This window comes from Sminthopsis crassicaudata, chromosome 1, assembly GCF_048593235.1.
Source record: "Sminthopsis crassicaudata isolate SCR6 chromosome 1, ASM4859323v1, whole genome shotgun sequence".
In the NCBI taxonomy this organism is placed as follows: Eukaryota; Metazoa; Chordata; class Mammalia; order Dasyuromorphia; family Dasyuridae; genus Sminthopsis; species Sminthopsis crassicaudata.
Genome location: NC_133617.1, coordinates 391,679,973 through 391,789,972, shown reverse-complemented (window position 1 = coordinate 391,789,972; position 110,000 = coordinate 391,679,973). Strand labels below are relative to the sequence as shown.

Genomic DNA, 110,000 nt, shown 5'->3' with positions numbered 1-110,000 from the left:
CTATATGTACTAGGGATACAAAACAAGGCAAGAAGGGTGAACATTACACTCTTCCTTACAGTATAGTTCTTTCTTCCCCCTCACTCCTTCAAATAACTTGAAAACACAAGACTTTTTGAACTTGAAATTATATTAAAAGACATCTAATTTTTTTTATTATAGTTAAGAAAACAAACTCACCAGCAGAGCCAAGATGGTAAAATAAAGGCAGGAATTCACCCAACCTCTCCCTCATGTTCCTCCAAATTCCTTTACATAAAGACTAAACAAATTTTGGAGCATCAGAAAGTCCAAAAAGATGGAGTAGAGCATTTTCTACTTGAAGACAACTTAAAAGCTCAACAGAAAATGTCTGTGACATCAAGGTGGGAGCCCTGAGCGTAATCAGCTCCAGCCCCAGCCCTAGCATCAGCAAAGCAGGACACTGTTGCCTTAGCACACTAGATCTTATAACCACAATGGGCAGGAACTTTTCTAAAAGTTCCAGGGCAAAAAAGAGTGTTTATGGTCAAGTCCCTCAAAAGTTCTCTGAAAGCAACTGCACAAAACCTCAGAAGCTTGGGACAGTGCACCCTCCACCCTGAAAACAGAACCCTACTGTAAAAAAGATTTAAAAGCTGAGTAATAGGCTAGGAAAAGGAGCAGACTACAAAAAGCCTTCAGACCATTGAAAGTTACTATTGTGACAAGGAGGATCAAAATACTACACTAAGAATATGATTAAAAAAAGTCAAAGCTCCCACATCTAGAGCCTCGAAGAAACATAAGAACTGGTCTCAGAAGTAAGAAAGATAGAGGAAAAATTATGAAAAAAATTTATAGTGATGCAAAAAGCTAATGAGAAGAATGCCTTAGAAAGCAAAATTGGCCAAATGGGAAAAGAGGCACAAAAGCTTACTGAGAAAAATAATTCTTTAAAAGTTAGAATTGAGTAAATGGAAACTAATGGCTTCATGAGAAATCAAGATACAATAAGGCAAAGCTTTAAAAAATTGGGAAAATGATAGAAAACAATGTGAAGTATCTCATTGGAAAAACAACTAACCTGGAAAATAGATCCAGGAGAGATATTTTAAAAATTATTGGTCTACATGAAAGTCATAATAAAATAAAAGCCTGGACATCATTTTTCAAGAAATTATTTAAGAAAACTATCCTGATATTCTAGAACCAGAGGGTAAAATGGAAATTGAAAGAATCCACCAATAACCTCCTAGAAGAGATCACAAAATGAAAACTCACCGGAATATTATAGCCAGATTCCTGAATTCCCAGCTCAAGGGAAAATATTACAAGCATCCAGAAAGAAATAATTTAAGTACAGTTGTACCACAGTCAGGATAACACAAGATTTAGTAATTTCTACATTAAAAAAACTGAAGGGTTAGAATATGATATTCTGGAGAGCAATGGAATTAGGATTACAACCAAGAATCACCTACTTAGCAAAATTTAGTATAATCCTTCAAAGGAAAAGGTAGAAATTCAATGAAATAGAGAATTTTCAAATTCATGATGAAAAGACCAGAATTGAATGGGCAATTTAATTTTCACATATAGGATGCAGAAGCATAAGGAGGTAATCAGGAAAGTGATATCATTGCAGACTTAATTAGGTTTATCTGTTTATATTTCTACATGGGAGGATGATGATTGTAACTTATTAGAACTTTATCATTATTGTGGCAGTTTGAAGGAATACACACACATGTATATATATATATATATATATATATATATATATATATATATATATATATATATATATATATATATATATATATATATATATATATATATATATACACACACAGAGGGCACAGATGTGAATTGACTATGAAGGGATATCTAAAAAAATTGATGAAATTAAGGAGGGAAAGAGGAGTATATTAGGAGAAAAGGAAAGGAAGAAGGGAGAATGGTTTTAATTATCTACCATAAAAAAGAAGAAAGAAAAAACTTTTACAGAAGAGAAGGGGAGGAGAGGATGGTTGAATCAACCTTACTCTCATCAGAATTGGTTCAAAGAGGAAATAACATACATACTCAATATGGGTATAGACATCTATCATACCCTGCAGGATAAGAGAAGAATGGGATGTGGGAAGGAGGAAAAGCAATAAAAGAGAGGGCATATTGGGGGAGGGGAGTGGTCAATAGCAAAACACTTTTGAGGATGGACAGGGTGAAAGGAGAGAGAGAATAGAATAAATGAAGGAAAATACAGTTAGTGATAGTAATTATAAAAAAATAAATTTTAAAGCAAAGTTTCTCTGATAAGGTCTTATTTCTCAAACATAAAGGGAATTGAGTCAAATTTATAAAAAGTAAGAGCCATGCTCCAACTGATAAATGATCAAAAGAGATGATCTATGTACAAAGGACTATATATTCACACATATCTTTTAACCCAATAATATCACTATTAGGCATAAATATCAAAAGAGATTTTAAAATGGAAGAAAAAAGGATCTATGTGTACAAAAATATTTGTAACAGCTCTTTTCTCAGGGCAAAAAAATTGAAAATTGAAATGATGTCCATTAATTGGTGAATGATTGAATAAATTATGTTCTATGGGAACAGAATACTCTTGGAAAATGAAAACCCTCAAAAGTTCTCAATGAACTCAAGCAAAGTGAAATGTACTGTATAAAAATAATAGCAATGTTCTGGGATTTGCCAATCTCAATAATACAACGATCCATGACTACTCTGAAGGAACAATGATGAAAAATCCTATTCTTTTTCAGAATAGAAAACTGATTGTATCTGAATATAGATTAAATCCTGCTCTCTTTTTCTTTAACTTAATTTTCTTGAGGGTTTTTAGTTTCAATTAGGGTGGGAAATCTATGTTTTCTTTCACAACATGACATATTGAAAAAAAATAAAAATATTAGATTCCTGGTTAAAACAAACTAGCAACTTAGAAATTTACTTGAAAAAGGATGTTCCTACTTTATCATTCTTATCTAAATTTAAGTTCCTTTAGAGCATTATTTCTGTCTTATTTTCATTTTTGTATCACCTTGCCCTACTTAGATCCCAGGCATAAAATGGGCACTTAAAAACTATTTGTTGGATTAAATTGAGTTAAAGTTCTATCTTATACGTGAATCCTCTTGAAAGCATTCTCATAAATGAGCATCTAGTCCCCATTTGAAAATTTTACCTTCTTTTCCACAGTTATCTTCTCGAAGTCTCCTTTGCTAAGCATATTTAATTCTTAAAAAATATTATATTGCCTTTTCAAAAAATTAGATTATAGTGAGGATGGACTTTAAAGTAAACATAATAATCATTCTGCAAGGATGTTTGCATTTAAAGATATTCTCCCATTAGGAAGAAAAATCGGTTACTTTCTGATAAAGTATATAGCGAGGTCTTTCAGAATTTTATCTTGCTCATTCCTTAAAGTGGAGTTGATTTTTTTCCTAAAAAATCTAAAGTGTCAAGAAGTTTTTTCAGATTTTCTAAAACATAGTACTTCAACCTTTCCATCACTGTGGTACTGTTCAGGGATCCTGAATGCTGTTCAGAATCAGCATAAATTTTCCAAGTAGGTAAGTTGCTGTTTGCCTTTTTATGCTTGGCTAAGTTGAGGTGGCCATTTTTCTAGTGCAAGATTTCTGAGTATGTGCTGTCTCCAGAAACATGGACTTAGTTTAGATTGGCTCCCTAGATTTACTGAAAGTCAGAAATTTAACCTCAGACACTAGCTGTGTGACTCAGGACAAGTCACTTAACCCTCTTTCCTCCAGTTCCTTCATTTGTAAAGTGAGATGGAGAAGGAATTGGCAAACCATTCCAATATCTTTACCAAGAAAACCCCAAATAGGGTCCTGAAGAGTTGGTCATGATTAAGATGGCAAAATACCACTTATTCTCCCCACTGGACTCATAACTCAATGAAATCTATTTCATAATCCATATGGGAAAAACAAATGAATGAAAAATAGCTATTATGATGCAGACTAATAATTGTTATAGTCAATTCAATAAATATCTAGCAGTCTATTATAGAGAAAGCATAGTGCAAGGAACTGGGCATATAGACACAAATGTTTAAAATATTTCTTATGCTCAAGGAACTTAATTGAGCTACTAGGAGTAAGAGTGGGGTAAAAGTGGTAAAATAAGTAAATACAAAATATATTCACAATGTGATTTTGGAAGGGGTAGAAATAATGTTAAATGAATGGAAATGATGCATTCAAATAGGCAATCTATTGAAATAATCCAATAAATATATCTTGGATAGGCAACATCAAAAGAATTGTCATCTGAATCCATAAATAAGAGAAAACTTGAGGCTGTACCTGGAAAATTGTGTGTTGCTTTTAACCATCCCAATAAGAAAACCTTTCTTTCTAACATCAACATTCTTCCAAGTGATGTTTTGTATTTATAACATATGATAGGGGAAAATTGTGAATTGCTTGAGAGGTAGGTCATGCTAAAGTTCATGGAAAGTTTAAGTAGGATGTGGAACATTACCTATGATGGATTTCATGAAAGGAGAAATAGGAAAGGTATGATGGATAAGGGAGTGGGGGAAACAGATCATGTAGTGAGAATATAAACTTCTGGGATTATCCAGCAAAGTCAGCAGCTGTGTTGAACAATTTCTATAGCCTATATATCAATAAAATTGTTTTCCTTTATCATCTTATGTATTTGGTGATATGTAGTTCAGTCAGCTAAAACATTGATTGAACATCTACTATGTGCCAGCCACTGTTCCAAGAGCTGGGGATAAAAGAAAGGCAACAGAACAGTCCTTGCCATCAAATTTTATATGCTAATGGAGGAGACAAAATGCAAACAAATAAATATATACAAATAAGCTATATTCAGGAAAATAGGAAATTATTAAGAGAAAGCAAGCACTAAATTTGAGCAATTAGAAATAGTTTTCAATAGAAAATAGGATTTTAGTTGGGACTTCAAGGGATCCAGAAAAGCCAATAAGTAGAAGTGAAGAGGGAAAGCCTTTCAGGGGGGTAGGGAACAGTTAGTGAAAATATCTAGTATCAGACTGCAGGAAGAGCAAATAAACCAACTTTATTGTATCTAAGAATACATGGGAAGGTGGAAGGTTGGAAAAGTAAGAAGGTAAAGTTATTAAGGGCTTTTATTTAGTCTTAGAGGTTATTGAGTGATGAAATGTATTTAATAAGAACCTACTATATGCCAGACATTGAGCTAGTGCTATGTAAATATTTTATGTAATACTTGCAACAAACCAGGGAAATGGGTGCTATTATTGCCATACCCATTTTACAATAAAGGAAAATGAGGAAGACAAACTTGTTAAGGATGTAGGGCTGGATTTGCACTGGCATCTTCTGGTCTTCAGGCCCAGAGTTCTATTTATTATACAACTCCAGCTGCCTCTGAAGTAAGACTTTACCATATTGCCAGAGGAATGTAGAACACTCACAACATATAAAAAAGCTTAACAACCTTAATTTAGAAGTAGATCCCAAATGCATTCCCTAGAGAAGATTTTTGCATGGACAAGAGTGTCTCAAGATGAAAAGATATGGATGACTTGCAATTTGAACTCTTGAAAGCCATAAGTTGTTGAATAAGATCTTAGGACCTCTGAAGAGCTGAATTATGTGAGGTACTTCCCTGCTTTGCTAACTCATTAAAACCAATTAGCTCCTTGTCGGCCTCATTAAATAAGACCTGGATTTTGGGAAAACAAATGCCATTAGTCAGTCTCCAGCTTTCTTCAGTCTGAAATAGAAACAAGAGAGATTGTGAATGGAGAACTGAGGAGAAAGAAGAGTAAAGAGAGAAAACATTCATGCAGCAATTATTATTTGTCAGGTAATGTGCTAATTGCTTTTTAAAAATGTAACTATTATTTTATTTTTTTCCAATTACATGTAAAGATAAATTATATCACTCATTTTTGCTATGAGATGTGATATGTAGGTCTATGTCAAGTTTCTGAACATATTATTTTCCAATTTTCCTTGAAATTTTGTCAAATACTGAGTTCTTATTTCAGAAGCTGGAGTTTAGGGGTTTATCAAATATTTATCAATATAGATTACTTTAGATCTTATTTTGTCTTGTCTATCTAATCTAATTTGCTGATCCACCACTCTATTTCTAGCCAGTACAATTAGTTGTGATGACTGTAACTTTATAATATAGTTTTTGATACCACTAAGCTACCATCCTTTTTGTTTTTTTCCATTAATTCCCTTAATATTCTTGACCTTTTGTTCTTCCAGATGAATTTTGTTATTTTTTTTCTAGTTCTATCAAATAATTTTTGGCATTTTAATTGGTATGGCACCGAAAAAATAGATCAATTTAGATAGAATTGTCATTTTTATTATATTAGCTTGGTCTACTTATTATAAGCAATTGATATTTTCCAGTAGTTTATATCTGACTTTATTTGTGTGAGAAGTGTTTTATAATTGAAATCATACAGTTCTTGGTTTTTTCTTAACAGGTAATATTTTATTTTGTCTACAGTTATTTTAAATATAATTTCTCTTTGTATCTCTTGCTGATGAGTTTTGTAAGTTATATATATATATGCTAATGGTTTGTGTGAGTTTATTTTATATCCTACAACTTTGCTAAAGCTGATAATTGTTTCCAGCAGATTTTAGGATGATTTTCTAAGTATATATCATATCATCTGAAAACAGTGATAATTTTATTTCCTAATTGCCTGTTCTAATTTCCTTAATTTCTTTTTTCATTTCTTATTGCTAAAGCCAACATTACTAGTATAATGTTGAATAACAGTGGTGATAAATACTTGTTTCATCCCTGATCTTACTGAGAATATATCCAGCTTCTCTCCATTACAAGTAATGATTACTATTGGTTTCAGATAGATATTGCTTATTATTTTAAGGAAAACTTCCTTTATCCCTATGCTCTCTACTGTTTTTTGATAGGAATGGGTGCTATATTTTGTCAAAAGTTTTTTTCTGCATCTATTGAGATTATCATATGACTTCTGTTGGTTTTGTTAATGATATAGTTGATTATGATCATAGTTTTCTTGATATTGAACTAGTCCTGCATTCCTTGTACAAATCTCACTTGGTCATAGTGTAGTATCCTGCTGGTAAGTTACTGTAATCTCTTTGCTAATATTTTATATAAAATTTTACATCAATATTCATTAGTGATATTGGTCTGTAATTTTCTTTTTCTGTTTTGTTTTTCCTGTTTTAGGTATCAGCACCATATTTATGTGATACAAGGAATTTGGGAGTACTCCTTATTTACCTGTTTTCCAAATAGTTTACATAGTATTGGAATTAATTGTTTTTTGAATGTTTGGTCGCATTCACTTGTGATTCCGCCTGACCCTGGAGATTTTTTCTTAGGAAGTTCATTAATGCCTGGTTCAATTTCTTTTTCTAAAATGGTACTATTTAAGTAATTTATTTCACCTTCTCTTAATCTGAGCAAATTATTTTTTTGTAAATATTCATCCTTTTCAATTAGATTGTCAGATGTGCTGCCATACAGTTGGGCAAAGAATTTCTAATTATTGCTTTAACTTCTTTGTTATTGGTGGTAAGTTGACCCCTTTCATTTTTGATGCTGGTGATTTGCTTTTTTCTTTCTTTTTTTAATCAAATTAAACAAAGGTTTATCTATTTTGTTGTTTTTTTCATAAATCCAACTCTTATTAGTTCAATAGTTTTCTTAGTTTAAATTTTATTAATATCTCCTTTGAGTTTCAGAATTTTTAATGATATTTAATTGAGAATTTTTCATTTGTTTTTTTCCTATCTTTTTTAGTTGCATGCCCATTTCATCAATCTCCTCTATCTCTATTTTATCCGTGTAGTTATTTAGAGATGTAAAATTTCTCCTAATAACTGCTTTAATTGCATCCCATAGGTTTTGGTATGTTGTCTCATTATTGTCATTCTATTGGATGAAATTATGAATTGTTTCTGTGATTTGTTATTTGATGTACTCACTTTTTAGAATTAAATTATTTAATTTTTCTAATTGGTTTTTAGTCTATCTTTCCCTGCTTATTTATTGAATATAATTTTATTGCATTGTGATCTGAAAAGGAAGCATTTACTATTTCTGCCTTTTCACATGAGATTGTGAGGTTTTTATGTTCTAATATATGGTCAATTTTTGTGAAGGTGTCATGTACTGCTGAGAAAAAGGTGCATGCCTTTCTGTCCCTATTCAATTTTCTGCAGAGGTCTATTGTATCTAGGTTTTCTAGGATTCTATTAACTTCCCTAGTTTATTTCTTGTTTATTTTGTGGTTAGATTTGTCTGATTCTGAGAGGAAAAGGTTGAGGTACTCCAATAGCATAATCTCGCTTTCTATTTCTTCCTGTAACTGGCTTAAAGTTTTCTGTAGGAATTTGACTATTCTAACACTTAGTGCATACACATTTAAAATCATTGCTATTTCATCATTTATGATACCCTTTATCAAAATTTACTTGCCTTTTTTGTCTTTTTTAATGACCTATTTTTACTTTTGCTTTATCTAGGATCAGAATTTCTGCTTTTTTACGTCAGCTGAAGCATAATAAATTTCATTACACCTTTTTATTTTTACTCTCTATGTCTCTCTGTGTCAGATGTGTTTCTTGTAAACAGCATATTGTAGGATTCTGTTTTTTAATCCATTTTAATCCATTGCTTCCATTTTATGGGAGAGTGCATCTCATTCACATCATAGTTGTGACTACCAGTTCTGTATTTCCCTTCATTCTATTTTCTCCCCTGTATATACTTTTCTTCTCTCTTTCCACCCAGTGCTTAACTGTTTTTTTTACCTACTCTATTCATTGCTTTATCTCCTATCACTCCTCCTCCTCTTAGTAGTGCTTTTTAACACACTCCACTCACTACCTTATCTTTTATCACTCCTTCTCCCCTTCTCTTTATTTTATCTATCCCTAGAGTTTCTGCCCTCATTTCTATCCTGCTCCTCCCTTTTCTTTCCTTTTTCTCCTCCTATAGCTTTATAGTATTAAATAAATTTCTATATCCAGTTGAATGATTAGATTATTCCATCTTAGAACCAAAACTAATGAGATCAAGCTTCAGACAATGCTCATTCCTCTCTCTTCTTTCCCTCAATTGTAATAAGTCTTTTAATCCCATTATACTTTACCTTTTCTTTTTCTAGTATTCACCTTTTCTCAACCCTTCATGTCTTTTTCTTTGATGTCATCATATCAGGGAATATTCTCAATCCTATCCTCAGTCCATGTGATGCCCCTCTCGGTCTGCCCCAGTGACAGATACAGTTCTCAAGAGTTATAGATAACATTTTTTTCCAAATGGGAATGTAAACAGTTTAACTTTTAAATAATATGTATTTCCCCCATTTACATTTCTATGTTTCTCTTGCATCCTATATTTGTAAATTATAATTTCTGTTTAGTTTTGATCTTTACAATAGAAATTATTGCAAATCTCTCTTGATTGAACCTCCATCGCCTCTCCTGAAAGATGATGTTGAGTCTAGTTGTCTGAAAATCTTTGAACTCAGCTCAGATGAAAGGAAATTGCAAGGTTTCTTCCCAAGAGGGTTCTGATAAAGGCCTCATTTCTAAAATATATAGAGACTTGGCTCAAATTTATAAGAATTTAAACCATTCTCCAATTGATAAATGGTCAAAGGATGTGAAAAGACAATTTTAAAATTAAGAAATTAAAACCATTTCTAGTCATATGAAAAGGTGTTCTAAATCACTATTAATCAGAAAAATGTAAATTAAGATAATTCTGAGGTACCATGACATACCTCTCAGATTGTCTAAGATGACAGGAAAGGACAATGATAATGTTGGAGGGGATATGGGAAAACTGGAATACTAATATATTGTTGGTGGACTTGTATAGTGATCCAACCATTTTGGAGAGCAGTTTGGAACTATGCCTGAAGGGCTATCAAACTGTGCACACCCTTTGATCCAGCAGTGTCACTACTGGGCCTGTATTCCAAAGAGATCTTAAAGGAAAGAAAGGGACCCACATTTTTGAAAAAAATGTTTATGATAGCCCTTTCTGTAGTGGCAAACTGGAAACTGAGTAGCTGCCTCATCAGTTGGAGAATGGCTGAATAAGTTATGGAAATGAAGGTTATGGAATATTATTGTTCTATAAGAAATGATCAGGAGAATGATTTCAGAGAGGCCTAGAGAGACTTACATGAACTGATGTTAAGTGAAGTAAGTAGAATAAGGAGATCATGATACATGGCAACAACAAGATTATACAATGGTCAATTCTGATGGACATGGCACTTCTCAACAATGAGATGATTCAGACTTGTTCCAATGATCTTGTGATGAAGAGAGCCATCTACAACCAGAAAAAAGACTATGGGAACTTAATGTGGATCACAACATAGCATTTTTTCACTCTTTTTGTTGTTGTTTGTTTGCATTTTCTTTCTTTTTTGATTTGATTTTTTTTCTTGTGTAGAAAGATAATTATATAAATATGTATGTATATGTTGAACTCAACATATATATATATATATATATATATATATATATATATTTACCATATTTAACATATATTGGATTACTTGCTCTCTTGGAGAGAGTTGAGGAGAAGGAGGGAAATTGGAACACAGGGTTTTACAAGGGTTCAATGTTTAAAATTATTCATGCATATCTTTTGAAAATTAAAAAAAAACTTTAATAAGAAAAGAAAACTACCTTTGCATGTAATTTGTAAAATAAAAGCTATTAAAAAGAAAAAAGAAAAAATGAAGGAATAAAGAAAAGAAGGAAGGAAAGAAAGGATATAGAAAGATAAATTCAAGGAATAATTAGAAAATTCAGTATCATATTTAAATGATTATACTTCAATTTCAAAAGGTCAGTAATAATTTGTTGTACTAATCCCTAAATATTTGGTCACAGAAGTTTTTTATATGAATGTGTTTACTGTTTTAGATCTCTCTCTTCATTAGTTCCCTTCATGAATGTGCACGGCATTTTCCATCATGAGTCTTTTGGAATCATCTTAGATCATTGTATTGCTTTTAAAAAAGAGAGAGAGAGAGAGAGAGAGAGAGAGAGAGAGAGAGAGAGAGAGAGAGAGAGAGAGAGAGAGCGAGAGAGAGAGAGAGAGCTAAGTCAATCAAAGCTGGTGTAGGTTTTGCAATCAAAACTAATCCACAAGCTTATATATCTCTACTAAAAGGAATGAATGGCAAATTCATGACAATGTGAAAATGTTATGTCACTATCATCAGTGACTATGCTCATATCATGAGGAACCCTAGTGAGATCAAAGAAAAACTTTATGAAGACCTGAAAACCCTTACAATTGCTGTGCCAAAAGAAGACAAGCTTATAATTCTGGGTAAATAATACTCATGGCAGGGAGTCTTTAGAAGGTATGAAACTGGAGCAACAATAACAGTCATGTACAACAGAAGACATAAGCATTTCATGATCTTCTCATCACCAACATTGTCTTCCCTTTACCTAAACACAATAAAATTTCATGTATACACCCTCAAAGGAAAATTTAACATTAAATACTTGTATGGAGAAAAGAGAAATAGGATGGGAGGTTGATGAAGGCAATATACACAATGAAAGATGCTGGATCAGTCACAAATTTATCCTGTTCAAACTAAATATTTACTTTCAACAAAAATTGTGTCTCCAAAGCAAAAAGACTACCAGAAAAATTAATGTCAACATATTAGAGCACTTCTCTGAGAGAGACCAGTTCATTGCTAACTTGGAAGTTAAGTTGAGACAATATATAGTTGGCAATAGGGGAGCAGAAAAGAAATGGGTAATTTTCAGAAATTCAGTGTACAGTACTGCATTTACTCATCTGGGTCAGAACATCACAAACATCAAGACATTTTTGATAAAATTGATGGAGAAATTTAGAAGCCACTAAATAAAAAATGAGATCTTCACATGATGTACTAGCAGAATAATTCATCTATCTCTAAGAGGCTAGCATTTAATTCCATTGAAAATAAAATACAAGCAATGCTTAGACAGATACAGAGCTCTTGAATCAGTTAGAAGGCAGATGAAATTCCATTTTATTCAGATAGTAACAATCTAAAGGGCTTTTATGATGCAATGAAGGCTGTTTATGGGCCAAAGACCTATAGTGCATCTCAACTACTCTGCTGATGGTGTCACACTGATTAGTGATAAGGATATGGTCCTGGAGAGTTGGACTGAACATTAATCAGTGCTGAAGCTATTGACTGTTTACCTCAAGTTAAAATCAATCACTCCCTAACTGACATTCCAAATGAAGAAGAGGTTTTGAATGTCATTAGGTTACTTTCATGTGGTAAAGCACCAAGTATTGATTCTATTCCAGTTGAGATTTACAAGGTAGTGGAGTCCATTGCTCATATAAATGCTATCTGAGGTTTTCTACATTATATAGCAAGAGGAGGTTATAACCTAGGAGTTCAAAGATGCCTCATTATTCATCTTTATAAAGACAAAGGGAATAGATTGTCCTGTAACAATCCTGGGGAGAGGGGAATGAGGGGTCTCTTAGTCATAACTGCCAAGATTCTTGCCAGAGCTCTCCTTACCCTACACCTGGAAAAAGGTCATCTACCCAAGAGCCAGTATGGTTTCAGAGGGGGCTGAGGAACTGTTGAAATGGTGTTTACTGCCTGACAACTCCAGGAAAAATGCCAGGAGTAGAACAGAGATCTATACACAACATTTGGAGATCTGACCAAGGCCTTTGATTCATGACCATGACTAATCCATGATCCATGACAGAGAAGTCATGAGGGCCTATGGAAAATTATGTCAAAATTTGATTGCCCAGAGAAGTTCATCAGTAGAAAGCATCAATTTCATGATGGCATGCTTGCCCAGGTTATGGACAATGGAATGTTCTCGAGCTTTCCCAGTCAACAATGGAATAAAACAAAGCTGTGTGCTTGCTTCCATGCTTTTTAAAATATTTTCAAACACCTTCAATGAGAAGAAACATGGAATCAAATCAAAAGCAGCCACTCATTGATGGTAAATTATTCAACTTGAAATAGCTAGAAGTCAAAACTAAAGTGGAGGGAGTGTTGCTACATGACTTTGTTTGCAGGTGATTATGCAGCTTCTGAAGCTGAGATGCAACAAAGTATGGATTGATTCCCTGCTACTTGTGTGAATTTTGATCTAATAATTAACACCAAGAAGACACACATTCTCCATCAGCCAACACCACACTATCCATATGTGGATCCACCAGTTAAATTTTGGGAAAAAGGGCTGCCACAAACATTTTTGCAATGTTAGTCCTTTTCCCTTTTTTGGTTCATATCGTTCTGGTCAGTCACCATTATATGTACTGTACCTTAACTCTAACATAGTGATATATCATTGTGGTCCTATTTGAGAACAAAGGACAACTACCAATCACCTCTCTGAGACAGGATTTGAAGTTGGGTCTTACTGTTGCCAGACCTAGTTCTCTACCACTAAAGATGTGTGTGTATGGTGGTGGGGAGAAAATGAAAAATGAGGGGATAGTCAGTGGAGAGTAGTTACACTAGAATGCAAGTCATCTGTTTTACCACTTTTGCTCATAGTTCCTGATGAGAAAATTACAGCTGTATTCTAAAGAAAAACAGTTACATCCAGAATATCCTGTGGATGCAGAAATTATATATTGAACCTTCATCATACACACAGAAGGAACATCATATATATATATATATATATATATATATATATATATATATATATATATATATATATATATGTATATATATATATTTTTTTCCCTGGGCCTTAGTTTCCTCATTTGTGACATAATGGGTTTGAATGAGATGGACTCTGAAGTGCTTTCTAGTTCTAGCTCCACTATCCTATGAACTGGGGATGTGATAGAACATACTGAAAATAAAACAATCTCCAGTTATTTAAGAAAACTGAGTGAATGAGATTAAATAACAAAACTACTAAGTATGAGAGGCTGGATTAAAATTTGGTTCTTCTTGAGTTCACTCCCAGTAAGAGAAGATACATCTTCTTTTGAGGGAAGAACTCTCCTTGTGTTTATTTATGTGGAAGAGGGAGCAGAATGTTTACATTTATCCCTAAAAATGAACTAGAATCAGAACCTGGATGTGATGAAGAGGCAGATTTAAAATCCATATAAGGAAAACTTTCCAGTAATCAGTTCTCTGATTTGATGTGGCTGCATAGGAAACTCTCTAATCAATGTAGATTTTACATAAAAATATGTGTTCAGAAAATAGGTGTAAGATTTGGCAATGAAGAATACTTGTAGAAAGATGCTATTAACATGTCAGAAATAATAAAACTTAGAATAAAAAGAGGTTAGGTTGTGAAAGTTTAGGATGATAGCAAATATTATATTGTTCATTTTAAACACTACTGGGGAAAAGAGAAGACTCAAAATAGGGACATGAGCCCTTGGGCTCATGGAAAGTGGATAGAGTTAGGAAAATCTGAGTTTTGATCCTGCCTCAAACCCACACTAGCTGTATCATACTGTGTAAATCATGTTTCTCAGCCTCTATTCTCTTATCTGTAAAATGGAGATCATAATAACACATGTATAATAGCACAAATTTGTTATAAACCTCAAAGAAGGTTTTTTGAAGCTTTTCAGACTTTAAACTGATATCTAAATACTAATTTACAATGTTACTATTAGAAAGAATGAAAAGGTGATAAATGAAGACAGAAAGAAGACAGAGTTATTAAATCTTCTTGTTTGCATTTCCTGTCAAAGACTATAACTTTTTGATTGGAAAATACAGAATAAAAATGACAGAGGGAGAATTGATTCTGAAGATAAGTAAGGAAATAATAATTGAGCACTTAGTTGCTCTTGATGAATTCAAGATGAACTCCATCACAAATAATAAAATAATTAGTGAATGTGTAATTTCTGAGTCACTTTCAGTGATAATTGAAAGATCATGGAGAATGGAAAAAATACCATAGGTCTGGAGAAGGGTAAATGTACACTAATCTGAAGAAGAAGAAAAGAAGAAGAAGAAGAAGAAGAAGAAGAAGAAGAAGAAGAAGAAGAAGAAGAAGAAGAAGAAGAAGAAGAAGAAGAAGAAGAAGAAGAAGAAGAAGAAGAAGAAGAAGAAGAAGAAAATCTTGAAGAAGAAGAAGAAGAAGAAAATCTTGAAGAAGAAGAAGAAGAAGAAGAAGAAAATCTTTAAGAAGAAGAAGAAGAAGAAAGAGAATGAAATCTGCAGATTTCAAGACTATCAAGTTTTGCTATATTTCTGGCAAAATTCTAAATTGATTAAAGATATTGCTAGTAAGTAGTAGTTACAAAACAAAATGGTGACCCCAAAAAGACCTCACAAATTCATCAAGAATAAATAGAATGTCAAAATGTGAGCATATAAAAAAGATTTAATACATGTGAGGCATTATCATTCCCCAATACCTCCTTAATTTGGACATTTGGGTTGCTCAAAGGAACAGGGAAAAAAAGTGAACATTTGTAAATGGAGCATTGAATTCATTAGCTTGAGAAGTACCAGTTCATCAGATAAAAGTGCTTGAAAGATAATCACTAACTGTTTTGAGGGACTCTCAGAGTGAAAAGTCCAGAAAAGAGGTGGGGATTTCTGCAAGGTATTTTTGTTCAGTAAGTTTGTTTTCAGACAACATGCTTTCAAATTGCTTCTAAGGATATAAACTTGAGACCCTTAAGTTAAACAGCTGTCTGGAAATCATAGGAAGATAATATACAGGCCATTTCTAACAGTTGGATTTTTTTTAGGAGTTTCACATAGAGATGAGTCACTAAACACAAGGAGGCATTATTAGTAGCTTTAGGGGGAAAGGGAAAGAAGCTGAAAATAAGAGGTGTCAGAAAAATGGGAATACAGGATAAAGAAAGTAAAGAGAAACTTACAGAAAACAGAATTCTTAAACTGACAGAAATCTGGTCTGGCTAACAGGCAGGCTTTGAGGATATCAGAGAGCATTATAAGTGAGAAAAGAAGCATTATAGCTGCTACAGAAAAGTAACATCCTCTGTTATTTGAAGATCTATCTTGACTTACTGCCTTTTGGTACTAAGACAGAGGACAACTCTTATGGTTGCCAGTGTTGTTCCCTTAACTGTCCTCTATGCTTCAGAAAGGAAACATTTTCATAGCTCCTTTTAGAGTATAGATCTGGTTAGCTGGTATATCTGAGTTTTAAGTAAACTGCTTTTCATTGGAAATGTAATGCTGTATATTTTTCTCAAATAGCACACATTTTCCAAAATTCTGTTAAAGGTACATTAAAAGAACATGACATTGCTTCAAAGACCCAATTGAAACAGCAGGAGATTTTTGAGAACAAGTGGGGAGAAGTGGCTGCCAAAATCTCAGAGGTCCAAGTTGCGAGTTGCCCTGAACACATGGTTTTCCTTGTTTGTATGATTCCCTACTAAATTTCTATAAACATATGCTCATCTCTTCACACTGCTCCTCCCTACAATGAACACTGTGTGCAGTTGTATAAAATAATGATCTGGGTTTATGAAAGGATTACTGCATTTTCATCATATTTTTACCTTTTATTGAGTAAATGTTATGTTCTGAGTATTTTAGCTTTTGCCTTCTAATGAGCAAATGTCATCGTTCCTTTTGTCTTATCATTTGGTATTTAATGTTTTGAGTCAATAACATCATTGTGACTGATTTTGTGAAATGTGGAAGAGTATATTCTCTACAACAGTGTTATCCTAGGGACTCTTGAGAATTTTGATTATATCAATGTATGGCATCTATGATCACCACCATCAAACCTTGATAGCATATTTCTCTCTTTATGATGTGCTAGCAAGAATAAAGGGTGGAAAGTAAGGCAGCCTAGAAAGAAAGAGAACACATACCGGTACCAGACTGATATTGGGAATTTGGACTACAAATAAATAAAATAAAAGGACATCAATTAAGAAAATAAGCTATTATTTAAGAAAATAATTTATCCCGATAAAATGGACAAATATCTTTGCAAATTTTGGATAGAAGCTGTAATCCCATTGATGTAAGGGACTATCATATGAGAAAACTGTCTTTGCCAAGTCTGTGATAAAAAGATATATATATATATATATATATATATATATATATATTTGGTTTAATTCTCCAAATAAACCCAAGAGCTACTTTTATAATTTGACAAATTATCAAAGGATATGGTCAAATAATTTCCCTATTTGGAAAGCAGTATAAATTCTCTGATTAAATAATTAAAGAATACAAAAAGAATTTCAAATTAGGTAAGATCATTTGAAAACATGGTCCAAATCCCCCCAAAAATATGAATGCAAATTAAAATAAATCTGATGCTCATTTTAGAATCTGAAACTGACAAAAATTATTTAAAAATTAGAAATCATGATGGAAAGACAATGGGAAAACAGGCAAACTAAAACATTGCTAGTGGAAATTTAAATGGTTCCAACTCTCCTGGATCTTGACATGGAATAATATAAGAAAACTGACTAAACTATTTATATTTTGGACTCAGTAATTCCATTACTGGACATATACCCCAAAAAAGGTCAAAGATAGAAACAAATCTAATTTGTTTTCATAATATTCACAGTGCCACTCTATGTAGTCACAAGTAACTGCAAACAGTGAGAACCCATCAATTGGGAAATGGGTTGAAAAAAATTACAGTATGCGAATATAATAGAATATTATTATACAACAAGAAATAAGGCATAATGAAGGATACAAAGAAAAGATAAGAGGATTTATATGAATCTATGCAAAGTGAAATTAACTGATTCAAAAGACTAATAAACATGACAACAGTGTAAATGAAAGGATTACTAAGCAAAACCTGTGAATCATTAAAAAATTAATACTGTTACAAATGAAATATTTTCCCTTATTATGGCAGAGAAATAGGTTTACTGGAACAAAATGTTTGATATATTATAAGATGAATTTACTTTATTGGATATTTTGATAATTGATTTTTGTTACAAGGAAAGGTTCCATTTGAGTTGTAGGAAATTTGGCATTGAAATTGTTTTTGTGGCAAGTGTAAATCCAGAGTTATGCTATAAAAATAAAAACTATCAATAAAATAATATTTTTTATAAAAAGGATGTCAAGTCACATAAACCTTATCTCCTTTATGGATATGGTCATCAAACTAGAAGATAAGGATAATGTTGAAATTTACCTTTAATCAGATTTTAGCAAAACATTAAAAATTATCTTGAGAAAAAAAGATGAAAGATGAATAAGCTAGACAATACTACAATTTATTGCATCCAGGAGGTGTAATTATAAATGATTCTTCGTAAACCTGGAAGCAGGTATCTTCTCGGAGTAGCTCAGGCATCAGCATTTCATGCACTGTGATTTAAGATAATTTTTTTAAAAATTGTTACTGTGGTTGCTATAACTTGGATAATGACAGATGGCACACTTAGAAAATTTGCACATGACACAAAACTTAAAAGAATAGCTGACAAAAAAGGTGGCAATCAAGACCTAGAACTATCCTAATATGCTAATACATTAGTCCAGATGTACCAAGATGAAGTTTAATATGGATTATTGACAATTAACAATGAGTGGATGCCCATCAATTGGGGAATGATTGAATAAATCATGGTATATGAATGTTATGGATATTATTGTTCTGTAAGAAACGATCAGCAGGATAATTTCAGGGAAATCTGGAGAGACATATATGAATTGATGCCAAGTGAAGTGAGTGAAACCAAAGAACATTATACACAGCAACATGATTATGTGATGATCAGCTCTGATAGATGTAGCTCTTTTCAATAATGTAGTGATACAGAATAATTCTAATAGATTTGTAATGGAGAGAGCCATCTGCATTCAGAGAGAGGACTATGGGAAATTAAAGTGGATCACAGCATAGTATTTTTACTTTTTTGTTGTTTGCTTGCTTTTTTATTATGTTTTTACTTTTTGATCTAATTTTTCTTGTGCAGTGTGAAAAATTTGGAAATAAGTATAGAAGAATTAAACATGTTTAACAAATATTGGATTACCTACTGCCTAGGGAAAGAGGGAAGGGAGGAAGAAAAATTTGGAACACAAGGTTTTGCAAGGATAAATGTTGAAAATTATTTTTGCATGTATTTTGAAAATAAAAAAGATATTATTAAAAATTCATACTAGTATATCAAATAATTTAATGTTAAGAAATAATAATAAGAAATAATGTTAAGAAATATATTGATGAATTAATAAAATGCCAATAAATAATCCATATTAATACATGGCATATATAATGTTTTAAGATTTGAAAGACACCTTAAATATATTATCTCAGGTAGATACATAAGAGCCCTGTGGAGAAGGTATTATAATTAGTTTCATTTTATAGATGAAGAAACTACGATTGAGAAAAATTGTGATTTGCCCAGGGTCAAACAATGTCCACACCTAGATTCAACTTTGGGTCTTCCTGAATCCCAGTCCAACAGTATTAGCCAGGTATGGTAAGACTAATATTCTAATCCTCTCTATGCTCTACTCCCCAATTCTGACAAATTAGGCTAATTTTCCTTAAAAGATATTGAGAAAGCCCCCACTTTTGGGGCCTTTTCACTATTTGACAAAAACTTCTGGGAAAATTAGAAACTAAAATGGCAGAAACTAAGCACTGACCCACACCTAACATTGTACACCAAAATAAGGTCAAAATGGTATCATGATCTAGTTATAAAAAGTATATCATAAGCAAATTAGAAGAATATAGGATAGTTTACTGCTCAGACATGTGGAGGAGGAAGAAATCTGTGACCAAAGAAGAACTAGAGATCATTGTTGTTCACAAAATGGATAATTTTGATTATATTGAGTTAAAAAGTATTTGTACAAACAAAACTAATGCAAACAAGATTAGAAGGGAAGCAATAAACTGAGAAAACATTTTTACATTCAAGGGTTGTGATAAAGGCCTCATTTCTAAAATATATAGACCACTGACTTCAATTTATAAGAATTCAAGCTATTCTTCCATTGATAGTCAAAGAATATGAACAATTTTCAGATGAAATTTAAACTATTTCTAGTCATTTAAAAAAGTGTTCCAAATCACTACTGATCAGAGAAATGCAAATTAAGACAACTGTGAGAGACCACTACCACCTGTCAGATTGGCTAAGATGACAGGAACAAATAATGATGAATGTGGGAGGGGATGTGGGAAAACTGGGACACTGATGCATTGTTGGTGGAGTTGCGAAAGAATCCAGCCATTCTGGAGAGCAATCTGGAATTATGCCCAAAAAGTTATCAAACTGTGCATACCCTTTGATCCAGCAGTGTTTCTATTGAGTTTATAACCCAAAGAGATCTTAAAGGAGGAAAAGGGACCTGTATGTGCAAGAATGTTTGTGGCAGCCCTCTTTGTAGTGTCCAGAAACTGGAAACTGAGTGGATACCCATCAATTGGAGAATGGCTAAATAAATTATGGTATATGAATGTTATGGAATATTATTGTTCTGACGGGAACAATTTCAGAGAGGCCTGGAGAGACTTACATGAACTGATGCTGAGTGAAATGAGCAGGACCATTATACAAGGCAACAAGAATATACAATGATCAATTCTGATGGACGTGGCTCTCTTCAATAACAAGATGCTTCAGAGCATTTCCAATGATCTTGTGATGAAGAGAGCCATCCACACCCAGAGAGCTGGATTATGGGAATTGAGTGTGTATCACAAGAAGTGATTCTCACTCTTATAGTCATTCGCTTGCATTTTATTTTTTCTCATTTTTTTCTGTTTGATTTTATTTTTCTTGTGCTGCAAGATAATTATGTAAATATGTATGCATATATTGGATTTAATATATGTTTCTACCATGTTTAACATATATTGGGTTACTTGCCATGTAGGGGAGGGGGATGGAGGAAGCAGGGAAACTGGAACATATGTTTTGCAAGGGCTAATGTTGAAAAATTATCCATGCATATGTTTTGAAAATAAAAAGCTTTAATTTTAGAAGAAAGAAAAAAAAGATATTGAGATATTCTTCAAGACTTGTTTGGCTCAAAAGAAATAAGATCTCAAACAGTTGAAGCAACTTTCTCATTACCTGAACACAAAGCAGCCAAGAGTGCACAAAGGAACACAGATGTTTGGCTGGTAAATCATGATGGGAGCCTATTATTTCTGATTTGGGGGATCTCTTAGCTTCCGATTTTGCTGTGCTTTATTAAATGTATTTTTGTTCATTTCCTACAAATTCTGAATTCTGCAAATGTCATTTTCTTCCAACATGTAACCTAAAATATCAGAGATTAGCCTGAGTAAAGTCTAGCCCAGAATACCCATTTTACAGTTGAGTAAACTGAAGCAAGAAGTAGTGAACTGACTTGCCCAAAGTGACATAGTATTAAGTGTCTAATTCTGAATTTGAACTCAGATCTTCCTGACTCCAGACCCATAGCTCTATTGATTGGTCCACTTAGCTGCCTAAGTACCTAAGTACTCAAGATATTTGTGTGACTCTGGGCATGATAAATCACTTTATCTCTTTGAAGCTCAGTTTTCTCATCCCTAAAATGAGAATAGAACTTATCTTCCTCCCTTCCTCATAGGATTTTTTTGAAAAAAAAAAAGCTTCAAAACTCTCAAAACATGGTGTATGTAGCCCCCTGCACCCTCTATAGGAGGAGAACTCAGATTCATTGTCTCCACTCTTCTATAATTATTCTCTGGAAATATTTTCTTCTTTACTCTCAGGCGCCTTTTTCTCGCTATCTAATTGGAATCCAGTGAATCAGAATGCCTGGTGTTATCAGCTGAGCCCTGAGCCTCTTAACACAGCTCAGAAATATTTGAATGGAAAATGATTATAATTAGGGAAATCTTAATAATTTATTCTCAATAAGAATTGTAATTAAGTTTGTAATTTCTCTTCTGTTTTAGTTAGTTAGCTGGGACAAGATGGGGGTGGGAACTGAATCTACACTATATCTTGCATGAAGATAAAGTTTTTCCTGTGATTCCAACTATCACATATTCTCAGGAAAGGAAGTGTGATTGAGGTACCGTGGACCTTGCTCATCTTGTGCGCCATCTTGGGAAGGGGACAGGTCTAAGTTATTAACTTATCTCATCCTCCTTCCTTTTGCATTCTGCTGTCTCACACAGTGCCCTTAGCCCTTCAGCTTTGGACTTATATCACAGAGTGCTTCCTGTCCTGGGCAGAACTGATTGAATATGTCTGGCTGATGTCATTTATTGAAGAGCAAAGGTTTGGGCTTTTAATTCCCCAAGTCAGAATGGTTAGCAGCCACAGCTAGTGTGCTTTGAGGATAATGGACTTCAGAGTGAAATTGGCTGTCACAGAGGACAATACTCTCTAATGTAGTTCCTTGCGTCATTTCAATTAAAGTACAGTAATTTTAGACTTAGTTTTAATAAGGCAGCCAACTCTCAGCTCTCTGTGTTAATGGGAGAGCATAGATAAAGGGAATCTGTGGGTCATCATTAAGTGCCATCTGCCTTACATCATCTGAGCTACTGGACAGACCAAGTTGATCTCTTCCTTAATGAGACTGGTCAAAATAACCAGACTAAATGTAGGATGTTGCATTTGTAGTCATTGGTTTGAATCTTCCCATATGTAATCATAGCATCTCAATGATGGGAATGGAGTTCAGAGTTCATCTCATTCAACCTCATTTGCTTCTCTTTACTGTATCAACAAGCATCCAGTCCATCTATGCTAGCTGGCCTCTAAGTGATCAAGATGTTTTTGGCCATGGGACAGGGGGATGGAGGAGCAGATGAGAGGGTGGGTCTTACAGTGAAGAAGGCCTGATTTTAATTACTGTAATACTTATTAACTATGTTATATGGACTGGGCAAAGCACTTAACCTTTCAATCTCTCCTTGCTGGAAGAGATTTACTTTCCAAGAATTCCTTATGCTGGATAAGTTACCAAGTCAGGCCTTTCTGGAATATTTGTCTCCTTCCCAATATAGCACACAAGATGAGCAAGATCTTTTGTCCTCTGTGTGTCAAGAGACATTGATCTTCCTTTTTTCCCCCCAGAAATTCATTAATTTCTCCCCCCCTCCAATAGTATTTTTCCAAGTATATGTAAAGATTTTTTTTCAGCATTCATTTTGGTAAAACCGTGTGTTCCTTATTTTTCCCCTCCTTTCCTTATCTCCTCCCTCACCAAGTGAGCAAGCAATCTGATATAGATTAAATGTGTAATCCTTTTAAACACATTTCCATATTTGCCATCTTATGCAAGAAAAATCAGTTGTCCTTCCTTTTCCTGAGATGATGTAATTTTCTGGCAAGAAAATAAGAGTAGTTCCATGTTGTACCACTACAACAAAAAACATATCCCAAATCAATAGAAAAAGTGGTAAAATGCTTAACACAGTGCCTGATATATAGTATGTGCTTAATATTAAAAATATTCTGTAATTTGGACAATTAAGCTTCTTATTTTTGCTCATGTTATATGTTTCAGAGGAAGCCTTTATATGGAAGTATCGTGGTTCTAACATGCTTCTACGGTGGGTATAGGTATGGAAGGCTGAAAAAGTTCTCATGTAGCACCCACAGAAGGGTATTCAAGGTAGTTTTCTTCAACAAGTGCCAACCCCAACTATTATAACTCCAAAACCAAGCAATACATTCTCAATATATAACCCCATTTGCTGTCTCCACTCCTATTTTGACTCTAGCCTTACCTAAGCAACTGCCATACTCGGTTCTCATGTTTGTAGGGATAGGGAAGATATGGGAGAAGAGAAAAAGGAAATGGAAGAAATGGGATGGAGGAATAAACTGAGGAAAGCTGTAGGAAGAAATGATGCAAAAAAGGGGTCATTAAAGGTGTCATATGCTGTTGAGAAGGGATATTTGTAGAAAAGAGTATTCTGCTTCAGGAACCTTATTATGGAGTTATAGGGTGGCCAAGAGTGTGTGGAGAACTGTTGAGAATGTGTTTGGGAGATATCTGAGCATGGTCTAAATGGAACTAGGTTTAGATATTAGAGGTAAGAGATCACATCCTGGCTCTCTCCTATCTTGCATGACCTTGGTCCTCATTTAAGTGGGTTTCAATTTTCCCATGAGTAAGGTCCTTTCCATCTGAAACATTCTTTGATTCTATGACCTGCTTCCCAGACTCTTGAGAAAAGCTTACTGGCTAACTAGCTAATAATTAATTAATTAGAGAGACTAGATTAAAGAAACATGAGCAGATGCTCTATAGTGTCTTGGAAACTAGCTTGTTATGGGAAAAGGGATACTATATTTGGAGGAAGACTTGACTTTGAACCTTGGCTTTGCTACTTAGAACCTGTTTGACTTTGGGCAAGATTCTTTCTGGGTCTAAGTTTCTCAAACTATAAAACCAAGAGATTGGCAAGATAATTTTTAATGTATCTTTCTGCTTATTTCCAAAGTCCTATAATCTACGATTTACTTAATTTCTGTCCATGATATAAAGATGATGAAAATGAGCAATTATTTAGTATTTAAAATTTGTTTTATCTTCACAACAACCTTGGAAGATGTGTTATTTTTATCCCTATTTTACATATGAGGAAACTGAGGCAGGCAGCGGTTAAGTGACTTATCCAGGTACATCAAAAACTTAAAGTTAGTTTTAACATACTAGAAGGAAGATGTGTAAAGGTAAACACATTTTATTTAGCACAACTGGAGTTTTCTATTATAGAGTTTTGCTATTCTTTAAAAATAATAAATGCAACTCTATGAGTTTTCCTTTGGAATGGAGTAATATTGAAAAGAGGGATTTGAGTCCCTATTGGTAGCCAGACAGCCTGAGGACGGTAGGGTAGCGGGAGCGATGTGTCATGCACTTTTGACGGTCAATGAACAGACTATTATTCTTTATGGAAATTTCCTTCTCCAGAATCATCTGAGTACCCTCCAGGTTCTTCAGGGCCTGCTCTGACTCCATCAGTTTCTCCTTTAGAGCCTTGATGGACATGGTTAATTCTTCCACCTCACTGGCCAGTCTAAATTACAAAGACACAGGAGAACAAAGAACAAAAGGATTATAATGGGTACATTCACTGGAATCATAGAAGGGTATGGCAAGGGAAGATATCTTGTATCCCATGTTATGAATTCAAACTGAATAGGATATCAGAGATAACTGAGTACACACATATGCACTGATTTTATAGTTGAGGGAACTGAGGCCACAGAAATTTCAATAGTCATGGTCACCATAAGTAGTAAGTAGCAGGACCAGGGCTAGAACCCAAGGCCTCATATGTTAAGTCAAGTTAATTTTCATTACACATTATGGTTGTCCAGGTGGAAAGGGAGCAGCAATGAGCTAGGAAACCAGGCCTCTGGTTGTCATATATCTTTTAATGACTTTGAGTGACTATATAAGGAAGTGTATTGTGGAAAATAGTGAATTGTATGGAAGTCATGCATCAGCATCTTGAGGGTTTATCCCACAAATAAAGAATGTAAAAATCCATTAGATGTATTTATTATCATCAAATACATAGCTATCTTCTTTTAATAAAAATATTTAACTAAATTCAACAGATACATAGCTATCTTTTTAAATAAAAAAAATTAAATTCAACATAAATTGAATTCCACCAAAATTTTGTGTGTGTATGTGTGTGTATGTGTGTGTATGTGTGTGTGTGTGTGTGTGTGTGTGTGTGTGTGTGTGTGTGTGTGTGTGTTTACAGAAATAGTCTGGCAAGAAAATAATCCTGAACCAGGAATCAGGGAAATAGGGTTCAGTGGTGGAGTGGAAGCAGTTCTTATAGTCTCACTAGAGCTGATTGGTAAATGTTCAATATGAGTTAAATGACTTGCCAAGAATCACATAAATACTGAATGTTTAAGACTGGATTTGAACTTGGGAAGATGAATCTTCCTGACTCCAGGTTCTCTGCATGCTATCCATTGCCCCACATAGTTGCCCTACCTCTTTCTTCAACAATCCATCCAAGTGATTTTAAACATTATTTTTAAACATTATTTTTAACTTTTTAAAGTGTTCTGACCTAGTAACTAATGAATCTGTCTGGTAAGACATGGAAGATATATGTTTTGTCAGTAGGGAAAGTACCTACACTGACAAGATCATGAATCTTGTAAAGCATCCTAGTAATAATGATGCTATGCGGCGGAGCCTTAATTACTGGTTCTGATCAGAGTGTAGTTGATCTGATCCATCATGCAATGTGATAGATGTGTGAGACAAATTTATCTCCTAAGAGATGATGTGAAGACCTTGGGTGGAAAACATCTAATCTGACTTCTTAAATTGGATTTATGGAAGGCTGATCTGAATAAGTACAGGGTAAGCCATTATAGGATAATTTGCCCTATCTGCAAGTGCCACAGGCATTGTCAGGACTGTGTATGCTATTGACTTTCCCCATGACAAGCATTTACTAAGTTCCTATTAGCTGCCAGAGACAATGCTAAGTGCTGGTGATACAAATAAAAACAAAAACACAGTCCCAAAGATCTCATAATGGGTTGGAGGTGAAGAGAAATAATAATATATAAATTTTGTACAAACAACATACAGAGAAGTTCCTTGTCTATCAAATGATGTCACAGTGGATAGAATGCCCAGACCTAGAGTCAGGACAGCCTGAATTCAAATTTTACCTCAGACACTTACTTGCTGTATGAAAGTTACTTAATCCTGTTTGCCAATTTCCTCATTTATATAATGGGCTAGAGAAGGAAATGGTCAAGAAAAGCCCAAATGGGGTCATAGTCAGATGTGACTGAAGTGACTGAACAGCAATAATTATAACAATAATAAGTACCTCATGCGTTTATGGTGAATAAAAAAATATTATCCATTGCCTAGACAACTCAACGTGGCAGATGGATTTGATGCTTTATCTTTTCCTTCCAAATCCAATTCCCTTTTCATGCACAACTGTAGTCTTATTCTGTGACCACCACCAAGTCATGTTTTTTTCTTTTTCTGCTTCTTCCTGTGTCCTTTCTTGCTTAACTCACATATTTAGTGGATCCTTGTCTTAGCTGAATTCGTCAATATTCAAACCCCTTTAAAAAGCAAATCTTTTAACTAACTTGGAGGAATGATCTAGCATCTATCTACCTGATTCCTGTCTTTACCTCTCAGGAAATCTCACTGATATTTCTAATCAGGTCACCTCTGGTTTAGGGCTATGGTATTCAGCTCTCATTAAAAAATTGTAATTTAGTTTTAACAGCAATTTTAAAAAATGAATTCCAAATTCTCTCCCTTCTTTTAGCTTCTCCCCCACCTGTTGAGAAGGCAAACAATGTGAAATCAATTATACATGTGAAACCATGCAAAACATATTTCCATATCATCCTTAAAAGTATGCTTCAATCTGCACTAAAACTTTATCCATTTTCTCTCTGTAAGTGGATAGAAATTTTTATCATGAGTCTTTTGGAATTCTCTTGCATCCCTGTATTGATCGGATGCAGCTGAACATTCAATATTGCTGTTACTGTGGACAGTTTTCTCCTGGTTCTGTTAATTTTATATTGTTCCTAGAAGTTTTCCAAAATTTTTCCAAAACCATCCCATTCATCATTTCTTATAACACAATAGTATTATATTATAATCATATGCCACAATTTGTTCAGCCATTCCTCCATAGCATGGGCATCTTTTAAATTTCCATTCTTTGGCAGCACAGAAAGAGATGATATAGGTATTTTTTAAACATATAGGTCCTTTTACTTTTCTTTGATCTCTTTGGGATATAGAAATAGTAGTAAATTTGATAGGTCAAAAAGTATGTGTAGTTATATAGCCCTTTCGGAACAGTTCAAATTATTTTCCAGAATGGTTGAACCAGTTCACAACTTCATCAACAGTGCATTAATGTCTCAATTTTTTCCACATTCCCTTCAGCATTTTTCATTCTCTTTTTCTGTCTGATAGGTACAAGGTGGTACCTCAGAGCTGTTTTAATTTCATTTTCTTTAATGAATAGTGATTTAGATTCTGCTAGTTTGAAAGAGGCTTAGCAGGAAGGTACTCTGTGGGATACATTTTTTAAATTAATTTTTATAATTATAAAATTTTTGACATTATATATGCATGAGTAATTTTTATAACATTATCCCTTGTATTCATTTTTCCAAATTTTCACTCCCTCCCTCCCTCTACAACCCTCTCCCTAGATGACAGGCAATCCCATACATTTTACATGTGTTACAGTATAACCTCGATACAATATATGTGTGTAAATCCAATTTTCTTGTTGCACGTTAAGTATTGGATTCCGAAGGTATAAGTAACCTGGGTAGATAGACAGTAGTGCTAACACTTTACATTCAATTCCCAGTGTTCCTTCTCTGGGTGTAGTTGTTTCTGTCCATCATTGATCAACTGGAAGTGAGTTAGATCTTCTTTATGTTGAAGATATCCACTTCCATCAGAATACATCTTCATACAGCATTGTTGTTGAAGTGTACAGCAATCTTCTGGTTCTGTTCATTTCACTCAGCATCAGTTCATGTAAGTCTCTCTAAACCTTTCTGAATTCATCCTGCTGGTCATTTCTTACAGAGCAATAATATTCCATAACGTTCATATACCATAATTTACCCAAACATTCTCTAATTGATGGACATCAATTTATCTTCCAGTTTCTAACCACTACAAAAAGATCTGCCACAAACATTTTGGCACATACAGCTCCCTTTCCCTTCTTTAGTATTTCTTTGGGATATAAACCCAGTAGTAACACTGCTGGATCAAAGGGTATGCACAGTTTGATAACTTTTGGGGCATAGTTCCAAATTGCTCTCCAGAATGGCTGGATTCTTTCACAACTCCACCAACAATGTATTAGTGTTCCAGTTTTCCCACATCCCCTCCAATATTCATCATTATTTGTTCCTGTCATCTTAGCCAATCTGACAGATATGTAGTGGTATCTCAGAGTTGTCTTAATTTGCATATCTATGATCAGTAGTGATTTGGAACACTTTCATATGAGTGGATATAGTTTCAATTTCATCATCTGAGAATTATCTGTTCATATCCCTTGACCATTTATCAATTGGAGAATGGTTTGGTTTCTTATAAATTAGGGTCAGTTCTCTATATATTTTGGAAATGAGATCTTTATCAGAGCCTTTAACTGAAAAAATATTTTACCAATTTGTTACTTCCATTCTAATCTTGTTTGCATTAGGATTGTTTGTACAGAAACTTTTTAGTTTGATGTAATCAAAATCTTCTATTTTGTGATCAATAATGATCTCTAGTTCTCCTCTGGTCATAAATTCCTTCCTCCTCCACAGGTCTGAGAGGTAGACTATCCTCTGTTCCTCTAATCAATTTATGATCTCATTCTTTATGCCTAAATCATGGACCCATTTTGATCTTATCTTGGTATATGGTGTTAAGTGTGGATCCATATCTAATTTCTGCCATACTAATTTCCAGTTTTCCCAACAGTTTTTTTCAAATAATGAATTTTTATCCCAAATGTTGGTATCTTTGGGTTTATCAAACACTAGTTTGCTATAGTTGTACTCTTTTTTGTCCTTTGTACCTAATCTGTTCCACTGATCAACTGGTCTATTTCTTAGCTAATACCAAATGATTTTGGTGACTGCTGCTATATAATATAGTTTTAGATCAGGTACAGCTAGACCACCTTCATCTGACTTTTTTTCATTAATTCCCTTGAAATTCTCGACCTTTTATTCTTCCATATGAATTTTGTTGTTATTTTTTCTAGGTCATTAAAGTAGTTTGTTCGGAGTCTGATTGGTATGGCACTAAATAAATAGATTAGTTTGGGGAGTATTGTCATCTTTATTATATTTGCTCGGGAATCCACAAGCACTCGATGCCATTCAAATTATTTAAATCTGACTTTATTGTTGTGGCAAGTGGTTTGTAAGTTTGCTCATATAATTCTTGCCTTTTCTTTGGTAGATGGATTCCCAAATATTTTATGCTCTCGACATTTGTTTGGAATGAAATTTCTCTTTGTATCTCTTGCTGTTGCATTTTGTTGGTGATGTATAAAAATGCCGAAGATTTATGTGGATTTATTTTGTATCCAGCAACTTTGCTAAAGTTGTGAATTATTTCTAATAACTTTTTATTAGAATCTCTGGGGTTCTCTAAGTATACCAGCAGATCATCTGCAAAGAGTGACAGTTTGATTTCCTCATTACCTACTCTTATTCCTTTCATCTCTTTCTCGACTCTTATTGCCCAAGCTAGCATTTCTAATACAATATTGAATGGTAATGGTGATAGTGAGCAACCTTGTTTCACTCCTGATCTTACTGGGAAAGGTTTCAGTTTATCTCCATTACATATGATGCTTACTGACGGTCTTAAATATATGCTCCTGACTATTCTAAGGAATACTCCATTTATTCCTATACTCTTAAGCGTTTTTAGTAGGAATGAATGTTGGATTTTATCAAATGCTTTTTCTGCATCTATTGAGATGATCATATGGTTTTTATTAATTTGATTATTAATATGGTCAATTATACTGATAGTTTTCCTAATATTAAACTAGCCCTGCATTTCTGGTATAAATCCTACTTGATCATAGTGTATTATCCTGGGGATGATTTTCTGAAGTCTTTTTGCTAATATCTTATTTAAGATTTTTAGCATCAATATTCATTATGGAAATTGGTCTATAGTTTTCTTTCTCAGTTTTCAACCTACCTGGTTTAAGTATCAGTACCATGTCTGTGTCATAAAAGGAGTTTGGTAGGACTCCTTCATCCTCTATTTTTCAAATACTTTATATAACATTGGGGCTAATTGTTCTTTAAATGTTTGGTAGAATTCACATGTAAATCCATCTAGGCCTGGGGATTTTTTCCTAGGGAGTTGATTAATAGCTTGTTCTATTTCTTTTTCTAAAATGGGACTATTTAAGCAATTTACTTCCTCCTCTGTTAATCTAGGAAGCCTATATTTTTGGAGGTAGTCATCCATTTCACTTAAGCTATCAAATTTATTGGCATAAAGTTGGGCAAAATAACTCATTATTTCTCTAATTTCCTCTTCATTGGTGGAAAGAGCCCCCTTTTCATTTATAAGACTAAAATTTTGATTTTCCTCTTTCCTTTTTCTGATCAGATTTACCAAAGGATTATCTATTTTATTGGCTTTTTCATAAAACCAACTCTTGGTTTTATTTATTAATTCAATAGTTTTTTTTTTTTTTTTACTTTCAATATTATTGATTTCTTCTTTTAATTTTAGTATTTCATTTAGTTTTTGGTTGGGGGGTTTTAATTTGGGCTTTTTCCAGCTTTTTAACTTGCAGGCCCAATTCATTAATCTTCTCTTTCTCTGTTTTGTTCAAATAAGCCTCTAAAGATATACAATTTCCCCTTATTACCGCTTTAGCTTTTGGTATTATGTCTTATCATTGTCATTATCTTGGGTGAAATTATTAATTGTTTCTATAATTTGCTGTTTCATCCAGTCATTCTTTAAGATGATATTCAGTTTCCAATTACTTTTTGGTCTATTTACCCCTAACTTCTTATTGAATGTAGTTTTTATTGCATTGTGATGTGAGAAGAAGGCAATTACTATTTCTGCCTTCCTGCATTTAATTTTGAGATCTCTATGTCCTAAAATATGGTCAATTTTTGTATAGGTTCCATGAACTGCTGAGAAGAAAGTATACTCCTTTCTATCACCATTCAGTTTTCTCCAAAGTTCTATCATCCCTAGTTTTTCTAATATTCTATTTACCTTGTTAATTTCTTTCTTATTTGTTCTGTGGCTTGATTTATCTAATTCTGAGAGTGCAAGTTTGAGATCTCCCACTATTATAGTTTTGCTGCCTATTTTTTCTTGCAACTCTTTTAATTTCTTTTTTAGGAAGTTAGATGCTATACCAATTGGTGCATATATGTTTAGTATCGATATGGCTTCATTGTCTATGCTACCTTTTAGCAGGATACAGTTTCCTTCCTTATCTCTTTTAATTAGATCAATTTCTGATTTTCCTTGATCTGAGATAAGGATGGCAACCCCTGCTTTTTTGGCTTTCCCTAAAGCATAATAGATTCTGCTCCAACCTTTTACCTTTACTCTGTATGTATCTCCCTCCTTTAAGTGTGATTCCTGTAAACAACATATTGTAGGGTTCTGCCTTTGATCCAGTCTGCTATCTGCCTTCGTTTAATGGGAGCATTCATCCCATTCACATTTACAGTTAAAATTATTAATTCTGTATTTCCTGCCATTATATTATCCCCGGATTATGCTTTTTTTTAATCCCTTGACCCCCCCTGAACCCTTTCCCCAATATTTAGTTTATAGACCTCACTTGTAATTCTCATCCCTCCCTTTTTAGTATCCCTCCCCCCTCCTTTTAAGTCCCTTCCCCTTTCTTGTACCCTTCCATTATTCCGCTTTTCCTTTTCCCTTTTCCTCTCCCCACTTTGAATGAGGTGAGAGAGGATTCTCTGAAAAACAAATATGTCGATTATTTACTCTTTGAACTTACTCTGATGAGAGTAAGATTCACACAATGTTCCTCTCCCTCTCTAAATTCCCTCAGATGTGGTAGATTTTCTATGTCTGTTCCTGAGATGTAGTTTCCCTCTTTTTATCTCTCCTTCCCCTTTTTCTGATACTATCCCTTTCCCTTTACTACTTCCTTTTTTATATCTTATATCTTAAAATCAAATTATCCATGTGGACTTTCTATATATACACAACAGAGATACAGTTCTCAAGACTTCTTTTTACCTTTTTCTGCTTCTCTTCAGTCTTGTGGATGTAGATCAAATTTTTTGTTTAAGTCTGGTTTTTTTCTTAGAAACAAAGGAATTCCTCTGTTTCATTAAATGACCATCTTCTTCTATGGAAGAAAATGCTAAACTTAGCTGGTAGTTTATTCTTGGTTGCAATCCTTGTTCTTTTGCCTTTCAGAATATCAGGTTCCAGGCCCTTCAATCCTTTAATGTGGAGGCAGCCAGATCTTGAGTGACCCTTATTGGCACCTTGATATTTGAATTGTTTTTTCCTCGCTTCTTGCAATATTTTTTCCTTAGTTTGGTAGTTCTGCAGCTTAGCCACAATGTTCCATGGAGTTCTTTTTTTAGAGTCTTTTTTTCAGAAGGTGTTTGATGAATCTTTTCAACACCTAGTTTTCCTTTTGTTTGTATTATCTCTGGACAGTTCTCTTTGATGATTTCCTATAAAATAGAATCTAGGCTCTTTTTTGATCATAATTTTCACAAAGTCCAATGATCCTCAGATTATCTCTCCTAGGTCTATTTTCCAGGTTTATAGATTTTCCTAGTAAGTATTTGACGTTATTTTCCAGCTTTTCATTTTTGTTTTGTTTTGTTTTGTTTTGTTTTGTTTTGTTTTGTTTGACTGATTCTTGGTGTCTCAATGAATCATTCATTTCTATTTGTTCGGTCTTGATTTTTAATGAGTTATTTTCTTCATTCACATTTTTTAGTTCTTTTTTATATGCCCAATTGAGTTTTCAAATGAATTATTTTGTTCTGTTGAAAATTTTTTCCATTTCACTAATTTTTTTTTAGTGAGTTATTTTCTTTTTCCAATTCAGAAATCCTACTTTCTTGAGAATTTCTTATCTTTTGCAATTCAGAAATCCTACTTTCCTGTGATTTTTTAACCTTTTCTAATTCACAAATTTCGTTTCCCTGCACCTCCTGTGAATTCTTTATTTTTTCAACTCAAATTTCAGGACGTTGTTACTCTATTTCCCCATTTTTCTTCAAACTCTCTTAACTTTTTAATAGTCTCTTCTAGGAGAGAGTTATGTGATGGGGGGCAGATATCATTCCCCTTTAGGGTATTATCTGGAGATTCTCTGCTGTTAGCCTCCTCGGGGTTGGATACCCACTCTTTCTCTGTATAGAAAGTGTCAATCATTCAGCTTCTTACTCATTGTTAAAAATCTGTTGGGGTTTGCCCTTGGGGTAAGAAGTTTATTCATTTATTTACCAGCTTCCTCCCAGACCCCAGGTAGAATGCAACAACCCTGTGCCTGAGGTAAGAGAGAGCTCTGGGAGAGAGTTCCCCTCCCCCTTCTCTGGTAATTCCTCAGAGGTGGTTAGCACAGCTTCACTGTGAGGAGTGTTCAGTGAAGGACCCTGCTCTAGCGACTGCCCTGAGGTTTAAGGCTGAACAGTGAGAGCATCATAAACCCCAGCCAATGGATTTCAGCAGCTGATGTGAAAAGCCCCTGCACTCAAACTGGAAGTGTCTGCCCAGAAACTGGCATCCCTACTACAAAGGTTCCTCTTCTCTGGGAGTTCTGCTCTTCTGGGAATTCTGCTGCTGCTAGAATTCCACTGCCCTGAGCTCTGCACTGTGTGGATTAGAGGCTGTCTTGGGCTGTGTTCCTGCTGTTCAGGTTCTTAACTACCCCAAGGAGTAGCCCCAGGCAGCAGAAGGTGGTCTGCACAGCTGGGTGGAGATCTATTAGGTTACTTCCGGATTGGGGTGGATTAAGTATCTGACTTTGCATTTTAAAGTGGCTTGATTTCTCTTCTGAACTGCTGTTTTATAAGTAGAGTAGCACTATCAGCCTGTGCCAGATTCCTCTATCTCAGTGGCTTCTCTGATCCCAGAGTTCTCTCCAGCCAGATCGGCACAGTATGCTAGCACCTAACCCTGTCTGTGCTGATCTTTTTTTTTTTTCCTCCCCTCGGAACCGACCTTTTCTGTTGAAATTCCAGATTCTGTTCAGCTGGCAAGTTGTGCTTCTAATCCTTGTGATTTTCATCAGTCCAGTGTTATTTTTGAGGCTGATTTAAAATTGGTAATGAGGGAAGAAGGGAGCTTAGAAATTCGTGTGTATGTTCTCCGCCATCTTAGCTCCACCCCTCTGTGGGGGATACATTAATGGAAAAAAATTATCCTTATATTGGAATGTGCTCTCATGGAGCTAATAGATTTCCTTGTAATCTTTGAATAATAAACATCAGTGTTCTGCTGCACTTGGGTGCATACACAGGGAGAGATTCCTTGTACAGAAAGGCAAAGCAGGGAAGTTATCCTGGGAGAGATGGAATCTGGGTGCTACTGATCTATCAGACACAGAAGGGATCACTTGCCCCCTCCCTACAATTATACAGATAAACTGATGCCAAGGTGAGAGGATAACACTTGACAAGAAAATGGCAAAGTTTGGGCTATCCATTTGTCTGGCCACTTTTTGTTTCAACCAGGATTGTTTGCTTTTTTCCTAGTAAGGTTGTGTCATGATAATACTAGCCTATTTTATTGATAATGCTATATGCTTGCCAAAGTTTCTTTAAATAGTTGATTTAAAAAGTATAAGACTTCTGCTGTGGTCCTGTCTCTGAGAAATACTCATTGTCTTTATACTCCTGTACAAATCACTCTTACACTCCATTCTCCCAAGCAACTTTTTATGACTGCATTTGCCCATCTATATGAATAGAGGAAATTTCTCACTAGAAATTCTTGACACCAATGAAATCCAAGACTCATATGCACCCAAATGTTTAAAACAAAATAACTAAACAAAAAATCCCCATCTTTATTTCATAATACTCCTACAAAGTAGGCACTATAATTTTTTAAATAATCACAATTTAGAGAGGAAGAAAATGAGATTTGGAAAGGCCAAAGATAGTATTAGATTTTGGATGTGAGCCCAAATCTGCTGACTCCAAATTCAGTACTTTTTCTCATAACCAAACTGTTTCTTGGAGACAAAGCACTATGTGGAGTCATATGACCAAGGCCTTCCCCTGTCCCTAGATCCACATGTTGATAACTTTAAGCTAAGGTAGGAGATTTCATCTATTCTCCAGTTTCTCTGAAGGAACCCTAGGAAAAATACTCCAACTCGAGCTTATGTGCTCTAAATATAGACGTCTAGAAATTTTGATTGTGTCCTTTCAATATGTTGGATATAAGGGGAATTAAAGGAAAATTAGATAATAATTCTTCTGGAGGTGTAGGATGTTATGTTCCTTTGTGTATGAGTAGAGAGAATGTTACATTGTTTAATTTCCTCTTAATATCTTTATTAAATGTTTTTGCTAATGTACCTATGTATCTCTAGAATGATCTAGCAGCAAAATACTATAAAAGATGAGGATTCAGACTATACTCTGAATTATCCCAAAGCAACCCCAGTGATCCTCTGATTAGCTAATGGGGTGCGAAATAAGTACAAAAACATAATCTATGTGAAGCCTGGCTAAAGTCATTACCTGATTTGTGCATTGTCCCTGCAGAGGTCTACATTGGGCCTTTGAGATCGCTGATAAAGCCTTGTCTCAGCTACTCTCAGGGGGGCTTCTTTGTCTTTGATAGCTTGTTTAAGGGATGAAATGTTGTTTTCCTGGTCAGTAATTTCTCTGAGTATCTGTGGAAGAAGCAAAGTGTTTACACAGGAGATTGAGCATTGGTGGTTAATATGGATAGCCAGCAAGCTTAGGGAAAGACAGCAGTCTAAAAAGAGTGCTTTCACTAAGTGACCAAGATAATGGCAGAACTGAACCAGCCCAGTAGATGGTAAGACCGAGGGACATATCATATACCTAAACCCAGAGGCCCAAGTCCACAATCATTTCTCTTTCTTCTCCTTGCAGGACTGGAGATATGAGTCTCTAAAGCACTCCCTGTGAATTCTAACTTTCACCATGCTCTCTGAGCTTAACCAGAGGGAAAAATGAACCCCCTGATTTCTTAACTCAGGCATTTGAATGTTGCATCAGATTTAGGCTTCAGATTTCCCCCTTTCTACCATGTTTCCTCTTTGTATACCTAAACATTATATCACTTCTAACTGTATGTGTCTTGTTATTCTAATGACTGAAATAGAATTGTCCCTAAAGCACAGGAAAAGCTTGGAAATGGTGCTGACAGGAACAAGTTTATGGATCGGTCCCAACATTCATTGACCAGAGATCCTGGAGCCAAAATAACTAAGGAAATGAGAAAATAGATAACAAGAAATATATAAAACTATTTGGAGACTGCAGGAAATTTTCTGTGTTCCATACCTGCTTTTTACTAGTGGAATCCCAGCCAAAATTTGTTTAATAAAAGAAACCTGATGAATCATTGCCAAATTGGAAATGATAAAAGGTCCCATGAGCTGCTTGAGCCAAAATGGCTAAGTATCCTGTTCACTTAACACCCCAAAAGACTCTGCTCGGGAATAGTGGGGGGAAGTGATAAAAAAAAAAGTGTCATAGAATCACATATCTAAATTTCTTAGAGGTCAATGAGTCCAATTATATCATTTTATAGATTTAACTGGAGACCTGCTCTTACTCATCAAAGAGGTAGAGGAAGGAAACATGAGAGGGTGAGAGGCAAGTTCTAGCTGTGTAGTGCCAGCCATGTCACTTTGCAAGCCTCACTTTGCCCATCTGTAAAATTCAGGTGATCTGTGATGAGTTGGAAGGGATCTCCATTTTATTGATGAAAAAATTGAGCCACAGGAAGTATGCAAAAGGGAGAAGACCAAAAAGCGAAGCCAGTAAGAGGTTGATTCCAGTTCATTGCAAAGAGGAACCTCATAAGTGAATAGTGATGAGTTCCACTTCCTTGAAGTCTTCCAGCAGAACATGGAAAACTGCCTGTCTAGAATGTTGTACAGGGCACTCTTGCCCTGGCAGGGGTGAGATATGGCAGAGCAAATTGGCCTCTACTGCAAAGCAAGGAGCTGCTTCCATTCATTCCCATCAAAACTCCCTTAAAATATGGTCTAACTACAGTGTCACTCCCACTTATAACTGTAGCAAATTATCCCAAATGTCAAATTATTTTGAAGCAGCTAAGTAGGATCTGCTTTTAGACAAAAAAACAAAAACAAACAAGCAAACAAACAGTTTGGGGCTTTCTGGGGAAGTGAAGACTTGAATAAGAAAGAAGTCCCCAGGATTATTCTTTTTTATCTGTGTTAAGTGCTGACAGAGGGGAGCCTTGGCTGCTTGTCTCCAGGTGATTCACTGCCCTTATGGGTTTGAAGTAAGGAACAGTAAAGTGTTTTGTGTGCTTAATCTGGGGGCCCAGACTAAGCTATTATTCTGGGTGGAAGGGGCCAGAAAGCTGATTCCCAAGGGAATTACAAGTAGGCTTTGCTACAGGTTTGTGCTTGGCTGAAAACAAGAATTTCATAGAAGTCCAGTGATGGAAGTTATGGAAATAATTATGGTCTTAGACACAGAATATCCTCATTAGTGGCTACTTCTCAACTATAGAACAATGAATGAAATATTTCAAATCTATGAATGCCTTGGTTTTGTAAAATGAGGCTTTTGAGCCAAACAAGCTAGTTCTAGCCTAGGGCATTACATGATTCTAGATAATAGTCAATTTGGGGCTCAATTCAAGGAAAAGCTTCCTAGCAATTCCTGACAAAGGAATGAGCTATTTTAGACTATCATCAGTGGTCATCAGACTGCTTCAAGTGGTGACCAGATGATTACCCAAATTCTACAAAAGGGATTTCTGTCCTAGGTGAATGGACTAGATTATCTATAAGATTATGTCTACCTACAGAGTGAAGTTCATACAAATGAACATGTCTTATCTACCCCCTTCTTTCTTTCCTCTTAAATTTACCACTGTTCTGGTATGGGCCCTTATCATACCTAGACTATTATAATAGTCTGCTGGTTGATTTCGCTACCAGAAATTTTTCTCAACACCAATACATCCTTCACTCAGTTACAAATTATTCCTTCTAAAGTACAGATATGATTATGTTGTTGTTTAGTCATTTTTTTAGTCATGTCCTCATTTAGAGTTTTCTTGGCAAATACACTAGAGTTGATTGCTTTGTCCAGCCCATTTTACAAATGAGGAAGGCAAACAGGGTTAAGTAACTTGCTCAGGGTCACACAGCTGGTAACTGTCTGAGGCTGGATCTGAACTTATGAAGATAGAGTTTCTGACATTAGGCCCAGTGTTCTCTGTGTAGTATGGCCCTACCTAGCTGCTCATGATATATGTTCTTTATTCAATAACTTCCAATGACTCCCTATCACCTCCAGGATCAGAAATAAAATGCTTTGGAGTTCATTCCTTCTGTTCCAGTCTCCTTACACCTTATTCCTTTACCTACTCTGTAATCCAATGACACTGGTTCTTTATTGTTCATCACAGAGAATAATCCATCTCCTGACCATTTTCACCGACTGTCACCCAGGTCTGGAACACTCTTCCCCCTTATCTCTACCTACTGGCTTCCCTGACTTCCTTCACATCTTAGTTAAACTTCATACAGGAAGCCTTTCCTGATCGCCTTAATACTAGTGCTTTTCTTCTGCTGATTATAATTTATTTGATCCAATGGCCATAAAGGCAGACGAATCAGGTGCTGTGGAGCGCTTAAGAGCTTGGTCAGACATGGAAGAGGCTGGGCTCATCTGCTACTTTTTAAGCTATTATCAATCATCCTGACTTTTGTCAAGCCCCTGGACCAGAGGAGAAACTGAGGCTGATGACTTTGTACAATTCTGCCTCACTTAAATTCAACTTACTCATCCCATAATATCATTGGGTCCCTTCAAAACCAAAAGACAGACAACATAGTCCCCTCTAATTTGTCCTGTATAAAGCTTATGTCTACGTAATTGTTTGTGCTGTCTCCACCACTGGGCTTGTGATCTCCTTGAGAACAGTTTTCTGTTTTCTTAAAATCCCCAATGCTTAGCACAGTGCCTGGCTCAGGATAAGTGTTTAAAGAATGCTTGTCAATTGACTAACTGGACTTTGAAGCCTGGTGCCCAAGGGCTTTAAGGCAGAGATGGTGAGCAAGAGGTGTTCCTAGCACAGGTGCTCACTTTTCTCAGGTGATGCTCCAGCTTGTTTTTGGCGTTCTCAATCTCCTGACAGCCCTTGGAGAAGGCCAAGTTGACAGCATCACACTGTACACAGAGGTCCTTGGAACTGTCATTCAGGATATTGTCAACCAGCAACCTCAGGTTGAGGGACGCCGTCTTCTCCCGTTGCGCCCGGCAGACATTTTCCTGACAGTACTTTCCCCATGTTTCTGGGGTGGAGGCACTACAGGGGTCAGAGAATGGTAAAGAAAACAGTGTTTTTAGGACCAAGGTTTAAGCAGTCATGAAACAAGGAAAATACTTCTGGGGGGAGTCAGGAGAAGTTGTTTATTGACTCCAAGGAGTTTCCATTCTAACTGAGGAAATGAGATGGACTTATGCAGGCTGAACATGGGGCATAATTTGTATTGTGCCAGGTTCTCAGTTCCCCTAAAGAAAAGGAGCAGTAAGGGAGGGGGGCTCACAGCAGAAATAAACTTGGACAGCTTAGAAAAAGTGGCAGATGATGGTCTTCATAGGCTACATTGACTGTGGGACTATATAGCTTAAGTCTCTCCCCATTCTAGTCCATCTTCTACTCAGGTGGGAAACTGAGCTTCCTAAAGCACAGCCATGTCACACATACACTACTCCCTCCCCAGCTCTCAGTTCAATAAACTCCAATGACTTCCAATTGCCTCTATTCCATATATTTGGCATTCAAAGTCTTTCACATCTTGCCCCATTCCTACCTTTCCAGTATTCTTATACCTTATACCCCCTCAGTTGCTAAGATCCAGTAACATGGCCTTAATTCTCTTTCTTCATTTATGATACTCCATTTCCAGGCTTGACATTTTTCTTAGCTGGTCCCATCCTAAGAATTCTCCCCTTCCTCTCACGTTAGCCCCTGGTTCCCCAGGATTCCAAAATCCTGACTCCTAGAAGAAATCTTTTCCAATCTCTTTATGTTAATGCCTTCCCTAGGTGATTATCACGAATTTATCTTATGCATATTGTTTATTTGATAATGATTGTTTCCACATAGTCTTCCTCATTAGACTGTGAATTACTTGAGAGAAGGGACTGTATTTTGCCTTTTTCTGTATCCACAGCACTTTGCACAGAGACTGGCACATAGTAGGCACTTAATAGTTATTGAATTACTGACTATAGCACAAAGAAAAAAGTAGGAATCTAAAGAAAAGACAGATCATTGGTTGGTAAGTTTAACCAGAAAAGATAACTTTGAGGAGGAGGAGGAAGAAGAGGAGGAGGAGGAAGAGGAAAAGGAAGAAGGGGAGGAGGAAGAGGAAGAAGCAAAGGAGGAGGAGAAGGAGATCTACAGGGTTTGAATTAGGCAGAAGTTAAGATTTTGTTGTTATTGTTGTTGGCAGCCACCAATTAAAGGTATCTTTTGACTTAAGGAAGATAGCAGAATGCTCCTTGCCACAAAACACATAATTGAACTGAATTTACTGCTCCTTCCTTCTAGGGACAATTTGGTACCCCTGATGGACTTGATCAAGGTTCACCTCCTCCAAAATTGTTTTTCCTAACTGCTGTAATTATCTTTCTTATATTCCATTTCTACCTTAATATTATTTAGAAAATAATATTAGTTGACCTCTTATGTTTAAGTATGTATAAGATATGGGGAAGAGATTTAGCATTTGGGGCTGGCATGCTAGAGTTTACACAGAGTGGCTTAGTTGAATAAGGGTCCCAACTTCTTCTCCTAGGGAAGGATCTAGTGGAAAGAATACATTCTTTATATCCTATCATTGTTCATTATTAGCTATATAATCTATTATAAAGAGTTTGACTTCTCTGAATGTCGCTTCCTCTATGAAGCCAGAGAGTTGAATTGGATTATAATGTTTTCATGGTTCTTTCCAGCTCTAAATCTATTATATACTGGAAAGTATGCATTACTTAGGGCACTGGGACCCTTATCCACTCCAGGGGCCAAAGAGAAAACCAAGAAAGAGGGGCTAAGCTCTTAAAGGACTTTGAAGTCCCTTAAAATCCCTTGACCAAAAAATCAAACAGAAAAAAATACAGCCCATGGTTATAATGTACTCAGAGAAGGTCCTGAGATGCATAAAGGCAATACAGATTATACCTTTGAATGGGATCACTGTGTTCATAATGCAGAGAGGAGAAATAGCTTCCAGAAAGAATATTTACTTTTTCCTTTCTATAGCCCTTGGATGGGTTTGGCTACTAATTGTGATGTCTGCCCAGGGCCAGAAACTAGTATCTGGCTTCATTCAATCTCTTGGTTTTGATTTGGGTTTAGTGTCACCTCCTTAGATTTTAGTCACTTTACCTTGAAAGAACTTTGAAGGAAGATGTACTTTCTTCTTTTCCTACCTACTGGGCTCTCCTGAATCAGAATGAATTCAATACCCTCCATAAACCTCAGTCACTCTTCTGCTTAGTCATAGGCCCCTTTCCATGATCTCAAATCCCTGTCCCCTTTCACACAATGCTCTTTCTGGCTACTCATCAGAGAGTCATTTTTTTTTTCCAGAGGCAGATGTCAAAAACTTATTCATTTCTATACTAGGGATTCTTAGCAGTTTTTTTTTGTCTAACAGACCCCTTTGCCAATCTGGTAAAACCTATGGACACTTCAGAATAATGCTTTATTTCATTGAAGGAAATAATAAATTTCAAGTAAAAGCTAAGTGAAAATAAAGGTGTATTTTTTTTTATCCAAGTAATCACTTCCCTAAAGTCTCTCTAAAGATCATGGACTCCAGCTAAATTTCCCTACTCTGTATTATTTCTAGAGAAGTCCAGAACACCACTTTGACAGTTTTTTTCCTACCCCAGTCTCTATCTAAAACCACCTACTAATGGATAGGCAGCTTTGGAGATGCTTTTGAAACTCTAACTAGCAAAAAAGGATTGCACAGAGAACTAGATCTAGAGAAATTCAACAAGGCCTGAATTTGAGTCCAATTATATGAATGTATGTCTTGGGAAAAATTACTTAATCCCTCTCTACTTCAGTTCCCTCATGAATAAAATGAAGGGGTTGGAACTAATGGCCCCTACAATGCTTTCTATTTCTAAATCTATGATCCTAAAATACTAGCTTATACTATACTATTTTGACTTCACCAGCATTTCTTGAATGCTTGTCATTTTTAGCAATTCACATCAAGGAAGAGAGGGAAAATATATACAACAGTCAGTCTCCAGCACCCCTGGTTAGATGAGAAAGACTCGCACGTAGACCAGCTTCTCTCTGGGATGAACTAGGAGTATAGAAGCAAGCTGAGTATTTGATGGAGGTGGTTTGCCACCTGTTGGTCACTGGAAAAAACTACACAGCAATGTCCCCTTTCAAAAGAACTAGAATACACTAAATAGTAGGAAAGTGTTGGGGAATCTACTTCTGGGAGCCACAAAAGAATATCATCTGTGAACCATGGTAGTTCATTCAGGGAGGCCATGAGCAGGAGTCACAACCCAAAAGTAGCAATGACTTAGGAAGGCATCAGTAGTCCCAAAGTCTAAACATTTATTAACTAGAGATGAGGCAAGGTAATTTTCTTCTCCAATCCAATTTCACTCCTTTAGAGTGAGTCATTTAGTTAGCATTTATTAAATATCTACTATACACCAGACCTTTTGCTAAATACTTGAATTATAAAAGAAGGCAAAAAGCCCTGTATTTAAAGAGTTCACAGTCTAAGAAGGGGAAAAATGTCAAACAATTTAGTGCAAACAAGATGTATCCAGGATAATTTGGAGATGAAAGAGAACTGAGAAAGATTTCTCAGGCAATATGAGATTTTAGATGGGACCTGAGGAGAAACCACAAGGCAAGAGTGTCGAAGAAGAGTATATAGCGTGGTGAATTAAATGTCCAGAGATGGGAAATGGAGTGATTTGTGTTAGGAAGCCAGTGTCAATGCAGAGTGCAGGGTATGTGGCAGGAAACAAGAGATTAAAAACCTGTAATGGTTGGAAAGGGCTGATTATAAAAGACTTTGAATTTAGTTCAACACAAATTTATAAAACTCAGACTTTTTTTAGGTATTTTTCAAGATTATGGAGATGCAAATACACAAATAGCTCCTATTTTCAACAGTCTTTAAAATGAGGGGGAATGGGCTTGTTTTTCTTTCTAGCATTAGAAATCACTCTAAGTGCATATTCATCTATAAATAATCCTGTATTCCTTCCCTCACAAAGCTATTGAGGAGAAAGAAACTTATAAACTCCTGAGCTCCACAGAAATATGAGTGATGATGATGGTGGTCTATAATATGTGGAAATTTCCCTTTTGTGGAACTTTCTCTTTTAATTCCTGAAGTGTTACTAAGGAAAACCCTCTTTACCCAAACCAGCTGCTATTCATTCAATAGATACTGACATCTAATTTACACAGATTCTTGCAGTTGGCACCTGATGATTGGGGATAAGGTACATTAGAGAGGTGGAGAGGAGATAGACCTCTCCCCTTAGGAATCTCATGAAGTCTAGTAGTAGCTAAGACATAGACCTGCATAACTACAATATAATTATATTGTACAGTGTAATCGGGATTAGTATAATTTAAAGAGCTAAGTATAATTCTAATGATTGTAAACTCTTTGAAGGCAGGAGACTCTTTGGGTTTCATTTTTGTCTTCTGTATTCCCAATACCTAACAGGGTAAACATGTTTGTAGTGGGTCCTTAATAAAATGAAAGATTGTTAAAATTGATCTACAATGTAAGACAGAGGGGAAAATGCTAAAGAAGGACTTACCCCAAAAGTAGTTAAGCAAGTCACAATTTGGAAGGCTGTGGAGACCTGAGAAAGCTTTCTGTAGAAGATAACAACTCAGCTGGGTCTCAAAAGAAGGACTGGGCTTAAAGAATCAGAAACTGAGGGAATTCCCATCTATTGGGAAATGGTTGAACAAGTTGTAATATATAAATGTAATGAATATTATTGTGATATAAGAAATTATAGCAGTGAATTTCAGTAAAAAACCTGCAAAGACTTATATGAACTAATGCTGAGTGAAAGGAGCAGAACCAGGAGAAGCTTGTACATAATAATAATATTGTGTAATGATAAATATGATAGACTTAGCTGTTCTCAGCAATACAGTGATGCAAAATAATTTCAAAAGACTCATGATGGAAAAATGCTATCCACATCCAGAGAAAAGACTCTGGAGGCTGAATGCAGATCAAATCATACTATTTTCATTTTGGGGGGGTAGTTTTTTTTCCTTTTGTTCTATTTCTTTTTTTCACTAAATGACTGATATGAAAATATGTTAACATGATTTCACATATATGATCTATATCAATTTACTTGAGAAATTTGAGAAGGGAGATAGACAAGGAGGGAAAAATTTTGGAATTCAAAATCTTATAAAAATGACTGTTGAAATTTTCTTTATGTTTTGGAAAAAATACTATTTACAAAAGGTGGAGGTAGGCCTTTGATAGATGGACATGTAGAGATGTATTCTAGACTCAAAGAAAAACATGAACAAGGGCACTTGGGAAGGAAAGCATGTGATATGAACCAGAGACGATAAACTACTTTGACTAGAAATACAAGAAAGTTGTGTGCCATGAGTTTGGAAAGCTGCTTGGGGTAGAATATTGAGAATCTGGGATCCAGACTAGAAAGGTATAGACTTGTAGAGTAAATTTCAGAAATTTTTTTTATTCATTAAAGGTTTATGAGTAATGTTGGGAGGAGTATTATGATAAGAGGTGTGGTCTACCTCTGCTAATCAGTGCTCATCCATGGAATGGATGCGAGGGAAAGGGAATGGAGGCATAAAATCAGGTAGGAAAATATAAAAATGGTTCAGGAAAATCTGAATCTTCTGACTGGTAGAGGGGTAATGAAGTTAGAAAGAGGATGCATATTCATTGCTACTGTGCCACATATTCAATATAGATTAAGCATTCCATTTAAAACCAATGTTAATGTTAACTTCCAGAAAATCAGACATGTTCACATGTTTTCAAAAGCTTCATAAGCTTAAGAATCCATTTCAAAATGAAATTGAATTAAATGATAGATTATATTAGGGACTTTTCTACTCTATCAGCCCAAATAAAAAGTATAACTATCCTGGTTATTTCTCCCCTTCACTCCAACTCATGCCACAGTGACTGATATTAGCATTCACAGCAAACAATAGCCCAGAGATCAGTCCAGAAGATGAGATGTCACATAAATAAGCAAAGCGGTCCTGACCCGGCATCTAACTTGCATGAATGAGGGTGGAACTGAACAGTGGTGCTTTCGTTGTTGTAACCGGAACACAGCACATCAATGTTGTAGGTATCAACCTTATCTGACCAGTCCATTTCACAGAATTCCTTGTGGTCTCTGTTCAGCCTAAAAGGAAAGGAGGAGGAATATTGGAAATAAATTCAAATGGATCAAAATGTAAAACAATCACATAGAAGTCAAGTGTAAGTGTCCCAAAAGTGCCTAAAAGATTTTGATCCCGATTATTACAAGGGAACAAGCATAGTATAGTAGAGGGAATGCTGAACTTGGAATGTTGAACTCATGTTCAGTCTCAAAACCTGGTTCCGGAAAGTACTAGCTGAAATGCTTCACTCTAGATTAGTTAGTTGGATAACTAGTATAGCTACATCCTATATGACTTCCTTCCCACATCATTTTCTTGATCTCTGTTCCCTGAAGCAAATATATAGCATCCACTCTTTCTTTGCTGAGGCAATTGGGGTTAAGTGACTTGCCCAGGGTCACACAGCCAGGAAGTATGAAGAACTGAGACTATATTTGAACTCAGGTCCTCCAGAATTCTCCATTGTGCCACCTAGCTGCCCCCCAACTTCTAAATCCAGAGAAAATTGAAGTTTGTCTTTAATTGTGTCATCCTGGACACTTCTTTCTCCAGGGTCCTCATATTATCTATTTCTCTTTCATCACCCAAACTTATTTTTAGACATTTCATTCACCCATAGGTGACAAAGACTAGAGCAACTTAAAAGTATAGGATAGCATTAGACCAATGACCTGAAAGTCAGGAAAACCAAAACTCAAACAAGACATTTTATTTTGGAATCTTAGTTTTTCCATCTATATTTCTGTGACACACTTCACAGACACATAGGGCTTTAGCGTTATATAGTGCTAGAGCTGAAATGAATCTGAGAGACAACCTAATCCAAAACAGTTCATTTTATTGATAAGAAAATGAAGGCTCCCCAAAGCTAAGGCATGTAGCATAGGTCCAACGAGATGCTGAAATCATCTATTAGGTGTACAGTTATAACCATTTAGGTAGAATGAAGAGTTTTGTACTAACCAGCAAGTTGGAAGGTTCCTTTTTGAATAAAGGGACATCCCCCCTACCACTTTGAACCTATGTGAATGTGATTATGCTAGAATGTAAGAGCTTTCAAGCTTCTACCCTCCAGCCCTCAGGAAATGTTCCTCTCTGGACAATGAAACTTTTAAGGATCTTGATGTTATTTAGATATTGTGGGCTTTGACTTTACCTGAATGCAACACTTTTGATGTTATTGTTCCTCTTGTTATCTCCAGAGCAGACATACCATCAAATAAATCAGATTGCATACTCTCAATATAGAGAACCATAATGATTTCCTGTGACTAAATTATTCACCACCTAGTGGCTGACTTTCTTAGTGATAAATTTCTCTGTATTTAACCAGGACGGTCCATGGCATATGGACACACACAGTCTATTGTTGACCCATACTTAAAATCTTTCTTTCCTGGTAGAAGCTTGCACTATAGCAACATGGCCTTTGAGAACCCAGGCTACAGTCACATCTGACACTGGAAGCTTTGATTGAAGGAACAAAATACCAGATTAAAAAATCACTGAGGGGTAGAACTAAAATGCTAACCCTAGATCACAGGTAAAATTAAAAATTCTTTCAATCAGGGCAAAATGATTTGGAGGTGGCAATGACACAGAAGCCATACTGATCCATGGATAGAGAAGACAGATGCTTTCCTTCCTTTCCTTTACCAAACTATAACCAGCTCATGGCTTTACTCCATCACCCAGAGCTCATTTTATCTCATAGCATCATTATTTTAGAATAAAAAGGATATATCTAGTCAAAGAATCCCAGAATTTAAGAGCTGGAAGGATTAGTAACAATCTATTTCTATCCTTCATTTTACAAATGAAGACACTGAGGTTCATAGAGGTTAAATGACTTGTCCAATGTCACACAGGTAGTATCAGAGGTGAGATACTATGAAACTCATAACCATATAAATCTAGGGAACTCAAAGCATGAGGAAAGTGATCTCTAAATTATCATAGAAAGGAAGCATCCCTTATAGGACAGGAAGTCCTAAGCAAGCATCCCTTCTAGGAGAAGTTTTTTTTCTTATATATGCTAATACCTGACAGTCTGCCCTAGACACAGTTCTGAGCCATGAATTCCATGAATACAGAGTTAGCTGTATTATCTACTTGACAGACAGTAAAAATTGCCCTGAAACTTGGAAGTACTATATAAATATGAATTATTAATATCAATGTAATTATTCTTTCATCTATGGATACACAATTAAGCTCCAGAAACTGGGTGTGGCCAAGAAAATGCTGCATGGAAGTCACCTGTCTGGAAGAATGTAAATTTCTATTTAAGATTAAGAGTTTGGACTAGATGGCCACTAGAGAGCCTTTCCAGTTCTGAAATCCTAGGATTCTACGAAAATATTGATCACATGAACCTGAACATGCTAGAGGAAATTTTATTTCACATTATCCACCAGGTGTCAGTATGAACCAAGAAATGAAAAGAAACTGGGTTCTTATATTTTTATTGCACATACGGGTTTGCTTCAAATTTCAGTGAATTAAGTATATAACATATGTATGCATATGCATATTTGTGCATATGGACATATCTATGATTATAATATGCACTATGGGACCAAATAAGTATTTTATATATCACATGACTTGAACATAAATGTAAGATTTGTATGTGTATCATATAAGGTGATAATTCCACGGCCACTTGGGAGAGCAGGATGGAAAGAAAAGCATTGGATTTGAAATTAGTCCCAATTCTGTTGTCGCTTACTAGCAGTAGGGACTTCCTCTCTTTCTAAACTCTAGTTTCCTTATCTGTATAGTGAACATTTTTTTAAAAAATTGCATAACAGGAATCTTGAATTTAAATTTGGAAGAGACCAGATAAATCTAGCCAAACCACCACATTTTATAAATAAGAGAAGATAAATAACTTCACCAAAATAAATTCTAAAGAATATAAATAACTTTTCCAAAGTTACAATGGTAGTAAGAAGCAGTCAGGATTTGAAGTCAGACAATTTTGTCTGTGAAATCTGTGAAATACTGGATATGAAACTACATTAGGGAAGATAATGGGGATAAAATAAAATCACCATGTTTTTTGTTTAGTCTGGCAATAACCACCCCAATTCTGAATTTTCTAGGAGTATTCTGTAGATCATAATAAAACCCAAAACAAACAAAAACAAAATGCCAAAAAAATGTAGCCTTTTAAAAACAACTACTGGTGGGGGTGAAGCCAAGATGGTGAGGAAGATACACACCAATTTGTAAGCTCCCTTCTTCCCTCAATACCAACCAGTTAAGTCAGCCTCAAAAATAACGCTGAACTGATAAAAACCACAAGGATTAGAAGCACAATTTACCAGCTGAAGAGAATCAGGAATTTCAACAGAAAAGGTTGGTTCTGAGGGGAGGAAAAAAAAAGATCAGCATGGACATGGTTGGACTAAGAAATAGCACACTGTGCCAAATGGGCTGGGAAGAACAGAGAACAGATATCAGTGAAGCCATTGAGATAGAGGAATCTGGAACAGGCTGATAGCTCTACTATGCTTATAAAACAACAGATCAGAAGAGAAATCAAGCTATTTTAAAATATAAAGTCAGATCCTAGAATCACCCCAATCCAGAAGTGGCCTAGCACCAATCTTGGCATGGCTGTGCAGCTGCCTTCTGCTGTCCAGGGCTTTTCCTTGGGGCAGTTAAGAACCTGAACAGTGGGGAACACAGCTTGGGGCAGCCTCTAATCCACATAATGCGGGACTCAGCCTGAGGCAGTGGAATTCTAGCAGCAGCAGAACTCCCAGAGAAGTGGAACCTCCACAGCAGGGACTGTGGTTTCCAGGCAGACACTTCCGGTTTGAGTGCAGTATAAGCTGTGTATAATATCTAACCTAAGTATAATATCCACGGCCCCACGGGAGGCTCTGGCTGGGGTTTGTGACGCTTTCACTGTTCAGCCTTAAACCTCGGGGCAGTCGCTAGGCCACACAGCAGGGTTTCACACTGGGCACACCTTGCAATGCAGTGGTGCTAACCACCTCTGAGGCATTTCCAGGGAGGTGGGAGGGAACTCTCTCACAGAGCTCTCTCTTAGCCCAGACACAGGACTGCTGCATCCATCTGGTCTGGGAGGAAGCTGATAAATTTCTTACCCAAAGAACAGACCCTCCCCCCCCCCCCCCCCCCGCCCTACAGAGTGTTAATAATGAGTAAGAAGCTGAAGAGAACGATTGACACCTTCTATATAGAGAAAGAGCAGGTATTCAACCCCAAGGAAGCTAACAGCAGATAGTCTCAAGAAAATACCCTAAAGGGAAATGATACCTGCCCCCCATCACATAACTCTCTCCTAGAAGAGACTATTAAAAAGTTAAGAGAATTTGAAGAAAAATGGGGAAAGGAAAGAGAAGCTATGATATAGAGAAAAACAATGTCCTGAAATTTGAGTTGGAAAAAATAAAGAATTCACAGGAGGTGCAGAGACACAAAATTTGTGAATTAGAATAGGTTAAAAAATCACAGGAAAGTAGGATTTCTGAATTGGAAAGGAAAAAATTCCCACGGAAGTATGATTTGTGATTTGGAAAAAGAAAATAACTCACGAAAAAAAAATAGTGAAATGGAAAAAAAATCAACAGAGCAAAATAATTCATTTTTAAACTCAATTGGACATATACAAGAAGAACTAAAAAATGTGAATGAAGAAAATAACTGATTAAAAATCAGGACTGAACAAATAGAAATGAATGATTCATTGAGAAACCAAGAATCAGTCAAACAAAACAAAAAAAAAAAAATGAAAAGCTGGAGAATAACATCAAATATTTACTGGGAAAATCTATAGACCTGGAAAATACATCTAGGAGAGATAATCTGAGGATCATTGGACTTCCCAAAAATTATGATGAAAAAAAGAGCCTAGATTCTATTTTACAGGAAATCATCAAAGAGAACTGTCCAGAGATAATACAAACAAAAGGAAAACTAGGTGTTGAAAGAATTCATCGAACGCCTTCTGAAAAAGACCCTAAAAAAAGAACTCCATGGAACATTATGGCTAAGCTGCAGAACTACCAAACTAAAGAAAAAATATTGCAAGCAGCTAGGAAAAAAACAATTCAATTATCAAGGTGCCACAATAAGGGTCACTCAAGATCTGGCTGCCTCCACATTAAAAGATTGAATGGCCTGCAACCTGATATTCCAAAAGGCAAAAAAACACAGATTGCAACCAAGAATAAACTACCCAGCTAAGTTTAGCATTTTCTTCCATGGAAGAAGATGGTCCTTTAATGAAACAGAGGAATTCCATTTGTTTCTAAGAAAAAAAACAGTCTTAAATTAAAAAATTTGATCTACATTCACAAGACTGAAGAGAAGCAGAAAAAGGTAAAAAGAACTCTTGAGAACTGAATCTCTGTTGTGGATATAAAGAAAGTCCACATGGATAATTTGATTTTATTGATATAACATAAGAAAATGGAAGTAGTAAATGGAAGGGGATAGTATCAGAAAAAGGGGAAGGAGAGATAAAAAGAGGGAAACTACATCTTAGGAACAGACATAGAAAATCTACCACATGTGAGGGAATTTAGAGAGGGGGAGGAACATTGTGTGAATCTTACTCTCATCAGAGTAGGCTCAAAGAGTAAATAATCGACATATTTGTTTTTCAGAGAATCCTCTCTCACCTCATTCAAAGGGGGGAGAGGAAAAGGGAAAAGGAAAAGGGGAATAATGGAAGGGTACAAGAAAGGGGAAGGGACTTAAAAGGAGGGGGGAGGGATACTAAAAAAGCAAGGCTGTGCATCACAAGTGGGGTCCATAAATTAAATACTGGGGAAGGGGTTCAGGGGTACAAGGGAAAAAAAAACATAATCATGGGATAATATGATGGCAGGAAATACAGAATTACTAATTGTAACTGTAAATGTGAATGGGATGAACGCTCCCATTAAATGGAGGCAGATAGCAGACTGGATCAAAAGTCAGAACCCTACAATATGTTGTTTACAGGAAACACACTTAAAGTAGGGAGATACATACAGAGTAAAGGTAAAAGGTTGGAGTAGAATCTATTATGCTTCAGGTGAAGTCCAAAAAGCAGGGGTAGCTATCCTTATCTCAGATCAAGGAAAATCAGAAATTGATCTAATTAAAAGAGATAAGGAAGGAAACTGTATCCTGCTAAAAGGTAGCATAGACAATGAAGCCATATCGATACTAAACATATATGCACTAAGTGGCATAGTATCTAACTTCCTAAAGGAAAAGTTAAGAGAGTTGCAAGAAGAAATAGACAGCAAAACTATAATAGCGGGAGATCTCAACTTTACACTCTCAGAATTAGATAAATCAAACCACAAAACCAATAAGGAAGAAATTAAAAAGGTAAATAGAACATTAGGAAAACTAGGGATGATAGTTCTTTGGAGAAAACTGAATGGTGATAAAAAGGAGTATATTTTCTTCTCAGCAGTTCTTCTCAGCAGATCATGGAAGCTATACAAAAACTGACCATATATTGGGACATAAAGATCTCAAAATTAAATGCAGGAAGGCAGAAATAGTAAATGACTTCTTCTCAGATCACAGTGCAAGAAACACTACATTCAATAAGAAGTTAGGGGTAAATAGACCCAAAAGTAATTGGAAACTAAATAATCTCATCTTAAAGAATGACTGGGTAAAACAGAAAATTATAGAAACAATTAATAATTTCACCCAAGATAATGAAAACGATGAGACATCATACCAATATTTGTGGGTTGCAGCTAAATCGGTAATAAGGGGAAATTTTATATCTTTAGAAACTTACTTGAATAAAATAGAGAAAGAGAAGATTAATGAACTAGGCCTGCAACTTAAAAAGCTAGAAAAAGACCAAATTAAAAACCCCCAACCAAAAACTAAACTTGAAATTCTAAAATTAAAAAGAGAAATCAATAATATTGAAAGTAAAAAAAAAAAAAACAACAAAAAAACAACTATTGAATAAATTAAACTAAGAGTTGTTTTTATGAAAAAGCCAATAAATAGATAAACCTTTGGTAAATCTGATCAGAAAAAGGAAAGAGGAAAATTAAATTGTTAGTCTTAAAAATGAAAAGGGGGATCTTTTCACCAATGAAGAGGAAATTAGAGAAATAATGAGTTATTTTGCCCAACTTTATGCCAATAAATTTGATAACTTAAGTGAAATGGATGACTACCTCCAAAAATATAGGCTTCCTAGATTAACAGAGGAGGAGATAAATTGCTTAAATAGTCTCATTTCAGAAAAAGAAAGAGAACAAGCTATTAATCAACTCCCCAGGAAAAAATCCCCAGGGCCAGGTGGATTTACATGTGAATTCTACCACACATTTAAAGAACAATTAGCCCCAATGTTATATAAACTATTTGAAAAAATAGGGGATGAAGGAGTCCTACCAAACTCCTTTTATGACACAGACATGGTACTGATACCTAAACCAGGTAGGTTGAAAACAGAGAAACAAAACTATAGACCAATCTCCTTAATGAATATTGATGTTAAAATCTTAAATAAGATATTAGCAAAAAGACTTCAGAAAATCATCCCCAGGATAATACACTATGATCAAGTAGGATTTATACCAGAAATGCAGGGCTAGCTTAATATTAGGAAAACTATCAGTATAATTGACCATATTAATAATCAAATTAATAAAAACCATATGATCATCTCAATAGATGCAGAAAAAGCATTTGATAAAATCCAACATCCATTCCTACTAAAAATGCTTGAGAGTATAGGAATAAATGGACTATTCCTTAAAATAATAAGGAGCACATATTTAAAACCATTAGTAAACATCATATGTAATGGCAATAAACTAGAACCTTTCCCTGTAAGATCAGGAGTGAAACAAGGTTGCTCACTATCACCATTACTATTCGATATAGTACTAGAAACTCTAGCCTTGGCAATAAGAGCTGAGAAAGAGATTCAAGGAATTAGAGTAGGAAATGAGGAAATTATCACTTTTCGCAGATGACATGATGGTATACTTAGAGAACCCCAAAAGACTCTGCTAAAAAGCTATTAGAAATAATTCAGAATTTTAGCAAAGTTGCAGGATACAAAATAAATCCACATAAATCCTCAGCATTTTTATACATTACCAACACAATCCAACAGCAGGACATACAAAGAGAAATTCCATTCAAAATAACGGTTAATAGTATAAAATATTTGGGAATATATCTACCAAAGGAGAGTCAGGAATTATATGAGCAAAATTACAAAACACTTGCCACAAAAATAAAGTCAGATTTAAATAATTGGAAAGACATTCAGTGCTCTTGGATAGGCCGAGCAAATATAATTAAGATGACAATACTCCCTAAACTAGAATTCATATGGAACAACAAAAGGTCGAGAATTTCAAGGGAAGTAATGAAAAAAATTAAGTGAGAATATAGGAATAAATGGACTATTCCTTAAAATAATAAGGAGCATATATTTAAGACCCTTAGTAAGCATAATATGTAATGGAGATAAACTGGAACCTTTCCCAGTAAGATCAGGAGTGAAACAAGTTTGCCCACTATCACCATTACTATTCAATATTGTATTAGAAATGCTAGCCTCGGCAATAAGAGTCGAGAAAGAGATGAAAAAAATAAGAGTAGGTAATGAGGAAATCAAACTGTCACTCTTTTCAGATGATCTGATGGTATACTTAGAGAAACCCAGAGATTCTAATAAAAAGTTATTAGAAATAATTCACAACTAAGAATCCAGCCATTCTGGAGAGCAATCTGGAATTATGCCCAAAAAGTTATCAAATTGTGCATACCCTTTGACCCAGCAGTGATACTACTGGGCTTATATCCCAAAGAAATACTAAAGAGCGGAAAGAGACATATATGTGCCAAAATGTTTGTGGCAGCTCTTTTTGTAGTAGCTAGAAACTGGAAGATGAATGGATGTCCATCAGTTGGAGAATGGTTGGGTAAATTATGGTATATGAAGGTTATGGAATATTATTGCTCTGTAAGAAATGACCAGCAGGAGGAATACAGAGAGGCCTGGAGAGACTTAAATCAACTGATGCTGAGTGAAATGAGCAGAACCAGAAGATCACTGTACACTTCAACAACAATACTGTATGAGGATGTATTCTGATGGAAGTGGAAATCTTCAACATAAAGAAAAACCAACTCACTTCCAGTTGATCAATGATGGACAGAGGTAGCTACACCCAGAGAAGAAACACTGGGAAGTGAATGTAAATTGTTAGCACTAATATCTGTCTGCCCAGGTTACATACCTTCGGAATCTAAAGTTTATTGTGCAACAAGAAAATGATATTCACACACATGTATTGTATCTAGACTATATTGTAACACATGTAAAATGTATGGGATTGCCTGTCATCGGGGGGAGGGAATAGAGGGAGGGGGAGATAATTTGGAAAAATGAATACAAGGGATAATATTATAAAAAATAAAAAGAAAAAAAAAAGAAATAATTCACAACTTTAGCAAAGTTGCTGGATACAAAATAAATCCACATAAATCCTCGGCATTTTTATACATCACCAACAAAATGCAACAGCAAGAGATACAAAGAGAAAATCCATTCCAAACAAATGTCAAGAGTATAAAATATTTGGGAATCCATCTACCAAAGAAAAGGCAGGAATTATATGAGCAAAATTACAAAACACTTGCCACAAAAATAAAGTCAGATTCAAATAATTGGAAAGACATTTAGCACTCATGGATAGGCCAAGCAAATATAATAAAGATGACAATACTCCTCAAACTAGCCTATTTATTTAGTGCCATACCAATCAGACTCCCAACAAATTATTTTAATGACCTAGAAAAAATAACAACAAAATTCATATGGAAGAATAAAAGGTCAAGAATTGCAAGGGAACTAATGAAAAAAAAGTCAGATGAAGGTGGTCTAGCTGTACCTGATCTAAAGCTATATTATAAAGTAGCAGTCACCAAAACCATTTGGTATCGGCTAAGAAATAGACTAGTCAATCAGTGGAACAGATTAGGTACAAAGGACAAAAAAAGGGTACAACTATAGCAATCTAGTGTTTGATAAACCCAAAGATACCAACATTTGGAATAAGAATTCATTATTTGGAAAAAAAACTGTTGGGAAAACTTGAAATTAGTATGGCAGAAATTAGATATGGATCCACACTTAACACCATATACCAAGATAAGATCAAAATGGGTCCATGATTTAGGCATAAAGAATGAGGTCATAAATAGATTAGAGGAACAGAGGATAGTCTACCTCTCAGATCTGTGGAGGAGGAAGGAATTTATGTCCAAAGGAGAACTAGAGATCATTATTGATCACAAAATAGAAGATTTTGATTAAATCAAATTAAAAAAGCTTTTGTACAAACAAAACTAATACAAACAAGATTAGAAGGGAAGTAACAAATTGGAAAAATATTTTTACAATTAAAGGTTCTGATAAAGGCCTCATTTCCAAAATATATAGAGAACTGACCCTAATTTATACGAAATCAAACCATTCTCCAATTGATAAATGACCAGAGGATATGAATAGACAATTTTCAGATGATGCAATTGAAACTATATCCACACATATGAAAGAGTGTTCCAAATCACTACTGATCAGGGAAATGCAAATTAAGACAACTCTGAGATACCACTACACACCTGTCAGATTGGCTAAGATGGCAATAACAAATAATGATGAATGTTGGAGGGGATGTGGGAAAATTGGGACACTGATGCATTGTTGGTGGAGTTGTGAAAGAATCCAACCATTCTGGAGAGCAATCTGGAATTATGCCCAAAAAGTTATCAAACTGTGCATACCCTTTGATCCAGCAGTGCTACTACTGGGCTTATATCCCAAGGAAATACTAAAGAGGAGAAAGGGACCTGTATGTGCCAAAATTTTTGTGGCAGCCCTTTTTGCAGTGGCTAGAAATTGGAAAACGAATGGATGTCCATCAATTGGAGAATGGTTGGGTAAATTATGGTATATGAATGTTATGGAATATTATTTCTCTGTAAGAAATGACAGCAGGAGGAATTCAAAAAGGTTTGGAGTGACTTACATGAATTGATGCTGAGTGAAATGAGCAGAACCAGAAGATCGCTGTACACTTCAACAACAATACTGTATGAAGATATATTCTGATGGAAGTGGATATCTTCAACATAAAGAAGATCCAACTCACTTCCAGTTAATCAATGATGGAAAGAAACAACTACACCCAGAGAAGGAACACTGGGAATTGAATGTAAACTTTTAGCACTACTGTCTATCTACCCAGGTTACTTATACCTTCGGAATCCAATTCTTAACGTGCAACAAGAAAATTGGATTTACACACATACAATATATTACACACAATACAATAATGCATTTAATATGTATGGGATTGCCTGTAATCTAGGGGAGGGAGAGGAAAATTTGGAAAAATGAATATAAGGGATAATGTTATTTAAAAAATTACTCATGCATATGTACTGTGAAAAAATTTATAATTATAAAATTAATAAAAAAGACAAAAAAAATAAAACAAAAACAACTACCTCCCTAACCCCAAATATATACACAACACACTTTTATATTTAATCAGAATTGTTAACATTTTCTCCATAACTTGCTTAACTTTAGATAATCAACCAAACAATAAATCACCCTAATTTATATCTGTTTCTGGGGTAAAAAGATTTGCATTGAAAAATTAACAACCAGCTCTCAGATCTGGTACCAACTGGCTCAAAAACAACATGTTCATCTGATTGTTCAAACATGAAATGTGTCTTTTCTTTGAGGAAAAACTAACAAAAGTCTCAGTGACCAAGGCTGCTTCTAAGGGACTGGTCAGCAATATAAAAAATTGCCAAAATGTCTTACCTTATCTGGTTAACGATTTGCATCAGAGTCCTTCTTAGAAGTTCTTGAACATTTCGGATGAGTTTGGCTTCCTGAGTTTAAAAGGCAAGAACAACAATAAAATATAGTATGGAAATCCTGACTGATCCCAGTCCTCTCATTTTTATAAATTGCAAGATTCCTAGGAGCAGCTAGTGACACAATAGATATAGCACAGGGCTTTGAATCAGGAAAGCTTTATCTTCATGAATTCAAATCTAGCCTCAAGCATTAACTATATGACTCTGGGCAAATCACTTATCCATGTTTGCCTTGGTTTCTTCATATGTAAAGTGAACTGGAGAAGGAAAAGTTCCAGAACTTGAGTCAAAATATTTCAGTTCAAGTTCCAATTTTCCTGTTAACTTGCCTTGTGATTTTGGGAAGATCATTCCTTTTGAGCCCCAGTGTCTCAGTTGCAGAATAGTGATAATAATTGTTGCCCCATAGAAAATTAGTCATTAGACAAAGGGTAAAGATAATTATAAAATATAAAATAAATAATTTTCACTGCATAGAACTGAAAAATTTCTGCATAAATAAAAGGATTCTAGGTTAAGAAGGGATTTGCTCACTTGGAAAAATGCTTTGTATCAAATATCTTTAATAAGGATTCGATATCCAAGATATAGTTGTTGTTCAGTCAGTTTGCAGTCATGTCTGAGTCTTTGTAACCCTATTTGGAGTTTTCTGGGCAAAAATACTAGAATGGTTTGTCATTTCCTTCTCCAACTCATTTTACAGATGTGGAAGCTGAGGCAAACAGGATCAAGTGACTTTCCCAGAGCTACATAGCTAATAAGTGGCTGAGGCTAGATTTGAACTCATGAAGAGAAGTCTTGACTTCAATCCCAACACTTTATTTATTGTACCACCTAGATATATGTGTGTATATATATATATATGTATATATGCATATATATACATATATATACATATATATATCTATATATACACACACAATTAAAGAAAATATGTAAAACCATGACACCAATACAGAAGTAGTCAAAGGCTATAAAAATACAATTCTCAAAAAAAAATGTTAACCATATGAGGGAATTCTCTAAATCACTCATTAGAGAATAAATCATCTATTAGAAAAATGTAAATTGAAACAACCCTAAAATTTACTTTCATATTTAACAAACTGGATAAAATTACAAAAGATGCGAAGAGTTAATGTTGGAGGGTTATAAGAAGATAGGCACATGAATGTATTGTCGATGAAAGTCTGAATTAATAGAATAATTTGTAATTATATAAATAAAATGTCTAATATATCTATATAATTTGATCTAGAGATTATACTACCATGATGAAAATCTGAATTAATAGAGTAATTTGGAATTATGTAACTAAAACGTCTAACCTATTGCACTGTTAAGCATAAATCCTTGGGAAGTAATTGGAATAAAAGGATAAGTTTTCTATATACTACTTTTTTGTGGCATATATATATGTATATATTTTTATATATACATACATACATATATATAATACAACAATTGAAAATGAATGTTGAGAAATAATAAAGAACAAATTTGAATCCCAAAGAAAAGTTAGGAAAAAACACTTCTCCCAATTCCTGTTCAAAGATTGTGGATCTTTGGATATAGAGCATTTTATTTTGTACTAGACTTTTGATATATTGATAGATTTTACTAATATTATTTTCCAATTTTTAAAAAGATAGAGTTGGAGGAAGGAAAAGGATCCACATGTGTAAAAATGCTTGTAACAGTTCTTTTTGTGGTGGCAAAGAATTGGAAAATGACCTGATGTCCATCAGTTGGGGAATGGCTGAATAATTTGTGGAAGATAATGGAAAGTGAACTATCTCACAAGATTGTTGGACAGAAAGAGTTTTGTAAATGGTAAAGCTTATATAGATGTGAGCTCTTCTTTTCTTTTGGCTATTTTGTTATCAAAGATTGAGGGAGCTATCCCATCTTAGGCAACTAGATGGTGCAATGAATATTTGTAATGGTACTTTGCCAAAACTAAAGACATTATATAAATGGAGTTATTATCATAATTGTTGTACTAAATGCTTTCTCAACTCCATCCATTTCATGCCAATGGCAGAAAGGTGAATAACTGAGGATGTCAGATGCAGTCTAAACTTTAAACCAGGAACTCTTCTCTAGAGATGGAACTAAGAATAAGGTCAGCAGATGCAATTCCAATAAATAGTAGAAGGCTAGAGCTGAAATAATGGCTTCACTTCTTGGTTTTCCACACTGGTAACTGTTGTGTTTATGGGCTCAGGACTAATGTAAAGCAAATATCTATAAATATCTTTCACACCTATAGTGATAAAAGGAAGAAAGATCCAAGTGGATACCATAAATGTCCCTCATGTTATTGCAAGTTTCTCCACCTCACACCATAGCATCCATCGCTTATCTATAATTCTCCATCATCTTTATTTTGTCCCCCATCAATGCAATTCTTTTCATCCGTCACCATCCATTATTAAATTCAGTTTTCTTCTTTCTTCTTTAAAAATGTGTAAGTTAAATATCACAATCACAGCATATGACTAAATTTTATTATTCTTTGATCTCTACTTTAATGTACCAATTAACAAGCATTTATGATCATTTATCATGGGTCACACACTGCATTATGCAGGATGGATACAAATACAAGTGTGTTCCAGCCCATTCAGCCTGATGGTAGTGTAATAAATTGAAGCAAAAAGGATAACAAAGGAAGGATAACCAAAAAAGAGGATTTTTTAAAAATTAAAATTGCTGAAAAAAGGAAGATCAAAATAAGAATAGGACTAACATCTCATCAGAAAAATAACTGATCTGAAGAACAGATTGAGGAGAAATAATATAAGAATTGTTGGACTGTTTGAGAAAAATTATTTTCTAAAAAAAATCTTACTACAATATTATAAGAAATTATCTTTTAAAAATAATAGCTTTTTATTTTAAAAATATGTGCAAAGTTAGTTTTTGATTGCAAAACCTTGTATTCCAAATATTTCCTCTCTTCCTTTCACCCCTCCCCTAGATAGCAAGTAATCTAATATATGTTAAACATGTGCAATTCTTTTATACATATTTCCACAATTATTATGCTGCACAAGAAAAGTCAGATCAAAAAGGGAAAAATGATAAAGAAAACAAAAAGCAAGCAAACAACACCAAAAAAGATGAAAATACTATGTTGTGATTCACATTCTGTCTCCACAGTCCTCTCTCTGGATGCAAATGGCTCTCTCCATCACAAGTCTATTGAAATTGGCCTGAATCACCTCATTGTTTAAAAGAGCTTTGTCCCTCAGAATTGATCAATTTACATATATCTCAATAATATCCATTCTATTATGACTTATTTTTATTTGGGTAGTTTGAAAGAAGGCTTAGGCTGAGCTGAGTATGATGTGGTGATTAAAAAAAGTAAAACTTTGTAAATAGATATTGAAAAGGATCAATTATCTCATAAAAAGGAAAAAGTGATGTAGAAGAAGTTAATAGTGGGGAGGGAGATAGTGCTGAAACATTGTTAGAAATGGTTTAAAAAGAGAACATGTATATCTAGAAGGGCATAAAAGTCTTCTAAATTCAGAAAGTAATAAGAGGGCAAGAGTATAGGTTGAAGGCAAGAAAAATGGAGAGATTCTAGGAAAGGTGGACAGGAATAGGAAGGCAATGTAGCAGGTAGAAGTGGAGCAGAGGAACCAGTAGGTACAAGAATAAAGTGAGAAGAATAGTGAGCAAAAATAGGAAAGAAGAAAATATACAAGTAATTATAGTTTAGAATGTGAATTGGATGAATTTGTCCATAAATAGAGACAGGTTAAAAATGTGAATTTTTAAGTATCTGTGTTATGTATGTGTGTGTGTGTGTGTGTGTGTGTGTGTGTGTGTGTGTGTGTATATATATATATATATATATATATATATATATATATATATTTGTAGATATCTGTATATATATATATATATATTTGTAGATATCTGTATATATATATTTGTAGATATCTGTATATATATATTTGTAGATATCTGTATATATATATTTGTAGATATCTGTATATATATATTTGTAGATATCTGTATATATATATATATGTATATGTGTATATATGAAAGAAAATTAAGGAAGCAAAGCTGGACAATTGTGAAAATAATGTATAGTATTTATTATATAGGTTTTCTTGAAATAGAAATGTTGTGCTTTATATTATATTCTCTCATGTTTTGCTATGTATATGGCAGTGATTTTTTTCCCTTTTCTTTGTATTTAAGTTAAAATAAATTTGAAAACACTTTTTAAAAAGTAAGGATAGGACTGTTAAAAGGAATAAAACAATGAAAACTGATAACAGAATTACAATGTTATTCAACTCTATTTTTCTTTTCTTTGCTTTGCTAAGAATTTAGAATGAGAAAAAATAAAATAAAACAAAACCTAATGTGGGGAGAGGAATGTTGAAACACGAGATAAATAAGCATCATAGTAAAAGAGTTCTGAACTGCCTTTAATGAAGTCCAAGTCGCTAACCCCAATGAATTTTATCCTATAGTGCAGAAAAACTAGCAGATGTGGTCAGTGGACTCTATCAGTGATCTTTAAAGGGTTGTCGAAAGCAGGAGACATACTAGAGAAGGTAGAATGTTGTCCCAGGTTTCACAAAATGAAATAGACTATACAGACCTGGAGATCTTGGTTTTGATTCCTGGCAAAATTCTAAACTCCATTGTTGAAGAGATAAGTTAATGAACATCCAGAAAAGAGAGCAGTGTCCACATCAAGTGGTCATGGCAAATTAACTTCATTTCTTTTTTCCCTCTTCTTTTTTTTTTTTTTTTTTTTTTTTTTTGGCTGCATAATTGTAGAGCGTCAGCTTGAATGCCAAGGAAGTAATTGAGAAAACCTCTAATAATATCCTTGTGGAAAGAATAACTGGATGCAAAAAACAGTCATTAATGGTTTGATGACAACTTAGAAGCCAGTCTTTTAGGATAACCCAAAGATCTGTCTTTTGTCCGGTGCTGTCAAACACTTTTTATCAGTGACTTAGCCGATGGCATAAAAGATACCCTTATCAAAATTGCTAAAGAAGTTAGCTAAAATGTTGAATCAATCACAGTTATAACAAGCTAGTTCATGAAGGTGAAGAATGTGCTCTGGCCAGAGCATATCTGCAGCATTGGGCTCCTTATGGAGTACTGAATTTTTGGAGGTAATCCAGTTTGTTCTTTCAGAAGAGGGCCATGAGAATAGTGAAAAGTTGTAAAATTATAAAGATCTCAAAGATCAGTTGAAGGAATTAGGGATGCTTGGAGTGGGGATGAGAAGGCATAAAGGAGGAGAACTAGATAGGTAGATTGAGCCTTTATTAAGTGCCTACTATGCATCTCTCTTAGGGATACATATACAAGCAAATAAGATAGTTTCTGCCCTCTGTCCTCAAATTAATTACATTCTTATCCAGAAAGATGATGTTAAAGAGGAGGTAAAGGTGAGGGCCTTCCTCAGTGGCAGGGGGATCTGGACCTCAGAAAGATAAAGCAAAACCAACCTGTTGAACTTAGGGATCCATGGGTAGAGTCCAGTTTATCAATGGGGAAAAGATGGTTGGAGGAGAAATAGGATGCTGGTCTGAGCCAGGATGAGAGTAACATTATAGCTCTCCTTAGATATTTGAAGGCTACCAAGTAAAAAAGACTTATTCTACTGGTCTCAGAAGATGAAAGTAGAAGTAATGGATGGAAGCTATATAAAGAGGCTTATTTAAGCTTGATATAAGGACATTATCTTATAATCATGGTTATTTAAAATGCAATGGATAGACTCAGGGCACAGAAGGACCCTCCTCAAATGCAAAGGTTTCCTGACCACTTGTTAGGCATGTTTTGTTCAAATCCAGTTTGGATTAAATGGCCTTTGAAGTTGCTTCCAACTATTAAATTCTCTGAGGCTGTAAAACTCACAGAAGAAGCATAATGTAAAGAGAAGCATGTTGGATCTACAGTCAAAGGACTTGGACTTTCTGGTTCCTATAGTTTCCTCATTTATAAAATGGGGTGACTGCTTCCTTTTACAGGGTGGTGAGAAGTAAATGTATATGAAGCACTTTGCAAAAATTAAAGTAGAGAGAGAGAGAGAGAGAGAGAGAGAGAGAGAGAGAGAGAGAGAGAGAGAGAGAGAGAGAGAGGATGGCAGTATAGTATTGATAGTATTGCCCTGAACCCCACTTTTTGGAACCTCTCCTTTGGAGGGGATACAGAGCAAGTGCTAGTGACCTTTCCCTTGGAGAAAGTCCAGCATTCAAAGATGGAGATCCTGAACTAACATAAGGGCCTGGTGCTGCCGATTTGTTCAAACCATGCAACTACTATGCAGGAAGTGCTTAAATTTCCTGATGTACGTCAACAGAAGGCCTGACTTACAGAGCTTCATATGTGTTCATTGGGGAGAAAATCCCCTTTTTATTTTTTAACAAGGAGAAATGAAAACTATTACTGGGTTATGTCCAGGCTGGTACATAAGAAAAAAAAAAGTGGATACTGACCCTGAAAGAGTTTCTTGGAAGGAGATGATTACAAGGTTTTAGTGTAATGTATCATTTGTGTCTTTGTGATGATGCTGAATTATGTTTCTGCTTTGTTTTATTTTTCATATTTCTCTTCTTTTGGAGGGATGAAGGGCTGGGACTTGTGCAGGAAGCTTCTTGGTGAGGAATTCTCTTTACCAATGCAGATCAGCATCTCATCCACAACTGAATGCCCCAGGCAACCTTTGATTCATTCTGATTAAATGCTGATTATAATATGTCCTAGAGTTAAAAGTGAATCAATGAAGCACACAACTGGGAATGAAGGGAAAATGGCCTTAAGTAAAATGGGGGCTAAGCTGTGAGCTGTTTGGGTATATCCACACACCAAATCTTTAGATAAAGTTATTGGGGTTTTTTTCTTTGTTTGTTTTGTTTTAATTTGTTTTATATATCATAGACTCTCTTGGAAACCCATGAACCCTTTCTCAGAATAACATTTTGAATGCACAGAGTAAAATACATAGCATTTCAAAAGAAAATAATTATATTGAAATAAAAATTTATTTTTTCCCATTCAAGTTGTCTGAAGACTCTTGGTTAACAACCTCTGTTTCAGATTAAGGAGACAAATATTACCACCCACAAAGGTGAGAAGCTAAGGATAGAAAGGTAGCCCACTCTCTGGAAGTCAGAGAGCCCTTAATACTTCTCACTCTTGTTCTAATGCTGAATGTTTCCCCTTACAGGGTCTTATAATATTTTTTGTGCTTCCTACAGAATAGAATCAAGACACAGGATTACATGAAGCAGGGGTGTACCAATAAATGTTTAACAACTGACTTCTAAGAAAAAAAAAAACCTGCATGACATATTTTACAATTTAATCTGCATTAACATCACTTTCTAGACAAACAAAAATGATAAATCAAACCCTGATTTGTAACATTTTGCTAATTTCTGAGATGGAAATTCACAATAAAAATTTAACAATTCAGTCTCAAAAGCCAGTATGAGATTACTTTAGCACATCTATGGCTGTAGATCTAGTATTCTAGCCACCACATGAAGCATCCACTGTTACCAATATGGAATTTCCCTAACCTTTTTAACCTGGTAAAAATAAAAAAGAAATTTCTTCCCCTAATGTATGGAGATACTGTAGAGCTAACTAAAAAAGAAAGAAAGAAAAAAAGAAACCTACAAAGATTTAATTCTTCACATTACTAAATAAGGAAAGAAGTAACATAGACTGCCTTCTTAGTTTAGGGTAATTGAATGTCCTCACAACTAAAGCAATCAAAATTTGGCATGTTTCTGTTTAACTATATTGAATTGCTTGCTATCTTGGGGAAAGGAAAAAAAGGGGAGAGGAGGAAGAAAAAAAAATTGGAACACAAGGCTCTGAATTTTTTTTTTTCTGAGTCCATTAGGAGTGGGGGAGGGAGGCAGGATAAGTGACTTACCCAGAGTCACACAGCTAGGAAGTGTTAAGTTTCTGAAACCAGATTTGAGCTTGGGTCCTCCTGATTTCAGGGCTGGTGCTCTATCTACTACAACAACTAGCTGCCTCCAAAGGTGAATGTTGAAAACTATCTTTGTGTGTATTTGAAAAAAAAAAATACCATCTGATTAAAAAAAACACAAAAAACATAGGTATGTTTCCTTGCAAAGGAATGAGCACTTTTTCACTGTAAATATTCAAGCTGAAAATGGATGACTGAGTTTGGAGGATATTTTTGAAAAGGTAGCATAATATCATGAAAGAGTCACTGGCCTTAGAATCAATTACAGGAGACAAATTTAAATTCATTGCTATCCTGATCATTCCCCTCTAAGCCTCAGTTTCTTTATAAAGTGAGAAAAATACTTTCATTATCTATTATGATAAAAGTGGTCTATAAACTTCAACATACGGTAAAATCATAAGATATGGAGTAGAAAAGGACTTTAATAAAAGAAGGAAGTTATACCAGATTCTGCAATTACTTTATTTGAACAGTGGGTAAATCACTTTTCTCTGAGTCTCAGTTTTACTCTGTATAAAGTCAGGATGTTGGACTCTGAGATCCTTTCTGTTTCTAAAGATTTATGACTTTAAAGACTAGCAACACACCAAGTATGTGGGTTTGGCATATAGTCAGAGTCAGCTCAGAAAGACTCTTGGAGAACTAATTGTTAAATTATCAGTGTTGAGCATTTTCAGCTTAGAAATAGGAATACTGCAAATCAGAACTTGATTTATTGTTTTATTGACTGTCTAGACTTAAGAAAGTAATGAAGAAAAGTGTTAATGAGGCAGATTAATCTTAAAAGTGTGTCCTTCAATTTGGGGAGCCAGTTGTTAAACCTGACCAGCACATTCTTAGTAGGGGGCAAATGGGAGATTAATCTAGAAACAGCAGGTCTGGGAATTAAGAGAGTTTAAGTTAATTTTTTGCCACCACAATTGTTTTTCTTTCATATTGTGGCCCAAAGGAATGTGTTTTAGTACACAGACTCTCAATCCCAGCTCATGCACTGTGAAGTAAGGAGCTAAGTTCAGGTTTTTCCATTTTTAGTGGCCAATGATTCGACTATGTCTATATATTAAGGTTCTCAGGGCTCCTTCAGAGATATGCAATATTACTTTCTTTGAAGGGGGAACTATAGCAAATCTTGGAATAGTATAATGTATCTATCTTGTCTATGTAGTCTTCAAACACTTTAAAGACTAGCCACTTTAACACTTGCCACAAAAATAAAGTCAGATTTAAATAATTGGAAAGACATTCAGTGCTCTTGGATAGGCCGAGCTAATATAATTAAGATGACAATACTCCCTAAACTAATCTATTTATTTAATGCTATACCAATCAGACTCCCAAGAAACTATTTTAATGACCTAGAAAAATTAACAACAGAATTTATATGGAACAGCAAATGGTCGAGAATTTCAAGGGAAGTAATGAAAAAAAATTAAATGAAGGTGGTCTGGCTGTACCTTATCTAGAACTATATTATAAAGCAGCAGTCACCAAAACCATTTGGTATTGACTAAAAAATAGACTAGTTGATCAATGGAATAGGTTAGGTTCACAGGGTAAGATAGTGAATAAAAATAGCTATCTAGTGTTTGACAAACCCAAAGATCCCAACTTTTGGGATAAGAATTCATTTTTTGACAAAAACTGCTGGAAAAACTGGAAATTAGTATGGCAGAAACTAGGCATGGGCCCACATTTAACACCACATACTAAGATAAGATCAAAATGGGTTCAAGATTTAGGCATAAAGAACAAGATCATAAATAAATTAGAGGAACATAGCATAGTTTACTTCTCAGACTTGTGGAGGAGGAAGGAATTTGTGTCCAAAGGAGAACTAGAGATCATTATTGATCACAAAGTAGAAAATTTTGATTACATCAAATTAAAAAGTTTTTGCACAAACAAAACAAATGCAAACAAGATTAGAAGGGAAGTAACAAATTGGGAAAACATTTTTACAGTTAAAGGTTCTGATAAAGGCCTCATTTCCAAAATATACAGATAATTGACTTTAATTTATAAGAAATCAAGCCATTCTCCAATTGATAAATTGTCAAAGGATATGAACAGACAATTCTAAGATGATGAAATTAAAACTATTTCTACTCATATGAAAGATTGTTCCAAATCACTATTGATCAGAGAAATGCAAATTAAGACAACTCTGAGATACCACTACACACCTGTCAGATTGGCTAAGATGACAGGAACAAATAATGATGAATGTTGGAGGGGCTGTGGGAAAACTGGGACACTGGTGCATTGTGGGTGGAGTTGTGAAATAATCCAACCATTCTGGAGGGCAATCTGGAATTATGCCCAAAAAGTTATCAAAATGTGCTTACCCTTTGACCCAGCAGTGCTACTACTGGGTTTATAGCCCAAGGAAATACTAAAGAGGAGAAAGGGATCTGTATGTGCCAAAATGTTTGTGGCAGCCCTTTTTGTAGTGGCTAGAAACTGGAAAATGAATGGATGCCCATCAATTGGAGAATAGTTGGGTAAATTATGGTATATGAATGTTATGGAATATTATTGTTCTGTAAGAAATGACCAACTGGAGGAATACAGAGAGGCTTGGAGAGGCTTACATCAACTGATGCTGAGTGAAATGAGCAGAACTAGGAGATCATTATACATTTCAACAGTGATACTGGATGAGGATGTATGCTGATGGAAGTGGATATCTTCAACATAGAGAAGAGCTAATCCAATTCCAATTGATCAATGATGGACAGAATCAGCTACACCCAGAAAAGGAACACTAGGAAATGAGTGTAAACTGTGAGCAATTTTTTTTTGTTTTTCTTCCCACATTATTTTTACCTTCTGAATACAATTCTTCCTTTGCAACAACAACAACAACAACAACAACAAAATTCTGTTTTGCACATATATATTGTACCTAGGATATACTATAAGATATTTAATATGTATGGGAATGCATGCTATCTAGGGGAGGGGGTGGAGGGAAGGAGGGGAAAAATTCAGAACAGAAGGGAGTAAAAGGGATAATGTTGTAAAAATTTTTACCTATGCATATGTACTGTCAAAAAAAGAATGTTATAATTATAAAATTAATAAAAAAAGAAATATGCTTTGCATGACCTCCCATGTATAGAATAGAAATCAAATCTTGTATTTAGAAGGGGTAAAAACGAAGAGAATTTAGAACTCAATTTAAAAAAAATGTTAAAATTTGTACATGTAATTGGGAAATAATTAAAGATATTTTTTAAATATTCAAGATAGGAAACAGGCAACCTTCAATGGCCAGAACACATGAGTGTCAGTGTATCCCCAGTGAAACACAAAAACATTCCACCAGCCTCAGCACATGCCAGACTCTACCCCTAGGACTTCAGCTTAGCAGTAAGTAAACTGCCAGACCTCTATGGTCACAAATGCCAATAGCCACCTCTATCACACCACCTCAGCATAGCCCAGACATGTGGGTTCCCCTTGGGCCTGAGGGCAACATCAGTGTAGCATTAGGGCCTGCATCCTCTAGCCCAAGAAGCCTGAGATAGTGCCCCTTCTATCCCTGAGACAGAATTTAAATTTAAAAGAAAAAAAAAGACCAAAAAAAAACAACAGATGAGCAAACAACAAAAAAAAGAATCTGATTATGGTGACAGGGATGATCAGAGCACAAACTCAGAAGAGTACAACAATGTGAAAAAAAATATGGACAAAACCCCAAAGAAAACAAGGAAGTGGTCTCAAGCCCAGAAAGAACTCATGGAAGAGCTTAAAAGGGAGTTTAAAATTCATACAAGAACAGTAGAAGAGAAATAAGAGAAAAGAAATGAAAGTGATTTAAGAGAATTATACAATAAAAGAATCAGCACCTTGAAATTAAGAGTAGAATTGGTCAAATGGAAAAAAAAGTTTTAAAAATCCACTAATTTTAAAACTCCTTAAGGCAAAATAGAAAAGAAGTACAAGCCAACTGAGAAAAATAACATCATAAAAAAGTTAGAATTGGGGAAGTGGAAGAGAATGAAGAATCAAATTCAAAAGAATGAAAATAAAAGAAAATGCAAAATAATTCATTGAAAAAACTACTGATCCAGGAAAGACGATGTCAGAATCATTAGACTATGTGAAATTCAAAATCACAAGGAAGGTTTGGAGAGCATCTTCCTTCCTTCCTTCCTTCCTTCCTTCCTTCCTTCCTTCCTTCCTTCCTTCCTTCCTTCCTTCCTTCCTTCCTTGCTTCCTTCCTTCCCTTTCTTCCTTCCTTCCTTTTTTTTCTTTTAATATTTATCCAGTTAGATGTATAAAACAATTTTTTACATTTATTTTTAAAACTTTGTGTTCCAGAGAGAATCTCTTCCTCCTCACCCTCCCCTCCCCATTGAAAAAACACACATAGAGTTATTAAAAACATTCCCATAAAAGTCATGTTGTCCAAAAAAGAAAAAAACAACTTCAAGAAGAATTAAGTTTTAAAAAAGGATGCTTAAGTCTACATTCAGACACAATCAGTTCTTTCTCTGAATATGAATAGCATTTTTTATCATAAGTCCTTCAGAGTAGTATTGGATCATTGTATTGCTGAAAATAGCAAAAATGGACAGCATCTTTCAAGAAATTATCAAGAAAAACTGCTTAATATCTTGGGACCTGAGGACAAAGTAGGCACTGAAAGAATCCACTAAAAAAGATCACAAATAAAAACACCAACTGGGCAAAAAGAAATAGTTCAAATATTAGAAAACCACAATTAATATTACACAGGTTCTTAGTTTTACATGAAAATATAGATCACAGAACATGATATTTTAGAAAGCAAAGGAGCTAGAACTAATATAAAAAATCCTCTCCGCCACTAAATTAAGCATAATACATCAAAGGGGAAAATGGTAGTTCAATGAAATAGAAGGATTTCAAGCTTTCATAAGGAGAAGAAGAGAATTAAAGCAAAAAAATTAAATTGCAATATCAAGACCCGAGAGAAGTACAAACAAACAAACAAAGAAAATATAAGGGAGTTAATGAAGTTTAACTGTTTATATCCCTACAATGAAAGATGATTCTTGTAATTCTTTAAAATTGAACCACTAATAGTATATCCAACAAAAACATACAAAGAAAAGGTGAATATATATATAAATATATATATATATATACATAAAGTAAAAGAATGACATAAAAATTAATTAAGGGATAAGAAAGAAGAATACACTAGGTGAAGAAAGAAGGGAAAGGTAAAAAGGATAAGTTATTTCATATAAAGAGGCATGAAAGAATTAGAATAAGTGATGGGTATCATTTGAACCTTACTGCTATAGTATTGGCTCAAAATGGGAATAATATACATAATCAACTGAAAATAGAAATCCCTCTTACAAAATTCCATTTAAAATAAGTGTAGATAATATAAAATATTCCGGAGTCTACCTGTCGGGAACTATATTAACACAATTACAAAACACTTTCCACACATACCAAATCATATCTAATAAACCAGAAAAATATCAAATGCTCATAGTTAGTCTGAGCTAATATAATAAAAATGCCAATATTACCTAATTAATCTACTTATTCAGTGTCATACCAACCAAACTGCGGAGAAATTATTTTACAGAAGTGGAAAAAAATAATAACAGTTCATCTGGAAGAACAAAACGTCAAGGATTTCAAGGGAATTAATGAAAACAATGCAAATGAATGTGGCCTAGCTGTACCAGATCTAAAGCTACATTATGAAGCAGCGGTCATCAAAACCATTTGCTATTGGCTAAGAAAAAGAGGTTAAGTTCATAAAATACAATAGTCAATGGCTATAGTAATCTAGTGTTTGGCAAACCAAAAGACCCAGCTTTTGGAATAAGAACTATTTCACAAAAATTGCTGGGAAAATTGGAAATGAATATGGCAGAAACTAGGCATTGACCCATATCTAACACCCTATACCAAGATAACATCCAAATGGGTTCATGACTTAGACATAAAGAGTGACACTATAAGCAAATTAGAAGAACAAAGGATAGTTTATCTTTTAGTTCTATGCAGAAGGAAAGAACTTGTGGCCAAAGAAGAACTAGAGATCATTATTGAATACAAAATGGATAATTTTAATTATATTAAATTAAAAAGATGTAGTACAAATGAAACCAATGCAGACAAGATTAAAAGGGAAGCAGAAAACTTGGAGAAAAATATTTTATATCCAATGGTTCTGATAAAGGCCTCATTTCTAAAACATATAGAAAATTAACTCAAATTTATAGGAATTCAAGCCATTCTCCAAATGATAAATAGTCAAAGGATATGTACTGACAATTTTCAGATTAAGAAATTGAAACCATATAAACAGGCACTCTAAATCACTATTGATCAGAGAAATGCAAACTAAGACAACTCTGAAATAGCACTATACACTTCTCAGATTGGCTAAGATGTTAGGAAAAGATATTGACAAATGTTGGAGGCTATGTGGGAAAACTTGAGACACTAATACATTGATGGTAGAATTGTTAATTGATTCAACCATTTTGAAGAGCAATTTAGAACTATGCTCAAAGTGCTATCAAACTGTGCATACTCTTTGAGCCAGCAGTGTGTCTATGAGGTTTGTATCGTAAAATAATCATAAAAGGGGGAAAGGGACCCACATTTGCAAAAATGTTTGTGGCAGCCCTTTGTGTAGTGGCAAGAAACTGGAAATTGAGAGGATGCCCATCAGTTGCAAAATGGCTGAATAAGTTATGGTATATAAGTGTTATGGAATATTATTCTGTAAGAAATGACCAGCAGGGTGATTTCAGAATCCTGAAGAGACTTATATGAACTTGTGCTAAGTGAAGGGAGCAGAACCAGGAGATCATTGTACATGCAACACAGTAAGATTATACGATGATCAATTCTGATGGATGTGACTCTTTCCAACAATGAGATGATTCAGCCCAATTCTGATGGTCTTGTGATGAAGAGAGCCATCTGCACCCAGAGAGAGGACTGTGGGGACTGAGTTCATATCACAACATATGATTTTCACTTTTTTTTGTTGTTTGGGTTCATTGTTTTCTTTTTCATTTTTTTTTCATTTTTAATCTGATTTTTCTTGTGTAGCATAATAAATGTGGAAATATGTATAGAAGAATTGCACATATTTAACATATCAGATTACTTACTATATAAAGGAGGGTTAGGGTTGGGGGGAAGGAAGAGAAAAATTTGGAACACAAGATTTTTCAAGGGTGAATTATGTATGCATATGTTCTGAAACAAAAAACTTTAATAATAATAATAAAATAAATCTTACTTACCCAACAGAGAAGTATGAGGGAGGTGATTAAGTAAAAGAGTGGGAAGACTGATGGGAGGAAAATTGGAGGAGATGATAGAAGTAAAAAGCTGGTGAGGAGGGAAAGAATGAAAGGAAAAAGATGGCAAACAGAAGAAAGAATAAAAGGGAAATGCACAAGTAATAATCACGACTGTGAATGTAAATTTGATGAACTGTCATAAAACAAAAGCAGATAGCAGATTAGATTAAAAAAAATACTCCTACGATATCTTTTTATAAGAAAAACAGTTGGAGTGAATGGACACCCACAGAGTAAAGATAAGAAGCTGGAGCAAAATCCATTATGCTTCAATTGAAGCAAAAAAATAAAAATAAAAACAAGGATAGCAATCCTGATCTCAGACAAAGTGTAAACAAAAATAGACCTAATTAAGAAATAAAGAAGGAAACCTCATCTTGCTAAAAGGTACCATTAACAGTGAAACAACATTAATACTAAACATATATGAATCAAATAGCATAGTATTAATTTAAAAAATAGTATATTTCAATCTGCATTCAGACTCCATAGTTCTTTCTCTGGAGATAGAAAGCTTTTAGATTATCTTATATCATTGTATTGCTGAAAAGAGCAAAATAATCTATCAAAGTTGATCATTCATATAATATTGTGCTTACTGTGTACAATGGTTTCCTGGTTCTGCTTATTTTACTCGGCATAAGTTCATGTAAGTCTTTCCAAGATTTTCTGAAATCCATCTGTTCATTAATTTTTTTGAACAGTTTTCTTTCTTTCTTTTTTTTTTAGAAGTTAAATGCAAATAGATTTTGGCTTAATAATAGGAAGAACTTCTTAATAAATATGTTTTTGTTTTTCAGTCATCTAAGTCATGACCATCACTTTGTCTTTTTATTTAGGGTTTTCTTGACAAAGATATTGGAATGGTTTGTCATTTCCTTCTCCAACTCACTTTACAGATGGGGGAACTGAAGCAACCAGTGTTAAGTCACTTGTCTAGAATCACACAGCTAGCAAGTATCTGAGGTTAGATTTGAACTCATGATATGACTTCATTCACAGCCCTCTATTCAATATACCTAGTTGCTAAAGGGATTTATTTACTATCAATTTGTTAATAAGCATCACTTATTATTTCTTTTTTTACTCTTTTTTTTGGTTTTTAAACTGTCTTTTTTTATTATAGTTTTTTTTTTTTTTACAAAATATATGCATATATAGGTAATTTTTTTAGCATTGACAATTGCAAAACCTTTTGTTCCAACTTTTCCCTTCCTTCCTCCCACCCCTTCCTCCAAATGGCAGGTTGACCAATACATGTTTAATATGTTAAAGTATAAGTTAAATACAATATATGTATACATGTCCAAATAGTTATTTTGCTGCATAAAAAGAATCAGACTTTGAAATAGTGTACAATTAGCCTGTGAAGGAAATAAAAATGCAGGTGGACAAAAATAGAGGGATTGGGAATTCTATGTAGTGGTTGAACAATAGTTTTCACTAATATTCATATGTTACAATTTGTTTAATCATTCCCTAAATAATGAGTATCCCCATGATTTCCAATTCTTTGGCACTATAGATAAAGCTAGCACCCAAATTCTTAAAGAATAAGTATTTCTTTATGTAACCAAAGAAGGCGAGCAGCAAAAGATAGAAAAATTCCATTTAAAATAACTATAAATAATATAATGTTTACCTATCAGGACAAACAAAGAACCATATAAACAATTAAAACGCTTTTCACATAAATGAAGTCAAATCTAAACATGTAGAAAAGTATCAATTGTTCATGGATAAGCTGAACCAATATAATAAAAATAATAATTCTACCTCTATTTATTTACTTATTTAGTGCCATACCAAATTACCAAAAAAGAATTTTGATAGAGCTAGGAAAAATAAGAACAAAATTAATCTTCACAAAAGGTTAATAATTTCAAGGAAATTAATAAAAAGAAAATACAAAGGAAGATGGCCTAGCAATGCCATGTCTCAAACTATATTATAAAGTAGCAGTCATCAAAACTACTATTACTAGCTAAGAAATAGAATGGTAGATTAATGGAATAGGTTAAATACACTAGATACAATAGTCATGACCACAGTAATATTATGTTGTTAACCCAAAGACCTAGCTTCTGGGATAGGAACTCACTGTTTGACAAAAACTGTTAAATCTGGAAAAAAATAGAACATAAACTAGATATAGGCAAATATCTCACACCATATACTAAGATAAGGTCAAGATGGGTGTATGATTTAGATATAATAGGTGTGATACCATAAGCAAATTAAAATAGCAAGAAGTTTTCTATCTATCAGTTCTGTGGGAAGGAGAAAATGCATGACCAAACAAGAGACAAAAAGTTTTGTGAAATATAAAATAGATAATTTTGAATATATTAAAATATATTTTTCACAAACAAAACCAATAAAACTGAGATTGGAAGAAAAGGAGAAAAATGGGAAACAATCATTATAACAAGTGTTATGGATAAAGGTCTCATTTCTTAAAAGTATACAGAACAGAGCTAAATTTATAAAAATACATATCATTTCCCAATTAATCAATGGTCAAAGGATATGAAGAGGCAGTTGTTTTCAAATGAAGAAATCAAAGCTAACTATAAGCCAATGAAGAAGTGCTCTAAATCATTTTTGATCAGAGAAATGCAAATTTAAACAATTCTGAGGCACCACTTCATACCTAATAGATTGGCTAATGACAACAAAGAAAAATGATAAATTTATGGGAATCTGGGACACTGATACGTTGTTGGTGGAATTGTGAAGTGATCCGACAGTTCTGGAAAGCAATTTGGAACTAGGCCCAAAAGGGCTATTAAAAACTGTGCATACCCTTTAACCCAATAGTACCAGTTCTAAGGTCTGTACTCCAAAGGGGGGAAGGATCTACAGGTATGCAAATTTTTATAGCAATCTTTTTTTCTAATTGAAAAATATTGCAACTTGAAGGAATGGGAATGGCTGAACAAGCTGTAGTACAAGGATATATACTTTCTATACCTAAGATCTATATCTAGGGATATATCTTTCTATAAAGAAAGATGAATAGGCAGATTTCAGGAAAACCTGCAAAGACTTGCGCAAACTGAAGAAAAGTGAAATGAGCTGAACCAGGAAAATATTGTACACAGTATCAGCAACATTGTATGACAACCAACTATGAATGACTCAACTCTTCTCAGCAACACAATGATTCAAGACAAAGACAAAGGACTCACAAAGGAAAATGCCATTCACATCCAAAAAAAGAACTGATACTGAGAATGCATATCAAAGCATGTTTATTCCACTTACTTTGTTCTTTTTCATAGTTTTTTTTCTTTTTATCTTTTTATATAACTGTGATTAATATTGAAATATATTTTTAAAAATAGCACAGTTATAAACTATGTCAAATTGCCTACCAAATCTGGAATAGGGAAAGGAGAAAATTTTGGAACTCAAAATTTTGTAAAAATGAATGGTAGAAACTACACATCTCTCAGATTGGTTAAGATGACAGGAAAAGATAATGACAAATGTTGGAAGGGAGGTGGGAAAACTGGGACACTAATACATTGTTGGTGGAATTGTGAATCCAACCATTCTGGCGAGCAATTTGTAACTATGTTCAAAAAGTTATCACACTGTGCATATCCCTTGATCCAGCAATGTTTCTACTGGGCTTATATCCTAAAGAGATATTAAAGAAGGGAAAGGGACCTGGATGTGCAAGAATGTTTGTGGCAGTTTTTTGTAGTGGCCAGCAACTGGAATTCGAATGGATGCTCATCAATTGGAAAATGGCTGAATAAATTGCAGTATATGAATGTTATGGAATATTATTGTTCTGTAAGAAAAGACCAACAGGATGATTTCAGAGAAGCCTGGACAGACTTACATGAGTTTCTGCTAAGTGAAATGAGCAGAACCAGGAGATCATTATACACTTCAACAAGACCATACAATGATAAATTCTGATGGATATGGCTTTCTTCAACAATGAGATGATTCAAACCAGTTCCAATTGTTCAGTGATGAAGAGAACCAGCTACACCCAGAGAGAGAACTATGGGAAATGAGTGTGGACCACAATATAGCATTTGCACTTTCTATTACTGTTTGCTTGCATTTTTGTTTTCCTTCTCAGGTGTTTTTTTACCTTCTTTCCAGATCTGACCTTTCTCGTGCAGCAAGATAGTTGTATAAATATGTATACATATATTGTATTTAACATATATTTTAATATATTTAACATGTGTTGAACTACCTACCATCTAGGGGAAGGGGTAGGGGGAAAGAGGAGAAAAGTTGGAACAGAAGGTTTTGGAAGGGTCCGCGTTGAAAAACTACCCATGCATATGTTTTGTAATTAAAAAGCTATAATAAAAATAAATTTTAATTGAATGGTAGAAATTATCTTGATATTGTACAAAGTAACAACAAGGTTATGTGACGATCAAGTATAATGGACTTGGCTCTTTTCAACAATGTGGTGATCCTAGGTAATTTTAATAGACTTGGGATGGAAAATGTAATCTGCATCTAGAGAGAGAACCAGGGAGACAAATAGATATGAGACATGTTGAAAGAAAAAGTAACCATTCTTGGTGCAAGGCAGATAAAGTGAACGAAGGAGAAGGAAACATTAATTGAAGTTTCTAACCTGGAAGATCATAGCATATTAATAATGAAGTGTAATAATTGTAAAGGGGATCTAGTTTAAGGAAAGGTAGTGGAGTAGGAAAAAATTGGGTTTGATACAGTTTTTGTAACAATCAAATTAGATAATGCATAAAGTATTTTCCAAACTTTAAACAACTCCATAAATGCTAGTTATCATTACTATGAGTATAGCCTCATGATTTTCCCTCCCCACAAAGCTAGGACATTGCTTTATAGTTACTGGAAGATTTTTGCCTCTAAAATGCAGCTAAAGCTTCATTTACATATAAAATGGGGGAACTTCACAGATAATGAAAAATTATTTGCTTGGAATCCATAATTTTATACACGGTAATTAATCATGGAACAGACATGCATTTTCTGACCTGCATTAATTAGGTTGTCTAAGGGGCCAAATTCAAGTCAGGGGAAGTATGGAAATGAAAAAGAGCCCTGCAATTCAAGTAACAATATGAGGGTTCAATTCTGATCCTGAAACTTTAGTACTTTTGTTACCTTGACAATTGTCTGGATTTGAGACTTATTATTAGCAAAATAATTCCTAAAGTCTCCCAAGTCCTTAATCCTTTGATCCTTTAGCCTCTTATTCCAAGCTAAGAATAAAACAAAAACAAAAACAAAAACAAAAAAACGAAAACAAAAGCAAAAAAAAATACAAACACAAAAACCAAAACTACAAGAAATAGACAAAAGAAAATACATTAATTTACTATCAATGATTCTTAAAGATGTTTGAAAAAACAGAAAGAAAGGAAATATGGATTTATTAAGTGGCTTACTATGTGCCAAGCACCTTGCTAAGTGATTTTATAAATATTATTATATTTGGTCTTTACATACCCAGAGAGGTACGTGATACTATTATCACCATTTTGCAGATTAAGGAACTGTGGCAGACAGCAGTTAAGTTACTTGCCTAAGGTCACACAGCTAGTAAGCACCTGAGTCAGATTCAACTCAGAAAGATGAGCCTTCCTGAATTCAGGTTCAGTAATCTATCCTCTGAGTCATTTGGCTGCCTCCAACACTCTAAAAGAGAAGTTGGAAAGAAGCCAGAAAGCCCTTCAGTAGCAAATACACAATTTGATCATCAAACAGGAGACCAAGGAACCAAAAGTGTCCCCAGTTTACAAGCTCATTTGTAAAACATTATAATGGAAAATGAGATAAGACTGGGAGTATTACCTCATAAAACTGACAGTCAAGGAAAAAACAAACAAGTGAAGTTTGGTGTGAGATCCAGCTACATCACATTGTTCAGAAGTCATTTGTGGCTATAGTTGGAAGGAGGACAGTAAATATGGAAAGGAACAGATTTGTTCACATTTGGATAACAATTATTATCAGGTATGATGATGGGAACATCACATTTGGACTTTATCATTCCATTTCCCAACATACCATCATTTAAGGATGATTTACATAGCATTTAAATGATGGCTGGGAAGGGCTGATGGACCGCAAAAAATACACAAGTAGGAAGTTTACAACCAAGGCAAAATAATTTTAAAGGGATCTGGGGAGAGGGGAGTTTGATTTTCAAGATATAGAAAAGAAATTTCTACCAAAATAGAATAGTTTAGAGAAGTTGTATATTTCTGCCCTCCCCCCCACCCAAAACAACCAAAAAGCTACCAATAATTACTGATTCTCATGGTTTTTTCTCATTTCTCTAAGTTGTGAAAAATAGTCTATACATTCATGAGGTGTAGCTTTGTTGAAAGAATGAGGAAGACTTCCTATAGCAGATATTAGTAGCTATACCATTAACTGAGATGTGTTAAAAAAAAAAAAAAAAAAGATAAAATTGTGTATTTATTGATTGGAAAGTTTTAACTTACAACTACTTTCCATATCAAGACTTGTGTGAAAAGGGGCAGTGACTTGTATTGCTATGATTAGAGAAGGTGAGGGTGGAGAAGGTGATGTTTAAGCCCAAAAAAATGGATCAAAAGTAGTTAGGATTTTAGGTATTGCTTGGTATGAGAGAAAAAAAAAACCTTTCTAGGGACTATTAGTATAAATGATCTATTACAATGGTTCTCAAAGTATGGTATTCAGATCCCTGGCTTGTTACCAAGATCATTTTATGGGGTCATCAAGGTTAAAATTATAATTAAACTGTCATTTGCCTATTAAAATATTACTTTTTTCCAAATACAAAAAAGAGAAAATTTTGACTTAAAAAATAAAACATAACCTTGAAGATTCTCTTTCAGGTGTCTCCCATGAAGAAGTTAAAGTTACAGAAAAATGACATGTATATCTACAAAAATAACTTTGTTCAATAATCTGAAAGGTATCTCTATCAGTTCAGATATAATATAGACTTGTAAATGTTCACCTAAGCTGTACACTGGCCTTATGGGCAGAATCCAAACAGAAAAAAACAGTTTGCCATTAATAGCAGTGCTCTCCAAATGTCTCTACTTACAGATGAAAATATATTAATGGCACATTGAGTTCCAGAACACTATAAAATATCCTCAGTAAAGTGAATAGATACATAAAGGAAATTTGTCTGACATAGACAGAAAAATCATATAAATGAAAAATGTCTATTATTCAGACTATGAAATGCAGCTGAATGGGCATCCCATAAACTGATTACACGTGTATGCATTTAATAATGTGAATATTAAGGTAAGAGTTGATAATTGTATCTCTCCAGGAAATGCATGTATACATAAATTTTTTATATATACACATGTGTGGTATATATGTATACGTGTAAAGAAAATTAAAAATTTAAATAAAAAATAGAACTTTTTTCTGGTTTTTATCTTTATTTCTTTTAATAGAGGAAAATCATATACATATATTTTAGCAAGATGTTGTAAATAGGTTGTGAGCTGGGCTTATATGTAAGAGAAGATCAAATAGATTAAATACAATCTTCTCTGTCCAGCACTTTGAATGGTCATTCGCTGTTGAAAAAAGTTCAGTTCTATTCCTTAAATATCAATATTATATGATTGTTTTATATATATTATTACATAATTAGATTTAAATATATGTTATGTAATTATATAATTATAGCATGATGATTATATAGCTCTATTTAATGATTAAATAGCATTAATAAATATATTATATGATTATATATTATGTGATATTATATCCCATTATCTAAGAAGAATTAATATTATTAGTAACCCAAAAGATAAAAAGATGCATACTGGGAATAAATTTGATGGATCAGGTTATAAGTACTAGGTTGCAGGTAAAAAATGTTTAACATACATTATCAAAGACAAGTGTAGAGTGAAAGGAAAATGATCTGGTCATTTGACAAGAATTAATGCCCACAATAAATGGCCTTAATGGAACATTTCTGCCTTCCAATATTAAAAGAACCAAGGAAATGTCTCCAGCATTTTGGATGGATCCTCCATAGAGGATTTATGGTAAGACATCAATAAGAACCTCCTAAGATCAGAAGGCAACATTTAAGATAGCCATCAATGTAGAAAATGACCTATGTTGATGTAACCATAGATGGATGAACGTGACAAAGTTATCTCTGATTAAAGCAGTGTCCAGTTATGACTTCAGAAGACAGATAGTGAAGTATTATCTTCCCCCTATCAGCGAAGGAGAGGTGGATTAAAGGTATCAAACATATTTATTTTCAGATATTCTAGTGTGTTCATTTGTCTTGTTTGACTGCTCTTTGTTCTATTAAGATGGAGATTTATGTGAAACATTGGGATATGAAAATGATGTAAAGTTTTTATACCAATAAAGCTTTTTTAATAAAACAAAATTTTCTTAACTCCAGAGTCTCCAAAAGGCTAAAGATAATCTGAACTTTCTATCTCTTCTACTACCTACTAGCTAAGTCTACTCCCTAAGACAATGATCTCCATATTAGATACTTGATTACTAAATATTGAATTGGATTGATTGGTTTGCTCCCTCGGTTTGCTGGCAGATGAGGAAGATTGAAAGAAGCTTTGCTATAGGAAAGATATGAAATTGTCAGTGACTAAACATGACAAGTGCATCCTTAGACACATTGTTGATTTATGGAGAATAATGACTCATAAAACATCAGTAATGGAATGGAACTAAGAGATCATCTAAACCAACCCACTCATTCTGCACATGAAAAAACTGAGGTTCAGGTAAAGGAAATGACTTTTGTCACAAAATGTTTAATGTTAGAGGATACAATTCTAGTCCAGTTCACTTTCCATAGCATTGAAATGATAAACTATGTACCAGTACCTATGACCATGGATGCTTAACTGTGGAAAATATAAACAGAAATATACATTGAATAAGACTATAAAAGCTAAAATCCTTTCTCCATCTTGACTTTCTACTCTGTAGCTTCCTAACACTTGATAAGATGACATTATCTCATCAATGAGATATAAAGTCTGACATGTAGTAAAAATGTAATGAATGTTCCTTCCCTTTTATTCCTTTTCTTTCCTTTCCTTTTCTACGTTCCGTTTTACTAATCTGAAAATTTGCCATTCCAGTTTCATAATTATGAATCCTGGAGGCTTTTTGGTCTTTGATGATATCTAAAGAAATTAGATACCTTTGGGAGAGAGAACACCTAAAACCTTATCAACCATAAAAGACAAATTCTGTCATGTGTCATAATTCACCTTTCAGGCATAGGCTTAACCCTTTGGGGTTATGAGAAATCACAGCTATTATCTTATAAAGGTCTCAAACTAAGGCTCTTCTAGCAATCTGGAAGTATGCCCAAAAAGTTAAAAAAAAACGTGCATAGTCTTTGATCCATCAGTGCTACTACTGAGCTTATATCCCAAATAAATACTAAAGAAGGGAAAGGGTCCTGTATGTGCCAAAATGTTTGTGGCAGCCCTTTTCATAGTGGCTAGAAACTGGAAGATGAATGGATGTCCATCAATTGGAGAATGGTTGGGTAAATTATGTTATATGAATGCTATGGAATATTATTGTTCTGTAAGGAATGACCAAAAGGATGAATACAGAGAGGCTTGGAGAGACTTACATGAACTGATGCTGAGTGAAATGAGCAGAACTAGGAGATCATTACACACTTGAACAACGATACTGTATGAGGACGTATTCTGGTGAAAGTGGATATCTTCGACAAAGAGAAGATCTAATTCAGTTCCAATTGTTCAATGATGAACAGAATGAGTCACATCCAGAAAAGGAACATTGGGAAATGAGTGTAAACTGTTTGCATTTTTGTTTTTCTTCCCAGGTTATTTTTACCTTCTGAACCCAATTCTCCCTGTGCAACAAGAGAACTATTTGGTTCTGCACACATATATTGTATCTGGGATATACTATAATATAATTATCATGTATGAGTTTGCTTGCCATCTAGAGGAGAAGGTGGAAGGAGGGAAGGGAAAAGTCGGAACAGAAGTGAGTGCAAGTGATAATGTTGTAAAAAAATTACCCAGGCATATGTTCTGTCAATAAAAAGTTATAATAAAAGTAAAAATTTAAAAAACAACAACTTAGGCTTGTCTGCTGGATATAGGCCTAACTCTGACAATTAGATAACCCAGGAGTCTGATGGAGAGTTGTTAGGATTTCTTTTCACTTGCTACAGGACCTCAGATTGTTTTTGTCCCTTACAGAGCCATAGTGGCTGAAATGTTCAGTTCTTCAGCCTCAGGGACCTTCATAATTTATCTCTTAGACTAAGGATAGAAATGAGGAAGCTGTCTTGGTATTGCAGTGGAACAAAGGGGAAGAACCAAACTAAACTGCATAAATTAGAATGGGTTGCAGATAGTGATTGTGGATTTTGTGAATTCTGTTGTCCTGGAAACCATGATCCAATCAAATTTATAAGCATCCTAAATTATATAGTGAAAAGGATTTCCAAGTAGCCCAGTGTCTGTGGGCCAAAAGAATGGGGACAAATCCTATCAGATGAATGAGAGAAAAGAGGTGAAAGACATTTTAAAGATCATTTCTATTCTTCTAATGAGAGGGACAAGAACTTTGGGCTAGTAATCAGGACGCTAGAGTTCAAATCCCTTTCAGGCAGAAATTATCTATGTGAATTTAAACACATTACTTCCTTTTGGATCTCAGTTTCTTCTACTGCATGATGAAGAGGCTGAAGTAGATGACATATCAAGTTCCCTCCAGCTTTGATAGTATATGGATTTAGGAGATTCTAACTAATGTATTATTTTTCCTTATTTGAACAGCTATCATAAAGTTTCTTTACTATCATTTAACTGTGTTGTGAATGCTATCTAACCCCAATTCTCTGTCCACAGCATAACTAAGCACAGGGTTAGGCACATAGAAGAGCTCTTTTGTTACTTGACTTATTGTTTATATCATGCAATAGCGAAAAGTACAAAAACCTGGAACACTGGATTAGAAGGACATTTAGAGATCATTGCATGATCCTCAGGAAGAGTTTAAACTAGCTTATCCTGAATCATATGATGATGAATGTTTGGACCGGGACAGAAGCCCAAAATTTCCAGAATTCAATCCTGTCTCTTTCCTCAATATTCTTTTAGATTGACTGGAAAATGTGTTTTCCAACAGAAAAAAGCAGCATCTTAAAGAGGAAGGAGGAAACAGAGGAACAGAATGGAAGTGGCTTGCCTATGTGAGTATTAGCTGCAGTATCATCTGTTTAGGGGTGGAACTAGGTGGCACAGATGATAGAGTGCTAATCTGGGAAGTCAGGAAGACTCCTTTTTGTGAATTCAAATATGACCTTAGACAGTTGCTATTTATGTGACCACATGCAAATCACTTAACTCTGTTTGCCTCAGTTTTCCCATCTATAAAATGTGTTAGAGTAGGAAATGTAGGAAATTGCAAACTACTTAAGTATCTCTGCTCAGAAAACCTCAAATAGAATCATAAAGAATAGAGAACGACTGAAAAATGACTCATCACAAAAAGGGATGATAAAGATATTAGCAATCATCTAGTCTGACAATCTCATTTAACATTGAAGAAAATGAGGAAATTGAGAAAATGAGGAAAGTCCTTAAGTAAATTACTTAAGGTTATACAAGGAGTAAGCAGAGGAGCAGGGATTAAACTCATGTCTTCTACTTAGGAAGAGTGTGTTCCTTGGTGCCCCAAAATGAAATAGGGAGAAGGGATAGATGATAGCATGAGATGGCATGAGATGGCTCTAGTTGATAGAGGGCCAGGACACACCAAATGAAGAAAATGAGGAAAGAAATCAAACTTCATGTGATCATGCTCATAGATAATCCTAAAACAGAAATTGGATTTTTACAATATAATGAGTCAATTGTCAATTGTATCTACTTCTTCTCTTCCCCAACTTCTCTACTGGTATACATATAGCTAAGGATGCAGAGTCAAAGCCCAACCTGACCAGAAGAAGAGAGAACCGAATTCCATGCAGTTTATATGTATGTAAAAGAACCTTAAATATCCCTGTTTATAACCTCTCATGGAGATACTGCAACCCAGTGGGGGAAAGTTATTTGTTTCATCAAAGGAAATCATCAGCTAAACCAGGGACTAAAGCCTGGTTTCTTATCTCCCAATATAAGAACCTAGTCTCTTGTCTCCCAGAAAGAATGTGTGAAGAAATGAGATCTATGGGCCCAACAAACCCAGAAAAAAATGAATTCTTGTTCTAATTCTACTTTTTTATGCTTATATATTATCACAGGCTGTTTAACTTCTTAAGCTTGTTCTCTGTAAAATAATTGATTCGGACTTGATAATTATCTATATACTGTCTCTTTAAAAGATTGTGCCTAGGCATTTGTCAACCCCATGATCTTACTACATTCTATTTCCACTCCTCTTTACACATCCAGGAGATTCACCAGTAGCTTTATGGCAACAGAATAGTCAGTATACTAACTTTAGCCCAACCTTGTATTGACCAAAAGTAAAAACAAAAACAAAAACAAAAAAAAATGATAAATTAGGAAAATCATGGTGTACTGTCAGAATAGATTTCGAGTCAGAATACTTAGATTTAAATCATTTATCTGTTACAGGCTACCAGTGTGGCTTTGGGGCACATCCTTTCTATTCTCTAATATTTAATTTCTTCATTCGTTAAATAAAAATGTTGGATGTGGATAATCTTTACAGTCTCATTTATATAAATTCTGCTTTCATAATCTGGATTTATCTTTTCAGTTCTTCCAATCCCTCCACCCCTGTTATTTCCAAAGTCACAATAAAACCTTCACCCTAGACCCTTCTGTCAGGAAAAAGTAAATTATGGGTTAAGTGGCCTCCATTTACCCTCCTCCTAATAACTTTGCATTTTACTATTAGCCTCCAAAAGTAATAAAGTCTAATGGTGCATGAGAGAGTATGAGTCTACTGATACTTGCCCCTGGGAACCTCATCCACTAGTCATTGGTGTGCTATGCTGAGGCCAGCCATGTTAAATAGTTACTTGGCAGCAGCTTCCTCAGAAATAGGGGAATATGATCCAGCCCTCCAGCCCTTCGAGGGGATGAAAGGTTTCAGCACCTTTAACAGCTCCATTTCCACGACATCCTTGACCAGGTCTGGAGGTTGCCTTCTCTCCCGGCATTGTAGGTTGTCCATGGAAATACTGAAAGGTACTTCAGTGGCATCCAGTGCCCTTTGCAACCTCAATTTCTGAGCAATCAGCAAATCAGTCTCAGCCATCAGGTCCTCGATCTCCCTCTGGAGCTCTGACTTCCAAAAATGTACATCTTGTAGTCTCTCCCCTACTTTCTTATTAGTGTCCTGCTGTGTGCGCTGGCTGAGGGCCTTGGTCTCAGCTGCCAGATGTTTGGACTCCTGCCGGTTGCACTCTGACTGGTCACAGTTAGCAAAAGCCTGGTGACAGCGAATATCATTGTTTTGATACCACTCCTCTGTAAGGTACTTGGCTGACCGGAAGCCAGCCTTGGCCAGCTCTGAGGCTCCATAGTGCCCTGCGTCATGTTCCACTTCAGGGACCTTGGGGACAAGGTCAGAGTTCTGCACTGACTGTGAAACAGGCTCCTGGGTGACCAGCATGTTGGTCTGAGGCATGGTCTTTAAAACAGAGGGCTCCCCTTAAGTCAGTGGGCCAGAGAGAAATCTAAACTGGGCTTCCCTGGGTGCCCTTCACTGAAGTGATTTTCATCTCCTAGGAAACAGAAACATACTCAACACCAGCATCCTGTTGCTAGGTAACAGGGTTTCCCCTCCCACACACAAGTGCTGGGGGAAGGAAAGGGACATTCTGTTAAAGATGAGAGAGGGAAGGCCACAAGTAGCCCTGCTATTCTTAAAGGGCCAAATAATGAGTGTCACCCAATTAAAGGCATTGCTGTCCCTGGCTCTTGAATGATAGAGAAAGGTGGCAGGCAGTAGGGAGATCTTTCAGAAACTCTCTCATCAAGTAGACAGAGCAGAGTCAGGGATGGTCAAGAGTAGCCAAGCCAAAAGCTGGACACCAGCTTTCCTTTAGAGAACCACTTTGGTGACATTACCCTGCAATTTTTGTTTTATGATTAAGGAGTGGGACTCAGTCCTAACAGCAGATCATTGCTATAATAGGTAATGAGATCTCCTATAAAGCCTATTTCCAAAGATGCTGGCTTTTGAACCTGTAAACTTTACACATTCAGTAACACCCAATAGTAATTAATCCCCATGGAGATGTACAGACAAGTTTTTGGTCTGGGGTCTAGGGAGAGAAAGGGACATGGCCCCATTGTCGATGGGACTAAAATATAATCATCTCCTTAGAAGGGACCTCAAAAATAATATTATGTAATTATTTTTATGAAGATGTAAACTGAATGCTGGAGATCTGACTAGTAAGCAGTAGAGGCAGGATGTGAATATAGCTCTTAATTTCAACAATTCAATTGTCCTTTCCTCTAGATTAAAGATTTAATATTTTTTGCCATGGACTGCTTTGGCATATTATGAAGTTATGAGTATCTTTTCAAAATAAGATTTTTAATTCTTAAAATAAAATAGAACAAACCAATTAAATTTAAAACAAGAATTATAATTTTGCCCATCTAAATTAACGGATCTCATGAAATCTATCCATGGATTCAGTGGGGAGAAGTAGTACCAGCTGTCTTGACTGTTGTGCTCCCTTAGGATTGATGTTCCTCTGGAATTCATTAAAAATATCCATCCAGATTCCAATCCATCTATGCTTGTCTGATTTGTCAACTTTGCCTCATGGTAAGGATACAACTAGTATGCTGAAACCTTGAACCTTAGGAGGAAACTAATGAAATATTTTGGCTATCTTTAGTTCTCCTTTTTCACCATATACTCAGGCCTTTCTTTTCAAGTCCTACATAGCACAGAACATCTTATGTGAAGTTGAAGAATCTGCCTAATGAGAGAACAGGAAATTCCTTCTACCTGGGCAGAATAGGGAAGTCTTCTTGGAAGGTTTGGGTGATTGTTTTACTTAAACCTTGAAATATAGGTAGATTTAAATGCAAAGAAGTTGAGAAGGGGCATCTAGCTATCCTGACATTAGGGAGTATGTGATTGTTAAATTATTAACAAATGCTTGTTGAATCAATAAATAATTGTGCCTGAATTCCAAAACACACTGGAGAAGGAGGCAGCAGAAATCCTCTTATATATCACACTTTCAATTTACTATTACAAGTGGTCACAAAGTCTGTAGAATGGGGTTCTTCCCCTGCTGAGATAGCTAACAGTATGTATAGTGAGGGTGTCTGTATCATACTTTGTTTTTTAAAAACAACATTTTTCCAATTACATATTAAGACAATTTTAGCAATTATTTTTACAAGTTTTTGAGTTTCAAATTGTTCCCTCCTTTTCATTCTCTCCTTCCCTCCCCTCTTCTAAAAACATTATACATATAGTATCATGTAAAACATGTGAAAGAAGAAAAGGATTAAAAAGGAAAAAAAGATATAAAAAGTAAAGTAAGTAAAATAAATATGAGGCAATCTGCATTCATGGTCTACTAGTTCTTTATATGGATGTGGATAGTATTTTCCTTTCTGAATTATTTGCTTTTCTTGGATCATGATATTGCTGAGAAGAGTTGAATCATTCATAATTGATCATCACAGAATGTTACTGATACAATACATAATGTTCTCCTTGGTTTTGTTCTTTTCTTTTTGCATCAGTTTGTAGAAGTCTTTACATTTTTTTTCTGAAATCTTCCTGTTCATCATTTCTTATGCACAATAATATTCCATTACATTCATATACCGTAACTTATCCAACCATTCCCTAATTAATGAGCATCTCCTCAAGTTCCAATATTTTGCTGTCATGAAAAAGGCTTATATTGATATTTTTGTCCTTTCCCCCTTTTTATGCTCTCTTTGACTATAGTAGTTATATTGCTGGATCAAAGGTAGGCACAATTTGATTGCTCTTTGAGCATAGTTCCAAATTGCTCTCTAGTATGATCAGACCACTTCACAACTGCAATAGTGGCCCAATTTTCCATATCCTCTCTACATTTCCACATCCTCTCTGTTATTTTCACTTTTTACCAGCTAGCCAATCTGATAAGTATAAGGTGGTACCTCAGAGTTGTTTAATTTGCATTTCTTTGATCAAAAGTGAGTTAGAGCACTTCTTCATTTGTCTATAGTAGACATTGTATCATTTGACCATTTATCATCTAGAAAATGGTTTGTATTTTATAAATTTAACATAGTTTTCTATATATTTGAAAAATGAGGCCTTTATCAAAGAAACTTATTGTAAAGATTATGTCCTCATCTTTGTTTTCCTTCCGATCTTAGTTGAATTGGTGTTATTTGTACAAAAGCTTTTTATTTTAATATTTAAAATTATTTTATATTTCATGACATTCTCTATTTCTTGTTTGGTCATAAATTCCTCCCTTCCCCATAAATCTGACAGGTGGACTAATTCTTCTTGTTCTTCTAATTTGCTTATGGTTATGACTAAATCATGCAGCCATTTTGACCTCATCTTGGTGTATAGTGTGAGATGTTGGCCTATACTTAGTCTATATTCTATTGGTTTTCAGGTTTCCTTGCAGTTTTTGTCAAATAGTGAATGGTTATTCCAGAAGCTAGGGTTTTTGTATTTATCAAACATGAGGTTACTATGGCCATTAAGTACCTTTTCTATGGTCACTTAGTGTACCTATTCTAATCTATTGATTCTACTCTATTTCTTAGCCAGTACCAGATAATTTCAATGACTACTGCTTTATAATATAGAGCTAGGCCACCTTTCTTTGTATTTCTTTTTATTAATTCCCTTGATAGTCCTGAATTTTTGTTCTTCCAGATGAATTTTCTTGTTATTTTTTCTAGGTTGGTCAGATAATTTTTGATAGTTTGGTATGGCACTGAATAAGAGAATTAGTTTGAGCAGAACTATCATTTTTATTATATTGGTTCAGCTTACCCATGAAAAATTGATATTTTTTCAAATGTTTAGATGTGACTTTTTGTCAGTGAAGTGTGAATTTGTGTGAAGTGTTTTGCAATTGTGTTCATCTACTTCCTGGGTTTGTCATGGGTAGACTCATGAGAATTTTATACTGCTTACAATTATTTTAAATGGAATTTCTCTTTGTATTACTTCATTCTGGGATTTGTTGGTCATATAAAAAAATTCTGATCATTTATGTAAGCTTGTTTTATATCCTTTAACTTTGGTAAAGTTGCCAGTCATTTCAAGCAAAATATTAATTGATGCTCTAGGGTTCTCTAAGAATACCATCAAATCATCTGCAAAGACAGACTGATAGTTTTGTGTGCTCATTGCCTATTCTAATTCCTTTAAAATATTTCTCTCTAATTTCTATGGATAACGTTTCTATTATTATAATTGAATAAGAGGTGATAATTAGTTTACTTGCTTCATCCCTGATCTTTTTGGGAAGGCATATAACATATCTCCATTTCAGATAATGCTTGCTTATCATAGACATTGCTTATCACTTTAAGGAATGCTCCCTCTATTTCTAAATTCTGCAGTGTTTTATATAGGAATAAGTGTTATATTTTGTCAAAAAATTTACAACATCTATTGAGATAATTATATGATTTTTGTTGATTTTGTTTTTATATGGTCAATTATGTTGATAGTTTTCCTAATATTAAACCAAACCCCTGATATAAATCCCACTATGGTTATGATCCTTGTGCTATATTACTATAATTACTTCATTAGTAGTTTGTTTAAATTTTCAATAGGGAAATTATTCTATAATTTTTTTCTCTATTTTAGTTCTTCCTGGCTTACTTATCAGAACTATATTTGTATCATAAAAGAAACTTGGTAGTACTCCTTTGCCTACTTTCCCGAATAGTTTACATAGCAATGGAATTGTCCTTCACTGTAAATCCATCTGATCCTGGTAATATATGAATGTAATGGAATATTATTGTTCTATAAGAAATGATCAGCAGGCTGATTTCAGAAAGGCCTGGAGAGACTTACATGAACTGATTCTAAGTGAACTGAGTAGAACCAAGAGAACACTGTACACAGCAATGACAAGATTATGTGATAATGAACTATGATGAACTTGGCTCTTTTCAACAATGAGATGATTCAGGCCAGTTCCAATAGACTTGTGTTGGAGAGAACCATCTGCAGCTAGAGAGAGGACTATGAAGACTGAATGTGGATGACAGCATAGTATTTTCGCCTTCTGTTGTTTGCTTGCATTTTATCTTCTCATTTTTTCCCTTTTGATTTGATTTTTCTTGTGCAGCATGATAAATGTAGAAACATATTAGAATTGCACACATACCCCAAAATGAGGTTCCTGAGGAATAGTATCAACTCTGATCCCAAGGAAGGAGAGACACTAAATAATAGTATTGATTGTAATTCTAATGGATCAGTGGCTCTTCATGGGAAAGGACCAAAATGCAGACAAGGACAGCAGTTACCATACCTCTTCCAAGATCACATCACCTTGAAATCACTGAATAATTCCAAACCTCCTGAGCTAGCTTTGAAAACATCAGTGGTGATGGTGGGGAGAATAAAAAGAGAAGTGAGAAAAAGTTTGAAGCCTCTTCTTCTCTTTCCCCCCTGAGCTAAACCATAAAAGTCTATTGTAGGGATAAGAAAGATCAAGACACTCAGAAGACAATGAAGCTAAAATGGCTACAAGCAAAGCTGCAAAGAAAAAAATTATACGAATTAGGCACAAGCAGAACAAGAATTTTTGGAAGATCTAATTTTTTTTTCAAAATAAGAGTGGTAGAAGAAAAATGAGGTAAAGAAATAAAAATAGATTGGCTAAGATGATGGGAAAAGATAATGATACATGTTGAAGGGGATGTAGGAACACTGGAACACTAATACATTGTTGATGGAGTTGTGAAATGAACCATTCTGGAGAGCAATTTGACCCAGCAATATCTCTACTGGGTCTATATTCCAGAAAGATCATTAAAAATAGAAATAAAACCCACATGTGCAAACATGTTTGTAGCAGCCTTTTAGTATAGTGGCAATAAATTGGAAATTGAGTGGATGCCCATCAGTTGGATAATGGCCAAATAAGTTATGGTATATGAATGTTATGGGATATTATTGTTCTATAAGAAACAATCAGCAGGATGATTTAAGAAAAGCCTGGAGAGACTTACATGAACTGATGCTAAGTGTAATGAGTAGAACCAAGAGAACATTGTATACAGCAACAGCAATATTATATAAGGATCAATTCTGATGGATGTGGCTCTTTTCAGTAATGAGATGATTCAGACCAATTACAATGGTCTTGTGATGGAGAGAGCCATCTGCATCCAGAAGGAGGACTATGGATACTGTGTGGATCACAATATAGTGTTTTTCTCCTTTTTTATTTGTTTGCTTTTGTTTTCATTTTTATCTCATTTTTCTTGTGCAGCATGATAAATGTGGAAATATGTATAAAAGAATTGCACATTTAACACTTACTGGATTACTTGCTGTTTAAGGGAGGAGTTGGGAAGAGGAGAGAGAAAAATTTGGCATGCAGGGTTTTACAAGGGTGAATGTTGAGTTATCTTTTTATGTGTCTTGAAAATAAAGAGTTATTATTTAAAAAGAAATAAAATCAGGGCAGGTAGATAGCACAGTGGATGAAGCACTGGCCCCAAGGTCAGGAGGACCTGTGCTCAAATCTGACCTCAACCACTTAAGACTTCTTAACTGTATGACCCACGATAAGTCACTTAACCCCAATTGTCTCTCAAAAAAGAAAGAAAGAAAATAAAAGGAAGAAAATCTGAAAAGACATCAGCTTGTTTCAAAGAGGCACAAAAATACTAAAGAAAAAAAAAACTAGTCTTAAAAATTAGAATTGGCTAAATGAAAAAAAGAATTACAAATATTAACTAATGGAAATAACTCCTTACAAAGTATAAATTACTAAACTGAAAAGTTGTCCTAAATTCACTGAAGAAAATAACTCTTTACAAATTAGAATTAGGTGAATGAAAGTTAATGACTTCATGAAATTAAAGAGAAACACTAAAACAAAGTCAGAAAATGGGAGAAATAGAAGAAAGTGTTAAATATCTCATTGTAAAAACTTCTGATCTGGACTGTGATCAAGGGAAGAGCCTGGATATCATATTTCAAGAAATTATCAAGGAAAATTATCCTGATATTCTAAAATCAGAGAATAAAATAGATATTAGAAGAATCCACCAATCACCATCTGAGAGAGATCCCCAAATGAAAATTTGCAAGAATGCTACAGCCAAATTCAAGACCAGATCAAAGAGAAAATACATCATGCAGCCTGGGAGGAAAAAAAAAACTATCAAGCTAAATCAGAATCATTCAAGATTTAACAGCTATCACGTTAAATGAACATAGAGGTCATAATATGATATTCAAGAAGGCAAAAGTATTGGGATTACAACTAATATGAAAGGGGGAAAATTGCAAAAGAGAAGAATCTATTTAATAAAATAAAAACCTTTCAAGCATTCCTGATGAAAAGAACAGAGCTGAATAGAAAATTTGATTCATAAATGCAAGACTCAAAAGAAACATTAAAATGTAAACATGAAAGAAAATTATAAAAAACTCAGTTGGGTTAAACTGTTAACTTTTCTATGTGGAAAGATGCCATGTATCTTCTAAGATCTTTTTAAAAAATAATTTTACCATTTATTAAAGGTGAAAGAAAATCTGCATACTTTTGAGGTGAATATGCTTGTTTGTTTTTACATAAAGAATTAAATCTTGGTGGAATATTTGATATATTTTACTGTTTTTTTAAATAGCTTTTTATTTTTCCAAATACATGTATAGTTTTCAACATTCTCATTCATCAAACTTGGTGTTCCAAATTTTTCTCCTCTTTACCCTTTCCCCTTCCCTAGACAGAAAGCAATCCAATATAGGTAAACATGAAATTCTTATAAACATCTTCCATATTCATCATACTGCACACAAAATAAAATAAGATGAAAAGAAAAAAAAAAACTGTGAGAAAGGAAAAAAAACCAAGCAAACAAACAACAACAAAAGGTGAAAATACTATGCTTTGATCCATATTCGTAGTTCTCTCTCTGAATCAGATGATTCTTTCTTTTTTACAAGTTTAAGATTATTTACAAGTTTATTGGAATTCCTTTGAATCAGCTCATTGTTGAAAAGAAAGAGCCACATCTATCACAGTTGATAATCACATTATCTTCTTGTTGCTTCATACAGTGTTCTCTTGGTTCTGCTCATTACATTTAGCATCAGTTCATGTAACTTTTTCTAGGCTTTTTTGAAATCAGCCTATTCATCATTTCTTATAGTACAGTAATATTCCATTACATTCACATGCCATAAACTCTTTAGCCATTTCCCAACTGATAGCCATCCATTCAATTTCCAGTTCCTTGCCACTACAAAAAAGACTGCTACAAATATTTTTGTAACATGTTATCTTTTTTTCATGACCTCTTTGGGATAGAGACAGTCCTGGATCAAATGATATGCACTGTTTCATAGCCCTTTGAACATAGTTCCAAATTGCTTTCCAGAATGGTTGAATCAGTTCACAACTCCACCAACAATGCATCAGTGTTCCAGTTTTCTCACACCCCCTCCAATATTTATCATTGCCTTTTCCTGTCATTTTGGTCAAACTGGGAGATATGAAGTAGTACCTCAAAGTTTTCTTAATTTTCATTTCTGGTTTATGAGTTAAATCATTTTTTCATATGACTAGAAATGGCTTTAATTTCTTCATCTGAAATTTGTTCATATCCATTGATTATTTGTCCATTGGGGGATGACTTTTATTCTTATAAATTTAATTTAGTTCTCTATTTTTCAAATGAGGCCTTTATCAGAAATACTGGTGATAAATTTTTCCCCAGGTTTATGCTTCCCTTTTAATTTTGACTGCCTTGGTTTTACTTGTGCAAAATCTTTTTAATTTAATGTTATGAAAATTATTCATTTCACATACTATAAAGTACTCTAGGTATTCTTGGGCCACAAATTCCTTCCTTCTCCACAGATATGGATGACAGACTATCCATTGTTTTCCTAATTTGCCTATAGTATCATCTTTTATGTCTAAATCATGAATCCTTTTGACCTCATCTTGGTCTAGGTACTAAATGTTACCAGTGCCTAGTTTCTGCCATTATATTTTCCAGTTTTCACAGCAATTTTTGTTAAATAATAATTTTTATCCCAGAATTTGGAATTTTGGGGTTTATCAAACACTAGATTTATATAGTCATTGACTATTGTATCTTGTGAACCTTACCTGTTTCATTGATCCACTACTCTATTTCTTAGCCAGTATCAGGAAGTTTTGATGACTACTGCTTTATAATATAGTTATAGATCTGGTATACCTAGGTCACTTTGCATTTTTTTTCATTAATTCTCTTGAATTTGTTCTTTTGTTCTTCCAGAAAAAATTATGTTATTTTTTCTATATAAAGTAATTTCTTGGCAATTTGATTGGTATGGCACTGAATAAATAGATTAATTTAGATATAATTGTCATTTTTGTCATATTAGCTCATTCTAATCATGAGCATTTGATATTCTTCCAATTGTTTAGCTCTAAATTTTTTGTATATAAAGTTAAAATCCTTATCATTATAAAGTCTGTTAGAAGGAAGTTGTAGATAGAAATAAGTCAATTATGTTGTGATGATGTAAAAAATTGGTGAGAAAGAACTATATTCTGAATAATCAATCATAAAGGTAGAGGAAGAAATGGTGAAAATATCTCACGTAGAAGAGACACACAAGGAGAAAAATAGTTGGTAGGTGTAAGCAATACTTTAAACTCATTTACATTTAAATTAGTTTAAAGAGAGGAAAGAGGTAAATAGATATAAAGATATAGGTAGGCATATATGTTAAAAAAAAGGAAATAAGGAGAGAGGGTGAATAAAAAGAGAACAAATTTTTTAAAAAGAGGTCAGAAGCAAAGACAGACTATAGATAAAGGACAGAAGAAGAGAGAGAGAAAAAAGATAAACAAAAGCAAAAATTTTAAAAATAGAGGAAAATTCATAGTGAGCAATCATAACTATAAATGTGAATGGGATGAACTTACACATAAAATAGAACTGGGTAGCAGAATAGATTAGAAATCAGAATTGAACAATATATTGTTTACAAGAAACACAGTTGAAATAGACACACACAATGTTAAAATAAGGGGCTGAAGCAGAATTTATTATGCTTTGGCTGAGGTTTTAAAAAATCAGGGGTAGCAATTATAATCTCAGATAAAATAAAAACAAATATTCATGTAATTAAAAGGAATAAGCAGGAAGACTACACTTGGGAAAAGTTATTATAGACAATGTAGTAATAGCAATACTAAACATATACATATACATACATATACATATACATATACATACATATACATATACATATATATATATATACATATACATATACATATATATATATACATATATATATATACATATATATATATATATATATATATATATATATACCTACTGGTCTAACATCCAATTTCTTGAAGACAAATTTAAATAAATTATAGGAAAAAATAGACAGTAAAATTATACTAATAGAGAAGCTTAATTTTCCCCTCTTGAGCCTAGATAAATCTAACCACAAAAACTAAGAAGTCAAGGAAATGCTAAAAAATTTAAGTTAGACATACTAGACCTTTAGAAAAAAATTCAATGATAATTTTAAAAGTATGTCTTTTTTTTCAACTGTACATGGCAACTTTACAAAAACTGACCATGTATAAGGACATAAAAATCTAAAACCAAATCCACAAAAGCAGGAATATAAAATATTTTTCAAACCATAATAAAATTTATAAAAAGCCACAGAAGCATAGATTAAAAGTTATAAGGTACTACATAATAGTATCCTTAAGAATAAAGTGGGTCACAAAGAGATTATAAAGAAGGTAAAGGGACCTGTATGTGCAAAAATGTTTGTGGCAGCCCTTTTTGTAGTGGCTAGAAACTGGAAATTGAATAGATGCCCATCAGTTGGAGAATGGCTGAATAAATTGTGGTATATGAATGTTATGGAATATTTTCATTCTGTAAGAAATGACCAGCAGGATGATTTCAGAAAGACCTGGAGAGACTTACATGAACTGATGCTAAGTGAAATGAGCAGAAGCAGGAGATCATTATACACTTCAACAACAATATTATATGATGATCAATTCTGATGGATGTGTCTCTCTTCAACAATGAGATGAACCAAATCAGTTCCAATAGTTCAGTAATGAAGAGAACCAGCTACACTCAGCAAAAGAACACTGGGAAATTAGTGTGGACCATAACATAGCATTTCTACTCTTTCTGTTAGTGTGCTTAGATTCTTTTTTTCCTTCTCAGATTATTTTTACCTTCTTTCTAAATCTGATTCTTTTTGTGCAGCGAGATAACTGTATAAATATTTATACATATATAGTATTTAACATATACTTTAACAGGTTTAACATTATTGGACTACCTGCCATCTAGGGGAGGAGGTGGGGGAGAAAAAGGGAAAAATTGGAGCAGAAGCTTTTGCAAGGGTTAATGTTGAAAAATTACCCATGTATATGTTTTGCAAATAAAAAGCTACAATAATAAAAAAATTAAATTAAATTAAATTAAATCTTTAAAAATTAAATTTAATTAAAAAAGAATGAGTGAGTCAAAGATGAAATCACAGAAACATTCAATAATTTCATTAAAGAGAATAACAATAATGAGGCAATATTATAAAATTTGGAAAATGCATCCAAGGCAGTACTTAGAAGAAAAATTGTACATCTAAATATACACACCAATAAAAGAGAGAAAGAGTAAATCAATGAATTGGATATTCAACTAAAAACCTAGGAAAAGATTAAATTAACTATCTCAAGTTAAACACCAAATTGGAAATCCTGAAAATTAAGGAACGATTAATAAAATTGAAAGTAAAATAATTTAACCAATAAATAAAACCCATTGTTTGTTTTATGAAAATAACAATAAAATTAATTATTAATAAAATTGGTTTCCACAAAGAGGAAAACCAAACTGCCAGCATCAAAATGCAAAGGATTTTCACAACAAATAATGAAGCAAACAAATTTTAGGCAAAATATCAATTATATAGTAATAAATCTGACATTCTGGCAAAATAAATATTACAAAACTATAAATTTTCAGATTAAAAGAATACTTACATAACCTCATCTTATAAAAAGTAATTCAATTTCCTAATAAACTTCTTAAGCAATGAACTCTCTAAGAAAAAATCCTCAGGGCCAGATGGGTTGACAAATGAATCCTAACAAACTTTAAAAAACAATTAATCCCAATACTATATAAGCCATTTAGTATATAAGGTAAAGAATAAGTTTAATTATTTGTGTGACATAAATATGGTTCTGATACCTAAACTAGATAGAGCAAAAATTGAAAAAGAAAAGTACAGATACATTTCTTAACGCATTTTCTTAATTCATAAAATTAAGAAATAAAATGCTTCCAAAGAGATTTCACCAGTACTTTAGAAAGTTCATAACTGTGACCAGGTGAGTAGCAAGAATGTAGGACTGGTTCAAAATAAGAAAACTTTATCAGGGACATTGTTCTCTTCAACAAAGAGATGATTCAAACCAATTCCAATTCTTCAGTGATTAAAGAGAGCCATCTACATCCAAAGAGACCACAACATAGCATTCTCACTCTTTCTGTTATTTGCTTCCATTTTATTTTTCCCAGTTTTTTCCCTTCTTGATCGGATTTTTCTTGTGCAGCAAGATAACTGTAAAATATGTATACATATGTTGGATTTAACATATATTTGAACATATTTAATATGTTTTGGATTACCTGCCATCTAGCGGAGGAGTTAGGAGGAAGGAGGGGAAAAGTTGGAACAGAAGGCTTTGCAAGGGTCAGTATTGAAAAATTATCCATGCATATATGTTTTGTAATTAAAAAAGCCTTAATGAAAAAGAAAAAAGAAAACTCTATAAGCATATACATCATTGGATTTTGTATATCAGTAGATGCAGAAACACTTTGAAAAAAGATAACATCCATTTCTATTAAAAACACTAGAATCCATAAGATTAAATGGACTAAGTAGTATCTATTTAAAACCAAGAGCAAGTATTATCTGTAATGGGGATAAACTTGAAGTCTTCCCAATAAGATTAGGTATGAAGTAAGGAGGTCCATTATCACTACTATTATTCAATATTGTACATTAAATGCTAACTATAGTAATAAGACAAGAAAAAGAAACTGGAAAAATAAAAATAGAAAATGAGAAATGAAAACTATTATTCTTTGTCAATAATATATTGGTTTTGTTACAAAATCCCAAAGAACCAAATAATTAACAATTTCAGGAAAGTTTCTTGATAGAAAATAAAGCTTCATAAATCATCAGCATTTCTATATAATACCAACAAAGCATAGCATGAAGAAATAGAAAAAGAAATTCCATTTAAAATAACTGTGCATAATATGAAATACTTGGGAGTCTTTCTGTCAAGACAAACCCAGGGATTATAACAACACAATAACAAAATATTTTTCACACCAATGAAAATAGATCTAAATAATTGGAGAAATAATTGCTCATGGGTAGGCTGATTCAAATATAATTTTTAAAATGACAATTCTTAAGTTAATTTATTCAGTGCTATACCAATAAAATCACCAAAGAATTGTTTTACAGATGTAGAAAAATAATTTTAGAAATCATTTGGAAGACAGAAAAAAGTTCAACAATATCACAGGAATCAAAGCAGATTAGCAATTTCAGATTTCAAACTATTATTACAAAATAGTAATAATTAAAATGATATGGTATTGGCTAGAAACAGAGTGGTGGATCAGTAGAATAGATTAGGTACACTATACTTAGCAATAAAAGACGATAATAATCTAGTATTTGTGATAATAATCTAGTATATCCCCACGCTTTGGGGAAAATAATTCAACATTTAACAAAATCTCTGGAAAACTAGGAAGTAGTTTGGCAGAATGTAAGTATAGAGCAACATCTCACACTATACCATGATGAAGTCAAAATGGAAGATTGACTTAGACATAGATTGATATCATAAATAAATCGGTAGGGTATAGAATAGTTTACTTATCAGGATCTCTGGATAAGGGAATAATTTATAACCAAATTAAAAAGGTAATTACAAGAAGAAAAATAGTTAATTTTGATTATTTGAAATTAAAAAACTTTTGCTCAAACAAAACCAATTCAGCCAAAATTAGAAGGAAAATGGAAAACTAAAAACAATTTTTTCAATGTTTTTCTGAGAAAAACTCATTTTCTCAAACATTTAGGGAACTGAGCCAAGTTTATAAAATAAGAATCATTCCCCAGATCATAATTGGCTAAAGGATACGAAAAGGCATTATTCAAAAGAAATCAAACGTATCTATAGTCATGTTTTTAAAATGCTGAAAATCACAGTTGATTAGAGAAATGAAAATTAAAACAAATCTGAGATATCACCTCAAACCTATCAGATTTGCTTACATGACAAGAAAGGAAAATGATGATATTAAAGGAATGTGGAAAAATCAGGACATTAATACTCTGTGTTGTGAACTGATTCAACCATTCTGGAGAACAATTTGGAATCATAACCAAAGAGCTATAAGACTGTGCACACACTTTGAGCCTGCATTATCTCTACTGGCTTTATATCTCAAAGAAATCAATGAAAAGGGCAAATGATCAAAGTGAACAAATATATAACATTTCATTGTGGTAAAGATTGGAAATTGTAGTAATAGCCATAAATCGAGGAATGGCTAAACAAGTTGTAGTATATGCTTGTGATGGGGTTATATTGTGCTCTCAGAAATGATAAGCAAGATGATTTCAGAAAAATGTGAAAACTCTTATGTGAACTCGTGCAAAGTGAAAGGAGCAGAATCAGAAGAACATTGTGCACAATAACAACAATTTTAAACATGATCAACTGTGAAAGATTTGACTATTCTGATCAAAACAGTGATTCAAGACAATACCAAAAGAACCATGATGAAAAATGCTATCTATTAACAGGGAGAGAACTGATGAACTCTGAATGAAGATTGAAGCATACTTTTTTAAACTTTATTATTTTATTTTGCATGTGTTTTTTTTCAATATGGATAAGATAGAAAAACGTTTTGTATAACCTCACATGCATAACTGAAAACAAATTGCTTGACTTCTAAAAAAGTGGGAACAAATAGAAGGGAGAGTTTGATATTCAAAAAAAATGTCTTAATGATTGTAAATTTTTTTCATGTAATTGGGAAATGTTTAACAAAATAAAAATAATTTTTAAAACCTCAGAACTGGAAAGGAATTTAATATATCCAGTCCATATGGAAGAGTAGAAAGTGGCATAGATTTGGAAATCTTGGCTCTGCTTTCTACTATCTATATAGCTTCAGGTAACTTAATCTTTTTAGACCTCAGTTTACTCAATTGAAAAATGAAGAGGTTAAAATAGATTATTTTTAAGTAAGCTTGCAGCTGTAAACATATTATCCTAATTTTATATGGAAACCGAGGCCTAAAGGGGAGAAATAATTTGCCTAGGGTCACTATGTCAGAAGCAGAGATAGGACTTTATAAAATGCAGTTCTCCCAATTGAATTTTAATAACTTTTCATTCTCCAAGATAGCTTTATTAAATTGTAAATTGTCTTCACAGGGAAATAGTTTAAGTGGTTATCAAATAACACTTAACTGAAGATTGAAACTCCTTTAGTCCAAAGGAAAAGAAAAATATATCTGAAAATGAACTTTGCCTTCTCAGTTTGGCAGGTGCTGAGACTTCACTAATAATTACCCAAGCTAATTATGGTTTACCTAATAACTGATAGTCACAACCATGAATTAACACAACCATTATCCAAATGATAAATAGGTTTTTGGGGTCACAGTCAAGCACAAGTTGACTCAGAATCAACATGGTCAAACCAGATCAGAAACCAGTAAGACTTTAGTCTATTCTTATTGGGGTTAGGGTGGCAGTAGGCTTTTCTGCATATCTCCTTATGACTAGTCTGAGAAGCAGGAACGTAATATAAGGAAGGAAGATGATAGATTTAACATGGAAGATGTAGTCCTATTTGTCTTTGAAGATTTTCCTATCTAATTTGTTTAAATGCCCCAGATTTCTAAAGCACCCATTGTTTGCAAACCACTGCTCTTGATGTCAAGGATATAAAGATGAAAGGAAATATAATCATTGTTTTCTAGGAAATTATAATTCAATAAAGAGATACCATCCTTGTTCCCCAGTCAATAAATGTCTGCTTCTTTGGATTTTACATGTTAATTTTCTTTTTATTTCTATTATTTACTGACCATAAGTAATGGTCTTATCTCTTTAACAGTCTGCAAAATATAAAAGAGCAGGGGACAATCTTACCTAAACTTTGAATATTCCCTACTGTATAGCGTAATGTTCTTCTCTAATTTTCTCAGGCCTCTTACAGTTTTAAGTCTATAATGCTAATGTTATGTGACTTAGCACTTAGCTAATGACAGCATATCATTTTTCTCAGCACCCTATTAAGCAAAAAGAACTTGTTAATGATTCATTGGCTCATGAGCAGAAAAGAAATGATTTTGTCCAATAAGAGAGTGGTGAGAGCTAAAAGGGGAACAACTAGCCGAGAAATAGCTTCATGTGATGCATATTGTCCTTGAGGAAGAACAAAGAAAACAAAGTCTGAAATTGACTGGGTATATGATTTCCCCTACTCATCATGTACCTTTTGCCAGGGTTCCATATTTTTATGTCCATTCTCCCTGATGGACACCAGTGTGCAAGTTGTGGAGGAGAGTGATCCAAAATTTATAGGTGGACTGTATTAATGTGGCTAATTTTGCTTTTGATTTCTATTGAGTAACTATGGTCTTTGATTGTTCTTGCCTTTGCCTTATTATTTAATAAATGTTTATTGTGTTTAGGTGCTAGGTGTCATGGCTTTGTGAATTTAGACAATGAGAAGCTCTAGAACTACAATGATAAGTAGTAGTAGGATTACTCATCACCATCTTTCCCCATAATTAAACAGTAGGAGAGAGAAAGATAGCCTCTGAGTAAGATTATACAAGTCCCTCTCCAGCAATATATCCCATTCTCTCTATTTTTACTCCAAACTCTGTAAGTAGAGTTTATTAAAATAGGCTAGCTTGGCTCACCACCAATCCATGTTATTTCACTTCAACGAGGCCTTCACTGTGGCCTGATAATCTTTTTTTATTTTAATAATTACATTCCCTACTGCATCTGTTACAAACTTTCTCCCCTCTCTTCAATTCTCAAATTTCAAGACAAAAATGCATCTCTTTGTTAAGGACCTCATGTGAACCTATATATCTCTATAGAGTTTGTCTCACCAGCATCTCAAACATAACAAGTGCAAAATAGAACTCATTTTCTTCTTTACTAATAGTGTCACTCCTCCTAACTCCTTTATTTCAATCAACCATCCTCCAAATTATTCAGATTTGAAATTTCAGTCCTTCTCTATCTTCTGCCCCTTTCATCCAATACAATCTGTTGCTACGTCCTATCGCTATAGTCCCTTATATTTCTCATAACCATTCCCCTTTTTGTATTCACATAATCTCACCCTTTTCAGATATATATCACCTCTCATATAAAATATTATAATTTATTGATTGCCTCTAAATGTCTCCCAAAATCTGTAATTCTAGCTCCCTATAATTCACATTATCTAAATAATCTACCAGACTGCTGAGCTTGAAATCAAGAAGACCTGAGTTAAAATCCAGACTCAGACATGTGCTATGTGACTTAATTTCTATCTGCCTCATTTTCCTCCTCTATAAATGAAGGATAATAATAGTTCCTACCTCACAGAGTTGTTGTAAAGATCAAATGAGGTAATATTTCTAAATTGCTTAGTGCCTTGCCTGGCCCATAGCAGGTGCTTAATAAAGGTGTATTTCCATCCTTTTTCCCTGACTAGAGTCTTGTTATAATCATGTCACTGCCCTACTTATTACCTTCAGTAGCTTTCCATTATTCAGTCCTTCACAGACCTGTAATTTCATTGACCACAGTATAAATGGAATCCCATATTTAGCGCTGGAAGCGTCCTTAGAGGACATAAAGTCCAAATATCTAATTTCACTGATAAGGCATAGACTTGTCCAAGGTCACCCAGCTAGCAAATGCATGAGGCAGGATTTGAAAGAGAACCTGAACTAGATTATCTCCAAGCATACATCTAAATTCCACTCCCTTTCCACTACTCTATGAAGCTTCAGAAAGCTGATACAGAAGTTTCAAACTCCTAATGCAGTTTACAACCCTCTATCACTTTAGTAGGGAGGTATTTGGAAATTTCAATGAATGAAAAATTTTAAATTATCCTTCATCCAACCTGATAACAAACCATTCTGAATTTATGGTGGTTCTTAGGTGAGACACACAAACCTAGTCTCCCAGGAGTAAATTCAAAGCCTTCATTGTACTGCTTGAATTTGTGGTCATTGATATAAACTTCTGGAACTTAAATTCAGTGCAGAACTTAAGGTCTTCTGGAACTTAGGATCTCATCCACATCATCCTAAGACAACCAAGGAGGACTTCAATCCTATTGATTTTACAATGCAATTAAAAAATTATTTGGGCTCCAATGTTTTTAGACAAACTCTTTTTTTTTTTCACAGTCTAACTTGAAACTATCATGAATTTATATATATTGCATATAGCTAGCTATTTCTATGTGGTCAACCTTCATTAGAATTGCACATTCCTTGAAAGAAAGGACTATTTTTTTGTATTCTCAGCACTTATCCTGGAGCCTGGCACAAAGTGCCTAATTCTAACCTCCACTGTTGTGCTGACTGGAGACATTGGGAGGAGGAGAGGCTGGAGGCTGAAAGACAAACCTCTGGGCTGGAGACATTTGGACAAGCTCTCAGGGAATCAAGGAGAGAGGGAGGTCTCTATAGAAAACTAGCCGAGCCCCAAGTGAAGGAAATAGATTTGGAAAGAGTCAGTAAAAGACTTTATTTATTTTTTTTATTCATTTTTCCAAATTATCCCCTCCCTCCCTCCACTCCCTCCCCCCATGACAGGTAATCCCATACATTTTACATGTGTCACAATATAACCTATATACAATATATGTGTGTAAATACCATTTTCTTGTTGCACATTAATTATTAGCTTCCGAAGGTATAAGTAACCTGGGCAGACAGATATTAGTGCTAACAATTTACATTCACTTCCCAGTGTTTCTTCTCTGGGTGTAGTTGTTTCTGTCCATCATTGATCAGCTGGAAGTGAGTTGGATCTTCTTTATGTTGAAGATTTCCACTTCCATCAGAATAAATTCCTCATACAGTATTGTTGTTGAAGTGTATAGTGATCTTCTGGTTCTGCTCATTTCACTCAGCAACAGTTGATGTAAGTCTCTCCAAGCCTCTCTGTATTCCTCCTGCTGGTCATTTCTTACAGAACAATAATATTCCATAACCTTCATATACCACAATTTACCCAACCATTCTCCAATTGTAGGACTTTAACTCCTGGCTGCATTTTGGGATTATTGAACTGAACAGAAACTGACTGCCTCCAGAAGCTCCCCAAGAAACCTGCTCCCAGAGAAGGATTAGAGAAATGAACATTTGTTCACTGACTGAGTAAGGACCCTAAAGGTCAATCTAATTCAAATCTTCATTTTGTAGATGAGAAAACTGACACCTAGAAAAGTGAAATGTCCATGATCACACAGGTAGTAAGAAAGAAGGGGTGTTTGACCTTTGCCTGCTGACTCCAAATCCTATTCCATTGTGATGAGATCTTGAGTCAAACTAGAATTTAGCTGCCAGATGCTCATATAACTGTGACATTCAAACATTCTGTGACTATGTTTTTAATCTATACTCTGAGGTTCAAATTCTAACATATCCTTTCAGTACTATTTTTATAAAGAGAATTGACTCAGGGAATTAGAAAACCTGGAATGTATACCTTGCTCCTCCCTAAACTCACTGTAAGCTTATTTTCCATCTTGAAGCTCAATTTCCTTCCCTATAAAAGATAGTTTAAAAAATTTTTGTCCTGAGCTTCTCTAGACAGTTACTCTTACATGATAGATTCTCCCTTAAGGAGCTTACATTCAAACAGGGGAAGACAATACTTAAAGAGATGATAGAAAGAGGGTACATTTGGATGTGTAGTGGATATGTTTTTTGGGAAATAAAAATCTGGGAAATAAGGCCAAAGCAGATCTTTCAAAACCCCAAGTGGTTCTAGGAATGGAATATTAACTTCAGAGAAGAGAACCAAACTAGATTATCTCCAAGCATGCTCCCAACTCTTTAGTTGAATATTCTTTCCTCTCTTCTCTTTCTACAGGAGCTGACTCCATTATGTTACACAGGGAGTCATTTAGAGAGCAGAAAGCTTAATTTTTAAGATTTCCCCACATTTATCCATTTAAAAATTTTCCAGACTCAATGTTCTTTTAATATATTACCTTTGCTCTCTGCCTCTCCCCCCTGCAATCCACTTTGAATAAGTCCTTTGTCTCTACAAGGAAAAATTGTGACAGGAATTTTTTCCTACCCCACCCTATTGAAAATCTCCCATTTCCAGATTGCTTTGCCTTGTGTCTCTCAGAGGGAAGGAACCATTTTTTCAGGATGTGTTGTGGATTTGACAAGATCACTTTGAAAGATCTGGAAGCCAGGAGGGTCACTATTGAGGTACTCATTCATCCATAAGTGCTACTAATAATGTCTTAGTGGGGGTTGGGACAGCCCAAGCAGGTCAGACCCAGTGGGGGCTGGAACAGACCAAGTTGGCTCATCTACAAGCTGGGTTTCATCTTGAGATGAAATTTGAATAGAATTGAATTAGTTTTTTGTTTTTTGTTTTGTTTTTTGTTTTTTTTAATTCAAAAGAGTTGGAATTATTTTGCTCAGAATTGAACCAACCCCACCTAGATAACAGAATGAAGATGTTTCTCTTATTTCCTCTGAGTGGAGTCCCTCATGGAAGCAGAGTTGAAGATTTTCTCCTACAAGGAGTTTTAGAGTTTCAGGGTCCTTTCTTCATCCCCCCCCCAAGCAGTCACCTCCAAATGCATTTGGGATAAAGGGGCAAAGATCTCTTCTTCATGTAACTGCTTCAAGCTGACAAGGTTTGTAGAGATTTTGGGGGGATTCATGCCTGGAGGTGGGGTGTGAGGTGTGGAGTCTGAAAACGGCAGCAGAGCATCTAAGGGGTGTTTGTCCCAGTCAATAGTCCTGTGTTCTCCCGGCTGAAGGGCAGTTGAAAATCCAAAGCTTGAAGCTAGAGAAAACAGATCTCAGGAGCAGATTAAAAGTGGGCTGTCCTCCATGGCTGAAATGAGGACGTTTAGGAATGGGACTTTTTTGCAGAAAAACACCTCAGGTCCCATCTGTAGGCTGCCTTAAGAATGCTGATAGCCCATCTAACACTGATTACCCTCAGAGCTCCCTTAGCTGAAAGTAATTAAGGTGTTTTCAAAGTGATAGTAGTTAAGGAGTTTTCAAATAGTTTCAGTATCTCCCCCTAACTCCTCATTGCCCTGCTGCGGTCAGGGAATGAGAAGAGAAAAAAAATAAAAAAAGAAAGAAGCTATCTTCCCTTAACAATTTAATTTAATTGATTTGGAATTTTATTCCCCAACCATCATTCCAAAGGACTTTCCTAAAGCTGCAACTTTGGCCATAGTTGGAGCTTACAGGAAAGAAACCTTTAATTGCTGGCAGGGTATAGAATGCCAATCCATAAAATTAGGAAAGAATATTCTAGGAGCAAAAAGTTCTTGGGACTGAGGAAGTTAGGAGGCTGCTTTCCCCAGAGTGCTCACAGGAGCATTTTCAAAAGCTAGGCTGTTTATCTCCACAAGGAGAGCAAAAAGTTCCCACCTGTAAAGTTGGGTAGGAGAGTGAAAGGACATAGACTGCTTTTCCCCAGTGTGCTCATTTTGAAAGCTAGGATATTCATCTTAGAAAGATGAATATCCTAGGAGCTAAGGAAGGTTTAAGCAAGTTCTCTGAGGCTAGGGAAAAAACAAAACAAAACAAAACAAAACAAAACAAAACAAAACAAAACAAAACAAAACAAAACAAAAAACAAAACAAAACAAAACAAAACAAAACAAAAAAACCAAACCGAGAGCAGTTTGGAATCCCTTGTCCTTCTAGACAGCTCTGTGAGCATGCAAAAGCATACTTTTGAGGGTTCTACAGTTAAAAGGCTATGAGAGGAGGCATTGCTTTAAGGCAGGATGACCAAATCAGGGAAACCAAGTCCGGTTTTAAAATGTATGGGACAAACTTTAAAATGTATGGGACAAGCATGCTTCCTAAGAGGGCCATAAGCTGCGGCTTCTTTAAGAACCAGGCAGAGGTTCTGGGAGGGGCATGGCCCGCTTGTCCAGATTGCAGGTAAACTTATGTTCATTTAAAAGTTGGTAGAAAACATTTCTGGAGATTTGAGAAGATAAGATTGAGTTCCTAATCTTCCCACTGTACAGTGCCCCAATAAGGCGACAGGATAGGAGCATTTAAATCACAGCTTACCAAGCCATGTGGGAGAAGTCTGAAACAAGCCTTAAGTTCCCCCAGCGATCCTCACTCTATGGGGGAAGGAGAGGAAAAACCTGAGGTATAGAGTGAGAGTGAGGGAGAAAGAAATGCAATTTTCTTATCCAGCACTTCTGAATAGCCAGGGCTTCTCTGTTGATTCCATGTTGGAACTTGGGAGGGGGAGCTGACCAAACCCCAAAATCTTGCTGGGAGAGCAAGACATGAAAGAGAGACAGCCCAACCCATGTCCAGAGATTAGCAGCCAAAAGTAGAGAGATGTCTCCAAAACTCACTTTAATTCCGTGACCTTTCTCCTTGTGGCTACAGCCTAAGCATTAGAGACCCCAGTGTATGTAACAGTGGAGTGGGTGAAGGGCTCAAGCATGGCTTCTCTTAAGTTTCTCCCCAGGACAGATCAAAGAGAGTGCTGACCTTGGACTCCCAGAGGTGTCCCTAATGGCCATGTGTCTCCTTGGTCTTTGGGGGGGGAGGGTTCAGTTTTGTTAAAGAGACACTTCCTCTCTTGTCTTGGATTCCTGCCTGAGGGCAGAGCTTAAAATCAGAATCCTGGAAAAAGGTAAAAGGCCCAGGATTCAGGTCTGGTGAGAGAAAAAGAAATTAGGAATGCCTTGAAATGCAAAGGAAGCCCCTTTGTCTGTGGAGGGGCTGGACTGAGGGAGTTTGATTCCCTTCAAGCAAAACCTAAGCATCTTAAGCTTTCTTTCCAGTTAGGGGATTTTTCTCAAGCCAAGTATCTCTGCTCAAAGAAGGATTTTTAGAGGCGGAGGTGTTTCATCTCATTGTGGACAGGTAAAAGCTTTTAGTTTTCCCCCAAATTCTTGTAGCAGCTCTCATGTAGACATGTCTCTAGAAACAGAGAGCCACAAAAGGAGGCCTTTTC

The 110,000-nt window shown here is 34.5% G+C and overlaps 1 protein-coding gene across 1 annotated transcript; it reads right to left on the bottom strand.

Moving 5' to 3' along the window:
- Nucleotides 1-24,670: 24,670 nt before the first annotated feature.
- TEKT4 (tektin 4) lies at nucleotides 24,671-87,203 on the bottom strand. Its single transcript, XM_074279701.1, has 6 exons — nucleotides 86,552-87,203; nucleotides 58,038-58,108; nucleotides 46,045-46,188; nucleotides 39,835-40,057; nucleotides 36,247-36,401; nucleotides 24,671-25,022 (listed from the first exon to the last, which is right to left on the bottom strand). The coding sequence occupies exons 1-6, from the start codon at nucleotides 87,083-87,085 to the stop codon at nucleotides 24,806-24,808; spliced, it is 1,344 nt and encodes a 447-aa protein (XP_074135802.1). The 5' UTR covers nucleotides 87,086-87,203; the 3' UTR covers nucleotides 24,671-24,805.
- Between the last annotated feature and the right edge of the window lie 22,797 nt (nucleotides 87,204-110,000).

Coding starts and splice junctions, on each gene's coding strand:
- TEKT4 (XM_074279701.1), bottom strand. CDS start 87,085: ATGCCTCAGACCAACATGCTGGTCACCCAGGAGCCTGTTTCACAGTCA. Junction 46,189..58,037: donor CAAATCGTTAACCAGATAAG/GTAAGACATTTT, acceptor CTTTCCTTTTAG/GCTGAACAGAGACCACAAGG. Junction 25,023..36,246: donor AGGGACAATGCACAAATCAG/GTAATGACTTTA, acceptor TTTGTAATTTAG/ACTGGCCAGTGAGGTGGAAG.